The sequence below is a fragment of the Lepus europaeus genome, chromosome 21, assembly GCF_033115175.1.
Source record: "Lepus europaeus isolate LE1 chromosome 21, mLepTim1.pri, whole genome shotgun sequence".
NCBI classification, from domain to species: Eukaryota; Metazoa; Chordata; class Mammalia; order Lagomorpha; family Leporidae; genus Lepus; species Lepus europaeus.
This window is the reverse complement of record NC_084847.1, coordinates 53,903,530-54,026,482: the sequence shown is the minus strand read 5'-3', so window position 1 is coordinate 54,026,482 and position 122,953 is coordinate 53,903,530. Positions and strand designations below refer to the sequence as shown.

Here is a 122,953-nt window from a genome sequence, read left to right as displayed (position 1 = left end):
TTTAATGTGCTGTACACTGTTATTTAATGCTATAACTAGTACTCCAACAGTATTTTTCACTTTGTGTTGCTATGTGGGGGCAAACTGTTGAAATCTTTACTTAATATATACTAAACTGATCTTCTGTATATAAAGAGAATTGAAAATGAATCTTGATGTGAATGGAAGGGGAGAGGGAGCGGGAAAGGGAGGGTTGCGGGTGGGAGGGAAGTTATGGGGGGGAGCCATTGTAGTCCATAAGCTGTACTTTGGAAATTTATATTCATTAAATAAAAGTTAAAAAAAAAAAAGAGGGAACTGGATCAGAAGTGGAGCAGCCAGTACTTGAACTGGTGCCCATATGGGACGTGCTGCACGCAGTGGCTTTACCTACTCTGCCACAAAGCTAGCCCCAGGAAAAAAAAAACAGCATTTTGATAAGAGCTAAGGTGACCATCAAATAATCTGTTTAGATCTGTGATAACATAATAAATGCAGATTGTGAAGTCAGGGGAAGTGGGAAATAAGTTGAGAGTCAATACCTATGAGATTAAGGATCTGGTCAAATTAAAACCACTCTCAGGGGCCAGCATCATGGCACAGTGGGTTAAGTAGCTGACTGCAGTGCCAGCAACCCACATGAGCACCATTTTGAGTTCCATTTTGCTCCATTTCCAATCCAGCTCCCTGATAATGTGCCTGGGAAAGCAGCAAAAAATGGCTCAAGTGGTTGGGTACCTGCCACCTACATGGGAGACCCAGATGGAGTTCCAAGCTCCTGGCTGTGGCCTGGCCCAGCCATTGTGGCTATTTGGGGAGGAAATTAGCAGATGGAAGGTAATCTTGCTCACTCACGCTCTCAACCAGCTGATAGAAGATCGATCTCTCTCCTAGGTCTCCCTGTAACTCTTTCAAATATATATTAGAGAATTTAATTACATTTTGAGAACATCATGCTATGATTCACTGACATTAAATAAATAACTTTGAAACCCTGAGTTCCTGTCCCTTGCCCACCACAGCTAGGTAACAGCCCACCCTCAAGGGTCTATCAACCACACTCCTCATCCAGTTTTTCTTTTCTATTCTCCAACATGACTTCTTGGTGCCAGAGTTAGCCCTTGTCCATGAAAGAACATATCTGAGGCTGGCATTGTGGTACAGCAGGTTAAGCTGCTGCTTGCAATGCTGGCATCCCACATAGGGCCAGTTCCAGTCCTGGCTGCTCCACTTCATATCCAGCTCTCTGCTTATTTGCCTGGGAAAAGCTGTAGAAAATGGCCCAAGTATATGAGCTCCTGCTACCCATGTGGGAGATGGTGTTCCAGGTTCCTGATTTTGGCCTGGCCCACCCCTGGATGTTGTGGCCATTTGGGGAGTGATCTAGTGGATGGAAGATCTCTCTCTCTCTCTCTCTGACTCTCCCTCTTTTTTTTTTTTTTTTTTAAGATCCATCCACTGGCTCACTCCCCAATTGGCCGCAACAGTCGGAGCTACGCCAATCTGAAGCCAGGAGCCTGGTCTCCCATGCAGGTGCAGGGGCCCAAGCACTTGGGCCATCCTCCACTGCTTTCCCAGGCCATAGCAGAGAGCTGGATTGGAAGTGGAGCAGCTGGGTCTTGAACTGGCACCCATATGGGATTCCAGTGCTTTAGGTCAGGGCATTAACCTGCTGAGCCACAGCCCCAGCCCCGAACTCTCCCTCTTTCTTTGTAACTTTGCCTTTCAAATAAATAAATCTTGGAAGGAAGAAAAAGGAAGTCACATGGTCATTCTGCTCAAGAGAATGTATCAGACTTGACAATGAATGCCTTCCACGACATCCTGTGCATCAGTCAGGGAAACAGAATGAAGAGGAAATTTAGATGAAGAGACTTACTGGAAGTGATTTGGTCTATGGTGGAGGCTGCTGGGAAAGTCCAGGACGGGTAGGCTGGAACTGTCCAGCTCAAGCTAAAGCTGTTGCTTCTAGGCACGGCTTCTGGAGAACCTCATTTCTACTGCTTGAATCAATCCCACCTGATTATTGAGAACCATGTCGCTGATTTGAAGTCCATTGATCATGAACTTCAATCACATTACCAGAATACACATCATGGCAACACCTAGAACAAATCTGTTTTTGTTTTGTTTTTGACGGGCAGAGTTAGACAGTGAAAGAGAGAGAGAGAGAGAAAGGTCTTCCTTCCGCTGGTTCACCCCCCAAATGGCCACTATGGCCGGCGTGCTGTGCTGATCCGAAGCCAGGAGCCAGGCGCCTCCCCCTGGTCTCCCATGCGGGGGTGCAGGGCCCAAGGACCTGGGCCATCCTCCTCTGCACTCCCAGGCCACAGCAGAGAGCTGGACTGGAAGAGGGGCAACCAGGACAGAATCTGGCGCCCTGACCAGGACTAGAACCCGGTGTGCCGGAGCCACAGGTGGAGGATTAGCCTAGTGAGCCGCGGCGCCGGGCCCCTAGAACAAATCTGAATGAATGAATGAATGAATGAGGACTTCAGCCCACCCAAGTTGACACATGAATCATTATGTCCCCTTAGCTCTTTAGCCGTGTTTCCTACTGCTTTACCCTCTGCAGTCTGCTTCTCCATTATTTCTGTTCCTGCTTGAACAGAGGCTTCAGGGACTTTGTTCCCTGCTGCACCCATAGCCTAGAACAATGTTTGGGAAGCTCCTCGTAAACGGTAACTGACAGACGAATGTGCAACTTTCCACGTGGTGCCTGAGCCTCTGTTGGCACGCTCGGTCTCTTTAACTTTCCCAGACCCCATGAACCCGACAGCCCGGTAACTGGGACCTCTCTCCTCGGAGACCATCCATTTATCTCCAGACACAAACTCTCAGTGCAAGTTTCCTCTCCCCGGCCCCTGACCCTGTCCATCCAGTCCTTATCACCTTTCCCATGTTGTCACACTTCCCAGTTTTCACAAGCGCTCTCATGCTCTGCTGACCCCCAGCCCTGACCCTGCCTATGTGTAGTGGTCAGACCACCTCCCATGCAGTTTTCCTACTGTGGAAGGGGGCTCTGACCTCCCTCATTGTCTTCCCATGGCCTCAGCTCCCGATGGCTTTGTTTTCACGTACGTTGTATCTTGGAATTCAACTAAAATTAGGTCTTTTTTTGTGGGTTTTTGTTTAATGAACTTTCTTGTCCATAAACTTCCTTTGACTTCCTGCTATCAAAAGGCTAGAGAGCAGGTCTGCGGCTTGCCTTGTGTCACCCTTCATGACGTGACCTTAACTGAGGACTCCGACCTCAATTTTCTGTGGGAACTCTCCCCTCCCCCAACATGCCCTCCCTGAGCGCCCCCCCACACACACACACCCCTGCCCCAGCCAAATGTGACCAGGAGCTTCTTACCAGTCTCCCACATGGGTGCAGAGGCCATCTGCTGCTGCTTTCCCAGGTGCATTAGCAGGGAGCTGGATTGGAAGTGGAGCAGCCGGGACTCGAACTAGCACCCATATGGGGTGTCAGCATTGCAAGCAGCAGGCATAACCCGCTATGCCACAATGCCGGCCCCTATCTGTAATTTTTTACTTTTCTCAAAATCTTCAGTTCTTTGTTACTATTTAAAGTAATGCATCCAGCAATGACTTGGAACAGCCCTTGTCCCAACTGTTGAGGACAAGTTTTTTCTTTTTTTTTTTTTTTCATACAATTTGTGAAACTATTTATTTACTTAGTACAGAGTTAATTGTATGTGTATAAAGTTACCTGAAAATAGATCTTAGTAAAAAGAAGAATGGGAATAGGAGAGGGGGGAAGAAAAGGAGTGGGAGTGTGGGTAGGAGGGCGGGTACAGTGGGAAGAATGACTATATTCCTAAAGTTGTATTTATGAAAAAAAATAAATTGTTAAACATTCAAAGACAATAACACATTTAACTGGGCTTCCTTGGTTTTGAAGTTGAAAAAATTCAAACACCATAAACAACTTATGAAGAAAATAAATCATCTTTGGGGAGCTTTTAAAAAAGTCTCTGCTGGGGCAAGCTTGTGGCCTAGCAGTGATGGTACTAACTGGGCTGTCCATGTCCCACATCGTAGGACCTGGCTCCAGCTCCCGACTGCCACTTCCCAGTAATGCGGAGGCTGGGAGGCAGCAGCGAAGGCTCAAGTTGAGTTCCTGTCCCACGTGGGAGATGTGACTGGATTCCCAGCTCCTGATTCTGGCCCCAGCCAGAGCCCACATTTGAGTGAACCAGAGAATAGTAACTCACTCTCCTCTTCCCCACCCCCCAAATTATAAAATAACAACAAATATCTTCACTAAGTGGAAACAATTAAGATGTTCATCTATACTACTCCATGTTTCATACATTCGTTACCTGAAATGTCCAGATAGAAATGGCTTTTCCCTTAGAAACATCACATATTCTTTCTCAGAATTATTTGATTGTCAAAGAACAGGCTCAGGGCTGGCGCTGTGGTACAGTGAATGAAGCCACTGCCTGCAGTGCCGGCATCCCATAAGGGCGCTGGTTCATGTCCTGGCTGTTCCACTTCTGATTTAGCTCTCTGCTATGGCCTAGGAGAGCAGTAAATGACGGCTCAAGTGCTTGGCCCCTGCACAGACATGGGAGACCTGGAAGAAGCTCCTGGCTCCTGGCTTTGGATTGGCCCAGCTTCGGTTGTTGCAGCCATTTGGGGAGTGAACCAGCAAATGGAAGACCTCTCTGTAACTCTGCCTTTCAAGAAAATAAATTTTTTAAAACATTTTTTAAAAGATTCATTTATTTGAAATAATTACACAGAGAGAGAAGGAAAAGGTAGAGAGAGAGAGAGAGAGAGAGAGAGAGAGAGAGAGAGATGGGTCTTCCATCCGCTGGTTCACTCCCCAACTGGCTGCAATGGCCACAGCTGTGCTGATTCAAAGCCAGGAGCCAGGAGCTTCTTCTGGGTCTCCCACATGGGTGCAGGGGCCCAAGGACTTGGGCCATCTTCTACTGCTTTCCCAGGCCACAGCAGAGAGCTGGATTGGAAGTGGAGCAGCCAGGACACTAACCGGCGCCCAAATGGGATGCTGGCACTGCAAGTGCCGGCCCCAATAAATCTTCTAAAAAAAGAACAGGCATGATTTGGGATGGGAGGAGACATTAAGAATGAAATTCCTTTATTATACCTGAAAATGTCCTTGGAAATCTTGTCCATTCCTTAGTGTACAGGTAACTACACTGTGTGGCTTGAACAGGCAAGAACAGAAGCTAACCATGGAATTTACAAGGAGACAGAATTCAGCTCAAGGTAGTCTCCAGCGATTAGGATGTTCAGCAGTGGAACTGTCTGCCTCTGCCCTTGTGCAACTGTACTATGCCATCCGTGAAGACATAACAGACCAGGCAGCAGTCTGGCAGGGGTATTGTCAAGTTTCTACACTGAGCAGGAGGTTAAACCAGAGTTTCTAAGGACTACTTTGACTCTGATTTTTATTGATTGGATGTGGAGAGATGGACAGAATACTATGAGAATAAACTCATGGCCGTGAACGATGGGGCTGTCTGGAAGCCCCATTTTTGTTATTTGATGTGTGAAGAGAAGCAGTAAGAGACACGGCTCCGGCTGGCGCTGTGACATAGCAGGTTAAAGCCCCGGCCTGCAGCACCAGCATCCCATATGGGTGCCAGTTCATCCCGGCTGCTCCATTTCCCATCCAGCTCCCTGCTAATGTGCCTGGGAAAGCTGCCTAGGACGGCCCAAGTCCTTGGGCCCCTGCACCCACCTGGGAGACTTGGAGGAAGCCTGGCTTCAGATCAGCCCAGCTCCAGCAGTTGTGGCCATTTGGGGAGTAAACCAGGGATGAAAGACCTCTCTGTCTCTACTTCTCTCCTGTAACTCTATCTTTCAAATAAATAAAATAAAATAAATTTTTTTAAAAAGAAGTTGCTCATTTAAAAAAAAAAAAAAGAGAGACATAGCTTTACAGATATGTAGAGAGCAGCTCAGAGAGCCTAGACAGTGATTGAGCCAGAATTTTATTCTGTTAAGGGAGACACTACTGAAACTATTCAGAGTGATTGGCATGGTGGTTTGGGGAGATTAACTCACATGAAAATAGGTATTAACTCATTAGAAAAAATCTAAGGGAGAAATAATGATGATCTATCTCCAAGGTTAGCAATGAAAATGAAAAGAACTAGGAGAGGGATTGTAGAATCCTAATAAGACAATTGCCTGGACAAGGCTTACTCTACACGTTCCTGGACCTCACATCCAAGCCATCTAGGTCAGGTGGCCCAGACCTCCAAGTGCAGCAACCCAGAGGAGGTCTTTTTATTTCACTGTCACAAGTTCAACTGAGCAAGTCCAATTCTGTTTCATCTGGAAGGCGGGGATAAAACACATGCCTGCCTCATAGGTGGTTGTGAGGACTACATGATTTCATACAAACAAGACACTTGGAAAAGGCAGGCAAGACTGGCCCACAGTAGGCCACGTGTCAGCCACTATCATCAACACTTGGAACTCTCACCTCCTCCATGACCTCAACTCCAAAACCTTCCTGAACACAGTGTTTCCACTTGCCCACAACTTGATGTTGGTTAGATCTAAAAGGTTGAGAATCACAAGCAAAGTTCACAGGTTTTGGACACTGAGAGGTTCACAGAAATTTGGAGAGGGAGGTAATGGGAAAGATGCATCTGGCTTAAAATGCATCATTTGAAAACATAAAAAGCTCAGATGTAAATGCACTGCAATCTGTTGGAGACCCAAGATTTAAGGCTTATTTGCATAGAAGTGATAGGCGAACTCTTGGGAGTAAATGGATTCTAAATGTAATGGCATAGAAAGAGAGACAGACTGATACCATGAGTGAATACTGAGTGACCACTAATGGATCAAGACGAATCATGAGAAATGGAAATATCAGTAGGGGAACTGCGTAAAATGTTTAGATGTATTTTCAAAGTCATTAAAAATTTTTTTTTCACATAATGGCCCTGATCAGTCTTAGGCTCCACTGAGAACCTCTGAAGGAATACGGGATGGGATCCTTTGGGGGTGTGTTCATTCTGCCCGAGTGCTCCCCGCACTTAAGTAGAACAGAAGCCAGTGCATCCTACATAGTGGCCAGTCATCACGGAGCAGTCCTATTCATTTAGCCTTTTTCCAGATTCCACATGAACTCCACATAAGTGGCCACACTCAGGCTTATCCCAAACCTCCTGTCATTGCAGTCCTCTGGGAGGTGAGCCAGTAGATGGAAGATCTCGAACTCTGCCCTTCAAATTAATGTCTTTTTAAAATATATATATATAGATCAAGTGTATCTCCTATAGATCTTCTCGCACTATCCCATTACTATTTCTTCCTTCTCAGTATGACTTTTTCTCAATCCTCAGCAAGTGTTACATATTTGGGGTCAGAAACCTGCATTCCTAACAAGCAGCAGTCCACTCGTTGGGAAACAAAGCCCGTCTGCATGTGACGGTGTTAAAAGAGCTAAAATGCTCAGAAATTAAAAACATGTTAGATGGCCAACCACATGTGATCCAAAGTTTTGCACAAAGGATAGGGTTTCAGGCATTTCTCAACTTCCCATTAAATCTTCAACCTCACCTTCTTCATGGCTGTAACACCCTCCTACAAATAGCCAAATCAAGAATCTCAATTTGCCTACTGCTATCCAACAACCAAGCACTGTCTTACCAGGGACTGTATACCCAGCAACACTTCTAGTTGAGCTGTTCACCAGAAGTACTGTACCATACAGAATGATCGGCAGCTTGTATGATCCTAAATATGCATGTGAAGGTAGGAGTAATTGTTTGAGGTTTTGAGAGTCGGTATTATTATCTCAAGGAGTATGATGATGGAGCCTAAAGGGAAAAGGGAAACCTGTTTTGTGGCTCATAAAAAAGCGGTTGTCTACAAAGAAAATTTAATAATTAATTTCCAGATTCCATTTATAATCACTGTGTCCTGTTTTAACTGATTCAGTGCCTGCAAAAAAACACACTCAAGCTCTTCTGAAAAACTACTCTGTTTAATAGTGCACTTCATTTATGCTACAGGATGAGCAGGGTTGGGAAAACACAAAGGAGGATCATCCCTTGGCTGGGGACTCAGGGAGTCCCACCTTCACCCAGCAAGGAGCCTGCTGCCAGGCGCAGGCCACAGCCTTCCTCCTCTGGGCTTTGCTCTGTTTGCATCCATCCTCAGCTGCTGAAGTCAGAGGTGGTGGAGTCAAAAGCCCTGGGCTGCTGGGGCAGGAGATGCCAGAGGTGGCAGAGGGCAGGGCAAGCTGGCTGAGCGAGTTTCCTGAAAGCATCCTTAGTAACTAAGGGTTGGGATTAAATCACTTTTCTTCACAGGAGCAGGAAGAGGGAGAGAGGAGGACAGAAATCAGAGGCCAACATAAACGCTTCTGACCCTCTCAGGTTTCTCAATGATCACATCAATCCCTGGTCAGTTCCATCAAACAGGAAGGATGATGGATCTACATTCAACATCGCCAGGTTGCTCTTCAAAACACGGTCTTGCTGCTCCAAGAGCTTTACCAGTTACAGATATAAAAAATCCTTAATAAAATAGCCAATCCCTCGGCCCTAGACCTCCATACTTAACTAAACCAAACAGCACATTTCTATAAAGCTGGTTTAGGAACAGAAACAGCAGTTTCGACACACTGCCTGCATCTCCCCTTCCCAGGGAACAGCGGGACCCAGAGCACCGTGTCCACTGCCCTCTGTGCTTTGACTCCACCTGGTGGAATCCTTGGAGTTTTGCTCCCATTGTGCTTCCAACCCCACCTTGGAAAGAAAGGCTCCTTGGTGTGACAAAACCGTTTAGTGCAAACTCCCTTACCGTGGGGTTACTGGCCCCAGAGCCTCCTCCTGTTCCCAGCACCTAATCTGCTGCTTGCCTCCTAAGTTTTCAAGGCTGCTATCATCCCTGGGGGAACAGGCCAGGTCGCTGATCACCGCTCCAGGATGATTTCCCAGTCTGCCCCATTCTCAAGTGAAAGGCTGGAGCTGGAAGGGGCGCATCCTAAGTTGCTGACACTCACATAGTAAGGCAAGGGCTCCTGGGACTCAGAGGAAGAGGAAAACAGGTGTGTGGTTCATTCACGTGGACTCCCGGATGTTTAGTTCAGCAGGAACTCTGAGAGAACTCTTGCTCATGCCCACTACATTCAAAGGCTTCTCTCCAGTGTGAATTCTCTGATGGCGAACAAGAGCTGAGCTATACCTGAAGGCTTTCCCACACTCACTACATTCATAGGGATTCTCCCCAGTGTGGATCCGCTGATGCTGAATAAGGCCTGAACTGTAAGTAAACTTCCCTCCACATTCCATACATTCGTAGGGCTTCTCCCCCGTGTGGATTCTCTGGTGCTGATAGAGGTGGGAGCTCTGGCTGAAGGCCTTCCCGCACTCGCTGCATTCGTAGGGCTTCTCCCCCGTGTGGATTCGCTGGTGATGAATGAGGGTGGAGCTCCGACTGAAAGCCTTGCCGCATTCATTGCAAGCATAGGGCTTCTCGCCAGTGTGGATTCGCTGGTGGTGAGTGAGGGTGGAGCTCCAGCTGAAGGTCTTCCCACACTCGTTGCATTCGTAAGGCTTCTCCCCAGTGTGGATTCGCCGATGCAGGATGAGGGCGGAGCTACAACTGAAGGTCTTCCCACAGTCGCTGCATTCGTAGGGCTTCTCCCCAGTGTGGATCCGCTGATGCTGAATAAGATGGGAGCTCTGGCTGAAGGCCTTCCCGCACTCACTACATTCATAGGGCTTCTCCCCAGTGTGGATCCGCTGGTGCTGAATAAGGTCTGAAGTTCGATTAAAGCTCTTGCTACATTCATCACACTTATGAGGTCTGTCTCCCACAGGAAGTCTCTGATGTGAAACAAGGTTGGAACTCACAGTGAAGCTGTTGCCAAACTGGTTACACTTCTCAGTTCTCGCTTCCATGGGGGTGAACTTTTCCTCAACTGTCACTTGACCAAAATCTTGCATTTTTCTACTCAGTCTTTCACCAGAGGAGTGCCCGAGCTGCTTCTTTAGACTGACTTCTTGCTCATAGGCTTCTTCAAACTTAAGACCCTGAGAAACGTCCTTTTGGAATCTTCCCAATAGCACCCCATGGGATCCTCTATCTTGAGAAATGTCTTGATCATCCTCAGTTCTCGTCTCACCATCTGGCACAATAAGAAAGGCAAACGTCACTTATTCCTTGTGAGAGGAAGACAAAAATAAGAGTGCAGAATAATCACACGGCATATTTACAGTGCTAAAAGCACATGCTTCTACACAGCGGCAAAGGGGCCTAGCCATATGTGTGGAACTGAGGCAAAATAAGGTAACTGGACACAGGTAGGGAGCAGGGAAGACAGCAATGGCATGGAGAACAGAGCTGGAAGTGCACAGGAAGCCAAGGACTTCGAGAGGAGGACGGATCAGGCAGCAGGCAGCAAGGACACCAAGATCGGAGGCGGAAGGACATCAGCGTAATGGAGTAGCAAAGTCTTCCAAGAGGCCAGAAGCTGTGGCTCCAACTGGGAGATGTGTACAGGAACAGTCAGGAGCGACAGGGCAAACTGGACTCACATGGCTGAAGACAGAGATGAGGCAGGCTGAGGAGAAACAGCTGCAGAGCACAAAGGAGCAGAGGGAAGGGACCCCCACGGAACCAGGCGAACAGAACAGTGCTGTCTGCAGTCACCCTGCCGCACGCCACACCTCTGCCAACAGGCCAGACGGTTACTACCGCGGGCCCTAAGCCTGGAAGGCGACACTCCTACAGGAGGCTGAGTTGACGATTTCAGTGTCTGACTCCTCTATTTGCACTACTCTGGTGTTTGTAAAGGGAACTTCAGGCAAAGAGAGTAAGCGTAAAGGGCCCAGATGCCATTTTTAGTTTTTTTGCTGTTTTTACAAAGACGGGCAATGAGTGTTGGGAACACACACAGCTGTATTCCTCTCACCTGAGCAGGTACCTCTCAGAACCTGTCTGTTCTTAGCTCCCCCAAACTCAGGACCCCTGGCAGTTCTTCTCCCTCCAACCAAGGGACTGTGTCAGGATTCACGGGGATGGACATGGGACAAGGCTGACCCTGCCCACACTGAGCAGTCCCAGAACTCAATCCCAGACCCAGATCTGGGAGGCCGAGATGGGAAGGGTGTGCAGACAAGGCTCAAATGGGGAGTCAGGCAGACTCCCTGCTCAGAACCTTCTCCCTAGAAGTGAGGTGAGAGACAAGGAGCTAAAAGTCCTGGTTAAAAACTTCATTTCTCAGGGCTGACTCTGTGGTGCAGTGAGTTAAAGCCCTGGTCTGCAGTGCCAGCATCCCATATGGATGCCAGTTTGAGTACCGGCTGCTCTACTTCCAATCCAGCTCTCTACTGTGGCCTGGGAAAGCAGTAGAAGATGGCCCAAGTCCATGGGCCCCTGAACCTGCATGGGAGACCCGGAAGAAGCTCCTGGCTCCTGGCTTCAGATCAGTGCAGCTCCAGCCGTTGCGGCCAATTGGGGAGTGAACCAGCTGATGGAAGACCTCTCTCTCTCTCCCTCTCCCTCTCTCTTTTTTCTCTCTCCTTCTCTCTGTGTAACTATGACTTACAAACAAAATAAATAAATCTTTAAAAAAAAAAAGCTCATTTCTCCTCAAAACTGGTATACATTTCTGCAAGACAGGTGCACAAGGTTCTGAACAATACAACAGGTCCCTAAAGGAAACCTGGGGCCGGCGCTGTGGCACAGTGGGTTAACATCCTGGCCTGAAGTGCCGGCATCCCATATGGGCACCGGTTTGAAACCTGGCTGCTGCACTTCCGATCCAGCTCTCTGCTATGGCCTGGGAAAGCAGTGGAGGATGGCCCAAGTCCTTGGGCCCCTGCACCCGCGTGGGAGACCTGGAAGAAGCTCCTGGCTTCTGGCTTCAGATCGGCACAGCTCCGGCTGTTACAGTCAATTGGGGAGTGAACCAGCGGATGGAAGACCCCCTCCCCCCCCCCCGCCGCCTCTCCTCTCTCTGTATAACTCTGACTTTCAAATAAATAAATAAAACAAAACAAAAAACAATTTAAGTCCTAGAGGAAACCCAACAGAGAGGGGCAGGAGACAGAGTCCCAGAATGTTCACTCGGGCACAGAGCAGCACTGCACATGTTCAGGGATCCAAATACACTAATCCTCTGGGAAAACCTCTGGGTTCTACACCGCGTTCTGAAGAGGACATGGAACACTACTAGATCTGCCACCTACCAGCTCTGTGACCATGCACAAGGCCTTTGAGCCCTCTGACCTCACTTTCCTCACTTATAAAATGAAAGTAATATGAAGTACTTCAAAAGTTTATGAAAAATGCATGTTATGAAAAAACTGCATATGGATCTCAAAAAGCATTTTACACTAAAACTCTGAATTCCACTTTTTCACAAACTTTCTGAAGCACCGGCATACTAACTACCTCGATTACTATGTTACTTTGAGAAGTAAATGAGAAAACACACACGACAACTCCATAAACTGCAGATCACTGCATACATATAAGATTATTGCCATTAGAATTTTCCAAGACTAAATCAGTCCCTAACTAACTGTTAGCCAACTAACACCAGGAGTTCTGCTGGAAGTGCAGGCCCTCACCCAGTGAGAACACGTTCCCATAGTTCTCCAGCATCACATCCCTGTAGAGGTTCCTCTGCGCAGGTTCCAAACGCTTCCACTCCTTCCTGATGAAGTACACAGCCACATCCTCAAACGTCACCAACTCCTGAAATGACACGGTCAGCATGCAATTCCAGGATGACAGATGGCACTGTTGGCACCCAAAAACCCTCCGGATGCGGCTGAATATGACCTCTTTGGGTAGGGGAAAAGAGGTCAGAACACAGGAAGACAGAGGCAGAGTCCAGACCAGGAGCAGATGTTTGGTGCAGCAGCTGAGACGTCATTGAAAATGCCCACATCCCATCCTGGAGTGCCTGGGTTCAAGTCCCGCCTCTGCTTCTGATCTAGCATCCTGCTAATGCACACTCTGAGAGGCAGCAAGTGACGGCTCAAGCACTCAGGTCCCTTCCACCCAGGTTAGAGATGTGCTCCACCCAGCTTAGAGATCTGTTCCACCCAGGTTAGAGATCTGCTCCATCCAGGTTAGGGATCTGTTCCATCCAGGTTAGAGATCTGGGCCGAGTTCTGAGCTCCTGGTTTTGGCCCAGTCCAGTCCCAGCAGCTGTGAGAATCTGACGAGTGAACCAGAAGACAAAAGTTCTCTCTGGGTCTCTCTGCCTTTCAAATAAAATGAATTTTTTCCCTAAATTAAAGGCAGAGGTAAAGGCCCATTATTCAGCAGGAAAGGAGCAGTCTTGGTGGCCAGAATCCAGGTCTAGGGCACCAGATGGGATGTTGTTGTTGCACAAAAGTGGTTTACAAGACAGAAAATTCAAAGGAGAGGCGCACAGCTCACCTGGGACTTGGCCTTTAGGAGGGCAGCTGCCAGCATCTCGTCCCCAAGGCTGTCCTTGTCGGAAAACGCAGGAACTGGTGAAGAAGGAAGCGCTGACAGGCGATAAAAGGGCCCCAGAGTGAGTCTCTCTCTGGCCTCTCACCCTGCTGACTGCCCACGCCCCAGGAAACTCACAGGGTCCTGAGAGACCCTTCACTTCTCTGCAGCCGCTCACAACAGAGGAGCATTCAGCAGGGAAGGGGTTGGCCAAAGCCCTGTTAATTCTTGGTTTCCTATCTGCCCCAGGCCCCACCTTTCTCTACAGTCATTCTTGTCCCAGTGAAACTGCCCAGCATCCCTATAGTGATGACTGCATTCTTGTCCGTCCTCGGGAGCTCGGCCAGGCTCTCCTGCTCACGTCCCTTCCATCGCCCTTCTCACACGCTTACGTGAGGTTCTCAGGCTGTGTACTTGATCAAGCTGACTTTTTCTGTAATTCCTGGGTTTACACATTTGGCTTTCAGAGACCCTAAACCCTTAGACATACTAGACTTGTTTCAATCACCCAGACAAAAAGTCCTTAAATGATAAGCATGAAAACAATACCCACTGAAACTGAAACTAGTCCCACAGTCGGTGGCACAGTCTATAAAAACAAAATATATTTTTACTGGCCTCTGATCCACTTATCTTTTTGGCCACGACCTACAAAATGATTCCTAAGACCTCCCCCAAGTGCGTGCTCCTGAAGAGCATAAACCAAGACCATGATGTTGGCTACTTCAGAGCATGGGAGGAATGGAATTCAGGGATTGTAGGTTTTCTTAATCCTGCAAGAGGTACCCACAACCCTTCAAAATGTCTCAGTAATGAAACCTATCCAGCAGCTTCCGACAGCCTCCTCCCACGAGTGGCAAGGAGTATGTGTGTCTCCATGTGGATTCTAGCAGCTGGCCTTGCACCTGCTGGGCAGGAGGTTTCAGTACGGGACTGCGGAATGACGGGGTAAAACCTCACCACTGTCAAGCAGGGCCTGCGGTTCCTGAGATACTCGATCAGCCTGAGTTTCCATGGGTCGGGCTGGGCGCTCGTCTTGGGCCTCCTCTCTTCGGACTCAGCAGGAAGCAGGTTTTGAATGAGAATGAGGAAGCACTGCAGAAGCAAAAGTTCAAAGTTCAAAGAACATTTCAAACACCCCCTGAGCAAAAAGAGGGGAGCTGGCATTTCAGTTAGCACCAGTAACAGGGAAAAGGAACACAGCAACCAACGTTAATCTTTCAGATATGGGCAACTGTGCACACCCACCCCCATAACCAAGCTACCGTGAGAACCACAGAAAGGGACCAAGTTTCTCCTCCACATCCCACCCTCGGCTCCTCCCACACACTCTGAGTGGTATTTACAACAAAAAGTGCGTGCATCCGTCCACCACAGTAAAATAAAACGCTCCCAGTTGCTGTGTTTCCTCCCACTGGGAAGGCCTGTCCTTTCACCTGTCCTTTATCTCCCTTTTCTGGACATTTCCATCAGAATAGAAGCTCCTGAGGCAGGGGCTGATTTAAAAACAAAAACAAAAGATTCTTCCTTCCTCTGCTTTTGTCCCTACTGACATCTCCACTGCACAGTTGCTAGCACAACCAAGAGGTCTGTTCTCCACGGCTCTGGTGGGTAAAATGTCATGTCTACCCTTTCACTAAAGTCTGCATTGCCAGAAACTTCCAACCTGATTCCAGGGGCAACATCAATACATCGAGAACAGGTGTGGCAGCCACCAGTGTCCTTACACATTTACTCAAGAGCACAGGAAAAAGCCACTCTGGATTTCAGCTGACTGCCTCTATCTACTCATTTGCTCAGAAAACAAACATTGGCTGAGTGCCAACTAAATAGCAAAGCACTACTGCAGTGAGTAAAAAAAAAAATCAGGAATGCAAAGAAGTGTTTGCTTCATGCCTACAGACTGTTACTCAGAAGGGGGAGAGACCGCCTGAGGGTCCCTGAGAGTCCTAAGAAGCCGAGCTTTGGGGTGGGCGGGGGCTGTGAGATGCTGTTACACAGTGGGAGGCACCGCATCAGGGCAGAGCCAGGCCCACAGGCAATGGAGGTGGCACACTCTTGCACCCACGCCCCTCCAGCTCTGTGTGGGAGCCAGCTACCTCTTCTACAAACCACCTTTACAGATTCCAGGACTCAGGGCAGACACCCTCACTGGTCGCTCTCGGTAGAAACTCTCCTGAGAAAGGCAAGGCCAAGGCTCCGACTCGAGAGAAAAAGGCAACATTCCCTCCTCATAGCTGTGTTAAGCAGAGAGCTGGAACTCAAAGGCACACTGTTGAGAACAAACCGCCAGTGTCTGCAGCGGTAAACAATGCTACCCACGGGAAGAAAACTCCATTGTGCTCCCACAGCTGAGTCCAGCCAGGGCCCTTCCTCTGCCGGCTGCAGGCTGCCAACCCCACGCCCCGGAGCCCTTCCTGGGCACCCAGAAAGACGACCTTGCAGCGAAAAAGAGCCACGCACGGCCTTACCTGCTGGGTTCTTTCCTTCCTTCTTTGGAGTTGGTCCCCAGAGGCCAAAATGACCAGTCACTGGGAATGCGGCAGCCGCTTGTTCAAGTTCCTGGGAATTCGGACTTTAGTTGATGTCAGTGCTGTGTGGCTAAGAAACAAAAGGAATTTAAAATATTCACGTGAACCTCATGTGTAATTTAGATACGTAGAGATAAGGAAAGGGAGAGGACACAGGTTACCGGACACTGATGGGGGTCACCACAACTGGCATTTGGGCTGCACCCCTGGAGAGCCACAAGGGCGCTGAAGATTCAAATTCAAATGCAAATTCTCCACCTGGGGGTGGGGGGGAGCCACGCCTGCTCAAGTTCCCAACGTGGCCAGCTCCATCCCAGCCCCGCTCAGCTCTGTCCCCTCGCCCACCTAGCGCCCTGTGCAGCCTCAACGACAGAATCGTCTCCCACAAGACCGGCCATCCAACACCGGGACTCAAATGATGCCCATTCCCTCCAGGGACGTCTGAGAGCCTGAACACGAGTGTGGCGTTCACTCCCACTTCGAAAGCGCATCAAACTCGGGACCAATACAATTGAAAACGGGAGCCCCAGGCAGAAGTATCACTCCCCGCCTCAAATAAATAAATAAATAAATAAATAAAGACGATGTACTGGGCTCCACTGGGGTCATCCCCGGAATCCGGGTTTGCACCCGCTCCCAGCCCTGGCTCCAACTGCAAACGGTCCGATCCTTGGGCTCCAGTGCAAAAGTCAACTTCCCTACTCCCGCGGGCGCCATTGAATAAATGCGTTAACAGCAAATAAAAGCCACCCCCCCCCCAAGGGAAGGGCCCGGCTGGAGTCGCTGTCACCAACTGTTTCCGCCTCCACGACTCCACCGCCACTTTTAAATGCTCCAGCTGGGCGCTGGGTCGCAAAACCAGAACCAGGGCCCCACTCCGCCCCTCCCGCGGGGTCCCGCTCAGGCGGGAGGGGCGGGGGTGTCCCCGGGGGTGCGGCGTCTCCCCGCACCCAGCCCCGCACGGGCCTGGGGACCCCGCGGGCCGCAGCGGCGCGGACACCACCCCCGCAGCCGCCGCCTCACCGCGAGCCCCGGGACGCCCGCACTCACCCTGGGGGCAGGGACGGGAGATTTGGGGGGCCGGACACAGGCCAGGCCCCGCTGGACCCTGTCTCGGACCCACACACCGGGGACAGAACAAAGAACGGAAGTTACCCCAGTTTCGTTTCCGGGTCGGCCCTTTTCCCCAACCACCTCGGTGCCCCCCAACGCCCACTTGTTCCCTCTAGGAAAATGGGAGGCCTTCGTTTCTCGTTGGTTTGTTGACTCAGCGCCTCTGCGAGCGCTCCAGGGCCAGAGGTGCGGACGCGGCGCTCGGGGCCCTGTCGCTCCCGCCCGCTCGGCTGCGCCCCCTGCTGGCCAGAGCGGGGCGGGCCGCGGCGCAGGTGCGGCAGGGGCCGGCGCGGCGCTCGGGCGCAGTGCGCATGCTCGGGCGCCCGCCGACGCCGGTTTCTCGGCCGGGTCCGCATTTGTCCGACGGTGTGGCCGGTATAAAACATGTACCCTGACTGGACATTTGCTTCGAAGCTTCGACATTATTGGGTGTCTCTTTAAGTTACTAGGTTTCCGAAAAAAGTACTGCAGTCCGTCAGAGAGCTCTGGCGAGGGTGGAACGTGGGCCTCGCTCTGCCCGGGAGGCCCAGGCCATGTCGGGGGTGTGTGCAGTGCGGGAGGGGTCGGGTCTACCTAGTGTTAGAATCATTGCCAAAGGGCCCGGTGCTGTGGCGCAGATGGTAGAACCGCTGCCTGCAGTGCCCGCCTCCCATAAGGGCGCCAGTTCAAGTCCCGGCTGCTCCACTTCTGAACCTGCTACGGCCTGGGAGAGCAGTAGAAGATGGCCCAAGCCCTTGGGCCCCTGCACCCAACTAAGTGTCAAAGTCCCTCCCTTTTAAGATTTATTTATTTTTTTTATTTGAAAGAGTTACTGAGAGGAGGAGAGAGAGAGAGAATCTAGGACCGGGCCAGGCAGAAGCCAGGAGCTTCATTGGGGTCTCCCACGTGGGCCCAGGGGCCCAAGCACTTGGACCATCTGCTGCAGCTTTCCCAGGGTCGTTATTAGAGGTTCTGGATCAAAAGTGGAGCAGCTGGGTCTCGAACTGGCACCCATATGGGATGCCGGCATTGCAGGCAGAGGCTTAACCTGCTATGCCACAAAGCCAGCCAGCCACCAAATAAAGTCTCATGAACAGGGAAGACATTCCGGCCAGCGCCCCGACTCACTAGGCTAATCCTCCGCCTTGCGGCGCCGGCACACAGGGTTCTAGTCCCGGTCAGGGTACCGATCCTGTCCCGGTTGCCCCTCTTCCAGGCCAGCTCTCTGCTGTGGCCCGGGAGTGCAGTGGAAGATGGCCCAAGTGCTTGGGCCCTGCACCCCATGGGAGACCAGGAGAAGCACCTGGCTCCTGGATCAGCGCCGTGCGGCGGCCGCAGCGCACCAGCCGCAGCGGCCATTGGAGAGTGAACCAAAGGTAAAGGAAGACCTTTCTCCCAGTCTCTTTCTCTCTCACTGTCCACTCTGCCTGTCAAAAACAAAACAAACAAACAAAAAAACACACAGGGGAGACATTCCATCCTCAGAAACCATAAATAAGGACATAGATGTATACGGAGTCGACTCTCTGTGTCTGTGGGGCTCTGGTTCCAGGACTTCTATAGATACCAACATCCTCAGACATATTTGCATAGATCCTACACACATCCTCCCGTATATTTAAAATCATCTCTAGATAAAATTTTATTTATTTGAAAGAGTTACAGAAGAGGTAGAGTGTGGGGGTTTCCGTCCATTGATTCACTCCCCAAATGGCCACAACGGCCGGAGCTCTCCGAAGCCAGGAGCAGGAGCTTCTTCGCCTTTCCCATGTGGCTGTAGGGGCCCAAGGACTTGGGCCATCTTCCACTGCTTTCCCAGGTACATTAGCAGAGAGCTGGATCAGAAGTGGAGCAGCCGGGACTCGAACTGGTGTCCATACAGGATGCTGGCACTGCAGGCCAGGACTTTAGCCTGCTGTGCCACAGTGCCAGCCCCATTTCTAGATAACTCATACCTAGCACAATGTAAATTCTATGTAAATGGTTATACTGTACTGTTTAGGGGATAATAACAAGGAAAAAGGGTCTGTATATGTTCAATACAAATGCTTTTTTTTGTAGGTTTTTTACTTTTTGCTTAGTTTCCATCCTCAGCTGGTTGAATCCATGAATGCAGAACCTGTAGATACAGACAGGCAACTATGCCTCTGGGTTTAAGAGCAACAAGCTGAGGTAAGTCATACCAGAGAGCCTCGATTTCCTGTTAAGCAGGATGAATGTGGAGGGTATAGGGGCAGGCAAAACAGAGCTGCCCCCAGGTACCCCAGCCCAAGGTGTCTTAGCCAAGTTATAGGTAAGCAGAGAGGACCACAGCCCTGAACATGGCCCCACAAGCCCATGGTGGTTTTAGAGGGATGTTTTCAGCAGCAGGGAAGGGGAGATTGGCATGGGAGGTTTCAAAGATGTGCCAGGGCACAACAGGTTCATGAAGGGGCTGTGCCTTGTTGAAATGCTGGCAAACCATGTGGAGCGCCAGCTTGAGTTCCTGCTGCTCCACTTCTAATTCAGCCCCCTGCTAATGCACCTGGGAAGGCAGTGGAAGATGGCCCAAGTCCTTGGGCCCCTACAGCCACATGGGAGACCTGGATGCAGCTCCAGGCTCCTAGCTTCAGCCTGGTGCAGTCCTGGCTATTGCAGGCATTTGAAGTGTGGGGAAATTAGTGACATGAGGTAATTCCAAGATGGCGCCCAAACGAAGTAAGGTGGGCAGAATCCAAAGTTGTTTACCACTAAAACTAATTGGCTACGCAACATCAGGGGATGTAACAAAACTAGTAACAAGTGTATAGACATATGGTTGGTCCTATAAGAAATCGCCCCGTAAAATGACCATTTAAGAGATTGGTTGGTCCTTAGCCCTGCCCCAATGACTCTGCAGTTTTGTGCTATAAAAGGCTCTGTTATGCACGAAATAAACGAATTCTTGCTAGACTTGGCTCCCCGCTGCGTCTGATTGTTTCCTGGATAGGGAGGCTGGGGAACGGGCGAGAGGCGCACTTACCTTTCCTCGGACCCAGTCCATCCTGTATGGGTGGACTAAGACCTCTCTCTGCCTTTCAAATAAAAATCACAATGAAGGGGCCAGCGCTGTGGCATAGCAGGTTAAAGCCCTGGCCTGAAGCACCGGCAATCCATATGGGCGCCGGTTCTAGTCCCGGCTGCTCCACTTCCGATCCAGCTCTCTGCTATGGCCTGGGAAAGCTCTCTGCTATGGCCCCTGCACCCATGTGGGAGACCTGGAAGAAGCTCCTGGCTCCTGACTTTGGATCAGCTCAGCTCCGGCCGTTGGGGCTATCTGGGGAATGAACCAGTGGATGGAAGACCTCTACCTCTCTCTATAACTCTTTCAAATAAATAAAATAATTCTTTTTTAAAAAAAATCACAATGAGGTATCACTTCATTCCAGCTAGAATAATTGTCATCCAAAAATAAAAAAAATAACAAATGCTTGTGAGGATATGGAGAGAAAGGTACACTAATAGACTGTTGATGGGAATGTAAACTGGTACAACCATTGTAGAAGACAGTATGAACATTCCCCAGAAAACTAAAAATAGGATCTGGCATGGTGGTGTAGCAGGTAAAGCCACCACCTGCAATGCTGGCATCTGTATGGGCACTGGTTCAAGTCCCAGCTGCTCTACTTCCAATCCAGCTCCCTGCTAATGTGCTTGGGAAAGCAGTAGAAGATAGCCCAAGTACTTTGGTCCCTGCACCCATGTGGGAATCCCAGATGAAGCACCTGGCTCATGGCTTTAGACTGGCCCAGCCCTAACTGTTGTGGCCATTTGGGGTGTGAACCAGCTGATAGATGTCTCTCTCTCTGCCTCAACCCCCCCATAACTCTACTTTTCAAATGAATAAAATCTTTTTTTTAAAAAAAGCACCTAATAAGTTTGCTTCTGAAGTATGCATAATCAACTAATCAACTGATCAATTTCAAGGTCATCCTTTAATTTCATAATAATTATCATTTTATGAGTTGTACATTTGCTACAATAAAAAAGCAAAGAAGTTCTTCAATGTAAGATAGCAACACTCACTACCAACTTTAGTAACACTAGAATGCTTTTTTTTTTTTTTTTAGATTTATTTATTTGAGAGGCAGAGTTATAGACAGAGAGGTGCCCATATGGGATGCCGGTGCTGCAGGCAGAGGCTTAACCTACTATGTCACAGTGCCAGCCCTTAAAATAATGCCTATCAGCCGGCGCCGTAGCTCACTTGGCTAATCCTCCACCTGTGGCGCTGGCACCCCGGGTTCTAGTCCCAGTTGCTCCTCTTCCAGTCCAGCTCTCTGCTGTGACCTGGGAAGGCAGTGGAGGATGGCCCAAGAGCTTGGGTCCCTGCACCCACATGGGAGACCAGGAGAAGCACCTGGCTCCTGGCTTCGGATTGGCGCAGCACACCGGCTGTAGCGGCCATTTTGGGGGGTGAACCAACGGAAGGAAGACCTTTCTCTCTCTCTATCTCTCTCTCTCACTGTCTAACTCTGCTTGTCAAAAAAAAAAAATGCCTATCTTGTTTTTCTTATCTTGTTTTTAATTCACCCTTCAGTCTAGCTGAGACACACTATTCTCCTTAGAAGCTGCCTATCATTACTAAAAGAATTACTTTTTTTAAAAGATTTATTTTTTTATTTGACAGAACAACAGAGAGAGAGAGAGCAAGAGAAAGCGAGAGAGAATCTTCCATCTGTTGGTTCACTCTCCAAATGACCGCAACAGTCAGGGCTGGACCAGGCTGAAGCCAGGAGCCAGGAACGCCATTTGGATCTCATGCATGGGTGGCAGGGACCCACACACTGGGCCATCCTCCATTGCCTTCCCAGGTGCATCAGCTGGGAGCTGGATTAGAAGCAGCGCAGCTGGGCCTTGAACCAGATTCTGATATGAGATGCCAGTGTCAGACGCAGCTTAACTCTGCACCACGATACCAGCCCCTGACCTGGGAAGTTCTCTATTGAGGACTGGAAAGAGATAAATTACTTTTCAAAGTTACATATTTCTTTCCATTTTATTTAAAAGGCAGGGAGACAGAATGCCCATCAGCCCGGAGCCTCAATCTCCCCACAGATGCTCTCAACAGCCAGGAGTGGGCCAAGCTGAAGCCAGGAGCCCAGAACCTTGGCACCACCCAAGTACTCTTTTTTAAAAGACTTACTTATTTATTTCAAAGTCAAAGTTACGCAGAGAGAAAAAGAGAGGCAGAGACAGAGAGAGGTCTTACATCTGCTGATTCACTCCCCAGTTGGTTGCAATGGCCGGAGCTGCGCCGATCCAAAGCCAGGAGCCAGGAGCTTCTTCTAGGTCTCCCATGCAGGGGTGCAGGGGCCCAAGGACTTGGGCCATCTTCTACTGCTTTCCCAGGCCATAGCAGAGAGCTGGATGGGAAGTGGAGCAGCCGGGACTTGAACTGGTGCCTGTATGGCATGCCGGCCACTGCTGGCAGGTGGGGGCTTCACCCTCTAGGCCACAGCGCCGGCCCCCCAAGTACTCTTGAACCATCACCTGCTGCCTCCCAGAGAGTGTACTCTAGGAAGCTGGATCAGAGGCAGAGCTGGGACTGCACAAGCCTTTTCTGATGATGCAAGTGACACAACTGTTGAGCCAAACACTCGCCCCGTGCAATGAGGTAAACGGTTAACTTCCGTAGGCCAGAAGACCCCTTACACCGCAGGGTGTCTCAAGTCCATTCCTCTGAGAACAGTGGAACTCTGTTCAGGCTCCTAAGTGGGGTGACCGTTGGATTTTCCTGTGAGCCACCACTCTCACCGGAACACCTGGGACCAGCTCTCACTTGGGGCGGCGATGCAGTCACCGAAATGGCCAGCCGGACCCAAACTGTAGCGGCAGCAGGAGGGGCAGTTGGTGACCGCAACTGGCTGGGGCTTGGGAGAGCAGGGAGAGCTGGGGTGGGCTGGGGCCGGCAAGGTGGGGAGGGGAGGGGAGTGTTCCCAGCACTGCACCTAATACCATACCAGTATTTGGAAGGAGGAAAGATAGGATATGCAGACGGAGCCGCCCAAATCCCGCTCCACCCCAAAATTCTGCATCCATTCACTCAAAAAAAAAAAAAAAAAAAAAAAAATTTAGGCCCCCAGTGGCGGGCAGTCAGTGAGTATGTACGGAAAACAGACACGAGGTCCTGGCCGAACCCAGGGACCCAAGGCTGGAAAGGTGGAAGCCGGGGCCAGGCGGCCTGAGCACTCGGCCTCTCGGCTGGCGGTCAGCAGTCTGGATCGCATTGTGAAAGTTGCCTTCGCATTCATTCTGCAACCCCCTTAAGCGCTAGGCATTCTCAACCCAGCTTTACTGTCGGGAGCGGTGCAGGCGGGGCGTGCGGAGTGCATTGATCTGTTCCAGGTCGCCCGCAGGCGAGACGCGGGGGTCTCGCTCCACCGAGACCGCGCCAAACTCGGGGAACTGACCGCTCGCCCCGGGGGCACCGCGCATGCGCCGCTCGCCGTACGGAAGCCGGGAGGGCAGGGGGCGGGGCCGAGGCTGGCGGGCGCGGGGAAAATGGCGGCTGCGGCTGCGGCGGCTGCGGCGGCGGCGGCGAACGGGACCGGAGGGAGCAGCGGGATGGAGGTGGATGGAGCAGGTAACGGGCTGCGCGGGGGCGACTTCTGGAGACAGCGCTCAGGGGTGCGTGAAGGCCTTCCTGGACTCCCGGGGGACGTGAGGAGGGCGGTGGGATAACTTGTGGGAGCGATGTATGGCCCCGGCTCTGCCGTCCGCCGACTCCCATCTCCAGGGAAGAGCGTGGGGGTCCGGAGACTCTCACCCTCTCTCCGTCCCCTGCACCCTCAGTAGTCCCCAGCGTGATGGCCTCCGGAGTGACCGGCAGCGTCTCCGTCGCCCTGCATCCCCTCGTCATCCTGAACATCTCAGACCACTGGATCCGCATGCGCTCCCAGGAGGGGCGGCCTATGCAGGGTGAGTGCTGGGCGTCCCCCTCGGCCACCTCCCCCAGGCCCCGTCTGCCGGAGCCAGTCCCCCTCCCCCATCTCTGTCCCTGCAGCAGTCGGCCCACACGTGCCCTCAGACCCCCAGGTGGAGATCAAGTTTTGGGATTCCTTATCGTCACCTCTCACGTCGGTTCTCTCCCCGCAGTGATCGGGGCTCTGATCGGGAAGCAGGAAGGCCGGAATATTGAGGTGATGAACTCCTTTGAGCTGCTGTCCCACACCGTGGAAGAGAAGATTATCATCGACAAGGAGTATTATTACACCAAGGAGGAGCAGTGTGAGAGGGGAAACCAGTCTGGGAGAGGTGTGGGGGTCAAAGAAAGAAAAGGATCGGGGAGATAACCAGGAGAGGAAGCCGAGAATGGATTAGTTCACCTTTAGAGCTCTCAAGACGGTATTCCCTAAAACAGTGTACAGGGTGGGCGTTCAGAACAGCAGGGGCAGTGTGGACGGAGCCGCGGTGAGGAGCGAGGGGGAGCTTGCAGGAAGGGAGGGTGGTCTAAAGAAACGCGATTGCTCTCCAGTTAAACAGGTGTTCAAGGAGCTGGAGTTTCTGGGCTGGTACACCACAGGGGGGCCGCCTGACCCCTCCGACATCCACGTCCACAAGCAGGTACACATGGTCACACCTGCGACTGGAGGGTGGGGTTGGGGGGTGGGGAGAAGAGGGTGGGACGTCCACCTGCACGGCCGCCCTCTCCTCCAGGTGTGTGAGATCATCGAGAGCCCCCTGTTTCTGAAGTTGAACCCTATGACCAAGCACACAGACGTGAGTAGTCCTGACCTGGTGCTGTGCTTGTGGGTACGCTGTCACCACACAGCTTCTTAGCAACTGGGGAGTGCTGGGGTTGAATCTCCGCTCTGCCCCTCACATGTAAAATGGGGATACTCCCTATCAGATGCCCACGTTTAGCACCTAGTAGAGATTCAAGTGCATTTGCTGTTCTCTGTTCTTCACAGCTTCCTGTCAGCGTTTTTGAGTCTGTCATTGATATAATCAACGGAGAGGTAACGCCTGACCCCTCACCCCCAGAGCCTGCTCGACGCATTTCCGGTTTTGATTCTCACTGTGTGTGGGATGCTCTGCTCCACAGGCCACGATGCTGTTTGCCGAGCTGACCTACACTCTGGCCACAGAGGAAGCTGAACGCATTGGTGTTGACCATGTGGCCCGAATGACAGCCACAGGCAGTGGAGAGAACTCCACTGGTAATGGAGGGGATTCCTTGGAAGCGAGGGTGGGAGGTCTGGCTAGTGCCTTCTCACTCTCTGCCCGTGCCTGTCCCCTGCAGTGGCTGAACACCTGATAGCACAGCACAGCGCCATCAAGATGCTGCACAGCCGCGTCAAGCTCATCTTGGAGTACGTCAAGGCCTCTGAAGCAGGTAGGACAGGCCTCTGGTGTCCACCTCCTCCCCAGCCAAGTGACAGCATCCATGTTAATGCAGTCTCTTCCTGTCTGTAGGCGAGGTCCCCTTTAACCATGAGATCCTGCGGGAGGCCTATGCTCTGTGTCACTGCCTCCCGGTGCTCAGCACAGACAAGTTCAAGACAGACTTTTACGATGTGAGTATGAAACCTGGCTGGGGAGATTTTGCTTACAGGATGGGACTGCAAAGAGGGATACCCTGGAGAACTGGTTCTTTCTGTTCCCTGGCAGCAATGCAATGACGTGGGGCTCATGGCCTACCTCGGCACCATCACCAAAACCTGCAACACCATGAACCAGTTTGTGAACAAGTTCAACGTCCTCTATGATCGACAAGGCATCGGCAGGCGAATGCGGGGCCTCTTCTTCTGAGGGTACTTGAAGGGATGATGCACTGGGGTCAGCCGCCTGTCCCAAAGGGGAGGGGCGCTCCACTCCCTTTAGAGAAACCGCTGTGGTCAATAAAAGGGGAACAGCCCCTCAGCACCCCTTCCAGTGGCTCTGTCCTCTCTGTCGGGCACCACATTTCCCAGCTGGGACCTTAAGCGAGGCCCCTTGTGCCAGCCTTGCTCAGAGGCAGAATCTTTATCAGCACTTGGCAGTCCACTGCCACCTGAAGTGACCCCATAGCCAGTTGGGGCGAGGACTCTTGAGCATCAGCGATCTTTGCTCTGCGCTTTCACATTACCCTGTGGGGTCAACTTGAGCTCAGTACAACTACTTTCCCCATTTAAATTAACTTCATTAAAGTTTTTCTCACACACAAAAAAGGGAGTGCAATATTAAGCTCATTTTTATTAGGGACATTTCAAAAGCCTGGATCCTATGGGTACTGAGAATTAGAGGGAGTGGTTTCCCCTGGGTTACTGCACTGACCCAGTGCCTTACCCCTGTTGACAGTGGTGCTATTGGCACTCACTTGGGAAAGGCCAGAAAGTGGTCTGACGATCCGGATGCTGCACGTGATGTACCTGTGCCTAGTAACACCACTGCATGCCACTCCTGGTCTTGATGGGGCTTTACAGAAGCTGAGGATCGAGCTATCTGAGCTGTTCTGGTGGATACACCTCAAGAAATAGGAAAGGGAACCGCTGTCTTGTCCTGTGGTTCTCACTGGTGCTGACTAGGCTCAGTGGGTGCCAGAGGTTAAATAGCAACTTACTCCTCACTGCCTCCCCAGCATCTCTTGGTGCCTGGTGGGTAGTGAAGGTACTTTCTCAGTAAGCTCAGAGATGGAGTAGGGCCGGCATAAAGAGGACTCTAAACCCCACAACACCTGTTTTAACAGAAACCAGGACCAAGGTACAAGGCAGCCATCTACACACTTTATTACATTAACAAAAGTAGCAAAACAAAGATAACAAAAGCAGCAAAACAAACAAGTGCAGCACCGGAAGAGGGGCTCCTCCCACCCCTCCAGAGCCAGCTTACACCTGCAAAGGCGGCAGGTGAGCAGCGAACACAGTGGGCCCCCAAGGTCTCAAGCAGGTTGGAATCAGACAAAAGTGATCCGTGTCCGGGAAGCATTGACCTGCCAGACGTTCAGCTCCTCATACTCGTCCAGAGCTGCTTGGAACTGCGCAGGTGTGAAGCCACGGGATATGCAGCGCTGCTCTGCCTCGGAAAACCGGACGCTTCGGGCCCCTGAGACCAACTCGCGGACAGTGGCAAATATCACATCTGCTGGCCTCTGCGTCCTGAGGGAAACATGAGGGTATGGAATCAGGGCGCAGCGGAGAGTGGTCAGCTCATGCATCTGGATGCTGAAGCCTGCACCGGTCAAGGTGACCCAATCTCATCATTAAACCACTCACCTGGCTGTCTGCCCCTTGTCGCCCAGGAGTGAGTCCTTGGACATCTCCATCAGCCTTATGGCTTCATTCACGTCTTCCTTTTCCACTGTGTCCACCATTCTCAGACGTGCCTAAGGGGAAAGTGGGGGAGAGGGGCGGACAGGAGGAGAATGGAATAAAGTCAGAGAAACCCCCTTGGTTCCAGCTTTAAGGCTGGACAACCCATGTGCCATCTGCTCGCAAAAGGAGCAGGGACCCCTCCCCTGCTCCCCCACATCCGCAGTGTAGGGCCGGCACTGTCAGACCGAGACAAGTGCAATGCCCAGGGCAGCGTCCAGCAATTGCCCAAGTCTCCGCCTCTCAACACTGGCCAGTCCCGGTGTTCAGCTGTCCTGTGAGGGAGACCAGACCCTTCTGAACTCCAGTGGGCTCCCCACCACGACAGATGGAGCCTGGGGAGCTCAGCCTAGCAGGCGGTTGGCAGAGAGGCTGTGTCCCAGGGGCTCGGGAAGTGCTAGCTCAGCAGTAGGTCAGGTAATCACACTACCTGCACGAACAGCACTTTGGAGCCCCCAGGACTAAGGTCTGAGACGTGAGGTATAGCACAGGATCAAGGAGGTGGGGAGAGGGACCCTCCCCCCCTTCAGTGAGGCTGCAGAAGTGGGGAGAGAAGGCCTCTCCTTCCGTGGACGTGGTGCGTGCCCTGCTGGAGCAGCAAGTACCCACAGTGCGGTAGCACGGACAGGACCACTATCTGCACTGTCAGCACTTTAGCCCCAGCAGGGCGGGTGTGGGAGGAGGCGGCAGCGAGAGGACCAAGTGAGGGTTCATTGCCAGTAAGGATCGAAACAGACACCCTCTAGCAGTATGGGGAACCAGGCACTCACCAGAGCAGTGGAAAGTCGGAGAATGGCCAGCAGTGTCCGGGCGGAAGTGTATGTGGCATCCTTACTGGCCCAGGCCTCTCGCCTCATCTCCACGTATGCTGCTGTGATGTAGTCTGCCAGGGACTCCGGCACTGTGGGCTGCTTCTCGCGGCACATGGCTATGTAGCGTCTGTGGGAGAAAAGGTTCATGGGAAAGCAGAACGCGAAGAGGGGGAATGAGATGCACACATGGGCATGGTGTTTTCTGCCTAACGGTTTCTCCATTTAATGAGAAAACTCTCGGAAGTAAGGACTTTAAGTAGAAAAACTAGTGAGTGACTCTGTGACTCCAGTATCACTGAGGGATTTCCACAAATGTATGGCCCACAGCATGTTTCAGATGATTTTCAACTTTTCAGGAAAGTGACCTCTGTAAAATTAAGACAAATACAACTGTCACAAAAGAGCATCCACCCTCCTGTGAACATGACGTGGCTAAAGGGACTGGAACCATGCTGTTTCAGTAGACAGCGCAGCAAGACCCTGAGCAAACACCGGGAGCACTGGGGCCATGGTGAAGAGCTGGAGGGCGATCCAGCGCGGTCTGAACACTGTGCCCACCCCTGCAGGCAGGACCATGGTGGGGGTGGTGAGAAAGGCAGATTCTAAAGACACGCGGTCCTCAGCTAGCCAGGTTCGGGGAACCCACATGGCAGAAGCGGGTAGCAGGGAGAGGGTGGGCAGAGTATTAAAAAGCCAACCCACCCGCTCCGTGAAAGCCCTTCAGGAGCCACACAGCCACGACGCTGTCACAGGCTGCACACTTGCCTGAAGTACACTTGTCCTCACCCAGCAGCCTCTTACCTCATAAGCTTCATGTCCAAAGGTTCGAACTGGGCGGGGGGCTGCCGGCTGTGCTGGTGCACGTAGGTGATGTGCTGGGCCAACCTGGGAAGAGTTGAGAAGGCAGGCTCTTTAGAACGCCACACCCCACATCCTGCTTTAAATATTCCTCTTGGCTCTGTCGCTGCCTCACAGATGGAAGAACAAACTCTCCAGGAAGCCCTCAGCAGCACTTGGCAGGGACCCTCTGAGAACTGCCTGTCAACCCCTGCTGTTCCGAGCCATTTTCTGGGGTTCCCACCCTCCCTCCAGGACTCCACTCCCTGGCTACGCAGCTCCACTGACCGTAGGTCGTTGTCTCGGTCGGGCCGGTCCTGGATCAGCCAGAGAAGATCGAATCGGGACAGCAGCGCAGCGGGAAGCTGGATGTTCTGCTCCAGACTGCGGCGGGGGTTGTAGCGCCCGTAGGCAGGGTTGGCAGCAGCCAGGATGGAGCAGCGGGCATTGAGTGTGGTGAGGATGCCCGCCTTGGCGATGGAGATGGTCTGCTGCTCCATGACCTCGTGGATGGCCGTGCGGTCGGCCTCCGCCATCTTGTCGAACTCATCGATGCAGCACACGCCCTGGTCAGCCAGCACGAGGGCCCCGCCCTCTAGGGTCAGTTCCCCGCTCACAGAGTCTCGCAGCACGGCTGCCGTGAGCCCCACTCCTGAAGAGCCGCGGCCTGTTGTGTACTGGCCTGGACAAAGAGAAGCAAGCGTGCACGTGAGAACAAGCAGGGAGCAAGAGAAAAGGCCAAGCACCCAAGAAACAGGGCAGTGAGACGAGGCCTGCACTGGATCCCTCTACTCACACCAACCCTTCCCAAGACGGCTGCAGGTGGATATGGGGCTGCTAATGCCTCCCTGGTCTTGCCACCAACCTTTCCCAGACCCGCTCCTCCACCTCCTCCTGCCTCTAGAGCACTGTGGTCCTATCTGCCTCCCCAGGGCTGGATACTCACTGCGGGGGGCCAGGCGGTCGATGTAAGACAGGAGCTGTGACTTGGCCACGCCGGGGTCCCCCATCAGGCAGATGTTGATGTTGCCTGGAAGGGAAGGCAGCCCAAGTGACTTCTCCCACTGCAGGTGGTCCAGAGACACCCTTGAGGTCCAGCCCCCACGACTCCCTCCACCCTGCCCGCCCTCCCTTCCTCACCCCTGATCTTCATTCCTCGAGGAGACTGGTCCACTCCTCCCACCAGCAGAAGCAACAGTGCCTTCTTGACGTCTTCGTGCCCATAAATCTCCGGGGCGATAGACGCTGCCAGCTTTTCATAGAAATCCTCCTCTGAGGAAGAGAAGGTTGGGCTGTTTTGTCGGGGAGAGGGGGCGGGGGCCGGGACCAAGCAAGCGCCCATCCTCTCCCGGCCCCTCACCTGCAATCTGCCTCAGCTCCTCCCTGCTCAGCTCTCCAGCCCCAGACTCGTCATCCTCACTCTTGTTCATCTTCACGATTCGATGGGCCTCTAGGTACGTCTCTGAGAGTAAACCCTTGGGCAGGGAAATGCGGGAATGAAACCCCTCTAACTTGGCCATAATCAGTCCCCTAATGACTGCTTCACAGAACCCTTTGGTCTATTTGTCTGCTTGTTTGCTTTCCTGGTGTTCCCTCTGAGGTCCAGTCAGGGGAAGGGGGGCTATTTCCCCCTCATTCCCAACTCGTTCTTACCTGGACCACCTGATGGAACCCAGTGCGCAGGAGTGGCAAGAAGATGCCAGTGACACTGACGTGGTCTCCAGGCTGGGCAATCCTTGTGTTCTCCCCTTCCACCAGCACCGTGATGCTCCGCGGGATATTTCCCACAGGCACTTGGTCGCTCTGAAGAAGAGAGGGTCTGTAAGCCAGCAGAAAGGGACCCAAGCCCACAAGGACCTAACCTTCCCCCCGGGGCATCCCGCTCTTCAGAATCCCACTCAACCCCCCCACCATGTGACCCCGTTCCAGCTCCTCCCTCTCCTGGGCTTTCTGCTACTGCAGGAACGACTGCAGGACCCGAGTGGACTCCCCGCTCCACCTGCCTGGGCCACGTACCCCAAACTCACATGTTCCTGCATTTTCATCTCCTGGAACTTGATGAACTTGGAGCCGCGCGTCTGCAGATACAGCCGCCCGCCTGAGCGGTTGGTCTGGCATTCCTGGCTCGGGCACATGATCAGAGGCATGAAAGTGGGAGACTGGATCTAGAATGTGATAAGGGAGGCACCAAAAGAAATCAGAAGAAAAAGGATCCTTATGAGCTTCAGTTACTTGAGTCACATTTTCTCTTCACGGCAGACAGACAAGTATCAAGAATGCCTTGAGCTAATCTGGGCTGTTAATGATAAACGCCAAGAAGACAAAATATTTTTTTTCCCCATATACAGCTATCTGTGGCGGTAAAGCACAGAATGACAGATACACATCCGCAGAAAACAACAGTAAGCGCTGCCCTGTACGTACTGGCTGGTAGGTCTCTGCCCCACACTGGTCACAGGTGTAAGTGGCCACCACCATCCTGGGCTTGACTTCAGAGACACGAGTGACGATTCCGCGCACGGTCACCAGTTTACCCACAGAGTCGGCCCGTACTTCCCGGATCACACGAGGCTTGTTGCTGCTCGGGCCTTGAAAATACAACTCACTAAGGGGGGAAGACGGTCATCAGCAAGGTCCAGGAGGACAAACGCCTACCGCCCTCTCGCAGCGACCACTCACAATCTGCGCATGAGCTCAGGAGGGTACTGGTTCTGGGGGCTTCGGGCAGCTCCAGGGTCCCGGCTCCGCTGCTCCATCATCAGCCGGTGCTCGATATAAACATCCAAGACATCTTTATTTACTACCTAAAGCAAAAAAAAAAGAAAAAAAATGAGCAACAGGACAGGGAAAGGTACATAGAACGCAGATATAAAAGCCAACGCCCCCTCTCCCTTTCCGCCAGCTCAGAAACCAGCAGGGCCTGAGAAGCGTCCAACACAAGCTCCAGCCACCCACCTCCCGATCCTTGTACTGAGGCAGCAGCTCCTGCACGGCGTCAGCAAAGAGCCGCGCGTAGCGCTTGGCGTTCTCGCAAATGGAGTCCACCAGCTCAGGGTCGTCCTCGGCGACGTCATCCAGGTCCACGTACATTGCCACTTGTTCCCGATGAGCCAGGCGAACCTGGGGAAGGGAGGAGAGAGCAACACCTCAAAGGCAAATTCACCATGGTCACTTGTAAGGGCCCAGTGCCATGAGCTCAGAGCCCAGGTTCTGGGCACCCACAGGAGAGTACGACAGAGAACTACTCCAGCTTCCAAGCCAACTCCTAAAAACGCCCTGGTTACTCGAGTACAGAATCGTGACAATTGAGCAGGTATCAGAGTCTCCCTTGAACGTGTCAGAATGCACTGACTGAACTGAGCCAGGGCGCCTGCTGCAGCCTCTCGAGCGACCACCCCACCCCTTACGTTCTTCAGCCCCTCTCAGACTTACCAACTGGTCCCCATACTTGAACTTCTTCTTCCCCAACTCTTCATCCTGGTAAAACTCCTGCAGAAACTTCTTAACCTTCTCTGCAACGGAAACGAGAAACCCTAAGTAAGGGCCAACCCTGCAAATCCGGACGGCAACCCCCAGGGAGTCACGGTCACTTAAAAACAAGGACTAAACACTAGCCAGTGCCACGAGCCTCGGGACGGACCTACCCGGGTGGACACAACTCCCTTCGCAAGCCTGCCCCCGGGGCAGCTGAGAACTTATTACCCAACGCTCTCCCCCAGGGGACTCCCCGTCTCCGCCGCGCCCCAACCGCCTCCCTCACCCCGCAGCACCCTCGGCTCCCGGCTCCGCTCCGCGTCGGCCGACCCCGCTCTCCCCGCGGGCCCCCGGACCTGCGTCCCCGCGGGGCTCCCCGCCACTGCTTCCGCTCTTAGTAAACAAAGAAGCACATGGGCCCCGATTCCAGCCGCCTCACCGCTCCGGAGATTCCTCCGCCCGCGGCGGGAGCCCGTCCGGCGACCGGCCAGCACCCCGGGGGCCGCTCGGCCTCGCCCGACGGCCGCCTCTCCCCGCCTCGCGCCGGCCGCTCGGGGTCCGGCCGCGCCCCCCCGCCCCCCGCCCCGGCCGCGCTCGCCGAGGCCACCGCGCGGAAGGACACTGTTTACACACGACACTCCCTCCGCCCGCGGGCCGCCACTTCCGCCGCCTCCACTTCCGCCGGGAGGGCGGCCCGAAACAGCCAATCGCAGCGCGCAGCGGCCCCGGCCGGCCCGCCCCCCTCCCCGGACTTCGGCGCCAGGGCTCCCGAGGGCGCGGGAAACCAGGGGGTGCCCCCGGGCCAGTCGCCATCGCGCAGGCCAAAACCCCTAGGCAGGGTCCCCCAAGACCCGGGTCTCTCGCGGACGCGGCCCACCCCTCTGGGAGGCGCCACCTCAGTTACTCCCCCTCCCACGAACCCCAATACCCTAGTCGGGCAGTGGCCAGCTTTTCTCCAACCCCGATGCTCCCGTGCGCCTCCCAGGCACCGTCCGCCTCAGCCTGGCCGCGGCCCTCGCGGATCGCCCCCGACCCGGCTCCCGAGACCACCACCCCCGTCCCCCCGGCTCCCCCCAGCAGGTGTTCGCCGGAAGGCATCCTCCTCCCACACGCGCAGGCCCTTGCCTTTCTCGAGCGCGTAGTCCTTAAGCGCCATCGCTGCCGAGGGCCAGGCGGCAGCAGTTGGCGGGCTCCACAGTCTCGCTCACGGGAAGCACAGAACGTCCGCGCGGCGGGCTGTGGCGGACCAACCGAAATTGGCGCGAAACGTCGCCCCCCACGTGACCCGCGCCGCGGCGTGCGGGCCAATCGGAGAGGCCGGCTCTCCGCCCCTCCCTCTCATTGGGAGGGGCCATCTTTGGCCAATGATAGGGCGACCTTGGGTTGAGCGACGGGCAGGCGGTGGAGGGGCCGGGAGGGAACCGCCTGCCGAGGAGGGGCGGACGCCGGGTTTCCCGCGGTCCCGGCTCCGCCTAAGCGGCGGGGAAGCGCTCTTAAAGGGCCAGTCCTCGCGCGTCCTTTTGTTCCGGGACCACAGGGCGGGGCAGACCCAGCTTTCGCCGAGTTCTGGTCTGCTCTCCCGAACGGCCATGATTTCCCAGTTCTTCATTCTGTCCTCCAAGGGGGACCCGCTCATCTACAAGGACTGTATCCTTGATCACCCGCGGGCGGGGTGGGGTGGGAGTCGTGCCCAGGGTCAGCCTGTGCCGCTGGCTCCTTAGCTGTCCTCTCCCACCGGCCAGTCCGTGGAGACAGTGGCGGCCGGGATGTGGCCGAGCTCTTCTACCGGAAGCTGACGGGCTTGCCGGGAGACGAGTCCCCGGTTGTCATGGTAACCGCTCGCGGCGGGCGGGGGGCTGGGAGCCGGCGGACCCGGCGGGTGCCCCGGCTTGGGGGCGCGGGGAGGGTCCCCAGGGGTCCCCTGGGGTGGGCCTCGGGAGCCCTCGGCCACCACAGCCCAGCGCCTCTCGCCCGCCTCTGCCTCAGCACCACGAAGGCCGGCATTTCATCCACATCAGACACAGCGGCCTCTACCTGGTGGCCACGACTTGGGCAAACGTTTCTCCCTTCAGCCTGCTGGAGCTGCTGTCCCGGTGAGGAGGGTCTGGCCGGGCTGGGCAGGGCTGGGCAGGGCAGGACTGAGCCGGGCAGGGCTGGGCCGGGCTGGACCGGGCAGGGCAGGGCTGGGCCGGGCTGGACCGGGCAGGGCAGGGCTGAGCCGGGCAGGGCAGGGCAGGGCTGGGCCGGGCTGAGCAGGGCAGGGCTGGGCCGGGCTGGGCCGGGCTGGACCGGGCAGGGCTGGGCTGGCAGGGCTGGGCAGGGCAGGGGCTGAGCTGGGCAGGGACGGGACGGGCAGGGCAGGGCAGAGCAGGGCAGGGGCTGAGCAGGGCAGGGCAGGGCAGGGGCTGAGCAGGGCAGAGGCAGGGCAGGGCTGGGCAGGGCAGGGCAGGGCAGGGCAGGGCTGAGCTGGGCTGGACCGGGCAGGGCTGGGCAGGGCAGGGCTGGGCCGGGCAGGGCTGGGCAGGGCAGGGGCTGGACTGGGCTGGGCAGGGCAGGGCAGAGCAGGGCTGGGCAGGGCAGGGCTGAGCAGGGCAGGGCTGGGCAGGGCTGGGCATGCACTTGCCTGCCTCCCTCCTCAGGGTAGCCACTCTCCTGGGCGACTACTGCGGCTCCCTCGGCGAAGCGACCATCTCCCGTAACGTGGCCCTGGTCTACGAGCTCCTGGATGAGGTGCTGGTAAGACCCAGGGACTTCCAAAACTTTGAACAAATGGCATTAAAGGATGCGTGCAGTGCCAAGCAAAGGTTGTGAAACCCATGCATCGTCCGTCCCCCCCCCCCCCCCATATTGATTTCCTATGAATCTGAAGACTCCCCATACATCCAGTCTTCTACCACGGGTCGCCGTGGTCAGGAGGCCTCCTCTTCCACCCCTCTCCCGGCTCCGCGGGCAGCCCAAACACCCTCCTTCCTTCTCCACCGCTAGGACTATGGCTATGTTCAGACCACGTCCACAGAGATGCTGAGGAACTTCATCCAGACAGAAGCTGTGGTCAGCAAGCCCTTCAGCCTCTTCGACCTCAGCAGCGTTGGCTTGGTAGGTCAGGGAAGACAAGGACCGAGGGTAGGTGGAGGACCGGCCGGGAGTGTCCAGTGTTCCCTGGGCTGATTGCTCTGGGTGCTTCACAGTTTGGCGCAGAGACCCAACAGAGCAAAGTGGCTCCCAGCAGTGCCGCCAGCCGCCCTGTCCTGTCCAGCCGCTCCGACCAGGTGAAGCAATGATCCATGGGGTCAAACCGATTGTCTCCCAGGACCCAGAGCCCCAGAATCCAGTCCCAGAGACCCAAAGCCCCAGTGTGGCTTTCCATCCCTGACCCTGTGTCCCCACCTTTGACTGCCCTGGCCTTCTGCCCAAGCGTTCCAGAGCATAGGCTGGTCAGCCACCAGCCTCCCAAATTCTCTCCCTCAGAGCCAAAAGAATGAAGTTTTCCTGGACGTGGTTGAGAGATTATCTGTACTGATAGCATCTAATGTGAGTCTGGGTGCTCAAGCCTAGAGCCGCGGACAGATGGCGCCCAGGAAATGGGCTGGGGGCATCGGGACTCGGCAGTAACCTCCCTGCCACTCTCAGGGCTCCCTGTTGAAGGTGGATGTGCAGGGAGAGGTCCGGCTCAAGAGCTTTCTGCCCAGTGGCTCTGGTGAGAACCCGGGTTGGGGTGGGGACAGGCTCCTTGGCGCCTGTGGTGAGGCCTGCTGACCTCTCCTGCATTCCTCCCTCGGACAGAGATACGCATCGGCTTGACCGAGGAGTTCTGTGTGGGGAAGTCAGAATTGAGAGGTGAGGAGAGCGAGGGTCTTCGTCTCCCAAGGGCAGGTTCCAGCCGGATTTCCTAGACGGAGCCTTCCCTCTCCCAAAACGTGGGTCAGGAGAGGCCACTTTCCACCTTTCCAGGTTACGGGCCAGGAATTCGCGTGGATGAAGTCTCATTTCACAGCTCGGTACAGCTGGACGAGTTTGAATCTCATCGGATCCTCCGCCTGCAGCCTCCTCAGGGCGAGGTCAGGATTGGGGGGACGGGGGCTCCCCTGGGGGAGAAGGAGGAACCTGACCTCCTCCCTCTCTGACCTCAGCTGACGGTGATGCGGTACCAACTCTCCGATGACCTCCCCTCCCCACTTCCCTTCCGGCTCTTTCCCTCTGTGCAGTGGGACCGAGGCTCAGGCCGGTGAGACCATTTCCTGTGTTCTAACTACTCTGGGACCTGAGCCCAGACTCAGCTTACCACAGAAGGGAGGTGGAGGTCGTACTAGAGGGTGCAGATTGGGAAAAAGCTTGCCTAGTGGAGTTGGGCTTTGGCCCTTCCCCTTGTGTGTGGAGGCCCTGGGTGGGCACTGGTGAGATACTGGTAGGATGCGGCCTAACAAGTGGTGTTTCACCCTCTCATCCAGGCTCCAGGTTTACCTGAAGTTGCGATGTGACCTGCCCCCAAAGAGGTAAGGGAGGGTGCTGGCCTCCCCGGTCCAGCCAGCTAGGACAGGATACAGGGCCAAGGTCGAGAACACGATGCTGCTTCCTCACGTGCAGCCACCAGCCTCAGAATCGTTCCGCTGGCGGCATTAGTATTTGGGAAGGAGGTGGAGGTGGCACCTGTGCTGATCTCCCAGGACCAGGACCAGGGCCGACTCTGTTCCTTCCTTGTTTGCAGCCAAGCTCTCAACGTCAGGCTGCACCTCCCCCTGCCGCGAGGTGTGGTCAGGTGAGTGTGAGCTCCCTGGGGAACAGCAAGGCCCAGGGCCGGAGTGCAGCTGGGCCCAGCACTGTCCCTTTCCCCACTCCAGCCTGTCTCAGGAGCTGAGCAGCCCAGAACAGAAGGCAGAGCTGGGGGAGGGAGCCCTTCACTGGGACCTGCCTCGAGTGCAAGGAGGCTCTCAACTGTCCGGCCTCTTCCAGGTACCCACGGCTGCTCCTAGCGCCCTCCCCACTGCCCTTCATCCACAGCCCCTGCTCAGCCCTCCCAAAGCAGCTGCGGCCTTGTCTGGCCTGACAGCCTCCCTGCTCTCTCCCCTCACAGATGGATGTCCCCGGCCTCCCGGGGCCTCCGGGCCACGGGACTCCCACTTCGGCTTCTCCCCTGGGGCTGGGCCCTGCGAGCCTCTCCTTCGAACTGCCCCGGCACACGTGCTCTGGCCTCCAGGTCCGCTTCCTCAGACTGTCCTGCAGGCCGTGTGGCAACACCAACCCCCACAAGTGGGTGCGACACCTGAGCCACAGCAGCGCCTACGTCATTCGGATCTGAGGCTGGGTCTCGAAACGAGGACAGAGGCAGCAGGCACCTAAATGGGAAGAGGACAATTTCTTCTTTTCTGGCCTCCTGGTCTGGGGCTCTGGATGTGAGCAGGAAGTCTTGAGAAACCAGGAGGGCTTGAGAGACCGGGCCCTTCCGTGGGAGCCGATGCAGGGAGAACTTGGGGAAATCAGTGCTTACAAATCAAACTTTTATTCTGGGAAACGGCTGTACAATCTCTAAAAAGAAAGTCACGTTGGGGAAGCAGCCTGCGCCATCCTTCCACTCGGCACACGTGCAGGTCAGCAGGTGGGGGCATCGTCATGGAGCAGGCTGAGGGGAGCCTGAGCCGGAAGGCTGGGAGCCATTAGCCTTTGGAGTTCCTGGGGCTGGAGGGGGGCTGTCCCCCGCTTCCTGTTTCCCCCCACAGAGGGCACTGCCCCCGAGGGGGGACGGGGAAGATGATGGGGGAGGAACCGGAGAAGGGTGGGAGGCAGGGCCCCCCTTGCCCTCCCCTGTGGGGGGAAGTGAGACCACAATGTACTTCTGGACACTGCCCGGACCAGAGGGGGCAGTGCTGGGGGGCGCGGTGGTGGCGGTGGAGACCAGCTTGACAATGGGCTGCACGCTGGGGACCGTGGTGGTGACAGGAGAGGTAGTGGTGGAGCCTGAGCCGGGGGCTGAGGTGCTGAGGGACAGGACCTGGGGAGACAGGGAGGCAGTGTCCACCGACTGCCCCGTGCTCTCGGCTCTCCTGAGGGGCCTGCAGGTGCTCCCCCAGGCACGCTTCATGTCTCCAGACCCCCACCAGGCGGGGGGGAACAACCAGCCCATGGGGCGGATAAAGCCTGTGAGATCCACAGGCAGGACTTGAAACCCAATAAATCTATACCAGGGGAATTGTAAGTGGATGAATTGTGTATGGATGTTTTTTTATAAATACCCAAATGGCCCTTCCCCAACCCTACCCGAGACCACAGGCAGCGGGAGGCCTTGCTCTGGCCCAGACCCTGGCAGTGACCCTTCCATCTCCTGACCTTGGGCCTGGAATGGACTGGGCTCTGCTCTGGGACCTCCCCAGGTGCTCTCAGGTGACATGGCCCTTGGAGAGTCCCTCAGCATACCTGCTGGGTGGAGGAGGCGCTGGAGGACGAGGACATTACAATAAACTTGGTTGGAGGAGGGGAAGGCTGGGGTGGGGCGGCAGCTCGTGCAGACACCAATGTCTGGACGGGCAGTGTGATGGAGCCCGGCACCTTCAGCAAGCCAGGGGTCCGGGGGCCAGGCTGAGGGGCCTGTGAGAGGGTCAGTGTGGGCCGGGGCTGCAGGAAGAACAGACCAGAAGAAAATGTCAACATCTAAGAAAAAGGAGGTGCTGAAGGAAGAGACTCGGACTCCTCTTGCTCCTCACAAGAAATGGGGTCTCACATCATTCACTGACTCAGGGCCTGCAGGTGAGGGCCCAGGTCCCACCCATGGGTGGCTGACCTGTGTGATGGTCAGCGTAGTCCTGTTGACCTGCTGAGCCTGCAGAGCAGCCTGGGCCCGGGCCTTGACCACGTGGGAGCAGAGGAGGGGCCCGAGGGACCCAAATTCTGCCCGATAGGCATCCTGATTGTCAGGCGGTGGGCGCAGCTTTGCCAGAACAGGGGCACAGTGTTTCTGCAGAGAGAAGGCTGGCACTCTTAGAAAGGGTGAACGTGGGACTCGGCCAAGCTGCTGTTAAGAATGCTGTGGGCTTTCCTCATAAGGAAATACAGGCACCAGCTGGTGGGAATGAAGTAGCTTGCTAAGTAACATCTGAGAGGCACCTGATCCAGGGGGTGTACACCTGCCCCGCACGGCAGGGGGCCCTGGTGATGGAGCACATGGGGGCGGGGGGGCTGGGCGAGTTTGCAGGCTGAGTGGATGCCCCAATTTCCTTCATGACCCTTGTGGGTTTTAGTCTGTCTGCCCGCAGAACAGTAGCTCAGATAAATGTGGCCAAGCTCAGCACTGTGTGAGGGCGGGAAACAGGGGTGTTAGTGGCAAGTGGTGGGCAGGCAGGGGCTTTGGTCACCAGGAGGAGGCTCTGCACGTGGTCGGCTCCGATGCGGTCGATGTTGCTCAGCACGGGCCCGTCCAGGACGCTGCGGATCCGCTCCCCCTCCTGCTGCAGCCGCGGCAGAATCAGAGTCTTGATCACCTGTTGATAGGCGAGGCCAGGGCCCCGTCACCAGGGGTCTCAGGTCGAGGCTGTTGCCCTCTGTAACCTCGGGACCTCCTCCCTCCCCCACTGCTTCCCCGTGGGGGCCTGACATCGTGTCCCAGCTCCGCCAAGCCTGCGATGGAGCCGTAACGAGTTGTCCACGGAGTCTTCTCGTCCACCCAGCTCTGAGGGGAAGGAAAACAAACCAGATCAACGGTGTCTGAAAAGGACAGCGTTCCGTGCCCCGCTGCTGCTGTGGGCGGAGCTGCCGACAGGCCGGGCAGTGACGGGGAGCAGCCGGCTCACCTTGGTGAAGGTCTTGGTGATCCGGGACTGGATGTTGTTAGTGGTTGTGCTGAAATGCTTGCAGATCTGAGCCACCAGGCGGGCGGCAAAATCCCGGAGCGCCCAGTGATTGTCCACATCGGGTCGCAGGCACAGCTGCCTGCTCACGATGCAGGTCATCACAGCTGGGATCAGCTCGTGTACCTGACGGAGAGGCGTGGCTCAGCTGAGCCCGCCCAGCCAGTGCCGCCTCATGGCCGCTGGAGGCAGGAGGGCAGGCGGGGCACTCACGTATTTTTCTAGATACAGCGTAGGGTTGTCCATCAGTGCCTTTACCATGCGCATCAGGTAGATGAGCAGGGCCAGGTTGTTCTGAACTACGTTCACACGAACCTGTGGGCGGGGAGAGGTGGGGGGCAGTGAGACCCCCTGAGATGAAAGAACTCAGAGCACCCCTTGCTCCTGCTGAACCTCATCCTCACCCCCTCTGAGATGAAGGTGCTGAATCGTGGCAGCATCTGATAGAGCCCCGGGTCCGTAGCAATGCTCTGCAGGGCTTCCTATGGGAGATGGGAAGCGAGTGAGGCGGGGCAGGATGGCGGGGACAACCTGGCGCCCCAAGAGGAGGCGTCCTGGGGTGAGGGCAGGCCGGCGGGGGCGGTGGGGCCTCACCGCTCTCTTGGCCTCGCAGGACCCCACGCAGGCTTCGGTGATCTCCTTGTAGTACAGCTGCTGCTCCACAGACAACTCGTGGATGCTTCGGGGCTTCAGGCGCAAAGGGGTCCCCTCCAGCAGGGGCGGTGCCTTCTTCTCTTTCCCTGTGGGAGCCCAGGACACAGGTTTGCCAAAGGAAGCTCCAGAAGATGCCACAGTGCCAGACAAACCTCGACTTCCCACATCCCCATCCAGGCGGCCTGGCTTCCTCTCCTAGGGTTCTCGATCCCTTCTGGGCCTCACTGGCCATGACCTCACGCACTTCACAAACGAGCAGTGGGCGTCGGGAGGAGCCTGGCCCAGCAGCACTGACCTTTGCCGTCGGCTGGCGCGGCCCCTTGACCTTTGCTTTTCAGGGGCCCATCTTCCTCCTGGCCCGGCTTTGTGGACTTGAGGGGTTCTGTGGCCTCAGCCTTCTGCTGCTCTTTGGGAGCTGGAGGGAAAGGTGTCCAGGAAGGAGAGGTGACCCGAGGCAGGAGGAGGGGATGGAGGACAGGGCAAGGGTGGGCGGTGGGTATGGCGGTTACCTGGGGGTGGGTTCTCTGGTATAGCTGGCTGGCAGCCTTCAATGCTCAGCCAGTGAGCTGCAGGAAAGAGGTGTCGAGTTGTGGGACCCGGACATGAGGCGGCCACGGGAGGCATGTCTGTCCCTGATCCCCTTCTTGCCACTCACCAGAGGCCTGCTTCACTTCTGACTTTCTCACACCCACACGCATCGCTCCTCCTTCCCCTCCTCCCCGCACCCCGCCCGCCCCTCCCCCGACCTTTGAGGCAGACGTCCAGGGGCACCCGGGGCAGCGGGGTGTTGATGATGTCGCTCAGATCAACCTCCTTCTCCTCGTAGAAGTACAGCTCCCGACCCCCGCCAGAGGCGAAACGGAAAGGGATGAACTCCTGAGCGTGGAAGCCATAGAGGGGCTGCAGCAGGAGAGACGCAGACACTGAGAGAGGAGCCCCTGGAGGCCCGGCCGAAGGTCAACGCAGCATCTGGGAGGCTGGCGTCTCTGCACCCTGCCGCCACCCCTCCTAGCTCAGCCCTCCGCCCCGTCACCTCGACGTTCTTCAGCTTCAGGGCGTAGTCAATGTCGCTGGTGGTGAGCTTCTGCCGCTTACCCATGTGCATGAACTTCAAAGCATCCTGGGGAGGAGGGAGAACAGACATCATCAATCCAAGACCCGGAGGGAGAAGAGGGCCCAGGCAACGCCCTGGACGCAGTGCGAGGTGGGCAGGAGGGCCTGGCTACCTGTGCGATCTCCTTGATGCGGTAGCTGACCTCATCGGTCAGCAGCTGGCAGGTCTCCTCCTGAATCTGGGCGATGCCCATGGACTCGGCCACCACCTTCATGGACTCCGAGGGCAGCACGGTGTTGCTAAGCTTCAGCTTCTTCTCCTCAGCCATTCTGGAACTCCGCCTCCCTGAAGGAGGACGCTCCAGGGTAGAGATGGGGATGAGGCAGGCAGAAGAGATAAAGAGGAAAACAACTCAAAATCCCCACCAAAACCGAATTCCCCGTCTCCCTTACCCATCTCCAAGCTCAGCTTTCCATATATCCAGGCACTCTTTATCGCAGCCCTCCCATCAGATCCACCAGGTAATCCAACCTGATTCTTTTACTCAGTTTGGCCCAGGTCACCACCATCCATCTATTGCCTGGGTAACTCTTTGCTCTCTACACAAATTCCCAACACAGCAGCCAAAGTGACTGTGCCAAAATGTAAACCGGGTTGTCATTTCTCCACTGAAAACCTCGTGCATCAGCCAGCTCTTTGTTACTATAACGAAGTCCCTGAGGCATGCTACTCTACAAAGAGGTTCACGGCTCACCGGCCGGCAAGTCCCCTGCCCCCACGCTGCCTCACGTCATGGTGGGAATGTATGTGTGTATCTCTGTTCTTATAAACCCACCAGGATTCAATTATAAGGGCTTCACCCTAATGACCTTATCTAAACCTTAACACGTTCCAAAGGCTGTGCCTCTAAACGCCAAAGTCAGACTTAAGTTCCCACCCCCTTAACACCATTAGCGTGACTCTGGGGATTGGAGCTGGTGGGAGAGTCGTATTCAAACCACAGTTCCCTGTAATGGCTCCTTGTCTACTGACCCTTCAAGGTCTTCCCTCTCCCATTCCACTTCTGGCCTTTCTTCCTTCTTCCACCTTGCCACAACCACATCCATCTGCTGCTCTTTCAACCTGCGAGGCGTGCTCTTGCTCTATGGCCTCGGCTCTCTCCCTCTGTCTAGGAGTCTCTCTCTCCTAATAAAGTCCATGTACAGCTTCACGTTCAGGAGTCCACTCCGTCCCATTTCTCCTCTGGTGGGGGCCAGCTTTATTGCTACCAGTCCGTTTGGCTACCTATGCTGACCACCCTATTCGTCTGCCCTCATTCTATTGCATTTTGCTCTGTCCCAGAGCATTTCATTAACACGCCGCACCACTTCTTATTTTTGGCATTCTTATTATCAGTGCCCGAACCGCCCACCATGGAGACAGGGATCTCTGTTTTGCTCACTGATGTATTCCTGAAACCCAGGCTGGTGCCCGTGACACCGGAAGTAATAAATAGTTGTTGAATAAATGAATGGACTGTCCGGCTGAGAGGTGTCGATGCCCAGTAAGTTTTCAATATCAACAGTGCCGAGAGGAATAAGCCACAGGCTCCGAAGGAGAGCGGCACGCGTGGAGCTTGGCGTTAGGAAAATGAACGTCAGGAGTGTTCAGGACTCGGTGGAGACACGCCGGGGGGTGGGGGAGTGGAGGCAGGAGGACCTGGTTCTTCTGAAACCGTCCGAGGTCTCCACCCCCGCTTTCCCATCTAAAGGGAACACAATTATTCAACACCTACTCCGTGCCTGGCGCCGGGCGAACTCCGACTGATTCTCCAGGACCCTGCAGTGCCCTCTGCCAGTAAAGGCTCATAAGACACGCTACAGCCGCAGGAGCTCCTCGGGGCGGCGGCCGCGGCAGGAAGGCTTCTCGGAGGAGGGTCAACTCGAGCTGGAGCTGGGAAGTCGTCTTCCCCAGCACAGAAGCGGAGATCCTCAGGCAACACGAAAAGGCGGCTCAGAGAGCCCAGCCCATCTCCCCCAGGATCCGTCCCGCGAACACCGACACACAGCCCAAAGTCCAGTCCCCACAGGGGGCCTTCAGAGGACCTCCTTCCGGGTACCAGTCATACCCACCCCGGCCACGGAAGCGCCCGGGGCAGAAAAAGCCTCTCACCGCAGCCCCAGCGCCGCTCACCCGGCGCTCGGCGCCATCTTGGCCCCGCCCCCTCCCCTGAGCGGGTCCTGGCAGAGAAGACGAGCGAGTCACTGCCCCTTTGCCGAGACAGAATGAGTCCTGTAGGATGGCAGCCTGAAACTATATTTTAAAAGCTTCTTTATACATTTACGTTTCAGAACAACGCCCTCCTGTTCGCATTACTTCAATTTATTCTTTCACTACCCGGCTGACAGGACCTTCAGGAGGCGCCACAAAACTCGGCGGGGAAGCCCAGAGCAACGAGGCTCCGCCCCCTTATGGGCGGATCTTGCGCACGCGCCGACAGTGCCAGGCTGGATTTTTTTTTTTTTTTTTAAGGGTGCCGCCTACCGCCTCCGAATTTAAAGGGCCCGCCGCCGCCTCTCCGAAGTTGGTTTGGAAGCAAGTGGTGGTTGTTTGTGGACGGCGCGTTGTCATGGGACCTGTGCGGTTGGGAATGTTGCTTTTCACTGTGGTCGTGTGCGGGGTTTGGGCTGGGACGCCGAAGGAGGAGGACGAGGACACAGAACGCTTGCCCAGCAAATGCGAAGGTATCTAGAGGGAGTGGACCTCGCCCGCCTCCCCTTCGTGTCGGCCACACCACACGTCCTGTGACGGGTGGGGCCGCTCGACCCCCTCGAAGGCCTGGGAGAGATTCTGATGGAGCGTGGATGGGGTCAAGGGGGGAACGCACAGTGCCGGCTCAGAGCTGTGGCACTACAATTCCCAGGAGGCGTCCGGAGCAAACCCGCTTTTTTCTTACCGGCGGGGGCCCCAGGGGATTGTGGGAATTGTAGTTCAGATACTGTCCGCCCTGGGCCTCCGCCTCTACCGTAGAGCATCTTCAGTGTGTTTCCTCCGTGTCACCCACCAGACTTAAATCTGGAGAGCCTGCAGGGGCCGGGTGCCAGGCTCCTCCTTGGTACGCATCCTCTGCCCCACCCTGGCGGGGACGCGCCCAAATTATAGGCCCAGTGAGGGTGTTGGAGGGTGAGCAACGCAGCTGCTGATGCCCATAAACAGAGGCGGCGGCCACGTAAGTAGGAGAGGCTGTCCATCAGTGAGGGTGTGCCCTGCGTGGGTTTCACAGCAAGCAGCGTCTTCCGTGGCTGCATGCGTGTGGGGCCCTGGTGCGAGGGGGCATTTTGGAGCCAGGTGCTGGAGTGTCATGATTTCGTAGCTTGCCGCCTCTCCTGACTTCAATGTCTTCCCGGGACTTTTTTTCCTCTATGCCTCACCCCCACCGCGTTTCAGTATTCCTCATGACTGGGTGCTGATCTCTTGGCACCTTTCACACTGTGTCCCCAGCTTTCTCCCCACACCTGTCAATCTTTCTAACACAGACCTAACTGGGTCAGTTCTTATTTAGCATCCCTGCAGGCCTGCTACTATGATCAGAATACAGCCCACGTGTTTTTTTGTTTTGTTTTTTAAGATTTATTTATTTATTTGAAAGAATTACAGAGACGGAGAGACAGAGATCTTCCACCCACCGACTCACTCCCCAGATGGCCGCAACGACTGGAACTGGGCTAGGCCGAAGGCAGGAGCCAGGAGCTTCTTCCAGGTCTCCCACATGGCTGTAGGGGCCCAGGGACTTGGTCCATCTTCTGCTGCTCTCCCAGGCCATAAACAAGGAGCTGGCTGGGCACCCACCACCTGGGATTATGGTGTTGCAGGTTGCACCACCAAGCCGGCTCCCACAGCCAACATTTTATGGCAAAGCATATAAATCTCTCTGTTGCATGGTCCCAAACTTTCATTTTCATGCCCCAGTCCCATCCCCCAAGTGCCCCTGTTTGTCACACGGAACCACTCACTGGTCACTGAGAGTGCCTTGCCCTCTCATAGCTGTGTCTTTAGTGCTTTTCCCTTTGTCTGAAATGACCATCTCCTTCTATATTCTAATTTTTTAGAAAAGACTTATTTATATGAAAAAGTTACAGAGAGAGAGAGAGAGAGAGAGAGAAGAGATCTTCCATCCTCTGGTTTACCCCCTAGATGGCCACAACCACTGGAGCTGGGCCAGGCTGAAGGCAGGAGCCAGGAGCTTCTTCCAGGTCTTCCACATGGGTTGCAGGAGCCCAAGCACCTTGGCCATTTTCTGTTGCTTTTCCCAGGCCAGTATCAGGGAGCTGGAGCAGCCAGGATTTGAACCGGTGCCCATATGGGATACTGGCATTGCAGGCAGGGGGGTTTTACCTGCTGTGCCACAGCACTGGCCTTCCTTCCTTTTTTCTTTTTTCTTTCTTTCTTTCTTTTTCTTTTTTTAAAGATTTATGTATTTATTTGAAAAGCAGAGTGATTGGGGAAGGGGAAGGAGAGAGGTATCTTCCATTTGATGGTTCCCTCCCCAAATGCCAGGGCTGTACCAGACTGAAGCCAGGAGCCAGAAACCCCATCCTGATCTCTCATGTGGCGGCAGGGACCCCTTCTGCTCCCTTCCCATTAGCAAGAAGCTGGGTCCAAAGGGGAGCAGCCAGAACTCCACTCCGATGTCACATGGGAGCCCTGCAAGCAGCAGCTGTGCCCACGCAGCACCAGAATCTCCCTTCCTCCCTTCTGGGTTGAGAAGCTCCCTTATCTGTCACCTCTGTCAGGTTCTTAGCCCCTGCAGGACACGGGAGTCCCTGTGTAGCTCAGGTCCTAGCACAGTGCCCGGCACTTCTGTTACTTGTGCCTCTGTTTAATTTGCTTGTCATTTCAGCAAGTCGCATGCCAGGTGCTGGAAGGACAGCAGGGAAACAGATGTGATGTTCACCCTTAGGGAAACTGAAGGCTAGTAGGAAGTGAGTGACCACTGAACGGGGTTTGCGTTTGATCAGGCTGAGTTTCTTGGTCTTGTCCCTAGTGTGGGGTCCATTACATCATATTGTCATCATCTGTTTCTGTGTCCCCAACCACACTGGCCGTGTCCCATAGATAGATTATGGGTTCTCTGTATTGTTAGTGTACATACAGTAGGAGCTCAATAAATAACTGCTGAACAACAGCAAACAATCCAGTGCTTGCTGTGTGCCTGGCATTATTCTAGACTTTCCATGTTAAATCGTTTAATCCTCTTCCCACTCCTGTGAAAGATATACTGTTACCTCCATATTAGAGGTGGAGAAACTATGGCACGGGAAGAGTGGCGCATGGCCAACTCAGGCTGACCCGAGAGTCCACACTTGCACGTCCTGCAATGAACCGTGATGCGTTTGTCTTTGACATCCACTTAGGCCTCTCTCTTCCTCCCCAGTGTGTAAGCTGCTGAGCATGGAGTTACAGGAGGAGCTGAGTCGTACTGGCCGATCTCGAGAGGTGCTGGAGCTGGGGCAGGTGCTAGACACAGGCAAGAGGAAGAGACACGTGCCTTACAGCGTTTCGTGAGTCCTGCCTGGTGCTCCTCCACCTGCCAATCCCCAAAGGAGCCCCAGGAATTCCTACAGCACCCAGGGAGTCTTTGTTTCCCCTTTCCCCACAGAGAGACGAGGCTGGAAGAGGCTTTGGAGAATTTATGTGAGCGGATCCTGGATTACAGTGTTCATGCTGAGCGCAAGGGCTCGCTGAGATATGCCAAGGTCAGACCCTTCCCCAGGGCAAGGCCCTGCTTCTCCAGAGCACAGACCTATATCCCCTGAAGTCCTCAAGAGATACCTGCCCAATCTCTCACCTCTGGGGTGCCCCGTCCTGATCAGGCTCCCTCATCTCACCCTCGCTGAACTCATCTGATTCTCTGGGAGTTGACAAAGCTGATAGAGTGGAAAGGGGGAAGGAATCTGTGGGCTAGGCTAATCCCAATCTCTCCATCTCTCAGGGTCAGAGTCAGACCATGGCAACACTGAAAGGCCTAGTGCAGAAAGGGGTGAAGGTGGATCTGGGGATCCCTTTGGAGCTGTGGGATGAGCCCAGCGTGGAGGTCACATTCCTCAAGAAGCAGGTAGGCTAAGGTACCACCTCAACATCCAGGCTGGCGAGAAGGGAGCCTGGGAGGGGAGCTAGGTCCTCAGGTTTCCCTGCAGGGGGTGGCCGCTGATGAGCATGGAGAAGGGGGCACAGTGAGGGCTGTGCTGTGGATGAGAGTGGGTCCAGCAGCATGTCGAGAAGTAATGACAGACAATAATAATACACACCACCACTGACCGGGCACCTACTATGACCCAGATTTTGGACTACAGATTTTCCAAGTGCTGCCTTAGTTTCACTCCTCCAACAGCCTGCTGTGATGTTTGTTACCGTTTTCCATTTGCAAGGCAAGGAGCTGAGATTCAGAGCTTACTAACTCACCTGGCAGAGCAGGTGCCAGTACCTGTTTGTTGCATGAGTGAGAATCACGCATGTAGTAAGCCAAGCTTAACCTCCTGGCCACCTGCTCTCCAAGGTCAGTCAGGTGGAGCAGGGGAGACAGGGATTGGAGCGTGGAGAGGTAGGCTTCCAAAGCCCAGCAGAACAGATAGGCTTCTGGCCTTTCCATCTGACCAGTGCGAGACGATGCTGGAGGAGTTTGAAGACGTCGTGGGAGACTGGTACTTCCACCACCAGGACCAGCCCCTGCAGCGTTTCCTTTGCGAAGGTCATGTGCTCCCAGCTGCCGAAACTGGTCAGTTCTGGGGTTGGGCTCCTCCCCTGCCTGGCCACAGCTTCCCCTGTCCCCAGGGCCAGCGTCTAAGCCGTTCTCTCTCACCCACTCTAGCATGTCTACAGGAAACCTGGACTGGAAAGGAGATCACAGACGAGCAGAAGGCGGAAGGGGAGGAGGAGGCCGAGGCCGAGGCCGAGATGACCAAGGCAGCAGTCAACCCCACGCATGACCCGGAGGATCTCTGATGCTTCGGAGCTGCCAGGAGGGATGACGGAGCCTGACCCCTGAAGTCTGAGCTCTCCCTAGCCCAGCTTTAAGGGGGGTGTGTTTGACCGCACCCCAAAGCTTGTAGCAGTTCTCTCCCATCCAATCTCAGGGTGATCCGACAGGGTGCGAGGAGAAGGTGGGAGCAACGGGTGGAAGCCCTGTCCCCGTAGATGAGCCCTCTGCCTGCCATCCAGCCCCTTAATTGGCAGGTGCACGGCGATGCTATTGACGGCTCCCCGCCGTCACCCAGGGGTCAGCAGTGGCACTGGAGCTGTGGGCCTTGGGAAAGTCTCTTTGTCGTTGGGGAGCGGGGGGCGTCGATTTTTCACTTTTTAGAGGGAGAGGCCAGAACACTAATTCTCAACGGCCCACATACACTGCCTGCACACGAACAGGACAATGGCGGGGTTGGGGGGTGAGGCGGTGCTGATAAGTTAAAGGGGACACATACTCGATCTTTGTATTACATTCGCTGAGGGCCCACCTCAGAATTTCACAGGTGCCAAATTTTATATACCGCTATTAAAGTTTTTTTTTTTTTTAATATCAACTGGGCCCACAGTTTCAACCAATGGCGGTGCACACAGCGCCTCTTCGGTCCTTAGTCTTGAACTGATGTTGCTTTGCACCTTGTGGCCTCAGGGGGGCGCTCCAGGGTCGGGGAATGAGAGTGCGTCCGTCGGCACACGGTGCGGAACGCGCCGGAAGTTACGTACGTGGCGCCTCTTCGGCCGCCATACTTGGGCTTACGGGAGCTCACAGAGGACAAACATCCTACCCGCGTTTCCGATTTCTGCTTTGTTCGAGTGAGGCAACGCCCAAGAGAGGTGATACAACTATGTCCAAGGTAGAGAGCCGTCAGGGTTAGACTGAGGGAAAGGAAAAGGGACGTCCTTCGGAGGGTGAAGGGTGAGGAGACGAGGGGGACGGGCCCGAAGACGCCAAGGGAAGGGCAAGTCCACGTGGAAAGGCCGGACCGTACCGTCTTCGGCTGAGGAGGAGGGGGGTGAGGGAGATACCACTTTGAGAGTGAGAGGGGTGGCCAAGGACTGAGAGGGAAGGGGCCGCTTCGGTCGTGGCGGGCCTGTGTGTGAGGAAACTCCCAAGGGCTGGGCAGCGTCGCACGGCCCCACCTCCGTTCTCCTCAGCCCGCCCTCCGGTGCTATGAGCACTCTAGTGCGGACCGAGCCGCTGAGCGGGGCGCCCCCGCTGCGGATGCCCGGCGACCCCTACTCCGTGGTGGTGCTGCTGCAGGGCTACGCGGAGCCCGGAGCGGTCGACGCCGCCGTGCGGGCGGACGGCTCTGTGACCCTTATTCTGCCCCAGGCCTGGGGTCCGTCCCTGAGCCGCCGGGAGCCGCTGCCCGAGCGCGGAGGCGCCAACACCGCCCTGGAGGAGGCGGCTCGCGGCCCCATCCTCGTGGACACCGGGGGTCCCTGGACTCGAGAGGCGCTGCTGGGGGCCCTGGCCGGGCAGGGCGTGGCCCCGGGAGATGTGACCCTGGTGGTGGGGACCCACGGGCACTCGGATCATATCGGGAACCTGGGGCTGTTCCCGGGGGCGGCTCTGCTGGTGTCGCACGACTTCTGCCTCCCCGGGGGCCTCTACCTTCCCCACGGGCTGGGTGAGGGGCGGCCCCTGCAGCTGGGGCCCGGGCTCGAGGTGTGGGCCACGCCGGGCCACGGGGGACAGCGGGACGTGAGCGTAGTGGTGGCCGGCACAGCCCTGGGCACCGTGGTGGTGGCGGGCGATGTGTTTGAGCGCAGTGGGGACGAGGGCTCGTGGCAGGCGCTGAGCGAAGATCCGGTGGCCCAGGAGCGGAGCCGAAGGAGGGTGCTAGGCACAGCCGACGTGGTCGTGCCTGGTCACGGAGCCCCCTTCCGCGTGGTCAGGGAAACTTCGCCCACGAAGGGGGAGGGGGAGCAGCCAGCAGGAGCCGGTGGTCGCTGCTGATGAGCCCCAGGAGGGACTGGACTCATCAAGGAATCCCCTCCAGGGAGGAATGGTGCCCAGGACACACAGGAGAGCCGGCCAGCCAGAGTCGGAGCAAAGAGGCTGGACAGGCCCCAGGAGGGACTGGACTCATCAAGGAATCCCCTCCAGGGCGCATTGGTGCCCAGGACACACAGGAGAGCCGGCCAGCCAGAGTCGGGGCAAAGAGGCTGGACAAGCCCCAGGAGGGACTGGACTCATCAAGGAATCCCCTCCAGGGCGCATTGGTGCCCAGGACACACAGGAGAGCCGGCCAGCCAGAGTCGGAGCAAAGGGGCTGGACAGGCCCCAGGAGGGACTGGACTCATCAAGGAATCCCCTCCAGGGAGGAATGGTGCCCAGGACGCACAGGAGAGCCGGCCAGGGCTCCCAGGGAGACAGATGCTCCCGTCAGACCTGCTGTGTCTGCAGCCAGACTAAGACCAAAGACTGGCTCCGCTCCGAGTGCCTCAGTGCCGGGGGTTCTTTCGAGGGTCCTCCAAAATAAAAGTGTAAACTGCTTTGGAAATCCTATTGCCCTTATGTAAATGTGAAGCCTTAATAGCCATCTTCGGCAGCTGCAGCTGGGGGCCACGTTGGCCAATTGTGTGTTTCTCAGTGGTTGGCAGGGCTCAGAGGTGAACCCCCCCCCCCCCCGCCCCGACTCTCTTGACTGTAATTCTTTCGCTTGTTTGTGGGAGTTTAACACCTGCAGTACCTCAGGTGCTGTCCTAGATCATGGCCTAAAACAGTGAGCAGGCTCGTCACAGACAAGTACATGATAACAATAATTGCAAACCAACTATCAGGTAGGGGTGAGGAAGGGAGAGCAGATGGAGCGGGAGGTGGTCAGAAAAAGCTTATCTGAAGAGGTGAAATTCGGTCAGAGAACTGAATGGGAAGCCAGCCAGCCTTTCGAGGATCTGGGAGAAGGGATTCTAGGCACAGGAATAGCAGGAGTAAGGCCCTGAGACATCTTGAGTGTTGAGGAATCCCGTAGGGTTGGTCTGCAAAGGTCCCAGGAAGCATGGAGGTAAACAGGCCACAGAATTAGACAGTGCTGCGTGCAGGGCCCGGTTGACGTAAGAGACTTGGACTTAACACTAAATACCATGGAAGCCGTTGGCTTGTGAGCAAGCTGTGATGGCACTGTTTCGTTTGTTTTAAAATAAGCACTTTAGGGGCCGGCACCGTGGTTCACTTGGTTAATCCTCCACCTGCAGTGCCCGCATCCCATACAGGCGCCAGGTTCTAGTTCTGGTTGCTCCTCTTCTAGTCCAGCTCTCTGCTGTGGCCTGGAATGGCAGTGGAGGATGGCCCAAGTGCTTGGGCCCTGCACTTTTTTGCATGGGAGGCCAGGAGGAGGCACCTGGCTCCTGGCTTCAGATCAGTGTAGCTCCGGCTGTTGCAGCCTTTTGGGAGGTGAACCAACGGAAGGAAGACCTTTCTCTCTGTCTCTGTCTCTCTCTCACTGTCTAACTCTGTCACACACACACAAAAAAAAGCACTTTGGTTTTGCATGGAGGAGGAGGGGTAGGATTAGGAAGGAGACTGTACTGTGGCTCCTGTCCTTTTCTCATGTCCTGTTAGGGCTGTGAGTCTCTTCACAGTTGTGTCCTAGGCCTTGGGCTCTTGGTCAGCACAGCAGCGGAACCCTCAGAAGCGCTCAGCTGGGGCAGATGAAGGAGAGGAGCAAGTCCACCTCATTGCGCACAATGAGTTTCCCTGGGTGGATGCTGTCCGGCAGGGCCAGGCTGGAGGTCATTTCCCAGGCGTCCACAAAGGCTACCCGGAGGCCAGCAAAGGCAGCTCGGAGCAGCCGGTTCACCTGCAGGGTGAACCAGTCGCTGCCATACACAGACTTGTAGCCGGTGTTGGCCAGTTTGATGACCACAAGCGTGCGGGGCTCCCGGGCCAGCAGGGCTGTCACAGCTGCTCGGATGCCTGCCAGTCGTCGCATGAAGATGGTTGGAGGGAAGGTGGTGAAGTGAGCTCCCAGACCCAGCACCACCACGGTGTGGGGACCCCCTGCCAGGCCCCCCAGCTCGCGGGCCACAGAGTGCAGGGAGGCCACTGGTGTGCGGAGGGAGCGCAGGGGCCAGCTGTGGGCCCGCCAGTGCAGCACGATGCCCCTGGTGGTGTCCACGGCCATAAGGGGGCCCACCTGATAGGTGACGTGCAGGTCCACGGGCTTGAGGGCTGTCGGGAGGATGAGAGAGAGGGATTAGGGGTTAATAAAGGGCTGTACTTTGCTCATTTGAAAATAGAAAGGATCTGGGGGCCTGCGCTGTCACTGTGGAATAGTGGGTAAAGCTGCCACTGGTGGTGCCAGCATCCCATATGGGTGCTGGTTCAAGACCCGGCTGCTCCACTTCCAATACAGCTCTCTGCTATGGCCTGGGGAAGCAGAAGATGGCCCAAGTCCTTGGGGCCCTGCTCCCACGTGGGAGACCTGTAAGAAGCTCCTGGCTCCTGGCTTTGGATTGGCGCAGCTCCAGCTGTTGCAGCAATCTGGGGAGTGAACCAGGGGATGGAAGACCTCTCTCTCTCTCTCTCTCTCTCTCTCTCTCTCTGTCTCTCTCTCCCTCTCCTCTGTAACTGTGACTTTCAAGTAAAATAAATAAATATTTTTTAAAAATCTCTTATAAAAAAATACAAAGGATCTAGCATCCTTTTCCCCTTACCACACAAGTATCCTATACACTCCCGATTTTGCTCTCTCTAATCTATGATATTGCCAGTGACCTAAAAAAAAAAAAAATTTGTTTATTTGAGAGAGTTACAGAGAGAGAGATGGGTGGGGGGGAAGGTTTTCCATCCTCTTGTTTACTCCCTGAATGGCTGCAATGGCTGGAACTGAGGCGATCCGAAGCCAGGATCCAGGAGTTTCTTCTGGGTCTCCTGTTGTGGAATGAGAAGGCCATGCCAAGATGGCCACTGGCAAGGGAGCGTTAGTTACTCAGGAATGGCTTTGAAACCCACCTGGCAACGGAGCCTGCCTGGCAACAGGCTGTGATTGGTTGGGGCATAGACCGCCCCTTGACCGGATTGGCTGGTCTTGGCTATATAAGCTGTTGTACTAACTGAAATAAACGAGTCTTCAGGCTGCTTGCCTCAAGCCTGCTTTCACCAGACTCCCGGGGTCTGTGTGGTGACTCCGTGCCCCCACCAGGCTCCTCCTCTCAGAAACGAATCCACTGCAACATTGTTGAGAAAACTGCAACAGTCTCCTATGTGGGTGCAGGGGCCCAAGGACTTGGGCCATCTTCCACTGCATCAGCAGGGAGCTGGATTGGAAGGAGAGCAGCTGGGACTTGAACTGGAGCCCATATGGGATGCTGGCACTGTAAGTCAGGGCGTTAACCCACTGCACCACAGCACTGGCCCTGCGGTGACCTCTTAGTTGCCAAATCCGAATGTGTGGTCTCAGTTCTCACCCTCCCTGGACCCTGGAGCAGGCTGTCAGTGCTTTCCCTTAAACCCTCTCCCCTATGGAGTCGTCTCCCTCTACAGCCTCCTCACTGAGATCACCAATGTGGATTCAGCCATTACTTCCTTCAGCTACCCTGGATGAAGGCTTACCCCAACCTGGAGACTCGGGGTTGTCCAATTTATGTCCTTGTGCCATGGTTGCCAGTCTAGGAGGCCACTGTCACCTGAGATCCCGTCTATTTTCTCAGTTACGTGCCCTGACATAAGCTTGGTTCACCTGCATGAAACGACTCAGGAACGTCCAGCCCTTGGGCCACATAGGACCTGCAAAATCACTGTGGCCCAATCAAGGCAACTTCTGCAGGACTAGAAATTCAATAAGCTGCAGCAGGCCGATTTTTAAGTGGATAATTTTGTATGGCCTGTGAATGGTGTTATAAATACCCAATGGCCCTTGGCAGAAAAAAAGCTTCCCCACCCCTGTCCTGGAGGGAGAGCTGCACCCAGGCTAATCGTGGGAGGCAGGAGGCTTCCATCCTTCAAGCAGGGGGGTAGACAACCCCACAGGTGCCAGGTTTCCAGCTGGGGCAGCTGGTGTTTTCAGACAACTTCTGTAAACAAGCAGCAGGCCACCTCCAGCCTGTTTTGTGCCAAAAACCCCAAGGAGGCTATTTCAGCTTGTGGGTAAGAAGGGAGACTAGTGGTGTGGGTGGGGGGTTTCCCCTCCATGAGAACTGAAACCCTCTCTCACAGGCTCCATACACCTCTCTTGGGGGTGATGGGAGGACCAGCAGACGAAGGGGTTGGGCGCTTGTGCTCTTTTATGTCCATCCTTGGCTCTCATGGTACCCCCTTCCCTAATAAACCGCACTCCTAAAGGCATGCTTTGTTATATTGTGGAATTTATTTCAAATCCTGATGCACAAAAGGTAAAGACACAGATGGGAGTCAGATTGCGTGACACTCTGACCCGTTTTAACTTTCATGCCAAGGAAATCAATACCAAAACTCTGTCTGAAGCTCTCACATCTCATTTCATCCCCAGTTCCAGCTCCTCAGTTGCCTCATCCACACATTTCCCTTTTAACACAGTATGAAGGGCCGTGCTAGAATTCATGTGGAAACACAAGAGACCTCGAATAGCTAAAACAATCTTGTACAACAAAAACAAAGCCAGAGGCATCACAATACCAGATTTCAGGACATAGTATACAGGGAAGTTATAATCAAAACAGCCTGGTGCTGGCACAAAAATAGACATATAGACCAGCGGAACAGAATAACCCCAGAAACCAATCCACACATCTACAACCAACTAATCTTTGACAGAGGAGCTAAAATCAATCCCTGGAGAAAAGGACAGTCTCTTCAACAAATGGTGCTGGGACAATTGGATCGCCACATACAAAAGTATGAAACATGACCTCTACCTTGTACCAGAACCACACACGGGCTTGCTCAATGGGCACTGTGCAGCATCCAGGCTGGGCAAAAGACTAAAGAAGGGTTCCTGACAGTCAAGCTGGTTCCTTTGAGGGGAGCCCTCCCCACCTGCCCTGCCTTGCCTGGGAGGTCCTCAGAATTGGGTGAAGATTGATGTAAAGAAAACAGCTGACCTTGAGACTGCAAACTCTTGTCCACTGCACATTGGCCACACATGCGACATGTTCAGTGTCAGCTAAAGGGTTAGGTCCATGCATGGGGTCACTTCTGCCCTTCCTTTCTTAGCCGCTGGACCTCCATCCAGCACCTTGGACAGCACCAGCATAGGGCGGGAGCTCGACAGCAGCAGAGCCCGCTCTCTGCTGTCCTCATCTTGAGCATTTCACATGCTATGTGTTACTCCTTACTCCAACTCTATGGCGTAGATACTCTGTTATTCACATTTAAAAAGAAGGTTAAGTAATTTAGCTTTAGAGATCAGAAATGACATAAGCTAACTGGTAGAGCAGGGATTCCAGTCCAAAATAAAAATGGATCAAGGGTATAAATCTATGGCCTGATACCATCAAATTATTAGAGGAGAACATTTGGGAAAGCGTACAAGACATTGGCATAGGCAAAGACTTCTTGGAATAGTCCCCAGAAGCATAGGCGATCAAAGCCAAAACAGACTAATAGAATTACATCAAGTTGAGAAGCTCTGCACTGCAAGAGAAACATTCAGCAAAGTGAAGAGGCAACTGATAGAATGGGAGAAAATATTTGCAAACCATGAAACTGATAAAGGATTATTACCCAGAATCTATAAAGAGCTCAAGAAACTCAACAACAACAAAATGGACAATCCAGTTAAGAAATGGGCATAGGACTAGAACAGGCATTTTTCAAAAGATGATATTCAGATGGCCAACAGACACATGAAAAAATGCTCAGGATCACTAGCTATCAGGGAAATGCAAATCAAAACCACAAGGTTTCACCTTACCCAGTTGGAATGGCTGTCATAAAGAAAGTAACAAACAATAAATACTGACAAGGATATTGGGGGAAAGGTACCCTTAACCACTGTTGATGGGAATATAAACTAGTACAGCCATTGTGGAAGACAGTATGGAGATACCTCAGAAAGCTGAAAATAGATACACAATATGACCCAGCCATCCTACTCCTGGGGGTTCACCCAAGGGAAAGGAAATCAGCATATGAAAGTTACCTGTACCCCCAACTCAATTCACAGTAGCTAAGATATGGAATCAACCCAGATGTTCATCAACTGATGACTGGATAAAGAAATTATGGTATATGTGATGGAATACTACTCAGCTTTAAAAAAAGAATGAAAAGCCTGTCTTTTGCAACAAAATGGATTTTCTCTATTGTCAAGGAAGAGTGTTTTTTCTATTTGTTTACTCCTTACTTAATGTAGGGTTAATATAGTATAAAGTAAACTGAAAGTAGAGCATTGTAAAAATTAAGAGAGATAATAGGACAGGAAGGAGGAGGAAGGGTAGGAGCAAGGGTGGGAAGGAGGGTAGAGTGGGAAGTATCACTATGTTCCTAAATCTGTATATAGGAAATTCATGAAATTTGTATACCTTAAGAAAATTTTAGAAAAAGGGCTGTGAAACGAATGCACCATCTCCTTTATTCTGCACCCCAGCCCCTAGTACAGGCACCCAAGGGACCTCCATCTGGAGTTCATCCTGTGGATAGTGGTGTCATCTGGTCATCTCCATTGCTTCTAGAACAAGCCAGCGAGTATTGTCAGTTCCTCCAGTATGCCTGTGTTCTTACACTGCTGACACCCCATGTTACTAACTTAGCCTCTCCACCTCATAGGTTCAGTCTTCCATTGATCTTTGTTCTTTTTACAATCCAGTCTTCCTGACGAACTGAGAACTCTGCTTAAAAACATTCATTCTGTGGCAGGTGTATGTTTCTGCAGTTAAGTCGCCACTTGGGATGCCCACATATCACATATGTGATATCACATATCCATATCACAATGCCTGATTAGAGGCTCAGCTCCTCTGCTTCTGATCCAGCTTCCCGCTAATTCACACCATAGGGGGCAAAAAGTGATGATGGCTCAAGTACTTGGGTCCCTGCCACCCACGTGGCAAACCCAGATGGAGTGCCTGGTTCCTGACTTCAAATGTTGTAGGGGATGTTCCTGACTTTAAATGTTTGGGGGAAATGAACCAGTGGCTGGAAGTCATATCTTTTCTTTTAAGTAAAATAAAATAGACTTTAAAAACTTCTAAAAAACAAAGGATAACAACAACAAAATTCAGGTCTCCCTTTTGTCACAAGAGAAACCTAAGCCTGGTGTCTACAGTTTTTTTAAAAATATATATTTGAAAGGCAGAGTTAGAGAGAGAGAGACAAACAGAGAGAGAAAAGGATCTTTCATCCACTGATTAACTCCCCAAATGGCTGCAATGGCCAGGGCTGGGTTAGACTGAACCCCAAAGCCTGGAGTCTGGAACTCCATCTGGGTCTTCCACGTGGGTGGCAGGGGCCCAAGTTCTTGGGCAATCTGTTGCTTTCCCAAGTGCATTAGCAGGGACCTGGATAGAAAGTGGAGCAGCTGTCTGGAGTCTTCCAGCCAGTGCCCATATGGGATACCAGCATTGAAGGTGGCAGCTTAACCTCCTGTGCTGCAATGCCGGCCCCTCTCTACAGTTTTTATTTTTCCTACAGTTTTCAAATTCTGATTCTGTTCCCCCAGCTAATCCTCAGTTACAATCATGGTTATTCACACACCTGCTCTCCTGTAAGAGTTCCTCAATGCTTCACCCAGGCACCTCTTTCCCAGCCGTTCCCCAACCCAGGTGTGGTGTCCTCCCACCTCCTTCTGCAGTCCGGTCATTCTGCACCATGGATGTGACTGTCTGCCTCCTCATGGCCCTGGCTCTCCTTGTGTTCTCTTAGGTGTCCTACTCCTTCCGTTACGGCTACTCACAGGACACAGCGCCACACAGATACTCCCACCACTGCCGAAGCGTGGAGTCTCCCATCATGTGGATGATGCGGCCGGCCAGGCAGCCCAGGATGCTGTCTTCAGTGGGGAAGGAGCGGCCCGAGCAGGCCAGTGAGTGCCATATGTTTTGGTGATAGAAGCCAGAGGGCTTTGGGACCGGGATCCCAGGGTGGCAGGGTTGCTGAGGGGATGAAGCTGTAAAAAAACCAAAAAACAAAACCAACCAATGAGTGCAGAAGAGGTTCGAGCCAGTACAGGGGCTGTGTGCTGCCGTTCCTGCAAGTCCTGCGCCACTTACCCAGACTCTTGTCGCCCTCCTGGTCCACCCAGATTGCAGGAATGCCCCGAGGAAGGGCCTTGTCCGTCACATTCCTGGGGAGAGACCAGTGGGTGATAGGGCAGCCCTTAATGGCAGTGCATGAAGGAAAAGAATCCTGGGCTCAGGAAAAATGGGGGTTCGTGGAGGAGGGAGAGAAAGGTGTCAAAGTCCAGGATGCTGTTGCAGCCTCAGGCTCCTGGGAGATGACATGGGAGCAGCCAGGGGCTGGAAGCTAGAGTTCAGAGATCTGGGTTCCTTGTGCTATGGACTGAGTGTCCCCTCCAAAACTCATGTTGAAAGTTTTAATGTTTATTCATTTTTATTTATTTGAAAGGCAGAGCGACAGAAAGAGAAATGGAGATGCCCACTCTTTCCCATATGTCTCCTTCTAACATCCTGTATAATTTAACTATAGTTCTGTGCATTGTTGACTGTTCCTTCCTTTGGGGTTTTTACGTGCTTGTTCACTCACTGCTCTCTTCCCAGCGCCAGAGCACAGAAGTGCTCAGTGTGCATCTGCCCAACGAAAGGACCGACTGATTACAAAGGTAGTGTCCTAGATGAATGAGGGATTTGCTTTTAAGGGGGAGGTTGCAAGAGAATATTGCTGCAAACTGCAAAGATGCCCAAACATGGCCTGCCCCAAGAGTGTCAGAACCCTGGCGCCCACAGAAGTGGCGGGGAGCAGATACAGAATGACCCCCAGCGACTCTGAGTCCAGGTGGAGATGTCCACTCAGTGGGGCCCAGAACCACACACGGGCTTGCTCAATGGGCACTGTGCAGTGTCCAGGCTGGGCAAAAGACTAAAGAAGGGTTCCTGACATCCAGCTGGTTCCTTTGAGGGGAGCCCTCCCCACCTGCCCTGCCTTGCCTGGGAGGTCCTCAGAGTTGGATGAAGGTTGATGTAAAGAAAACAGCTGACCTTGACACTGCAAACTCTTGTCCACTGCACATGGGCCACACATGCGACTGATTATCTGTTCAATGTCTGCTGTCAGCTAAAGGGTTAGGTCCATGCATGGGGCACTTCTGCCCTTCCTCTCCTAGCCACTGGACCTCCATCCAGCACCTTGGGTAGCACCAGCATAGGGCGGGAGCTCAACAGCAGCAGATGGAAGTAAGAGCAAAAAAGCCAGCAGAGCCCGCTCTGTGCTGTCCTCGTTCTAAGCACTGTGCATGCATTAACCTATATGTTACTTCTCACTCCAACTCTATGACATAGATACTATCACATTAAAAAGAAGGTTGGGCCAGCGCCATGGCTCACTTGGTTAATCCTCTGCCTGCGGCGCCGGCATCCCATATGGGCGCCTGGTTCTAGTCCCGGTTGCTCCTCTTCCAGTCTAGCTCTCTGCTGTGGCCCGGGAAGGCAGTGGAGGATGGCCCAAGTGTTTGGGCCCCTGCACCTGCATGGGAGACCAGGAGGAAGCACCTGGCTCCTGGCTTCAGATTGGCGCAGCGCCAGCCTTTGTGGCCATTTGGAGGGTGAACCAACTGAAGGAAGACCTTTCTCTCTGTCTATAACTCTACCTGTCAAATAAATAAATAAGAAGGTTAAGTAACTTAGCCTTAGAGATCCAAATGATATAAACTAACTGAGGGAGCGGGGATTCCAGTCCTGGCAGCCTTGCTCCAGAAATGCTGGGCTTTCCCTCCACTGCACATCCCGAAGCAGCTCCCAGCTGACTGAAAAATTTACTTCCTTGCTGACCAATGCAAAAAGTATTGGTTTTCCTCCCTTTGCCCTGTAAATGTTCATGTGCTCTCTCACCTGAGCATACTGCCTCTCCAAAGAAGGTCCCCCTCTACCTTTCTCTGCCCCTCACCCATACACCTGCTGAGGACCGATTTTTGCTCCCTCCTCTTTGCCTTCAGTAGCCCTCCTCCCTGGACACCAGCTGCCCTGCTCTCCCATCTTTAAAAACAAACAAACAAAGAAAGAAACTGCCTCGCTCATCCCTGGGCTCTCTTCTGGCCTCTGCCCTGCCTCGGCCCTCAGTGACATCAGGGCTCAATGGAGCCACTCTGTGTCCACACCTTTACTGCCTTCTCTGTCCACCTGGGAGGCTGGCTTCCCTGAGACTGTGGATGCCTCCTGGTGTTCATTTCCCAGCTCCCACACTGCTGTGTCTGTCCCTTCTCACTTACCTGGGTCACCCTCACCCTCCCTATTCCCTGTCCACTGTGTACTGTTGATTTGTGAACTCTCCTTGTGCAGGCCCTCAGATGGCTGGATAGGACTGGGACTCTTCCTACAAGTCCTTGGTTCTCCTTGGAGCCTCAGCTAGATTGTCCCCTGTCCTGCCCATTCCAGGCCAGACGGGACACCCTTCTCTGTGCTACAGTACAGTGCTCGTCACTGCATGTTTAAAAAGCCATGAGCCTCGTCACTGAAAACCTACCCAGGGCAGGGGTGCAATGCTCTTGTCTATAAGACTCAGCTGTTAGTGTGAGACCAGGCAGAGATTAAGTGCTCAGCAAACATGTGTCCCACAGGAGTGGGTAGACGACTGATACGGGCAGGAGTTCCAGCAGAATAATCATAGAAATCAGGATTCAGGCCCCCCAGATGACACTGGGCTCCTTACCCCGCCATCAGAGCATCTTCGTGCAGTGTGGTCACATTCCAGTAATGGCCAGCTGAATGTCCTACCAGTGAGTTGCAGGGTAGGGTACGGGGCTGAGCACAGAACCAGAGCTCACCCGAATCTTCATCTTTGTAGCGACAGGTAGATCCTTCCCCCCCAATCAACAGGGGGTTCACGTTGCAAGTTACAGTTTCTTCGTAGCCTGTGGGTCCCCGGAAATAGCCTGTGAAGTCAACCGTGGCCCAGTGGTCTCTCCATATTCTCCGCAGGACCCCAACTGCCTCGCTGGAGTGGATCAGCCGCACCTGCACCCACGCCCTTCCAGCCCAGAGCAGGGGGAAGGACAGCAGGTACGTGCCGTTCTCTAGATCCTGCACAGCCCCAGGGACTCCTGTGTTTAAGGTGGGACCCAGCAGCTGTGCCCGGAACAGGTCCCCACCGTAGGTCTTGGGCCTGCCCCTGTGGTCTCTAGCCACAAGGATGGCCTTCAGGTAGGTTCCCAGGGCATATCTGGCCTGGACTGGACCCTGGAGGTAGTAGGTGGAGGTCTTGGGGCTGGTGGAGGCCAAAAGGTTCCCCCCATCTCCTGGGGTCGCAGGCCAGTACAGGAGATGGGTCAGATTGGCCAGCCCCTGGGACAGGGGTTTTTTGGACTTGTTCGCTGGCTGGGGCGCTGGGGGCCGAGGGATGCTTCTCTCAGGCCAGGAAACCCTGAAGTACAAGATCTGTGAGTAGAGAAAGAGGAACCAGTCAGTGGGCTGCGTGTCCCTTCATTTTCCTGCCTTCAATTCTTGAAACCTGGTCCTGCTCCACCTAAGTGGGTATCCGACAAGAGTCCCACCTTTCTCACGCTGCGTCTGACCCAAAGTCCGGCCTCTGAGCCGCCACCACACTCATCTTCACTACCATCTCAGGTCTGCGGGTTTGCTAAGCGTGAATAACACCTCTGTCTGCCTGGTTTGGCTTTGGCCCCACCACCTGCACACACTCCTGCTGCCACCAGAGGGCGATCTAGGCATGCCAACCCTCAGACTCCAGCTCTCCCCATCTCTTCCAGATCCTTCTCTGCCTGAACCTCCAATTCCAGAGTAAATCCCTCCTCCCCTTCCTAATTCTGCATTACCCAACCTTGCCTCCACCGTTTCCATCCTAGACTCAGAACAAAGAATTTGCTCACACCCAGAGAAAGGAGCCAAAGCCTTCCATCAGGAATGGCCCACAGAATTGGAGACGCAGGGATCCTAGGAATTCCCTGTAAAAGGAGGGAGACTGGAGGGATGGGAAACCCCAGGAGGAGAAGCTAGGGAAGGGGTGGGGCTGTGGCTCCAGGTTTCTGTAGCTCCCAACAAAAATCCAAGTCTCAGGAAAGCACAAGTTGGCCTTGCCTCACGTGAAACATCCACAGGTGCCCAGCCCTTCCTCCCAGGGACAGACTTGAACCCAGCTGGATGGCCTGGCAGTTTCTCGCATGATCTCCCCTGTGTCTTTCTCTGACTGCACCCTTTCCTCCCTTTAGCACAGACATCAAGTAATGCATGCACACTCCTGGCTCTGACCGGGGCCTAAGGCATGCACACTCCTGGCTCTGACGGGGCCTACGCACAGGGGCTACTCAGCTGTCTCTCCTGCATAATTCCCAAGACAAAGACAACATATGCCATATGCAGGAAGAAAGAGCTGGTACAGATAGAAGAGGCAGAAGGAGCTTTTCCCGTCGCCCTGGTCATTGAGATCTGTCCCAGGGGCACTTAATTCAGTCCTTGGAAGTTGGGCTTATGCTTGGATGAGCTGTTAGCATAGTTTGTGACCAAGATACTTTTTATTTAAAAAGATTTATTTATTTCAAAGGTAAAGTTGTAGAGAGAGAGGGACACACACACACACACATGTAAAAGAGAGAGAGATTTTCTACCCACTGAATTACTCCTCAAATGGCTAAAATGGCTGGGGCCTGGCCAGGCCAAAGCCAGGATGCTAGACCTCCATCTAAGTCTGCCTCGTGGGTGGCAGGCACCTACACACTTGGGCCATCTTCCACTGCTTTCCCAGGCACATTACCAGGGGGCTGGATCAGAGGTAGGAACAGCCGTTACTTCAAATAGCACTCATAAGGAATGTCAGTGTCGCCGGCAGTGGCTTAACCTGTTGCACCACAACACCAAGATATTTTAACCACCCTGTGACCAAGCTATTTTAATGGCGTAGATTTCTCTGTTTCTTGACATTGACATAAGTAAGAAATGCACTCATTTGATCTCTGTCTCAATAAAAAGTGAGTACTTTGTTGTATACGCTGGTGTTTAAAGGGAAAAAGGACACCCCTTGGCCCTTAGTTAGTCGAAGGCCTGGGAAGTGTAATGAGTAGTAGGATAGGTAAGGAGCCCCTGCCCAGGTTGGGGGTGGAGGGAAGATGATGTGAGATGCCCGAGGTGAGTCATGAAGGAAAGTACAAATAAGACAGGCGGAGAAATGACAGAGATTAGAACGTGCAGAGAGAGAAAAAGTTGAGTTAGTACAAAATACTTCCCTATAAAATTCTTAGAGCAAAAGCCTCACGTTATAGGATTAGCCAGTGACCTCCTGGATGTCACATCAAGAGCACAGGAAACAAAAGAAAGAAATAGACAAAGCAGACTCCATGAGAATTAAGAAATTTGGGGTGGGCAGTTGGTGCAACAGTGAGGTCCCTGCTTCAGATGTCCACATCCCACATCCGAGTGCTGGGTCCAGTTTGGCCTCCTCCACTTTTTTTTTTTTTTTTGACAGGCAGAGTGGACAGAGAGAGAGAGAGAGAGAGAGAGAGACAGAGAGAAAGGTCTTCCTTTTTGCCATTGGTTCACCCTCCAATGGCCGCTGCGGCTGGCGTGCTGCTGCCGGCGCACCGCGCTGATCCGAAGCCAGGAGCCAGGTGCTTCTCCTGGTCTCCCATGGGGTGCAGGGCCCAAGCACTTGGGCCATCCTCCACTACACTCCCTGGCCATAGCAGAGAGCTGGCCTGGAAGAGGGGCAACCGGGACAGAATCCAGCGCCCCGACCGGGACTAGAACCCGGTGTGCTGGCGCTGCAAGGCGGAGGATTAGCCTGTTGAGCTGCGGTGCTGGCCCTCCTCCACTTCTGATCCAGCTTTTTGCTCATGCAGATCCTGGGAGGCAGCATGTGATGCTCAATTGATTGGGTTCCTGCCTCTCATGTGGGAGATCTGAATTTTATTCCCGGCTTGGGATCTCCATCTACCTGCCTATCTACCTCTCTGTGCATCTCAAATAAACAAGAAATAAGACAGTAGGGCTGGCGTTTTGGTGCAGCAAGTTAATCTGCCATGTATGATGCCAGCATCCCATATGAACACTGTTTTGAGTCCTAGCTGCTCTGCTTCCCATCCGGCTCCCTGCTAGTGCACCTGGGAAGGCAGCAGAAGACGGCCCAAGTGCTTGGGCTCCTGCCTCCCACATGGGCAACCTAGATGGAGTTCCACTGGGCTCCTGCCTCCCACGTGGGTGACCTAGATGGAGTTCCAGGCTCCTGGTTTGCCCCTGGCCCAGTGATGGTCATTCCAGCCATTTGGAGAGTGAACTAGTGGATGGAAAAATCTCTGTCTTTCCCTCTCTCTCTATAACTCTGACTTTCAAATAAACAAATAAATCTTAAAAAATAAATAAATAAGAAAGCAACTTGTTTGAGCTCTGTGGGTGGCTGGGGGTAAGTTGAAGGAGGAATACTCACCAAAATTGCAATGACTGACCCCACAACCACAATCTTGTGCCCCTTGAAGTGTCTGACAAGTAGGTCTTTGGATGCCTGAACTCGTTTGTTAGACATCTGGCATGTGATCAGACCCTAGGTAGAGAATTTTTAAGGAAATTATCAACATGAGAATTGTATATCAATAATGGAAGTTTGTAACATTTCCAGTTGTGTGATTGAAATATTTAAATCTGTGCTCAGCAATGTGACCCGTGCTTTGATTGGCCAAAGAATGCTTACCTCCTACCTGTGCTCCTTAGAGACCACGATCACATCCAGCAGATTTCTGAGCCCGTAAGGGTTCCTCTGTCTTGAGCTCTGGCTTTTGTTACCAGAGGAGTAGATTTTCTTTGCAACAAGACTTGGCACTTGGCCAAGACTGTAGCCCTAGAGCACTTGTATTCTTCCACTCTACTCTAAGCAGCCAGGGCTTGAATCAGTAGAGGAGGTGGGGAAGAAGCAGAGCCACTGAATCTGCCAAGACACCATGGCCTCCTAGTCTGTCCCCAGGACTGGAGGCTCAGGAAGGCTCCTGAAACTCTCTCTACCTCAGCAGCCCTTCGACAGCTGGTGTCAGCATTTACCGTTGGTGCCTCTTCCAGGCTCTCTTCTTCCTTCCCCTCTAGGCCCTCTTCTGAGCCATCAAATCATTTTTCCTATGACACTGCCTAAGGTTTTGCTCCTTTGTGAGTTAATAATACTGAGTGCATCTTGTTCTTATAATGTGAGTATGTAAAAGGGAGTGTTATTAAGATAACATCTCTGTAGAGTACAGGTAAGCTACTCACTCACCTGTGGATGCCAGCACAGAACACCCCACAAGTGCATAAAAACCTAGCCCTGGGAGGACCATGGAGGTCTCTGGGAGTCAGGAGTGTGTCAGCTGCCATGTTTGAAAATCAGTCACGAAGGCGGTATTGTCTCACATCTGAAACTAAAAATTAATGCAAGAAAAAGGAAGGGCTGGACTAGAGAAACACGTTTGTACAAGGAGAGGACAGAGCAGCACAGAGGTGTCCAATCAATAAGATCCAACCCCCTGTGGCTGCAGGAAGCAGAACGTGTCCATAGCTGACTTGGATGGTGGATCTGTGTTCCAAAGGGCCCTCCTTCATGGCTGCATCAGTCTGTTGTTCATGACTATAATAAACGGTAAAGAAAGGAGATGTATCCAGCTTACAGTTCTGCAGGTTCATGGGCATGGCACCCCCATCATCTCAGCTCTGTGAAGGCCTCACGGCAGGTGACATCACAGTGGCAGGAGTGCGTGTGAGAATGAGACGTCATGTCACAAACAAGGAGCCAAGGAAAGCAGTGCAGGAGCCAGGCCCCCTCTCGACACAGGGAATTATCCTGTTACCAGGAGAACTACCTTAATTCCTTCCAGGGCCACTCCGCAGTGACCTGAAGCCCTCCCACCGAGTGCCACCTCTTAACATCTCCACACTGGGGGTCACGTCTGCAACACACACAGCTTGAGGGGAACCAGCCACTCGTAAACCACAGCAGCTGCCTTTACCAGGGTTTTGTTTCCAGGCAGTTGTGTGTTTTCCCTCGTTCTTTGATCTGCTTATTTTTCCCCAACAGTAAACAGCCACCAACACTGGGATCAGAACTATTGGAATCAAACTACAGTTAGGAAAACAAAATAAATGCAAAGAAAGTAGAGTGAATGAAATCATGTAGATAAGAGAAAATAAAATGAAATAGAAAACAAATATGTAGGGGCCAGTGTTGTGGTGTTGTGGGTAAAGAAAGAGCAGAAATAAACTCACATAGAGATCTTAGATAGGAATGCCAAGAATATACAATGAGAAAGGATTGTCTCTTCAACAAATTGAATTAGTGAAACTGGATAAACACATACGAAAGTATAAAAACGAATTCTTATAAACAAGAAATAACTCAAAATGGATCAAAGACTTGAACATAAGACTTAAAACTGTAAAATTCCTGGATTAAAGGAAAAATTTTATAACATTGGTTATAGCAACGATTTTTGTATATGAAATTAAAACACAATCAACAAAAGCTAAAATTTACAAGAGGGGCTACAACAAACTTTGAGGCTTTTGCATTCCAAAGCAAACTGTCAAGAATGAAAGACGAGGCTGGTGCTGTGGCACAGAGGTTAAAACCCCAGCCTGCAGTGCCAGCGTCCCATATGGGCACTAGTTCCAGTCCCAGATGCATTTCTGATCCAACTCCCTGCTAGTGTACTTGGGAAAGCAGCGGAGGAGGACCCAAGTTCTTGGGCCCCTGCACCCACATGGAGACCCGGAAGAAGCTCCTGGCTCCTATGTTCAGATTGGCTCAGTTCAGCTCAGGCCATTTGAGGGAGTGAATTAGCAGATGAAAGACCTCTCTCTTCTCTACCTCTCTCTATAACTCTTTCAAATAAATTTTAAAAATAAATAAATCTTCAAAAATATATATTTTTTAAAAAGTGAAAGGCAACCAACAGAATGGGAGAAAGTATTTGCAAGTCACATATCTGTCAGAAGTGAGTAGTCAAAAGACAAATGGAGGGGCTGGCGCTGTGGCACAGTGGGTTAATGCCCTGGCCTGAAGCACCGGCATCCCATATGGGCACCGGTTCGAGATCCAGCTGCTCCACTTCTGATCCAGCTCTCTATGGGCTGGGCAAGCAGTAGAGGATGGCCAAGTCCTTGAGCCCCTGCACCCACCATGTGGGAGACCCGGAAGAAGCTCCTGGCTCCTGGCTTCGGATCTGTGCAGCTCCAGCCATTGCAGCCAATTGGGGGAGTGAACTAGCGGATGGAAGATCTCTCTCTCTCTCTCTCTGCCTCTCCTCTCTTCTGTGTAACTCTGACTTTCAAATAAATAAATAAATAAATAAATAAATAAATCTTTTTAAAAAAACGGGCTTCAAAAGTTTGTGGAAATGGATTAAAAGATAAGTTTATTTTGGTGCAAAATTTTAAAAAACATCTATGCGTAAAAGGGCTCTTCAAAAAGTTCATGCAGAATGCATATTATAGAAGAATTGCACATGGAATTTGAAAATGTTTTGCACCAAAGTAAACATCTTTTGATTCCTTTTTTTCACAAACATTTTGAAGTAAGTACTCTTGTAAACAAAGAACTACAATTTAGTATAAAAATCCAATTAAAAATGGGCAAAGAGACATTTTTCTAAAGAAGATATACAAATGGCCCACTGGTATATGAAAAGATGCTCAACATTACTAATTGTAAGGGGAATACAAAAAAAAAAACCCACAATGAACTATAATCTCACACCTGAGATGGCAATTATTTTTTAAAACAGACAAGAAGTGCTGGCAAGGATGTAGAGAAATCAAATTCCTTGTACACTGTTGGCAGGAATGTAAAATAATACAACCACTGTGAAACACAGTGTGGAGCATCCTCAAAAACTTAAAAAATATGGGGTAGGCATTGTGGCACATCAGGTTAAGCGGCCACCTGCGACACTGGTATCCCATATGAGTGTCCACTCAAGTCCCAGCTGCTGCTCATTTTCTCCTCCTCCTCCATCTTCTTTAGAGAGAGAGAGAGAGAGAGAGAGAGAGAGAAAATCTTCCATCTGCTGGTTCACTCCCCAAATGGCCACAACAGCTAGGGCTCGGTCAGGCCGGAGCCAGGAGATTCTTCCAGGTCTCCCACATGGGTGCAGGGGCCCAAGTACTTGGGCCATCCTCTGCTGCTTTCCTAGGTGCATTAACAGGGAGCTGGATTGGAAGTGGAGCAGGGGCTGGAGTTGTAGCTCAGTGGGTTAAAACTATGGCCTGCAGCATTGGCATCCCACATGGGCACTGTTTTGAGTCCCCATTTGGGGAGCCAATGGAAGATCTTTCTCTGCATGTCTGCCTCTCTGTAACTCTGCCTTTCAAATAAATAAATTTTTTTTTTTGACAGGCAGAGTTAGACAGTGAGAGAGAGAGAGAGAGAAAGGTCTTCCTTCTGTTGGTTCACCCCTCCAAATGGCTGCCACGGCCAGCACGCCGCGCCGATCTGAAGCCAGGAGCCAGGTACTTCCTCCTGGTCTCCCATGTGGGTGCAGGGCCCAAGCACTTGGGCCATCCTCCGCTGCACTCCCGGGCCAGAGCAGAGAGCTGGACTGGAAGAGGAGCAACCAGGACAGAATCTGGAGCCCCAACTGGGTCTAGAACTCGGGGTGCCGGTGCTGCAGGCGGAGGATTAGCCTAGTGAGCCACGGCGCCGGCCTAATAAATCTTTTTTTTTTTTTTAAGAGGGTACTCTCAAGGTGGGTGTTCTCATTCAGGGAGTTAAGATGCCACATGGAACTCCTGCATCCCATTTCAAAGTGCCAGTTTGAGTCTCTCCCAGCTCCTCTGCTTCCAATGCTAGCTTCCTGCTAATGAGACAGCAAATGATGGCTCAAGTGCTTGGGCCCTCATCACCCATGTGGAAGACCTAAATAGAATTCCTAGTTCCTAGTTCTGCTGGTTCACTCCTCAAATGCCCAAAACAGGTGGGGCTAGGCCAGGCCAAAGTCAAGAGCCCAGAATTCCACCTGGGTCTCCCATGTGAGTGGTAGGGTGTGCATTAGCAGGAAGCTGGAGTGAAAGCAGAGGTGGGACTTGAACCCAGGTATCAGCTACAGGATGTGGCATCCCAGGTGGCAGCTTGACCCACAGCACCAGAATGCCTACCTCTCATTCTCTTTTCTTGAAACACAAGGATCAGCTCACCTACTCCCCTCCCTTTCCTCCATCAAAACCTGTAAATTCAACCTCTGCTGTGTACTTATGTATAATGTTGGACAGACTTTCCTCAAGTTGGAAGGCTCCCAGTACTGCTCTAGTAAATCATCATCGTATGCTATTAGCCATCTGCCCCCAGCATTGTTACCACATTATGTTTATTCAACATCTTACCAAGCCCGAGGCAAATAACCTTAAACTGGACAGAGCCAGAGAGGGGACAGAACAATTTCTTCTCTGGCTTCATGAAACAGCTCTACCTACTCCCTCAATTCTTCCCCTCAAGCCCTTCTCTCAGAACTTACTCCTTGGGGCTGCTGGAAGACCCAGAAATCCAGAACATCACCCCTTAGAAATTCCAGACGCCCTACCACTGAGATGTTCCATTCTGCTGCTGTACTATATTATAGGCTCCATATTCTTCCCAACACAGCCCTAGCACCAGGGCAGATCTGGTCAGCCAGAGCACACCTGGAAGAGTCAGTCTGCCTAAATGAAGCTCAAATGACATTGTAACTCAGCCCCCAAAAGAATGACAGCCAAGCCACCTCAGAGAAGCTCGTTCAGCTCGTGGATGAGCAAGTCGTGATGGTACCAACTTCCTGTTGGTCTGTGGGTGGTAATCAGTGTGCAGGGTTCCCCAGCCAGCTCTGTATTCAAGATCACCCAAATGATGTCATGCATCAGGCTGTGATCAATGGAGGCAAAGAGCGAGATGAGAATCACAGTGCCTGGGTCCATGGCTACCTCCAAATGCCACTGCCCTCTGCCTTCTGGCCCAGTTCATGAGCCACAGAATTCAGGGAAGCCATGGTGGCTAGAGAGCCATAGAGCCATTGATAGGCTTCTTGGTGTAGCACTGACTCTAGGATTCCCTCGTCACCATCCCTTGCTATTGGCTTCTGGTGGTGGCCACCCAGTGTCCTAGCCTAGGAGTATTCTGCATCCTATTAAAAAAAAAAAAACCCAAAACTTTGTTTTTGTATCCATCCCCTTCCTCCTAACAGTTGATTTACTCCCATTTCTCATCAAGGTTGCCAGTCCCCAAGCCGTTTTCTCAATTAGCCTTCTCAAGTTCTCAGCAGCGTTTTAAACTGTTGACTGCTTTCTCCTCCTTGAATCCTGGTCTTCACAAGCACTTGAGTCTCCTGTCTCCCTGACCACTCAGACTGTACCCTCTACCACTCGCCACCCCGATCTGTTGGCCCTTATCCAATGTCCTACTTGATAAGCCCTGTACGTTATGCCTTTCTCAAAAGCAAGCTCTTTATTTCATGCCTGTTTCTATATTCCACACAGCCTCAAGAATAGTAATTTAGCCACATCACAATTTTAACCCATTCTGGTTTGCTTAATCGATAGACTAAATATCCTGTTCCCTAAACCTGTATCCACTTCCCCTGCTCATTTTTACAGTCTGAAGCCTCAGCCCACTTACCCCACCACACGACACTGCTCACTCTGTTTTTTTTCTCTCCGTAAAGTCTCTAAAGTCTTGCTTGGGCTCTGCATAGCAACTCACAGGGGAATGTTGTGCAGAGGCTTTAACCACTGCCAGAGCACAGAATCTCCAAACACGTGGCTGCTGTGGCCAGTCCGGCACTCGGCAAGAAGTTAAATGTGGAAGAGGTGCCGCTGCAAAAGGGAAGAGAAACCACCCTTCTTAGTGGAATACATTTAGAGGCCGAGAATACCACAGCCAAGAAGGAACAAGGCTGCAGGCAAGAGTTCAGTCACGGCAGGATGCTACAGTACAAACCCCCAGCTGCTTCCTCCCACTCACCAGAAAGCCTTTTCTACCAGAAGTCTGCAGAACAAAGCAATGCCTTTGGGGAAAGGGTCAAGTGAGTCTCCTCTCTAGAAAAAGAAACTGGACTTCAGCATATGAGGGGAACGGGCAGGGATGGCAGACTGAGCTCTTGCCTATAGAGACCGCATGCTTTTTCTCTGAGTTCCCATTGTCTTCTATGGAGCAGTCAGCACTAACAGGGGAAGACAGGCTCAAGCTGGGGCGGGAGCAGGATTCCAAACACCATAGCTCTAGGAAACAAACAAGAGGTTGAGGGGAAAAGGAGTTTACTTAGGGGCCAGCTTTGTGGCACAGCAGGTTAAGCCAGCATCCCAAAGCAGAGAGCCAGTTAGAGTCCTGGCTGTTCCTCTTCTGATCCAGCTCCCTGCTAATGCACCTGGAAAGGCAGCACAAGACGACCCACGTGCTTGGGCCCCTGCCACCTACATAGGAGACCTGGATGGAGTTCCTGACTCCTGGCCCAGCCCTGGCTTTTGTGGCCGTTTGGGGAGTGAACTAGCGGATAGAAGATCTCTCTCTCTCATTCTCTCCTTGTTGCTCTACCTTTCAAGTAAAAAGAGTTTACTTAGGGAAACATTACTTCTATTCTGTTTTCAAAGTACATTAGACAAATTATTAGATTAGAGAAGAAAGATCAATTTGTTACCGGCAAAGCTGGAACAGCAGTCAGTTCTTGTATTCCTGACGCAAAGAATTCAGATGAGAGATAGAGATTGACGGTAAGCAAGTTAGGTTTAATGAAGGATAATACCTGAAGACCAGACGGGCAGCTTGGCGGAGGGTTTTAATGGGTACGGGATGGCTTTCTTCGCGCCAATTTTTTTTATCTTCTCCCTTCTCTGATAAGTTACTGGGCAAGAAGTTTTGCAGGCGCGAGGAAGTTCCTAGGGCAGGGCTTTGTAGTTGCTTCGTCACAAACATTTTCAAGGTAACCCTGGGTCCCTCCCCTGATTTGACCACAAGAACATCCTGTTTTTTTCTTGCTTACATTCAAGGGCTGGTGTCTACCTTCCTGCCTCTCCGAACAGCTCTCTGTGAAGAGAAGGAGCTCACAACCAGAGAGGCAGCATGGGTGGAGGTGTGTATCCCGTAGCTTTTCCCTACTGGCATTGGAGCATAGAGCAGGCACGGGTCTTCTTCTCTTGCTGTCTGTCCTGTGGTAATTGAAGACGTCCCAAGAAAAGATTGTCCCACAGGGTCTGGAGGGCTGTCTGTGCTAATCTACTGAGATGACCATCTGGGGCTGGATGGCTTGCACTCTGTTAGAGACTAAATGGATGAGGGCATTGAGGACACATGGTCCAAAATCAGGTAGAAAGAGTATGGAAGCCACAGGGCCACAGGAGTGTAGCAACCAGGATCTCTGTGACCAAATGTTGGACCAAGAATTCCAGCCCTGTTCAGTCTGGACCTGGAGTTGGCTGGCCTTGTCCAAGAGATGTTGAGTAGGGTGTTGTACCTGCCCAGTCTGATTTACCCCAAAACAGCATTTTTCTTGTGCATGAAGCAGAGGCCCCCTTGGGCAGTGATTAGCATGCTTAGGCCCACTTGTTTTCTTTTTTAAATTTATTTATTTTGACAGATAGGGTTAGACAGTGAGAGAAACAGAGAGAAAGGTCTTCCGTCCGTTGGTTTACCCCCCAAATGGCTGCTATGGTCGGAGTTACGCTGATCCGAAGCTGGGAGCCAGGTGCTTCCTCCTGGTCTCCCACAGGGGCCCAAGCACTTGAACTATCCTCTACTGCCTTCCTGGGCCACAGCAGAGAGCTGGACTGGAAGAGGACCAACTGGGATTAGAACTGATGCCCATAAGGGATGCTGGTGCTGCAGGTGGAAGATTAATGGAGTGAGCCGTGGCATTGGCACCTGCCCACTTGTTTTCTTTTCTTTCTTTCTTTTCTTTTTTTTTTTTTTTGACAAGCAGAGTGGACAGTGAGAGAGAGAGAGAGACAGAAAGAAAGGTCTTCCTTTTACCATTGGTTCACCCTCCAATGGCCACTGCGGCCAGCGCACTGTGGCCGGTGCACCGCGCTGATCCGAAGCCAGGAGCCAAGAGCTTCTCCTGGTCTCCCATGCGGGTACAGGACCCAAGGACTTGGGCCATCCTCCACTGCACTCCCGGGCCATAGCAGAGAGCTGACCTGGAAGAGGGGCAACCGGGACAGAATCCAGTGCTCCAACTGGGACTAGAACCCAGTGTGCCAGCGCCGCAAGCGGAGGATTAGCCTATTGAGCCCCGGTGCCGGCCTGCCCATTTGTTTTCAAGGGCAACTGCAGCCAAAGAGTTCCTCTAAGTTTGGAGGGTGGAGAAGGAGGCTGTGATCTGGGTGTTACATCCAGCTAATTTGGAGGCTAGGTTATCAGAGATTGTGTTTGCTAGAATCATCCCAGTTATTCCTGTGGTGGTCCCTGCTACTCCAGCCAGGATGCTGATTCCCATCACCATGGGGGGCTGTGGGGTGACTCTTTCGGAGACCCCAGAAGTGATGTGTAAGGAAAAAGGTTTGGGGGCTGAGGCACTGGCAGTGGATATAGTAGATAAGACATAGGCCAGGGGCCGGCCTTATGGCCCAGTGGGTTAAGCTGACACCTACAACGCCAGCATCCCATATCTGCAAGCTGATTTGAGTCCGGACTGCTCCAGTTCTGATCCAGCTCTCCGCTAAAGTGCTTGTGAAAGCAGAGGATGATGGCCCAAGTTCTTGAGGCCCTGCTACCCCTGTGGGAGACTCAGATGGAATTCTGGGCTCCTGGCTTCAGCCTGGCCCAGCCCCAGCCATTGTAGCCATTTGGGGAGTGAACCAGTGAATGGAAGATCACTCCCTCTCTCCCCTGTGTCACTCTATCAAATAAATGAAAAATAAATTCAGTTCTAAAAAATGAAAATAAAAAAATAAACAAATCCAGCAAGAACAGCTGGAGAAGTATTGGCTACAAATGAAGTGCAGCCTGAAGTGGCCTGACAAGGGAAGAGATGTTAGTCAGGAGTACAGGTTGGAAGCAGAGGGGAGAGAAGACTGTGGACGGCATGTTTTACTTATCTGAGCTCCTTTGAAAGTTTAGGCGCAAGTCCTCCAGGGGTTCTGTTGACTGAGTACCTCTTGGTTCTGTGTCTTCTCGATCTTCAGAGCAGTGTAGCTTAACTCGGATGGTGCATCCAGCTGGGAATGCCAGGTGCCTATTTTACTGTAGGTGTGGAAAGTAAGACAAAAGGGAAGGAAAGGGGAGGGGAGGGCATCAAGCAGCGTCCAATAAGGAGACAGAAATGACATCTGATCTTAACAGTGAGCATTTTTAAAAGAGATTTATTTATTTATTTGAAAGGCAGAGTTACAGAGATAGAGGGAGAGACAGGAAGAGGGGGAGAACTTTCATCCTTTGGTTCACTCCCCAAATGACCACCACAGCTAGGCTGGCAGGGCCAAAGCCAGGAGCCTGGAACTCCATCTGAGTCTCCCATGTGGGTGGCAGGGGACCAGGCACTTGGACCATCTTTAGCTTCTTCCCCAGGTACATCAGCAGGGAGCTAGATTGGAAAAGGAGCAGCCAGATCCCAAACAAGTGTCGGTTTGGGATGCCAGTGTCACAAGCTGTGGATTAACCCACTACATCACAATGCCAGTCCCACAATGATCATTTAATATAAAGAACTATTAACTGGGTATAAAGAGTTGTTCATAGATAACTGAAAAAGTGAAAGAGAGCATTAAGTCTGCAGGAAGTAGCTACCAGCCCTGGAGAGAGGGGGCAAAATGAAGACACTGGAATGATTTAAACTCAGAAATTGAGAAACTTAGGAGTCTTGTGGCGATCAAATGCAGACGTCTGGGAAGGAGCACTGCTCAGAGTGCCCTGTAAGTGCAGGAGAAAACCACGGTCTGGATTCAGCGTCTGCTCCTGGAAGGAACAGATGCTGCCAGTGTGGAGAAGGTTTCCGATGCTCAGAGGCACAGACACATCATGGGACCCAGACAGGAAAGAACAAGTCCTTTCTATTTGCTCAAGCCCTAAAGCCTCCCTCTAGCACCCTCTACTAGAAAATTCTAATGTGAAACCAACAAGTGAACAGAAATCTCACTTGTAGAACCTAGACCCAAGACTCACAAAGCAGAGAATAGAAAGATAGGTTTGGAGCTGAGATAATAATTATCAGCAGAGGTAAATATATCATAGATTAAACTAATAATTTAAAAGTTATTCCATGTGGGGCAAGCGGTGTGTTACAATGGATTAAGCTGCCACTTGGGATGCCCGCATCCCATTTTGGAGCATGAGTTCTAGTTCCAACTCCTCTTCTGATCCAGTTCCCTGCCAATTCACCTGAGAGGTGGCAGATAATGGCCCAAATATTTGGGCCCCTGCCACCCATGTGGAAGATTCAGATGAAGATCCTGGGTCCTGATTGGAAGGTGTCTAGCATGTAACAAACCTTCCCAGGCAGATGAATCAATTAATCAACAAGCTTTTATTGGGATTCCGCTCCCGGGCGAGGTTCCCCGGTCCCAACAGAGCGGGGGCCAGGGAAGTCGTGCGTCAGAGGTTGGGAGGGCTCCTTTTATAGATACAGGGCGTGGGGGCTAAAGGTTGAGGCAGGTCTGATTCTCATTGGTTGATCTTTAGGTGCCTGAAGAGGCACAGACCAACACCGCAGCTGCCCTCGATAGCAAAATGGACGTTTGTCAGAGTTACCATCCAAGAGGCTCTTAGTTACCTTGCCGAGAACAGTATTGATTGGTTGAAAGGGGAGTGGATTGAGAAATCCAAGACATGAAATAAAGTTGAGATGATTCTTTCAACAATCTCAGGTTGAAAGGTTTCTTGCTGGCCACATCTATAGAGTCTAGAGAGTCAAAATGAATGATAACAATTAATTGGACCATTGAGTCATGAGTCTATATTGATATAAATAAATAAATGGGGGAAGCTCTTCCAGAAGGGTACCAACTGATGAGTGCACGAAGAAGAAATAATGGGTTAAGAAGAATCACCATTTTCAACTAGCAAAGTAGTCATGGCATCAGGAAAGAAACACTGTGCATGAGAAAGCTGATAGATAAAAGCTCGATAAGGAACATGATGTTGACGTACTTTCAAATATCTTCCCATAAATTATTAACCAATTTCAGTGGGAAAATCGTCACTATATAAAGGAAAAGCCTAGTGGACACCACTTAACTGATTGATCAAAGCAAGTACACAGCATCAAGTGCCTCTGGTGTAATGAACTGAGAACACCACCACGTCACTTCCACAATGTTCCAACCACAAGTGCATAACCTGAAATGAATTCTAAGAGACATGGGGAAAACCCAAATCAGAGACTTTTTTTTTTATGAAAAGAAAATGACCTATATGCTTCAAAAGATCCATAGTCACAAAAGACAAGGAAAGACTGAGAAACAGATTAAAGAAGAGTAAAGCAGAGTTATGACTTTTTTTTTTTATTTGAAAGGCAGAATAGAGTTTGGCACTGTGGCGCACAAGGTTAAGCCACTGCCTGCAGTGCCAGCATCTCATATGGGTACTGGTTCAATCCTGGCTGCTCTACTTTCAACCCAGCTCCCTGCTAATGGTCTGAGAAAGCAGCAGAAGATGACCCAAATATTTGGGCCCCTGCATGCACATGGGAAGCCTGGAAGAAGCTCCTGCCTCCTGGCTTTGGCCTGGCTCAACCCTGGCCATTGAGGCAATTTAGGGAGTGAACCAGCAGATGGAAGATCTCTCTCTCTCTCTCTCACAAATTTGTCTTTGAAGATCTTGTCCTTCTTTTTTTTTTTTTTTAAGATTTGTTTATTTGTTTGAAAGAGTTGCAGAGAGAGAGAGAGAGAGAGAGAGAGAGAGAGAGAGAGAGAGATCTTCCATGTGCTGATTCACTCCCCAGATGGCTGCAATGGCCAGAAATGTGCCGATCCAAAGCCAGGAGCCAAGAGCTTCTTCTGGGTCTCCCATGTAGGTGCAGGGGTCTGAGAACATGGACCATCTTCAACTGCTTTCCCAGGCCAAAGCAGAGAGCTGGATTGGAAGTGGAGCAGTCAGGACTCGAATCGGTGCCCATATGGGATACTGGCACTGGCACTGCAGGCCACGGCTTTACCTGCTAGGCCACAGCGCCAGTCCTGGAAGATCTCTCTTTCTCTCTCCTCTCTATCTCTGCCTTTCAAATAAACAAATCTTAGGAAAAAAAAAATTAAAAGAAAAAAAAAAAGGAATGCCAGAGTGCTGTCTAGACAGAGAACCCAAAGCCTGTGGGATTGGCAGGTGTGTGAGTTGGGGGGGAGGGGGCTACCCTAATTAGTGAGCACAGCTGGGTGGCTGAAAACAGTGATTCATTCTGTCACAGTTCTGGAGCCAGACATGTAAAACTGAGGTGTAGACAGTGCCGCCTTCCCCAGGAGCATCTCTTCTACACCTCTTTCAGCTGCTGTGGCTAAAAAAGAAATAAATAAAAAGGAATGACAGAGAAAGAAATTTTCCATCCACGGGTTCACTCCCCAAATGGCTGCAATAGCCAGGGCAGAGTAGGCAACTCAAAAACACATGACATTACAGAAACAGCGGATTAGTTATAGACCCCAGACAGAAAAGAGAAGAGCACCTCTTCCAGGGCCACCATGACACCAGTCGTCAGGCAGGCTCAACCAGTGGCTGGAGCGTAAGAAAGGGGGAGGGTGGCACCTGGGGACTGAAGGTTTTATTGGGGCTGCAGGGTGAGACCTGGGTGGGTTTGCCCTGGGAAGTTCTAACTGTGTTTGAAGCAAGTGGGAACAGGGTCTGTGAGTGGCACTGTGAGGAGAGGTAGTCATGCGTGCCCACGTGGGCAGTCAACGAGAGGCCTGGGCTGAGTCAGCCGGATCGTGACTGCAGTTCCCAGAGAGAGGCGGTCACCCAGAGAGAGGCGGTCACCTGGAAGTGGTTCTCTAAGGTACATTTCTGGACCAAGCACACTGAGGAACTTGGAGGCAATAAAGAACTGAAAACTGTCAGAGCAGGCTGGGGCCTGCTACTGGTATGAGAAAGTTCAAAAGGGTACCAAGCAAAATAAAATTAGAGGAATTTGCCACGTAAGGTCATACGCCTGGGGCCTTAATCCAGTAGGTCTGATGCTGGTTTTATTTTTTTTTAGAGATTTATTTATTTATTTGAAAGTCAGAGTTACACAGAGAGAGATCTTCCATCTGCTGGTTTACGCCCCATTTGGCCACAAACTCCGGAGCTGTGCCGATCCGAAGCCAGAGCCAGGAGCCTCCCCTGGGTATCCCACGTGGGCACAGGGGCCCAAAGAGTAGGGCCATCTGCCACTGGTTTCCCAGGCCACAGCAGAGAGCTGGATAGGAAGTGGAGCAGCCGGGTCTCGAACCAGTGCCCATATGGGATGCAGGCGCCCCAGGCCAGGGCATCAACCCACTGTGCCACAGCGCTGGCCCCCTGATGCTGGTTTTTAAAATTTTATTGATTTTATTTATTTGAGATACAGAGAGACACACAGAGATAAAGCAAGCCAGCTCTCATCCACTGCCCACTCTCCAAATGCTCACCAGGGCTGGGACCAGGCCAGGCCAAAACTGGGAGCTGGGAACTCAGTCCAGGTCTTTTACCTGGGTGGCAGGGACCCAACTACTTGAACCATCTCACCTATTCCATCCTAGGGCAGGCATTGGCAGGAAGCTGGATCAGGAGTGGGGCTGGGACTTGAACCAGCTGGGACTCTGATATGGAATACAGGCATCCCCACTGGCATCTTAACTGCTGCACCAAATATCCACCCTAGGTCTGGTGTTCTTATAAGAAGACAAAACGGCATTAGATCTCTCTCTCTCTCTCTCTCTCCTGCCACCCAGTCTGTAGTACTTTGTTATGGAAACCCAAGCAGACGAATTCACCTCTGTTCAATTAAAGATTTTGCTGGTTATAGATTTAACTTTGGAGATATCGCTCCATTGTCTTCTATTTTTTTTAAAGATTTATTTTATTTATTTGAAAGAGTTACAGAGAGAGGTGGAAACAGAGAGAGAGAGGTCTTCCATCCACTGGTTCACTCCCCAGATGGCCGCAATGGCCGGAGCTGTGCTGATCCGAAGCCAGGAGCCTCCTCCGGGTCTCCCATGCGGGTACAGGGCCCAAGGACTTGGGCCATCTTCTACTGCTTTCCCAGGCCACAGCAGAGAGCTGGATCAGAAGAGGAGCAGCCGGGACTAGAACCGGCACCCATATGGGATGCTGGCACTTCAGGCCAGGGCGTTAACCCACTGTGCCACATTGCCGGCCCCAGCTTCTGACTAATTTTGCTGTTTGAGATGTCAACCATCAGTCTGACATCTAGGGCAGAGTTTGACTTTTTTCTTTACCTGTTTTTAAGGATCTTTTCTTAATGAGACGTTTAGTTGACAATTTATTTTTATAAATGTTCTTGGTATTTGCTCATTCATTCATTTTTTTTAAACATAAGAATCTTTGTCTTTCATCAGTTCTGGAGTGTTCTCACATTATTTCTTTAATATGCAACTTTTGCCTTGTTCATTTTCTTTCTCCCTCTTTTTCCTTCTTGTAGTCCACTCATATCTAACTTCTATTTCACATTTTCCATCATTTTTTCTGTCTGAAACTTTCTTTCAATTCATTATTTCTTTCTTCAGCTATGTCCACTCTATTTAAATGTTTACATAGCTTACAATCATTATATTTTTCACTTTAGGAGTTATCATTAAAAATGCTTTCTCATTTTTCATATTTAAAAACCACTGTTTTTTATTAAGTAAACATACTTCATATTTTTTCTAGTTGTCCCCATATCTCACATTTTTGTAGTTTTGATTTTGCTGATTTTCTGTATTGCATCTAAGTCTTGTTGTCTTGCTTCTGGTGTGTTTCACAATTTTTGAATGCAAGCAGTTTTTTTTCTTTCTTTTTTAAGATTTATGTATGTGTGGATGTATTTATTCATTTGAAAGACAGACAGAGAGAGATTATCTTCCATCTGCTGGTTCACTCTCCAAATGGCTACAACAGCTGGGCTGGTCCAGTCAGAAGCCAGGAGCCCAGGACTCCATCTGGGTGTCCCAGGTGGGTAGCACGGGCTTAACTACTCAGACCATCCTCTGCTGCTTTCCCAGGTGCATTAGCAGGAAACTGGATCAGAAGCAGAGCAGCTGGGACTCAAACTGGTGCTGGGAAATGGGATGCTGGCGACTCAAGCAGCAACTTAATCCCTGCTGCTCTTTTTCCTTCTGATCTGTAGAAAAATTCTTAGAGATTTGAGGGAATGCTATGTTTCCCCAGAAAGCACATAGGTTTGGTTCTGCCAGGTGCCTGGGGGTAACATGAATCTAGGACCCCTTACTTTTACTTTAAATGAAAGACTTTCTGAGACATCCAAGTGGTATCCATCGATGGTGAAAGCCGGATATGGCTGTGAAGATTTGGGACACTGTCTTCTTCAACAGTCTTCTCAGTGCTCCCCTGGGTCAGGGAGGAGATTCCTAATCACCCTGGACACGCAGACTATGCAGTCCTCGGTGACGCCAGCTTGCTCAGGGCTCTCCTATTAGACTTACCACCCTGGGTAAACCTCCGGGTTCTGTTTTCCTTCATCTGCTATAAAACAGATGTTAAAGAATGAAACACAAACCAACCCATGTAATAAAGTTGCAAAAAACTAAATACATACACAATTGAGCACAGTGAAACTGGGGAAAGAGGAGTATTGTGGATCGTGCCAATGTAAATATCCTAGTTGTGGCGTAGCGGGTATAGCTGCCGCCTGTGACGCCGGCACCCCATGAGGCACCAGTTCGTGTCCCAGCTGCTCCACTTCCAATCCTGCTCCCTGCTGGTGGCCCGAGAAGGATGGCAGAGGATGGCCCAGGTGCTTGGGTCCCTGTCACTGACATGGGAAACTCAGATGAAACTCTTGGCTCCTGGCTTCAGCTTTGTTCAGCCCTGGCCATTGCAGCCACTTGGGGAGTGAATCAGCAGAGGGAAGATTTCTGTCTCTCTCTCCCCATCTTTTTCTGTAACTGTGACTTTCAAATACATACATGAATCTTTTTTTTTTTTTTTTAATCCCAGTTGTGATGTTTTCTATAGGTCTGTGAGGTTTTCACAGTAAACAATAGCAGGGCTCTCTGGATATTATTCCTTACGTCTGCCTAATCTACAACTCAACCAATAAAAATTCCCCTCCCAAACCCACAGTTTATGTGGGTCATATCTGACCAAAATGTTAACAAGTAATTTCCTTCCTCTGAATCACAAAGTTCAAGGTCTCAGCATTGCTGTGGTCCTCGCCGCAGTTCCCCCCAGGCCCTCGGTCAGCACAGCAGTGGAACCCTCAGAAGCACTCAGCTGGGGCAGATGAAGGAGAGGAGCAAGTCCACCTCATTGCGCACAATGAGTCTCCCTGGGTGGATGCTGTCTGGCAGGGCCAGGCTGGAGGTCATTTCCCAGGCGTCCACAAAGGCCACCTGGAGGCCAGCAAAGGCAGCTCGGAGCAGCCGGTTCACCTGCAGGGTGAGCCAGTCGCTGCCATACACAGACTTGTAGCCGGTGTTGGCCAGTTTGATGACCACAAGCGTGCGGGGCTCCCGGGCCAGCAGGGCTGTCACAGCTGCTCGGATGCCTGCCAGTCGTCGCATGAAGATGATCGGAGGGAAGGTGGTGAAGTGAGCTCCCAGACCCAGCACCACCACGGTGTGGGGACCCCCTGCCAGGCCCCCCAGCTCGCGGGCCACAGAGTGCAGGGAGGCTACTGGTGTGCGGAGGGAGCGCAGGGGCCATCTGTGGGCCTGCCACTGCAGCACGATGCCCCGGGTGGTGTCCACAGCCATAAGGGGGCCCACCTGATAGGTGACGTGCAGGTCCACGGGCTTGAGGGCTGTCGGGAGGATGAGAGAGAGGGATTAGGGGTTAATAAAGGGCTGTGTGCTATTCTCTTGTATGAGTAAAATTCCAGGGCGTTGCTGAGGCGTAGCGGGTAAAGCCGCCACCTGCAGTGCTGGCATTCCATATGGGCACTTGTTCAGGTCCTGGCTGCCCATTTCTGTCCAGCTCCCTGATAATGGCCTGGGTAGGCATGCAAAATGGCCCCAAAGGCTTGCACAGCTGCAGCTGCATAGGAGACCTGGAAGAAGCTCCTGGCTTCAGTCTGGCCTAGCCCTGGCCATTGCAACCATTTGGGGAGTTAACCAGCAGATGGAAGACCTCTCTCTCTCTCTCTCTCTCTATCTATCTCTATCTCTCCCTCTCCCTCCCTCTCTCTCTCTCTCTCTCTAACTCTGCCTTTCAAATAAATAATCTTTTTTTTTTAAAGGAAAATTCCAGTCCCCGCTTGCTTCCAGGATACAAGCATTGTGCCAGTAACTCTAATGCTTCTCTCCTCAGTGTTCAAAGTTGCCAAAGATCTCACTGTTATCTACCCAGGCTCCTTTAGACTTAGCCTTAGCTCTGTAGCGCTGATGTCCCTCTGCTGGTCGATCACTCCCCCAAACCACTGTCTTGTCTTCTCTCTGTAACCTTACATTATCCCACTGTTTTCCTACTGTTCTAGTCATTCTTTGCTTAGTCGTTTGCTTCATATTTCCCTCGCACTTTGCAGGTGAAGGCATTCACTACATTTCTGTCGCTGGCGCCCACTTTTCTCCACCAACTGCCTTGTGGGAAAATTCACTCACTTCCAGCTTTTCAGAGGTTTCCTAAGAGCTGTGGCTTCCTGGCCTTTGACTGCACGCTCCACAAGCCCAGTTGCTTTTTCTCTCTAATGTTTCTCCACTGCCTTAAACGTGATATGTGGGAAGTGAATCTACAGTCTCTGCACAAATCTTGCTCACTACTTCCCGAATCTCCTCCATCACCCAGACCAGTCAGCTCCACCTTGAATGGTTTTTGGTGTTTTCTCCTTTTTTCTCAGTTCTCCGAGGCATATCTGGTGCTGCTCTGTGTCTGAGTCTAAATTCAGATCACTCAACAAGTCCTATTCCTTCTTCATTTTTAAGATTTTTTACTTCCAACTCTTGCATTCAACTTTTTAAAAAATGTTTATTTATTTATTTGATAAGCAGAGAGAGAGAGAGAGAATGAGAATCTTGCATCTGCTGGTTTACTCTCCAGTGGACATAACAGCTGGGTCTACGCTATTGCTTTGAACTCCATCCAGGTCTCCTGTGTGGGTACAGGAGCCTAAGCACTTGGGCCATCTCCTGTTGCTTTCCCAGGTGGATTATCAGGCAGATGGATTGGAAATGCAGCAGCCAGAACTTGAACTGGCACTCGTATGGGATGCCAGCATCACAGGTGGTGGCCCAACCCTCTATGCTACTATGTGAACCCCTTGCATCCAACTTTTAATTTAGGCTTGTGACACTATTGGCTGCATTCATCTAGCAGTATTCCACAAGTACAGATTGAGGCATCGGCTATCTCACAGGCACTGTTCTGTTCTGGGTACTTTTATATAAAGTGGCTAAAAAGAGACATAAATCCTTCTGCTTATGTAACTAACACACACACACACACACAAAGGAGAGGGGAGGCATTTCCTAATGTAAAAGGAATATTGGGAATTTTGAGGCTCTGAAAGGTTTGTGTTCTTGAAGCACAAGGGATGATATGAGATGAAGTTAGAGACAGAGTCAGACCATGCAGTTAATGATTTTGATTTTGGGGTTCACTGAACGAATTATATGATTCTATTTTCACTTTAATTTTATTTATTTATTTGGAAGGCAGAGTGACAGAGGTGGGGGGGGGAGAGAGAGAGAGAGAGAGAGAGAGAGATTTTCCATCTGCTGGTTCAGTACACAAATGCTTACAATAGCCAAGTTAAAGCCAGGAGCCCAGAACTCCATTCAGGTCTCCCACATGGGTGGCAAGGACTCCAGTACTTGAGCTATCACTTGCTGCCTCCCAGGGTGTGCATGAGTAGGAAGCTGAATTAGAAGTGGAACCAGGACTCAAACCCGGGCACTCCTATATAGGATGTGGGCGCTCCAAGCAGCAGTAGCTTAACTGTTGAGCTGCAACACCTGCTTGCTCCTTTGCAAAAAAAAAAAAAAAAAAAAAAAAAAAACGGATAGAAGCAGAGACACCAAGAAGTGAAAAGGGGAGCCCAGTTTGAAGGACTTTGCTGTAGGCTTAGCAATGGTCAAGAATGGAAAGAAGTAGAGATAGAGGGAGAGGGGTAGGTTCCAGATGTTTCCGATATAGAGTAGATAGTATTAGATAATTAATTGAATGCTGGTATCAGAGACCAGGAGCTGTGCCTGATTTCTAGATTTCTGGTTTAAGAAGTAATGAAATAATGGCACTTACTGTGTTTCAGGAAATATGGATTATATTTTAGTTATGAGGGAGGGGTAGGGTGATCCAGAGGTTAGTACTATGTTAAATGTTTTAAAAGATTTATTTAAAATGCAGAGTGACAGAGAGAGGGGGAGACAGAAAGAGAGATCTCCTATCTGCTGGTTCACTTCCCAAACGGCTGCCTCAATGGCTGGGGCTGGGCCAGGTTGAAGCCAGAAGCCCAGAACTCCACCTTGGTCTTCCACATGTGTGGAAAGGGCTCAAGTACCTGGGACATCTTCTGTCGCCTTTCCAGATGCATTATCAGGGAGCTGGATTGGAAACAGAGCAGCTGAAACTTGAACTAGCACTCTTATATGGGATGCTGGTGTTGCAGGCAGCAGCTTAACCAGCTGTGCCACAACACTGCCCAGTACTAACTTTTAAAATAGTTGAGAGACATCTACATGGAGACATCAAGGTTGCAGCTGGAGTTCATAAAAGGGGTCTGGGCCAGAAAGATAAATTTGGGATTTATTATAATTATGGATGTTGCCATAGCCATAGGAATGGGCAAGATCACAACAAGGGGTAATAGAGCTCCAAGTAGAACTGCAAAGATCTTCATTATTGAGAAGCTAGGTACAAGAGGAGGAGACTGAGAAAATAAAAACCGGAAACATAAGAGAAAAACAGGTAGAAATGATGACGTGGAGATCAATAGACTTAAGATGTACTAGAATCAGTTTAATGTCTCACCTATTCAACTGAGATAAAAGTCCAAACAATAGTCCTTTGAGGAGAGAAGGAAACAGACCCTCTCATGCACTGTTGTTGAATGTGTAAAAAGGGGAATCGCGCAATGTTAAACAAATTTATATGTGCATTTACAATCTGACACATTCAACTCCTGGAAGTTTGTCTCCCCAACACCTGGATAAATATCACATATCTGGACAAACTAATTCACAGTGGCATTGCTTGTACAGAAAAGATCTGAATAGGACCAAGTATCCTGTGATAAGACACATTTTTGCAATGAACATTGGACAGCAAATTTAAAAAGCTGTACTAAGACTCAACAGTATTCTGCCTACAATTAAGCCTTCGGCACACACACAGACTGAAAGTTAAGGGGTGGAAATCGATATACCATGGAAACGATAGCCAAAAGAGAGCATGAGTGGCTATACTTCTAACAGACAAAAGAGACTTTCAGTCAAAATCTACAACAGATGACAAAAGAGGTCATTATAGATGATAAAGGAGTCAATTCATCAAGAGAATATAACAGGTCGGCGCCACAGCTCAATAGGCTAATCCTCCGCCTGCGGCGCTGGCACCCCGGGTTCTAGTCCCGGTTGGGGCGCCGGATTCTATCCCGGTTGCCCCTCTTCCAGTCCAGTTCTCTGCTGTGGCCCAGGAGTGCAGTGGAGGATGGCCCAGGTCCTTGGGCCCTGCACCCGCATGGGAGACCAGGAGGAAGCACCTGGCTCCTGGCTTCGGATTGGCGCAGCGCACCGGCCACAGTGGCCATTGCGGGGTGAACCAACAGAAAAGGAAGACCTTTCTCTTTCTCTCTCTCTCTCTTTCTCACTGTCCACTCTGCCAATTATAAATATAAATGTGCCTAATACTGGGGCACCTGAATATATAAAGCAAATTAACAAAACTGAAAGAAGAGATGGCAGTATAGTGATAGTTGAGGACTTCAATATCCCAGTTTCAACAATGGATAAGTCATCCAGACAAATTCAATAAGGACAGTGGATTTGAATAATACGCTATACCAAATGTCCTAACAGACATATCCAGAATATCCAACCCAACTGAAGAAAAATACACATTTGTTTTTCTCTACCACACAAGAACATTCTTCAAGACAAATCATAAATTGGCTCACAAAACAAGTCTAGACAAAGTTAAAGAGACTACAATCAGCTCAAGTATCTTTTCTGAATATAGTGGTATGAAACTAGAAATCGACAATGGAAGGAATTTGGGCAAATTCATAAGTATGTGGAAATTGGGGCTGGCATTGTGGTACAGTGGATTGGGCTGCCACCAGCAACCTCAGCAACCCATATTGGAGCACCTATTGAAGTCCTGGCTGCCCCGCTTCTCATCCAGCTTCATACTGGTCTGCCTGGGAGGGCAGGAGAGGATGACCCAAGGACTTGGGCCCCTGCCAACCATGTGGGAGACCTGGATGGATTTACAGGCTCCTTGCTTAGACCTAGCCCAGCCCTGGCCATTGTGGCCATTTGGGGTGTGAACCAGCAGAGGGAAGACGTCTCTCTCTCTCTCTCTCTCTCTCTCTGGTGTGAACCAGCAGAGGGAAGACATCTCTCTCTCTGTGTGTGTGTGTGTGTGTGTGATGTGTGTGTCCCTCTCTCTCTAACTCTGCTTTTCAAATAAATAAAAATAAATCTTTAAAAAAATGATACCACAGAAATACAAAGGATCGTAAGAGACTACAATGAACAATTATATACCAACAACTGGGTAACCTAAAAGAAATGGATAAATTCCTAGAAACATACAACCTATCAAGATTGGATCATGAGGCTGGCACAGTGGCTTAACAGGCTAATCCTCCACCTTGCAGCGCCGGCACACCGGGTTCTAGTCCCGGTCGGGGCACCGGAATCTATCCCGGTTGCCCCTCTTCCAGGCCAGCCTTCTGCTATGGCCCGGGAAGGCAGTGGAGGATGGCCCAAGTGCTTGGGCCCTGCACCCGCATGGGAGACCAGGAGAAGCACCTGGCTCCTTGCTTTGGATCAGCGAGATGCGCCGGCTGCAGCGTCCATTGGAGGGTGAACCAATGGCAAAAAGGAAGACCTTCCTCTCTGTCTCTCTCTCTCACTATCCACTCTGCCTGTCAAAAAAAAAAAAAAAAGATTGGATCATGAGCAAATAGAAAATATGAACAGATTGGGGCAGGCACTGTGGCACAGCAGGTTAACGCCCTGGCCTGAAGCGCCAGCATCCCATATGGGCACTGGTTCTAGTCTAGGCGCCAGTTCAAGTCCCGGCTGCTCCACTTCCAATCCAGCTCTCTGCTATGGCCTAGGAAAGCAGTAGAAGATGGCCCAAGTCCTTGGGCCCCTGCACCCACTTGGGAAACTCAGAAGAAGCTCCTGGCTCCTGGCTTCGAATCGGCGCAGCTCCGGCTGTTGCAGCCATCCGGGGAGAGAACCAGTGGATGGAAGACCTCTCTCTGTGTCTCTACCTCTCTCTGTAACTCTGTCTTTCAAATAAATAAAATAAATCTAAAAAAATATGAACAGATCAATAATGAGTTAGGAGAGCAAATCAGTAATACAAAACCTTCCAACAAAGGAAAATCCAGGACCAAATGACTTTTTTTAAAAAAAAGATTTATTCGCCCTGACCGCCTCTCTCCACGGTCCCAGCCTCGGGGAGCGCGCGCGGGCACTGCAGCGGCGGCGGCAGCGGCAGCGACGGCGGCGCCCTGACCGCCTCTCTCCACGGTCCCAGCCCCGGGGAACGCGCGCGGGCACTGCAGCGGCGGCGGCGGAGGAGGCGGCGGCGGCGGCGCCCTGACCGCCTCTCTCCACGGTCCCAGCCTCGGGGAGTGCGCGCGGGCACTGCAGCGGCGGCAGCGGCAGCGGCGGCGGCGCCCTGACCGCCTCTCTCCACGGTCACAGCCCCGGGGAGCGTGCGCGGGCACTGCGGCGGCGGCGGCGGCGGGGGCCTCCCGAGCGCCTCCCTCCACCGCCCCAGTCCCGGGGAGCGCGCGCAGGTACTACAGCGGCGGTGGTGACAGCGGTGGCCGCAGCGATCCTGTGGCCCGGCTGGCCCTAGGCGACAGCGCCTAAAGAGGAAGATCACGGGAGAAGCCCCAGGTGGTGTCTTGGATCACCAGCTGAGACAAGGCTTCAGGAAAAGATTCAAGGAAAAACTGCAGAAGAAACGCTTCCAGATAACCAACTGCGGGAGACGACCCGCAAAATCTACCCAGCGCGCTTTTACACAGCCTTAAACCTCAAGAAACAAGCATAGCTCTCTGGCCACACCCATCACAGCCCCGAAGGCTCCAACAAAGCAGACAGCTCACTTAGAGGCATAGTATAACGAGAGAAAAAAAAAAAAAACAAAAACAAAAACACCACAAATTATCTCTAACATGCCAAGCAAGAAACATAGAAGCGGAGGTACCAAGAACAAGGAAGGCACTATGACGCCCCCAAGTGAACAGGACACACCAATGCAAGATTATGAAGATGAAGACATAGAGGAACTGCAAGAAGCAGATTTCAAAAAATTGATAAGAACATTAAGAAGTTCTCAAAAACAAATTCTTGAACTACAGAAATCCTTAATGGACAAGATAGAAAATCTCTCCCGTGAAAATGAAATATTAAGGAGGAATCAAAATGAAATGAAAAAACTAATGGAACAGGAATTCTCGATAGTGACAAAAAACCACAATGAAATGAAGAACACAATGGATCAAATGGCAAACACATTAGAGAGCCTTAAAAACAGAATGGGTGAAGCAGAAGAGAGAATATCGGAATTAGAAGACAGAGAACAGGAAAGGAAACAGTCAAATCAAAGAAAAGAAGAAGAAATTAGAAATCTAAAAAACACTGTCAGGAATCTACAGGATACTATTAAAAAAACCAACATTCGGGTTCTAGGAGTTCCTGAAGGCATGGAAAGGGAGAAAGGATTAGAAGGCCTTTTTAGTGAGATACTAGCAGAAAATTTCCCAGGTTTGGAGAAGGACAGAGACATCCTAGTACAGGAAGCTCAGAGAACCCCTAATAAACATGATCAAAAGAGATCCTCACCACGACACGTCGTAATCAAACTCACCACAGTGAAACATAAAGAAAAGATCCTAAAATGTGCAAGAGAGAAACGCCAGATTACTCTCAGAGGATCTCCAATTAGACTTACAGCTGATTTCTCATCAGAAACCCTACAAGCCAGGAGAGAATGGCGAGATATAGCCCAGGTACTAAGAGAGAAAAACTGCCAGCCCAGAATATTATATCCTGCAAAGCTCTCATTTGTGAATGAAGGTGAAATTAAGACCTTTCACAGCAAACAGAAATTGAAAGAATTTGTCGCCACTCGTCCAGCCCTGCAAAAGATGCTTAAAGATGTGTTACATACAGAAACACAGAAACACGGTCACCAATATGAAAGAAGGTAAAGGAAGGAAACCTCACAGCAAAAGATCACAGGAATCTCAAACCAGATATCAGAAAATATCTTTGGCAAATGGCAGGGCAAAGTTACTCCTTCTCAATAGTCACACTGAATGTTAATGGCTTGAACTGTCCAGTTAAAAGACACCGATTGGCGGATTGGGTCAAGGAACAAAACCCATCCTTTTGCTGCCTACAAGAAACCCATCTATCCAACAATGATCCATACAAGCTGAGAGTGAAGGGCTGGAAAAAGATATACCATGCCAACAGAAATGAAAAGAGAGCGGGCGTAGCCATCTTAATATCAGACAACATAAACTTTACCACAAAAACTGTTAGGAGAGACAAAGAGGGGCACTATATAATGATTAAGGGATCCATTCAACAGGAAGATATAACGATTATCAATGTATATGCACCTAATTACAGGGCACCAGCTTATTTAAAAGACTTGTTAAGGGACTTAAAGGGAGACTTAGACCCCAATACAATAGTACTGGGGGACTTCAATACTCCACTCTCAGAGATAGACAGATCATCAGGACAGAAGATCAACAAGGAGACAGTAGATTTAAATGACACTATAGCCCAAATGGATCTAACAGATATCTACAGAACATTTCATCCTACATCTAAGGACTTTACATTCTTCTCAGCAGTACATGGAACCCTCTCTAGGATTGACCACATACTAGGCCATAAAGCAAGTCTCAGCAAATTCAAAAAAATTAGAATCGTACCATGCAGCTTCTCAGACCATAAAGGAATGAAATTGGAAATTGGCAACTCAGGAATCCCTAGAGCACGAGCAAACACATGGAGATTGAACAACATGCTCCTGAATGAACAATGGGTCATAGAAGAAATTAAAAGAGAAATCAAAAATTTTCTGGAAATAAATGAGGATAACAGCACAACATACCAAAACCTATGGGATACAACAAAAGCAGTGTTAAGAGGAAAGTTTATATCAATAGGTGCCTACATCAAGAAATTGGAAAGGCACCAAATAGATGAGCTTTCAAGTCACCTCAAGGATCTAGAAAATCTGCAGCAAACCAAACCTAAACCCAGTAGGAGAAGAGAAATAATTAAAATCAGAGAAGAAATCAACAGGATTGAATCCAAAAAAACATTACAAAAAATCAGCCAAACGAGGAGCTGGTTTTTTGAAAAAATAAACAAAATTGACACCCCATTGGCCCAACTAACTAAAAAAAGAAGAGAAAAGACCCAAATCAATAGGATCAGAGATGAAATGGGAAACATAACAACAGATGCCACAGAAATAAAAAGAATCATCAGAAATTACTACAAGGACTTGTATGCCAGCAAACAGGGAAATCTATCAGAAATGGAAAGATTTTTGGACACATATAACCTCCCAAAATTGAGCCAGGAAGACATAGAAAACCTAAACAGACCAATAACTGACACAGAAATTGAAACAGTAATAAAGGCCCTCCCAACAAAGAAAAGCCCAGGACCAGATGGATTCACTGCTGAGTTCTACCAGACATTTAGAGAAGAACTAACTCCAATTCTCCTCAAACTATTTAGAGCAATCGAAAAAGAGGGAATCCTCCCAAATTCTTTCTATGAAGCCACCATCACCTTAATTCCTAAGCCAGAAAGAGACGCAACATTGAAAGAGAATTACAGACCAATATCCCTGATGAACATAGATGCAAAAATCCTCAATAAAATTCTGGCCAATAGAATGCAACAACACATCAGAAAGATCATCCACCCAGACCAAGTGGGATTCATCCCCGGTATGCAGGGATGGTTCAACATTCGCAAAACAATCAACGTAATACACTACATTAACAGACTGCAGAAGAAAAACCATATGATTCTCTCAATAGACGCAGAGAAAGCATTTGATAAAATACAACACCCTTTCATGATGAAAACTCTAAGCAAACTGGGTATGGAAGGAACATTCCTTAATACAATCAAAGCAATATATGAAAAACCCACGGCCAACATCCTATTGAATGGGGAAAAGTTGGAAGCATTTCCACTGAAATCTGGTACCAGACAGGGATGTCCTCTCTCACCACTGCTATTCAATATAGTTCTGGAAGTTTTGGCCAGAGCTATTAGGCAAGAAAAAGAAATTAAAGGGATACAAATCGGGAAGGAAGAACTCAAACTATCCCTCTTTGCAGATGATATGATTCTTTATTTAGGGGACCCAAAGAACTCTACTAAGAGACTGCTGGAACTCATCGAAGAGTTTGGCAAAGTAGCAGGATATAAAATCAATGCACAAAAATCAACAGCCTTTGTATACACAGGCAATGCCACGGCCGAGGAAGAACTTCTAAAATCAATCCCATTCACAATAGCTACAAAAACAATCAAATACCTTGGAATAAACTTAACCAAAGACGTTAAAGATCTCTACGATGAAAACTACAAAACCTTACAGAAAGAAATAGAAGAGGATACCAAAAAATGGAGAAATCTTCCATGCTCATGGATTGGAAGAATCAATATCATCAAAATGTCTATTCTCCCAAAAACAATTTATACATTCAATGCAATACCCATCAAGATCCCAAAGACCTTCTTCTCAGATCTGGAAAAAATGATGCTGAAATTCATATGGAGACACAGAAGACCTCGAATAGCCAAAGCAATCCTGTACAACAAAAACAAAGCCGGAGGCATCACAATACCTGATTTTAGGACATACTACAGGGCAGTTGTTATCAAAACAGCATGGTACTGGTACAGAAACAGATGGATAGACCAATGGAACAGAATAGAAACACCAGAAATCAATCCAAACATCTACAGCCAACTTATATTTGACCAAAGATCCAAATCTAAACCCTGGAATAAGGACAGCCTATTCAATAAATGGTGCTGGGAAAATTGGATTTCCACATGCAGAAGCTTGAAGCAAGACCCATACCTATCACCTTACACAAAAATTCACTCAACATGGATTAAAGACTTAAACCTACGACCCGAAACCATCAAATTATTAGAGAGCATTGGAGAAACCCTGCAAGATATAGGCACAGGCAAAGACTTCCTGGAAAATACTCCAACAGCACAGGCAGTGAAAACCAAAATTAACTTTTGGGATTGCATCAAATTGAGAAGTTTCTGTACTTCAAAAGAAACAGTCAGGAAAGTGAAGAGGCAACCAACAGAATGGGAAAAAATATTTGCAAACTATACTACAGATAAAGGATTGATAACCAGAATCTACAAAGAAATCAAGAAAATCCACAAAAACAGAACAAACAACCCACTTAAGAGATGGGCCAAGGACCTCAATAGACATTTTTCGAAAGAGGAAATCCAAATGGCCAACAGACACATGAAAAAATGTTCAAGATCACTAGCAATCAGAGAAATGCAAATCAAAACCACAATGAGGTTCCATCTCACCCCGGTGAGAATGGCTCACATTCAGAAATCTACCAACAACAGCTGCTGGAGAGGATGTGGGGAAAAAGGAACACTAACCCACTGTTGGTGGGAATGCAAACTGGTTAAGCCACTATGGAAGTCTGTCTGGAGATTCCTCAGAAACCTGAACATAACCCTACCATACAACCCAGCCATCCCACTCCTTGGAATTTACCCAAAGGAAATTAATTTGGCTAATAAAAAAGCCATCTGCACATTAATGTTTATTGCAGCTCAATTCACAATAGCTAAGACCTGGAACCAACCCAAATGCCCATCAACAGTAGATTGGATAAAGAAATTATGGGACATGTACTCCATAGAATACTATGCAGCAGTAAGAAACAACGAAACCCAGTCATTTGCAACAAGATGGAGCAATCTGGAAAACATCATGCTGAGTGAATTAAGCCAGTCCCAAAGAGAAAAATATCATTTGTTTTCCCTGATCGGTGACAACTGAGCGCCAAAGGGGAAACCTATTAAATGAACACTATAAGCAACAATGAACTGATCAGCTCCTGTCCTGACTTTAGATGTACAATGTAATATTTTATCCTTTTTGGTATTTGCTGTTATTGTTGTTGTTCTAGTACTGTTGGTTGAACTCAGTAATTAACACACAATTATTCTTAGGTGTTTAAATTTAACTGAAAAGAGATCCCTGTTAAATCTAAGAGTGGAAAAAGAGAGGGAGGAGAGGAACAATTTGGAACATGCTCAATCGGACTGGCCGCAAATGGTGGAGTTGGAAATGTGCCAGGGGATTCCAACACAATCCCATCAGGATGGCATGTACCAATGCCATCGCACTAGTCCAAGTGATCAATTTCAGCTCACAATTGATAGCTCTGATAGGTCTAAGAGTCAAAGAGATCACACAAACAAGACAAGTATCTGCTAATACTAACTGATAGAATCAAAAAGGGAGAGAAAGATCCAACATGGGAAGTGGGATACACAGCAGACTCATAGGATGGCAGATGTCCTAAACAACACTCTGGCCTCAGAATCAGCCCTCAAGGCATTCAGATCTGGCTGAAGAGCCCATGAGAGTATAGCAGGCATGGAAAGCCAAGATACCATGGAAAAAAAAAAAAAAGACCTAAATGAATGATCTCTGTGAGTGAGATCCCAGTGGAAAGAACGGGGCCATCAAAGAAGGAGGTACCCTTCTCCGAAGGGAGGAGAGAACCTCCACTTTGACTATGACCCTATCGGAATAAGATCAAAGTCAGCGAACTCTAAAGGCTTCCATAGCCCTGGCAACTCATGACTAGAGCCTAGGGAGATTACTGATGCCATGAACAGGAGTGTCAAATTGTTAAGTCAGCAACAGGAGTCACTGTGTACTTACACCCCATGTGGGATCTGTCCCTAATGTGTCGTTTAAAGCCAAGTGATGCTATGACTGGTACTGAAACAGTATTTTTATACTTTGCGTTTCTGTGTGGGCGCAGACTGATGAGGTCTTTGCTAATTATAGACTGAAGTGATCTTCTGTATATAAAGAGAATTGGAAACGAAAAAAAAAAAAAAAAGGAAGGAAAAAAAAAAAAAAAAACAACCTGGTGTTAAAATGGAAATGGCATAGAAAATTAATTAATTTGAAAAAAATTTTTGTAGGATCTCTGTCTTTAATGTGCTGTACATTGCGATTTAATGCTATAATTAGTAATCCAATGGTAGTTTTTTCACTTGATGTTGCTATGTGGGCAAAATGTTGAAATCTTTACCTAATGTATACTAAACTGATCTTCTGTATATAAAGAGAATTGAAAATGAATCCTTACACGAATGGAGGGAGAGGGGGAGCGGGAGGGGGGAGGGTTGCGGGCGGGAGGGAAGTTATGCGAGGGGGGAAGCCATTGTAACCCATAAACTATACTTTGGAAATTTATATTCATTAAATAAAAGTTTAATAAAAAAAAAAAAAAAAGATTTATTTATTTATTTGAAAGTCAGAGTTACACAGAAGAGAGGAGAGGCAGAGAGAGAGAGGTCTTCCAACTGCTGGTTCACTCCCTAGATGACTGCAACAGCTGGAGCTGTGCCAGTCGGAAGCCAGGAGCCAGGAGCTTCTTCCTGGTCTCCCATGTGGGGACAGGGGCTCAAGGACTTGGGCCATCTTCTGCTGCTTTCCCAGGACATAGCAGAGAGCTGGATCTTCCTTGGCAGGAAGAACGAAGCTAGAGGCATCACTTCCTGATGCCAAAATAGCAAGTTATCTGAGAAAGAAATTAAGAAAATGATCTCATTTACAATAATATAAAAAAGAATAAAATTAGGAATAAATTTAACCAAATAAGTGAAAGTCTGTGTACTGAAAATTTGAAACATTGATGAAAGAAAATAGATAAGGCACAAATGAAGAGATAGCCCAAGTCTGTGGCTTGGAAGAATGAATATTGTAAAAATGTCCATACTACTCAAAGAAACCTATAGATTCAATGCAATCGCTATCAAAATTCCAATGACATTTTCACAGAAGTAGGAAAACAATCATAAAATTCATATGGAACCATGAAGAATGAAGCTAGAGGCATCACTTCCTGATGCCAAAATATATTACAAAGATGTAGTAATCCAAACAATATGATATTGGAACAAAAATAGACACATAGACCAAAAATAAAGAGTCTCAAAATAAGCCTAAGCATTTGTGGTCAACTAATTTTTGACAAGAACATTAATTGTACACAATGGGGAAAGGAGTCTCTTCAATAAGTGGTGTTGGGGTGTGGGATGCTGTGGCACAGTAGGTTAAGCTGCCATCTGCAACCCATATGGGCACCTGTTTGAGTCCTGGCTGCTCCATTTTTGATCCAGCTCCCTGCTAACGTGCCTGGGAAAGCAGTGGAATGCTCTGCACCTATGTGAGCAACCCAGAAGAAGCTTCTGTCTCCTGACTTCACCCTGGCCTAGCCCCAGCCATTGTGGCTATTTGAGGAGTGAACCAGCAGATGGAAGATCAATATTTCTCCCTCTCTCTCTCTCTCTCTCTGTCTCTGTCTCTCTGTAAATCTGCCTTTCAAATAAATAAATAAATCTTTTTTTTTTAAAGAAGTATGGCTCATGGTTATTTCTTAGAGTTCACAGAGTGCCACCATGATACACACAGATTACTTTCTGGTACCAAGGGGGAGAATCATAACCGTACCATGTTGGTGGTAGGGACCAGATTGCCATTCCCTGAACCAGTCAGTCTTATCACCACTGATGATAAACAGTCAAATATGATGCGCCTCCCAAATGGGCTGAAAACAGAGTGTACACAAAGGCTGAAGTTGAATATCTCCAAATTCCAGTACAGCAACCACAAGAAATCAAGGACAAACTAAATGTCACCATAATGAAGCAACTGGGCAGCTCCAGAAGGTGGAGCATTGGGCAGAACAGTTGGCTCTGATTCCTCCAAAAACAAGAATCAAGATAAGAAGCACAGGCAGTCAGATCCTGGAATGGGTCATGGCTTTAGCAAACAATTCCAACCTTGGATAGACCCAGAGGAGCTGGAAATTTCTTTCCACACAGAAACCTGCACACAGATGTTTATAGGACCTTTGTTCGTAATTGTCAAAACCTGGGAGCAATGTCCTTCAGTAAGCTAATAGATAAACAGAGCAATGCTTCCAGAGTTTGGATTATTCAAGGCTAAGAAGAATTGAGCCATCAAGTTACAGAGGAAACTTAAGTGTATATTACTGACATAAACCAATGGGAGAAGATGTGTACTGTACAACACCAATTATATGACACTCTGGAAAAGGCAAAAAACCCTGAAGACAATAAGATCTGTGTTTTTCAGGGTTTTGGGTGCTGGAGAGGAAGAGATGAACAGGCAGAGCACAAAAGATGTTTAGGGCAGTGAGAACCCTCTGGATGACGCTGTTCTGGTGGATACTTGTAATTATTCTAAACCCATAGAGTATACAACACCAAAAGCAAACCTTAATGCAGACCATGGACTTTGGGTGATCGTAATGAGCGACAATGATGTGCCAAGGTGGGTTCATCAATGGTAACAAATTGTATCAGTCAGATCTGTGTTGCTTTAAGGAGCCTCTTGTGGGGAGGAAAAGGTTGATTTTGGCTTACAGTTTAAAAGTCCACAGTTCAAGATCAGAAGGGCTCATTAGTCTGGCATCTGGTGGAGGCTGGCAATGGCGGAGCAGGTGCAGAGGAATGATCACCTGGCGATTTGGCAGCAGAGAGAGACACAGGAGGCATGCCTGGCTTGTGTAACCAACCCTTTCATGAGAACTGCCCTCTAAGGACAAGCCCCTGATGACCCCAAATCCTCTCACCAAGCCCCCACCCCCAGATGCCATCATTAGCTCAAGTCTCCACCCTGAATCCATCAACCATGAGCATGAGATGTTGGAGTTTAAATATCTGCATGAGTTTAATTCATAACACAAACGTACCGCTTTGGTGGAGATGTTAAAAATAGAGGGCATCTCTCTCTCTCTCTCTCTCTCTCTCTCTCTCTCTCTCTCTCTCTCTCTGTCTCTCTCCAGTTTAATTCATAACACAAACGTACCGCTCTGGTGGAGATGTTAAAAATAGAGGGCATCTCTCTCTCTCTCTCTCTTTCTCTGTGTGTGTGTGTGTGTGTGTGCGTGACGGGGTAGGTGAAGGATATATGAAAAATCTCTGTATCTTCTTCTCAAATCATGCTGTGAATTTAAAATTGTGATAAAAAAGAAAATTTTAGGTGACCAGCATTGTGATGCAGTGGGTCAAGTCACCAGTTGCAATGCCAGCATCCATATCAGTTTGAGTACTGGCTGCTTTGCTGCTGGTCCAGCTCCCCACTACTGTGCCTGGGAAAGCAGCAGAGGATGGCCCAAGTACTTGGACCCCTGCCACTCATGTGGGAGACCTGGATAGATTTTCTGGCTCCTGGCTTTGGCCTATCCCAGTCCCAGCCATTGCAGTCGTTTTCAGAGTAAACAAGTGGATGGAAGAATTCTCTATCTCTCTCTTTTTGTCTTTCAAATAGGTAAATCTTAAAATGAAGTTTAGAAAACCCAATTTTATGGACTTTTAAGGAATAAGTCAGGAAATTTGACTTAATGGAATAGCAGATTTAAGCAAATGTTCAGGCTGAAAAGGAAGGGCACAAATGCTCTGATCACAGATTGGTGATGGGGAAACAGACACTGCTTGCTCTGATTTGATCAGTGCGCACTGTGTACTCATACCTGTGCTGTGTGCCAAATTGCAACCTGGAGGCACATGCCATTATTGCATAAAATGACATAGATCTCTAAACGTATTTTTCAGTTATTCATTTTGTTAGATGTGGTAATCTTACTTGGGTTATGTATTAAAATATTCTGAGTTTTATACATTGTGTTTCTTGATTCCATTAACTTTTTGAAGGCCCCTGGTAGGTCATAACTTGTCAAATTCTCATTTTAAGCACATAATATTCATTTTAGAAAGAGAGAGAGAGAGAGAGAAAGAAATCTGTCCATTGGTTCACACACACCCCCAACTGCCTGTAACAGCTGGAGCGGGCCGGAACCCAGAACTCAATCTGATCTCCCAGATAAGTAGCAAGGACCCAAGGACTTGAACCATCACCTAATGCCTCCCAGGGGGAATGTTAGCAGGAAGCTGGACTTGCAATGGAGTGGGGACTTGAACTCAGGCACTCTGTTAAGGGATGTGTGCACTCCAAGGAAGGGAACCTTGGATGATACTGACCATGGTGACGATACAGTGAGTTTCCAAGCTTTTTAGGAATCCAAGAAAGTATCTGAGCTTCACATTCAAAATTGGAAATAATAGGTAGCCTTTCCTCCAATAGATGGCAAGCAAATACTACAATTTGCTTCTTGATAATTTTATGACTGAGTTTATAGAGATTATGGTCACTGAACAAGGGCCCAATCTGATGGGCAACCTGGCTGGTATTTCTACTCTACCTTCCTACTCCCCAAACATCTCTGACACTTTTACCATCATCTCTGTACTGACTGTCTGGGACATAATTTTACTTAAAATAACTGCTAAAGCTGCTAAGTGTTTGTTTTGTGGGAAGTTACTTCTAAGTTCCACGATCGTTTTGTTTTCCATTAATCTTGACTATTTAGGAAAATCAGAGATTTGGAATTGGATGGGTCGACTTTTGGAGAAACTAAGGAAAGCACAGAGATCTGGCAGAAATCACTTAGCTTTAGGTGCTAAGGGAACTACCATCGATTTCAAGATACTGGTCAAGCCCAGCAGCGAGTCAAAAAAAAAAAAAAACCAGGAAATTGAGGTGGGCTGGGGTGGAATTTTATGTCCTTTACATTTTAACTTTACTGAAGAGGCTAACTGGAGATTTTATTTAGACACTAAATGGGGAAAGGTTTTGGCACTTACTACATAATTTCTGGTTAACTAAACCAGGAAAGCAGCTCTGTGACGATACTTAACACCCTCCCAGCTCTGAGGCCTTTCTCTTTCGCCCACTGGAAAGCACAGCATCCTGCCCACCTCGCCCCAGCTTTGGAGTTTGGTTCTTCAGAGCCTTCCCCTTCCACTTCTTCCTTCCTGAGTCCACAGGTAGCCTTCCCCTTCCGTCATGGGCACTCACAGGACACGGTGTCACGCAGATACTCCCACCACTGCCGAAGCGTGGAGTCCCCCATCATGTGGACGATGTGGCCTGCCAGGCAGCCCCGGATGCTGTCCTCAGTGGAAAAGGAGCGACCGGAGCAGGCCAGTGAGTGCCACACATCTCGGTAGTAGAAGCCAGAGGGCCTTGGGGCTGGGAGCCCTGGGTGGCATGGGGTCCGCGGGGACAGGGCTACAAGAAGGAGAAATCATAAAGAAAACTGTTAATCTCTCTCTCTCTCTCTTTTTTTTTTTTTTTTTTTTTGACAGGCAGAGTGGATAGTGAGAGACAGAGACAGAGAGAAAGGTCTTCCTTTTTGCCGTTGGTTCACCCTCCAATGGCCGCTGTGGCCAGCGCATCACGCTGATCCAAAGCCAGGGGCCAGGTGCTTCTCCTGGTCTCCCATGGGGTGCAGGGCCCAAGGACTTGGGCTATCCTCCACTGCCTTCCCGGGCCATAGCAGAAAGCTGGCCTGGAAGAGGGGCAACCGGGATAGAGTCCGGCGCCCCAAGCGGGACTAGAACCCGGTGTGCCGGCGCCCGCAAGGCGGAGGATTAGCTTGTTAAGCCATGGTGCCGGCCAAAAAACTGTTAATATCTCACAGTATGTTGAGAATTCCTGCATGTGCTTCACATATGTTACTTCATTTATTCTTTTACAAAACCCATGAAGCACTATTCTTAGCCCCATTTACAGCGGGGGACACTGTAATCAAGAATAGGAACTGGCAGTTCCTAAAAAAAATTGAAAGTAAAGCTACCATATGATCCAGCAATTCCACTTCTGAGTCTGTAAGCCCTAAGGATCAATCAGTCTGTTGAAGGGGTATTTACACTGCCATGTTCATTGTAGCATTATCCACAACAGCTGAGACAAGCAAACAGGTCAACATATTGAGTGTCTGTCAGTGGATGAATGGATAAGGTGAATGTACACATGAGATTATATTCAGTCTTTAAAAAGGAAATCCTGCTGTTTGTGATGACATGAATGAATTTGGAGAGCACTGTACTCAGGGAAGTAAGCCAGATGGAGAAAGACAAATACCGTATGATTTCACTTATTTGTGCAATGTTCAAAAAACATGTTTCTATGTTTCTCATAGAATCAGAAAGTGGAATGGTGGTTGCCAGTGGGTGGAAGCTAGAGGGGAGAGAGAGAAAGAAATCTGTCCATTGGTTCACACACACACCCCCAACTGCCTGTAACAGCTGGAGCTGGGCTGGAACCCAGAATTCAAACTGATCTAGATGTGTGCACTAGAGGGGAGCTAGAGGGGAGTGGGGAGTTGGTTGTCAAAACTTACCAACTTTCAGTTATGAGTAAGTTCTGGGGATCTAAAGTTCAGCAAGATGACTGTGGTTAATGATGCAATATTGTGTACTTGAAATTTGCTAAGATAGTAGATCCTAACTATAGTTAATGATGCTGTATTGTATACTTGAAATTTGCTGAGATCATGGGCCCTAAGTGTTCTTACCATAGGAACACTTACATGCTAATTAACTTGTTTGTGGCAATGGTTTCCCAGTGTGTATGTATCACATTGTGCACTTCATATATATGCACTTATAAGCTATAGCTTGTTATAGCTGGGCAAATAAAAAAATCAAAGATAAAGGAGGATACTCTGCCATTTGTGACAACATAGTGAAGCTGGAGGACATTAGGCCAGGTGCAGAACAATTACTGCATGCTCCCACTTCCTCTGAGGAATATAATAGTCACACAGACATGGCAGAAGGGAGGTTGAGAGGGATTAAGGGGCTGTGGCAACAGGGAGGTATTGGTCAAAGAGTACCAAGTTTGAGAAACACAAGATGAATAAGTCCTCGAGGTCTGTAGTATGGCATAGAGCCTGTAGTTAAGTGTTATATTGTCTGTTTATTTTGCAAAATTTATTTTCATTTTGTTTGAAGGGCTGGTTCACTCCCCAAATGCCCACAACAGCCAGGGATGGGCCAGGCTGAAGCCAGGAGCCTGGAACCCCATCCTGGTCTCTCACATGGATGGCAGGGGCCCAAGTACTTGAGCCACCACCTGCTGCCTGCCAGGAAGTGCGTTAGTAGGAAGCTGGATCAGATGTGGAGGAGCCAGGACTGGAAACAGACACTCTGATATGGTATCGGGCACTAAATGACCACCTTGTCCTGTATATTTAAAAATTCACTAAGAGGATAGACCTTTTGTTAGATATTTTTATTGCATCATCATCATCGTCGTCATAAAGAATATGGGGAGAAACTTGTGGAGGTGATGAACATGTTTATGGCATTAATTGTTTTGATGGTATCAGGAGTGTATACTTACTTCAGACATACCAAGTGTATACTCAAACATTTAATATATATAGCATTTTGTATTATAACAGTCATACCTCCATAAAGTGATAAAAAGAAAAAAGAATGATGACTGACAAGGACAGCATGTGAAACCTGTGAAGCCTCGTAGTTCAGCCCCCACCACTAGCCACTGTACTGTGCTGGCCCGGCAAGGAGAGACAAAACTGCCAGTCCAGGCATAAAAGTCCCACCCCGCTCCCCCAGCCTATCCCAGCCCCACTCACCCAGACTGACATTCCCTGCGGCTGCCACAGTGATCTCAATTGGAGAATTGCCATGCGGGAGCAGCTTGTCAGTCACTTTCCTGAAGAAACAGCGAGAGTCAGCACAGAAGGTTAGTAAAGCCCAGGGAAGCCTGGGTCAAGGTTGCTGGACTTGTGATTTCTACTCTGCCTAATTAAAAAAAAAATTGACATGACTACAGTATAATTAGCAACTCCATAATTTGGGGCAAGGATGATCAGAAAACACAGAAAGAAGAGAAGTCTTATTGGGAGCTTGGGAGAGACTTCCTGCAATGAGTCCGCCCTTGTGTCTCTCAGCTTACTAACAGTTAAGGTCGGAAAAGAACACCTGAGCTGGACCAGGTGATCCTCCTCTGATAGATGGACATGCACAAGCCTTCCAGGAAAGACATTTTCCCACCACACCCTGGAGCAAATCGTTTTCTGTTATATGAAAACTCAGTGGGCGGCCTCACTCCCCGCATTTTAAGTGTGGACTGTGCATACTGACTTCCAAAAATGCTGGAAAGAAGAAGATGGTGTAGGGACACAATTTTACAGCCTAGGAACCTGATGAGCACCTCTTCAGCGAGGTGACAAATCATGCTAATAGCATTGTACCCTTGTGATGGGACTAGAAGTGGTTTTCCTCCCCAAACACTCAGCTCCAACCTAATCATAAGAAAAGTTCCAGTACAGAGGAATCCTACAGTGTAATTGACCGGCACTTCTCAACACTGTCAAGCTCATCGAGGACAAGGCAAGTCTCCCGAAGATCGTTCACAAAGAGGGCCTGAAGAGACGTGACAACTCAGTGTCATGGGCTAACTTGAATGGGATTCTGGAAGAGCAAAAAAACACATTAGGTAGAGGTGGCTGCTCAGCCCAGCCGTTGAAGACCGCCGTTAAGATGCCTACATCCCACAGCAGAGTGCCTGGATTCAGTACTCGGCTCTGCTCCTGACTGCAGCTTCCTGCTAGTGCACACCCCGGGAGGCAGCAGGGGATGGCTCAAGTAACTGGGTTCCTGCCACCCTAATGAGAGACCTGGACTGGAGTTCCCAGCTCCCAGTCCAGCTCCAATCCCAGCCACTGGAAATGGAACCACTGTCTGTCTTTGATTGAGGGGAGCTGGATGAAGGGTTTCCAAGACTCTGTGTACTATTTTTGTAACTTCTTGTGGGTCTATATTTGTTTCATAATAAAACGTTAAGTTTCAAAAAGTAATAAATCATTGCAGGTATCACAGAGGCATTTTTGATACTGCTGCCCTTTCCTATTCTACTCTTCATAAGGATGTAGTCCCTATCATGACTTTGGTGTTTGATCTGTGTCATTTTTTAAATTTTATTTATTTAAAAGGCAGAGTTACAGAGAGGGAGAAGCAGAGGTAGAAAGAGAGAGAGAGAGAGAGAGATCTTCCATCTGGTGGTTCACTCCCCAAGTGGCCACAACAGCCAGGGCTGGGCCAAGCCAAAGCCAGGAGTCAGGAGCTTCTTCCAGGTCTCCCAGGTCGGTGTGAGGGGCCCATGCCCTTGGGCCATCTGCTGCTGCCTTCCCAGGCACATTAGCAGGGAGCCAGATCAGAAGTGGAGCAGCCGGGACTTGAATCAGCACTGCAGGCGATGGATTCACCTGCTATGCCACCGCGCCGGCCCTCAGGATCTGTGCGCTTAAGAGAAGGGACAGAATTGTTCACTGTTCGTATAACAGGGACAGTGTTGTTCACTGTCTCCTCTGCATGTGAGGAAATGAGGGTATGAGCAGACAGCTGTCTGCCAACCAGGAAACAAGCCCCGCCACACACCGCACCTGCCGGCACCTTCACCTCCGACTTAGCCTCCAGAAGTGTGAGAAAGCTTTGTTGTGTAAGCCCCCGAAAGAGTTTTGAGAATATAAAAATTATTAAATTGTGTTGTATTGTAGTTTTAATTCTCTGATTTTTATTTATTTATTTATTTATTTTTTATTTTTGACAGGCAGAGTGGACAGTGAGAGAGAGACAGAGAGAAAGGTCTTCCTTTTGCCGTTGGTTCACCCTCCAATGGCCGCCGCAGTAGCGCGCTGTGGCCGGCGCACCGCGCTGTTCCGAAGCCAGGAGCCAGGTGCTTATCCTGGTCTCCCATGGGGTGCAGAGCCGAAACACTTGGGCCATCCTCCACTGCACTCCCTGGCCACAGCAGAGAGCTGGCCTGGAAGAGGGGCAACCGGGACAGGATCGGTGCCCCGACCGGGACTAGAACCCGGTGTGCCGGCGCCGCAAGGCGGAGGATTAGCCTGTTGAGCCACGGCGCCGGCCTCTCTGATTATTCATGGGTTGAGTTTTCATAGTTTCATTCACTATTCGGATTTTTCCTGTGTGATTTCCTCTTTCTTTTTGCCTATTTTCCTGGTGAGCTATGTGATTATTTTTATTGTTTCATAGGATTTCTTTACTCAGCCTAAATATTAGTCCTGAATTAATTATATGTGTTACAGGTGCAATCTTCCTGTCTATTGCTTGACTTAAGCTATGTTTATGGGACTTTTGGTAATGGAGAAGTTAATAATTTAGATATAGCCTAATTCACCAGTTTTTTAAAAGACTTATTTATTTTATTTGAAATGTAGAGTTAGAGAGAGGCAGAAGCAGAAAGAGAGAGAGAGGTCTTCTATCCTCTGGATCACTCCCCAGATGGCTGTAATGGCTGGTGCTGTGCCAATCTGAAGCCAGGAGCCAGGAGCTTCTTCCAGGTCTCCCACATGGGTGCAGGCGCCCAAGCACTTGGACCATCTTCTACTGCTTTCCCAGGCCATAGCAGAGAGCTGGATGGGAAGTGGAGTAGCTGGGACTTGAACTGGCGCCCACATGGGATGCCAGCACTGCAGACGGCAGGTTTACCCGCTACGCCCCAGCGCTGCCCCCCCCATTATGTTTATATAATATTAGTTATGCTCATGGATCTGGTCTCTTCCAGGATCTATTCACACCTAAGCAAATGCCACAAGATCAGGTCAAGAAACTTGAATAGAACTATTTCACACAGAAAATGTAAAATATAAAGAGAGGGAGAAACGAAGAGGGGGAAGGAAGGAGGGAGAAAGGGAAGTATTATTATATTCTTAGAATTGTACCTAAGAGGAGAGTAGTAAGATGTTGGTATAGCAGCAAGGTGTGCTGAGTTGCACAGAGAGAGATTGATGAATAGAGGGGACAGTCAGGTGACAGAACCACAAAAGGTTGGTGTGGAGTGGCACGGGAGCACACCAGAGAGTGCTGGGGACCACCCCGGGGTAGGTAGAGGTGCCCAGAACTACAGAAAGAGAACGGAACAAAGAACCAGTGGGAGGACGACTACCACCACTGCTGCCGCCTCCAACCCACCCTGGGACGGACAAGTGAGACACAAGCATGGATGAGTGGGGAAGGAAATCAAAGCAAAGTGAATAGTGCTTGCTGCTGTAAGCAGGAAGAAGGCGTGATCCTGGGGGACGAACTGAGAGATTGAACATGCCAGGATTCCTCAGTGTCTCCCCCCCACAACTAGAGCTGCAGCAGGTGGAGAGCAGCCATCTTGTTTGTTTACATTTGGGAGTGAAAAAGGGCGGGCTCTGCTTTTGCCTCCCCAACGCGAACTTCAGTGGCGGGGATCACCCCACCCCGGGGAACAAGGGCCACAGCGGTTTAGAGCGACTCCCCACTCATCACACAGGGGGCACAGTGATGGGGGAGCTGAGCAATGGAGGCCCAGGTGCTCTTGGGCAAACAAAGGAGCTTAGTATCTCAAAGCCCAGGTACCAGCCTACTCAAGTACCCGCCTCCCTCAGTTTCCAGAAAGAAACAAACACTAGAAGGTGGAGCTGCCTGCTTACACTGGCAATCGGCACAGACCCATAGCAGCCCATAGCAGAAGGAAATCGACCTAAAAATTAAACCAAACAGAAATGCTGAAGAACAAAGGAAAAATCATGAATAAGAATGTAGAAAAACCTATGAACTCGCCAATGGAGCCAGCTAAACCGTCCATAATAGAGGCTGAAGAAGAATTTGAAGTCATGCCAGAAAAAGAATTCAGAAAATTAATAATCAGATTACTTAGAAGCAATGAGAAACAGATTCAAGATCTGAATGAAAAGCATGCCCAAGGATTAGAGATCCTAAAGAGAAGCCAGAATGAAATACTGGAAATGAAAAACTCAATTGACCAAATAAAAAATACCTTGGAATCCCTCAGAAATTGAACAGATGAAATAAAAGGACGAATATCAGAACTCGAAGACAAACTTCCAAAAATAATACAGTCAGGTCAAACACAAGAAGAAATTAGAAAATTAAAAAACATGGTTGGATCTTCCTGTATATTGCCTTTTTGCTGGAAAATGTTGTATGTTGAATAAAATTTTCTATAAAAAGTAAAAAAAAAAAAAAAAAAAACCATGGTTGGAGACCTACAAGATTCAATCAAGTGTTGTAATGTCTGGATAATAGGAGTCCCTGAGGGTGTGGAAAGAGAGAACTGATTCATTTTCAATGAAATAATATCAGAAAACTTCCAACATAGGCGGTTTGAAAGAAACAACCAAATTCAACAAATACACAGGAGTCCTAACAAATTGGACAAGAAAAGGAATTCACCACGACATATTGTGGCAACACTCAGTGAAACAAAAAGAACAAATCCTAAAATGTGCCAGAGAGAAAGGACAAATCACATTCAGAGGTAATTCAATCAGACTCACCCCGGATTTCTCATCACAAACGCTACAGGCAAGGAGACAATGGCATGATATATTCCAAGTTTTAAAAGATAAAGGATGCCAGCCTAGAATAATGTACCCTGAAAAGCTGTCATCTATGAATGAAGAGGAAATAAAGATTTTCCACGACAAACAGAAACTGAAAGAATTTGTATCTTTGCATCCAGCCCTACAACACTGGCTCAAGGACATGCTGCACATGGAAATACAAAAACAAGAACTTCACTACAAAAGAAGAATGTAGAAAATGACCCAACTAAACTACAAACAAATCTCAAAATTCATAAACAGCTCTTTTAAGGAAACATGACAGGAAAAAGACAGTATTGAACAATAGTCACACTGAATGTAAATGGTCTCAACTCTACAATCAAGAGACACAGACTAGCTGAATGGATTAAAAAAGAAAATCTGTCTATCTGTTGCCTTCAGGAATCACACCTCACCAGCAAAGATGCACACAGACTGAAAGTGAAAGGATGGAAAAAAATATTCCAAGCTAACAGAAACCAAAAAGAGCTGGTGTTGCCATCCTAACATCAGACAAAATGGACTTTAACACAAAAGAGACAAAGAAGGACATTATATAATGATTAAAGGATCAATCCAACACGAAGACATTACTATTATAAATGTATATGCACCTAATTACAGGGCACCTGGCTACTTGAAAGAACTACTAAAGGATTAAAGGGAGATATAGACTCAAATACAATAGTAACAGGGGACTTCAACATCCCACTTTCACCAATGGACAGATCAACCAGACAGAAAACTAACAAGGAGACAATAGAGCTAATTGATGCTATAGACAAAATAGACCTAGTAGATATCTACAGAGCCTTCCACCCCACAGCCACAGAGTACACATATTTCTCCCTGGTACATGGAACTTACTCTAGGATTGACCATATGCTAGGCCATAAAGGGAGCCTCAGCAAATTCAAAAAAATTGAAACTATACCATGCATCTTCTCAGACCACAATGCAATGAAACTCAAAACCAGCAACTCAAGAATATCTGCATCATAAGCAAACACATGGAGAACGAACAACATGATTCTGAGTGAACAGTGGGCCATAGAAGAAATCAAAAGAGAAATCAAAAAATTTCTAGAAACAAATGAAAATGATAATACAACTTATCAAAACTTGTGGGATACAGCAAAAGCAGTGCTAAGAGGAAAGTTTATAGCAATTGGTGCCTACATCAAGAAACTGGAGGCCGGCGCCGCGGCTCACTAGGCTAATCCTCCGCCTTGCGGCGCTGGCACACCAGGTTCTAGTCCCAGTCGGGGCACCGATCCTGTCCCGGTTGCCCCTCTTCCAGGCCAGCTCTCTGCTGTGGCCAGGGAGTGCAGTGGAGGATGGCCCAAGTGCTTGGGCCCTGCACCCCATGGGAGACCAGGAGAAGCACCTGGCTCCTGCCATTGGATCAGCGCGGTGCGCCGGCTGCAGCACGCTACCGCGGCAGCCATTGGAGGGTGAACCAACGGCAAAAGGAAGACCTTTCTCTCTGTCTCTCTCTCACTGTCCACTCTGCCTGTCAAAAATTAAAAAAAAAAAGAAACTGGAAAGATACCAAACAAATGACCTCTCTATACACCTCAAGGATTTAGAAAAACAGCAGCAAACCAAACCCAAACCCAGCAGAAGAAAAGAAATACTAAAGATTAGATAAGAAATAAACAGAATTAAAACAAAAAAAATACAAAAGATCAGAAAAACCAAGAGCTGGTTCTTTGAAAAAATAAATAAAATAGACACACCATTGGCCCAACTAACCAAAAAAAGGGGAGAGAAGACTCAAATCTGTAAAATTAAAGATGGTAATTGAAACATAACAACAGACACAACAGAAATAAAAAGAATCATCAGAAACCAGTACAAAGAGCTGTATGCCAACAAATTGGGAAACCTGGAAGAAATGGATAGATTCCTGGACACATACAACCTTCCAAAACTGAGCCATGAAGACATAGAGAACCTAAACAGATCCATAACCATGAAAGAAATTGAATCAGTAATAAATGCGCTATTGAAAAAGAAGAGCCCAGGACCCGACGGCTTCACCGCTGAATTCTACCAGACATTTAAAGAACAACTAACCCCAGTTCTTCTCAAATTATTCAAAACAATTGAAAGAGAGAGAATCCTACCAAATTCTTTCTATGAAGGCAATATCACCTTAATTTTTAAGCCCAGAAAGGATGCAACAGAGAAAGAAAACTATAGACCTATTTCCCTGATAAACATAGATGCAAAAATACTCAACAAAATCCTGGCCAACCGAATCCAACTACACATCAGAAAGATCATTCACCTGGACCAAGTGGGATTTATCCCTGGTATGCAGGGATGGTTCAACATTTGAAAATCAATCAATGTGATACATCATTTGAGAAACAAACATCTTATGATTATCTCAATAGATGCAGAGAAAGCACTTGACAAAATACAACATCCTTTCATGATGAAAACTCTAAGCAAATTGGGTTTAGAAGTAACATTCCTCAACACAATTAAGACAATTATGACAAACCCATGGCCAGCATTATATTGAATGGGGAAAAGTTGGAGGCATTTCCATTAAAAACACATCAGACAGGGATGCCCACTCTCACCATTGCTATTCAATATAGTTCTAGAAGTTTTAGCCAGAGCCATCAGGCAAGAAAAAGAAATTAAAGGGATACCAATGGGAAAGGAGGAAGTCAAACTATCCCTATTTTCAGATGGCATGATTCTATATATAGGGGATCCAAAAGATTCTTCTAAGAGAAGAGACTATTGAAACTAATAGAAGAGTTTGGTAAAGTAGGATACAAAGTCAATGCACATAAATCAACAGCCTTTGTTTACACAGACCATGCCATGGCCGAGGAAGAACTTCTAAGATCAGTGCCATTCACAATAGCCACAAAAGCAATCAAGTACCTTGGGATAAATTTAACCAAGGATGTAAAAGAGCTCTATGATGAAAATTACAAAATATTAAAGAAAGAAATAGAAGAAGAAAAAAAATGGAAAAATATGCCATGTTCATGGATTGGAAGAATTAATATAATCAAAACGTCCATTCTTCTGAAAGCAATTTACAGGTTCAATACCATACCAATCAAAATACCAAAGACGTTCTTTACAGACCTAGAAAAAATGACGCTGAAATTCATATGGAGGAACAAGAGACTGCGAATAGCTAAAGCAATCATATACAATAAAACAAAGCCAGAGGCATCACAATTCCAGACTTCAATACATACTACAGGGTAGTTATAATCAAAACAGCCTGGTACTGGTACAAAAACAGATGTTTAGACCAATGGAACAGAATAGAAACACCGGGAATCAATCCAAACATCTATAAACAACTCATATTCGACAAAGGAGCTAAAACCAACCCCTGGAACAGGGACAGCCTCTTCAACATATGGTGCTGAGAAAACTGGATGTCCACATGTCGAAGAATGAAACAAGACCCCTATCTTACACTGTATACAAAAAAACCCTCAACATGGATTAAATATCTAAATCTATACCACGACACCATCAAATTAATCAAGAGCATAGGGGAAACCCTTCAAGACATTGGAACAGGCAAAGAATTCCTGGAGAAGACCCCAGAGGCATAGGTAGTCAAAGCCAAAATGAACAATTGGGATTTCCTCAAATTCAGAAGTTTCTTTACAGCAAAAGAAACAGTCAGGAAAGTGAAGAGGCAAACGACAGAATGGGAGAAATTATTTGCAAACTACACAACTGATAAAGGATTAACAACTAGAATCTATAAAATGATGAAGAAACTCAACAGCAACAAAACAAACAACTCAATAAAAAGATGAGCCAAGGACTTTAACAGACATTTGTCAAAAGAGGAAATCCAAATGGCTAACAGGCACATGAAAAAGTGCTCAGGATCACTAGCCATCAGGGAAATGCAAATCAAAACCACAACGAGGTTTCACCTCACCCCAGTTAGAGTGGCCCTCATACAGAAATCAACAAACAACAAATTTTGGAGAGGATGTGGGGAAAAGGGCAGCCTAACCCACTGTTGTTGGGAAAATAAACTGGTAAAGCCACTGTGGAAAACAGTACGGAGACACCTCAAAAAACCTGAATATAGACCTACCATATGACCCAGCCATTTCACTATGGGAGTTTACCCAAGGGAAATGAAATCAGTAAACAAAAGAACTATCTGTACCTCCATGTTTATCACAGCTCAATTCCCAATAGCTAAGACATGGAAGCAACCTAAATGTCCATCAACCAAAGAATGGATAAAGAAATTGTGGGATATATACACTATGGAATACTACACAGTAGTGTAAAAGGAAGAAATCTGGTCCTTTGCAACAAAATGGAGCAAGCTGGAAAACCTCATACTTAGTGAAATAACCCAGTCCCAAAGAGACAAACACCATATGTTCTCCCTGACTCAGGAGAATTAACAGCGCAGCTAAAATGAAAGCTATAGAAGCGAAATAGTCACCTTCAGAACTAATGTCCTCAAGAACTCTTGACCTGATTGTTGAGACAGTTAACTATTGTTACTTTTTACTGTGTATATCCTTTTGGTTTTGTTTTGTCTTTTTTTTTCTTTTTCCTCTGTTTTCTTTCTCTCTCATCTCTACCTCACACTATAGGCTGAACTCTCTATGTAACACAGAGTTAATTACATGTATTTTAAAGCAATTGGAAAAAGATACCAGTTAAAAACAAGGGGGGGAATAAGAGATGGAGGAGGTAGTCTAAGACTGTAAAACAGTGTAGTTCTGCATACAGGCATATAGACTCACCTCTAAGGGTACAGCCTAAGAACTCATCATGGGGCTCCAAACCCATAAGAATCAGTGGTATAAACACCATCTTCACTGTTACAAGGATCAACTTAAATGTTAAAGGCAACAGATAGACCGGTTTAAATTTAAAAGAGATGACATAAATAACATCAAATACCCGGCAAAAATAATAGAAATAAAAAAAGGAAGGGAGGGCCAACAGGGGAAGCAGTCCACACAGCAGACTCCTAGAATGACTTTCGCAGTAAACAACACTCTGACCTCAGAATCAACCCATAAGGCTTCCCAGTCGGGCTGAAAGGCCTGTAAGAGCATCTCAGGCATGGAAAGACAAGACTCTGTGGGGAAAAAAAAGACCTACACGGTGGATCTCTGCGAGACCTCAGAGAAAAGGAAGGGTCATCAAAGGAGACACTCTTCTCTGAAGGGAGAGGAGAACATCCTCTTTACTTATGGCCGTGTCCAAATAACGACGGAGTCTATGGTCACAAAAGGCCTCCATAGCCCTGGCAGCCCACGACGAGAGCCTGGATGATCACTGATGTCATAAAAAAAAAGAGTGTTAATTGTTGAAGGAACAACAGTAGTCACTGTGCACTTGCTCCCCAGGTAGGACCTCTGTCCCTATTGTATTGCAATATGAGAATTGACCAAATTCTCTCCCCAAACTGTACTCTATAAGTTGTGTGTGGGCATGGGGGCAAGTTGTTGAAATCTATGATTAGCATAGAGGTGGTCCTCTATATATAAAGTCATACTAAAAATGATCCATAATGAAGAAGGAGATGGGAGAGGGAATGGGAGGTGGGAAGGGAGCCGGGTGGGAGACATGGGGGAAAGAACCACTGTATTCCTAAAGTTGTATCTATGTAAAAATGCATTCATTAAATAAATAAAAAAAAGAATTGTACCTAGGAACTACATTGAATCTGCTCTCTTTGTAGTAATATGAAATTAACATGAAAATTGATAAGAAATATATTGCTGTAATTATTATGCTTTTGCTGTGATCCTGAGAATCTAATATATTAATAAGTTCCTGGGGCTGGCGCTGTGGCTCAGCAGATTAATGCCCTGGCCTGAAGTGCCAGCATCCCACATGGGTGCCAGTTCGAGTCCCAGCTGCTCCTATTCCGATCCAGCTCTCTGCTATGACCTGGGAAAGCAGTAGAAGATGGCCCAAGTGCTTGGGCCCCTGCATCCGCATGGAAGACCCGGAAGCTCCTGGGTCCTGGCTTCGTATTGGCCAGGCTCCAGCCATTGTGGCTGTCTGGAGAGTGAACCATTGGATGGAAGACTTCTCTCTCTCTCGCTCTGCCTCTCCTCTCTCTGAGTAACTCTTTCAAATAAATAAATAAATCTTTTTAAAAAAATAAGTTCCTTTAATAAAAAAGGTTTGGGGCTGGTGCTATGACATAGTAGGCTAAGTCTCCACCTGCAGCGCCAGTTTGAGTCCTGCTGCTCTTCTGATCCAGCTCTCTGCTATGGCCTGGGAAAGCAGTAGAAGATGGTCCAAGTGCTTGGGCCCCTGCACCCATGTGGGAGACCCAGATTAAGCTCCTGGATCCTGGCTTCTGGCTTGACTCTAACCGTTGCAGCCATTTGGGGAGTGAACCAGTGGATGGAAGATCTTTCTCTCTGTCCCTCTCTCTCTGTAACTCTACCTCTCAAGTAAATAAATACATCTTTTTTAAAAAAAAAAGTTTAAAAATAATCATTATAAAATAAAAATAGTGATTTATTTATTTGCTTTTTTTTTTTTTTAATTTGACAGGTAGAGTTACAGACAGTGAGAGAGAGACAGAGAGAAAGGTCTTCCTTCCATTGATTCACCCCCCAAATGGCCACCCGGCTGGTGCTGCGCTGATCCGAAGCCAGGAGCCAGGTGCTTCCTCCTGGTCTCCCATGCGGTTGCAGGACCCAAGCACTTGGGCTATCCTCCACTGCCCTCCCAGGCCACAGCAGAGAGCTGGACTGGAAGAAGAGCAACCGGGACTAGAACCCGGGGTGCTGGTGCCACAGGTGGAGGATTAGCCAAGTGAGCCACAGCACTGGCCTAAAAATAGTGATTTTTTTTTTTTTGGACAGGCAGAGTGGTTAGTGAGAGACAGAGAGACAGAGAGAAAGGTCTTTCTTTTTGCCGTTGGTTCACCCTCCAATGGCCGCTGCGGCCGGCGCACTGCAGCGCACTGATCCAAAGGCAGGAGCCAGGTGCTTCTCCTGGTCTCCCATGCGGGTGCAGGGCCCAAGCACCTGGGCCATCCTCCACTGCCCTCCCAGGCCACAGCAGAGAGCTGGACTGGAAAAAGAGCAACCGGGACTAGAACCTGGGGTGCTGGTGCCACAGGTGGAAGATTAGCCAATGAGCCACAGCGCCGGCCTAAAAATAGTGATCTTTAAATTTATACCATGAAAATATTAAGCAAATGAAAGTGGTTATAGCAACATTCATATGTAAAAATTAGAAATTAAAGCAAAAAGGAAGAAAATACAATGAATTTATTTATCACATAAAACAAACATAAAGTTGAAGATATTTAACAATATAAACTTGAAATATGTGAAGTGAAACCTGGGTCAGGCATCTGGCCCAGGGGTTAAGACATCAGTCGGGATGCCTGCATCCTGTGTTGGAGTGCCTGGGTTCAAGTCCCAGCTCTGCTCCTGGTTCCCGCTTTCTGCTGCTGCACACTGTGGGAGGCGGCAAGTGATGGCTCAGGTAGTTGAGTCCCTGTCACCCAAGGGGGAGACCCTAATTGAGTTCTCAGTTCTTGAGCATTTGGGGAGTAAACCAGCAGCTGAGAGCATATTCTGTCTCATTCTCTCTCTCTCTCTCTCTCTCTCTCTCTCTCTCTCTCTCTCAGATAAATAAAATAAATTGCAAAGAGAAATTGTCAAGTTTATAAATCCATAAGCACAGTGTGAACAGTATAATACATTTGTGTCCAAAATGAATAGATTCAACATAGAATATTAGTAAAGAGACAGATATTTGGAATAAAAAATTAACACAAGCTAAATTAAATAGGTTCAGAATTCCACTATGAAGAAACAGAATGCAAATTATTTTCAAGAAAATGTGGGGGGCCGGCTCTGTGGAGCGCGGGTTAAAGCCCTGGCCTGAAGCACCAGCATCCCTTATGGGCGTTGGTTCAAGTCCTGGCTGCTCCAATTCTGATCCAGCTCTCTGCTAATGCACCTAGGAAAGCAGTGAAGATGGCCCAAGTCCTTGGGTCCCAGCAGCCACATGGGAGACCCCAAAGAAGCTCCTGGCTCTTGACTTCAGATCAGTTCAGCTCTGGCAGTTTCAGCCATTTGGGGAGTGAACCTGTGGATGCAAGACCTCTCTTTCTCTACCTATTTCAGTAACTCTTTCAAATAAATAAAATAAATCTTTTAAAAAATGTGAACCACTAACAAAAATTAGTCATTTGTTGGTCACAAATGAATTCTAAATAAATTCTGAAGAATCAGTATCATAAAGATCTTAGTTTAATCATAATTTACGATAAAACTAGGAAAAATAAAAGGTAGCAACTTTTAAAGTTTAAAAACTTTTAAAATAACTTTTTAAAAACTATTTACTCAGTTACACAGAGAGGAGAGGCAGAGAAAGAGAGGTTTTCCATCTGATGGTTCATTCCCCAATTGGCCAACGAAGCCAGGGGCCAGGAGTTTCTTACAGGCCTCCCATGTGGGTGCAGGGGCCCAAGCACCTGGACCATCTTCTACTGCTTTCCCAGGCCATAGCAGAGAGCTGGATCAAGCAGCCGGGACTCAAACTGGCACCCATATGGGATGCCGGCACTGCAGGCGGCAGCTTTACCCGCTATGCCACAGCACTAGCCCCAAAATAACTTTTAAATAACAGATGAGTTAAAATGGAAATCACTGTAGAAAATATAAAACAGATAAACCAAAATAAAAGTGAATCTCCTGTATTTAAAAATTTTGAGAATACAGCAAAAGCTGTACTCAGAGGAAAATTTATAGCCTTAATTGTTTTTACTCCACAACAAGGAAGACCGAAACAGATGGGTTAAGTATTCTGAACCATTAAATTAGAAAAAGGTAAGAAGTTCTATGGAATTGAAGGAGCAAATGTTAAAGATACGAGCAGAAATGATTGAATTAGAGTGCTGGCATCCTGGTGCAGTGGTTAGACTGCCACTTCTGACACCTACATCCCACACTGGAGTGCTGGTTCAAGTCCAGGCTGCTCTGCTAGAGCGTGTGGCACAGCAGCAGAAGATGGCACAAGTGCTTTGGTACCTACCACCCATGTGGGAGACCGCAGTGGGCTCCTTAGCTCCTGGCTTTGGTCTGGCCCAGCCCCAGCCATTGCAGTCATTTGGAGATGAATGAGCAGATGGAAGATCTCCCTCTCCCTCTGAGTCTCCCTCTCCCTTTGTCTGTAACTCTGCCTTTCAAATAAATAAAATTTTTTTTTAAAAAAGAATGAATGGAGATTCCTTTCCTTGCACTGTGTGAGACCTAAGTATTTACAACACCTTCTCTGGAAATTCTAGACAAAATATTTGTATTTATTTTTATCTTTTATTTTTTTAAAGATTTATTTATTTATTTGAAAGTCAGTTACACATACACACACACACACAGAAAGAGAGAGAGAGAGAGAGAGAGAGAGGTCTTCCATCTGCTGGTTCACTCCCCAGTTGGCCTCAAAGACTGAAGCTGCACCAATCTGAAGCCAGGAGCCAGGAGCTTCTTCTGTGTCTCCCACACGGGTGCAGGGGCCCAAGGACTTTGGCCATCTTCTATGCTTTCCCAGGCCATAGCAGAGAGCTGGATCAGAAGTGGAGCAGTCGGGACTCGAACCAGCACCCATATGGGATGCTGGTGCTGCAGGCGGTGGCTTTGTCCACTACACCACAGCGCCAGCCCCTTATTTTTATTTTTTTTAAGATTTATTTATTTATTTGAAAGAGTTATGCAGAGAGAGAAAGAGAGGCAGAGAGAGAGAGAGAGAGAGAGAGAGAGAGAGAGAGAGAGGTCTTCCATCTGCTGGTTCACTCCCCAGATATCCACAATGGCTGGAGCTGCACCGATCTGAAGCCAGGAGCCAGGAGCTTCCTCTGGGTCTCCACATGGGTGCAGGGGCCAGGGACATGGGCCATCTTCTACTGCCTTCCCAGGCCATAGCAGAGAGCTGGATCAGAAGTGGAGCAGCTGGGATTCGAACCAGCATCCATATGGGATGCCGGCACTGCAGGTGGCCCCGACAAAATATTTTAAAATCTACTTAAATAATCTGTTCCAGACAACAACCTAAGTGAAGACAGAAATCCAGGTAAATAAATGAAGCACTCGAGTCACTTTTGTCCTGAGATCAGCTGCTCTGTCTTTGAATACTTTGCCTCTTTTCTTCCCTGGAGAATCCCCCTTTTTGTTTAATCCCAATGTCAATCGTATTCTTTCCCAGATATCTAGCGTGGCAATTTCACCATATTATGTGTATTTGTTTGGCAATGCCTATCCTAAAGTAGGCACTCAACCCTCATGTATTGAATGAGAAAACAAACACACAAATGGTATCAGCGGTGCAGGATTTAGAAGGAAGCATATGACTCGGGGTTGGAGAACACATCTCAGATTCTTACCCTGCCAATAGGGTCTCATCCTGTGGTGTGGTCACTTTCAGCATACTCCCACTCGAGTGGCCGACTAAAGAGTTGCAGGGCAGGGTAGGGGGTTGAGCACAGAACCAGAGCTCACCAGAAATCACATCTCTGTACTGGCAGGTAGCCCCTTTTGCTCCAGTCGACTGGGGGTCAACATTGCAAACAACAGTCTCTTCCACCCCTGTTGGTCCCCGGAAATACCCTCTGAAATTGACTGTGGCCCCTTTCTCTCTCCAGATTCTCCGCAGGACTCCGACTGCCTCACTGGAGTGGATCAGCCACACTTTGACCTGGGCCCTCCCAGCCCAGAGCAGAGGGAAAGACAGCAGGTAGGTGCCGTTCTCCAGATCCTGCACCTCCCCCGGGACTCCCGCATTTAAGTCTGGACCCAGCAGCTTTGCCCGAAACAGATCCCCACCGTGGGTCTTGGGCCTGCCCCGGTGGTCCCTGGCCACAAGGACAGCCTCTAGGGAGCTTCCCAGGTCGTAAGTGACTTGCACAGGGCCCCTCAGGTGGTAGGTGGAGGTCTGGGGACTGGTAGAGGCCAAGAAGTTTCCCTGATCTCCTGGGGTTGGAGGCCAGTACAGAAGGTGGGTCAAGTTGGTGAACTCCTCGGGCAGAGAGTCCAAGAGGGAGGGTGATTCTGTGGACTTGGAGGCAAACTTAGTGACAGGACGGGGTGCTGGGGGCTGATTGATGGTGCTGTCAGTCCAGAACATCTTGAAAAATAACACCTGTGGGTAGAGAAAGAGGAAGTCGTCAGTGGTTTGTGCTTTCCCCATTTTCTCTAGGAAAAGCTTTCCACTCATCATAGCTTGTCCCTCCTGCCAAGCGGGAGGACCCAGCAGTCCTGCCTGCCTGCTTCGTGCTGTGTGTCACTCATAAGCCTGGCCTCTGAGTCACCCCCTTTATTTGAAAGGAGCATTTCCTGTTGTAAAGGCGAACTTGTCCCTCTGGTTTAGCTCAACTGTCTCAAGTTTCTTATTCCCTCCACTACCCTCCCCACCACACGGGCACACAACATTCACATACAGTGTTACAAGTAGGCTTGGATTCAACCCTCACATCTCTAAATTTCCTCACTCCTCCCAAAACCTGCTTCCCCACCCAGAGCCTCATATATTTTTTTTTAAGATTTATTAATTTATTTGAAAGAGTTACAGAGAGAGGGCGAGACAGAGAGAGAGGTCTTCCATCCACTGGTTCACTCCCCAGATGGCCACAACAGCAGGAGCTGCGCCGATCCAAAGCCAGGAGCCAGGAGCTTCTTCTGGGTCTCCCATGTGGGTGCAAGGGCCCAAGGATTTGGGCCATCTTCTACTGCTTTCTCAGGCTGTAGCAGAGAGCTGGATCGGAAGAGGAGCAGCTGGGACCAGAACTGATGCCCATATGGGATGCTGGCGCTTCAGGCCAGGGCTTTAACCTTACACTGTGCCACAACGCCAGCCTCGAGTCTCACATTTTTAAAAAAATTATTTTAGGGGCCAGTGCCATGGCATAGCAGGTAAAGCTGCTGCCTGAAGCACTGGCATCCCATACAGGTGCTGGTTCTAGTCCTGGCTGCTCCACTTCCAATCCAGCTCCCTGCTGATGCTCCTGGAAAAGCAGAAAAGATGGCCCAAGTGCTTGGGCTCCTGCCACCCACCCTGGAGACACTGATGGAATTCCTGGCTTCTGGCTTCAGCCTGGCCCAGACTGAGCCATTGCGGCCATTTGGGGAGTAAGCCAGCAGATGGAAGATCTCTTTCTTTGTCTGTCTCTCCATCTCTATAACTTTGCCTTTCAAATTAAAAATAAATATTTTTAAAAATGAAAATGTAATTAGAAGACAGAAATTCAGAGAGAGAGAGAGAGACAGAGATCTTCCATCCACTGGCTTACTTCCCAAATGCTCACAACAGCCAGGGCTGAGCCAGGCCAAAGCCAAGAGCCTGAAATTCCATCTGGGTCTCCCACGGGGGTGGCAGTAACCCAAGCACTTGAACCCTCACCCGCTGCCTCCCAGGGTGTGCATTAGCAAAAAAGTGGAATTTGAAATGGAGTTGGGACTTGAACCAGGCACTCTGATACTCGGTGCAGGCATCTGGCACAGCATCTTCTCCACTTATCTAAAAGCCCCCCCCCCCCGAGCCCAGATTCTAAGTGTTCCCTTTTCTCCCCCTGTTTCTCCAACAGCGCCACCCCCACCTTCCACGTTCCAGGTTTCTGATTGACAGTCATGTGGGCAAGCCCTTTGTTCAGTGCTCTTGCGTGCTATGGAGGAACACGGGGAGCCCCCCCTTAGGGAGTGTCCTCTCCAACAGGGCTCAGCTGGAAGGAAGAGATTCAACAGCCAGCAGGCGTGGGGAACTGTTTTTTCTGCCAAGGGCCATTTGGGTGTTTACAACATCATTTGCAGGCCATACAACATTATCCACTGCTGTAGATTTATTGGATTTCGAGTCCCATCTGCAGTTGCCTTGGCAGGTCCAGACCAAGTGACCTTGCAGGCCTTCTATAGCCTGTGGGCTGGACATTTCCCACCCCTGATACAGAAACCTAAAAAAGCTAGAAAAAAAAAAGCAAGAAACTGTATAGAAAGATACAGAACAGGTGTGGGCTGGCTAAAGGAGCAAGAAGTGGCAGATTCTTTTCTTTTTTTTTTTTTAAAGATTTATTTATTTATTTGAAAGAGTTACACAGAGAGGGAAAGAGAGTGAAACCATCCCCTGGTTCACTCCCAAATTGGCTGCAACAGCTGGAGCTGCGCCGATCTGAAGCCAGGAACCAGGAGCTTCTTCCGAGTTTCCTACATGGGTACAGGGACCCAAGACTTGGGCCGTCTTCTACTGCTTTCCCAGGCCATAGCAGAGAGCTGGATTGGAAGAGGAGCAGCCAGGACTTGAACTGGTGCCCATGTGGGATGCCGGCACTGCAGGCGGTGGCTTTACCCGCTGCGCCACAGCGCCGGCCCCATGGCAGATTATTTTCTAGGAAGACTTGCTGTTTTCCGCAGCAGAATCCCCTCCAAGGGCCCAGATCTCTCTGGTCTCATACTAAGGAACACAAATCACAAATATAGACTGAAGAAATGCAAAGATGCAAACGGGAAGAGAGAGGCCATGTTTTGTGTGATGAGGGTGGGAATCGAGGCACCTGCATATCAGATACTCACCTACACCCAGCAACAGTGCCTTCTGTTCAGGCAAGTATGATTCAGAAGAGAAAAGCAACCCACTGACATATCTCAGATGCCAACGCGTGGGAAGAACACCAACATCTACTACTGCAATTAGAAGGACGAGCTTGAGTGTCATGATCTCCTGTTTAGACGGCGGTTAGTGCAACAGAGCCCAGTCTTAGGAGGCGTGGGGGTAACAAACCTGCTGTCTGTCTCCCACTGTCTGCTGAACTGGCAGTCTCTTTACACATCTGGCTCCTTTGTTAAATCGTGCTCAGAGTGCTGCTTGTTCTCAAGATCCAGCGGAGTAGGCTGCAGGCAAGCCTCAGTGGCTGAATTAGGGATAAGAAGTGTGGCCTCTGGTCAAAAGCCAAGACAGAAGCCTTTAGTGTGAGGGTGAGGTGCACAGAGAGAGAGAACTTTGGGTTTTATGCTCTCCTGTGCTCTTTGGAGGCAGAAATAATGAGAGAGGAGTCCGAATTCACAGGTCATGAGCTGACAGGGATTCTGGATTTTTGAAAGATTTATTTATTTGGAAGGCAGAGTTACAGAGAGAAGAAGATACACACCTACACACACACATACACGTACACACATACAGAATCTTCCATCCGCTGATTCACTCCCCAAATAGCTGTAATGGCCAGGGCTGGGCCAGGTTGAAGCCAGGAGCTTCTTCCAGGTCTTGCATGTGGGTCCAAGCACTTGGGCCATCTTCCACTATTTCCCAGGCACATTAGCAGGGAGCTGGATTGGAAGTCGAGCAGGCAGAACTCAGCACCCGTATCGGATGCAGGACTGGCCCAGGTTGAAGCCAGGAGCTGGCTGGTGACAGGAAGGCAGGAAGCTTCAGCGCTGGTGACAGGATTCTGGCTTTGACGATTATGGCAAGTCCACCAAGAGCTCCATGTCCTGATCTCTGGACCCTGTGAATTTGCCACCTTTTATAGTAAAAGGGGCTTCGCACATGGAATCTCACCTTACAATTGGTGAGGTTATCTAGCTTTGATTATAATCATAGATCTTTTTATAAGAGGAAGGAGATTCATTACGGAAGACAGAGGTGGTTTAAACATGGAAGCAAAGGGACAGAAACGCTGGAAAACACTACACTGCACCCCGGCTCTGGAGACAGTGGAAGGGCCCTGGGCCAAAGGCTGCAGACAGGCCCAAGAGACGGGAAAGGGTTAGGGTTAAGGAACACCACCCAGGAGTCCCATTTTCACGACTTCTGACCTTCAGAACTGTTAAGAGAAGAAATATGTGTTTAAGCCATGGCATCTGTGAAACTTTGCCATAGCAGCCATAAGGAAACTAGCACATACTAGCTAAACTTATAAAGTTCAGGAGAATTGACTGGATTGGCAACCTACAGAACTTGAAAGATGGCAATTGGGGACTGATCACAATAGACTGAGGCCATTTCGGATGCTGGTAACTGCACCAGCAGGTGCTAAAATGCATTCCTAGAAGGAGAACCACCCCAAAGTCATTCTTCAGGCTTGGCTCCGGATA

General features: G+C 50.0%; 9 protein-coding genes across 14 annotated transcripts; 4 read left to right on the top strand and 5 right to left on the bottom strand.

The window, feature by feature from the left end:
• Positions 1 to 4,923: 4,923 nt before the first annotated feature.
• On the bottom strand, positions 4,924 to 17,102 carry ZNF3 (zinc finger protein 3). 2 transcript variants are annotated; one of them, XM_062180834.1, is made up of 6 exons: positions 17,001 to 17,102; positions 15,891 to 16,020; positions 14,380 to 14,514; positions 13,384 to 13,475; positions 12,564 to 12,690; positions 4,924 to 10,114 (listed from the first exon to the last, which is right to left on the bottom strand). In XM_062180834.1, exons 3-6 carry the CDS (start codon positions 14,432 to 14,434, stop codon positions 9,045 to 9,047), a joined length of 1,344 nt encoding a protein of 447 aa, XP_062036818.1. In that variant the 5' UTR covers positions 14,435 to 14,514; positions 15,891 to 16,020; positions 17,001 to 17,102; the 3' UTR covers positions 4,924 to 9,044. The 2 variants fall into 2 exon arrangements, with proteins under 2 accessions (XP_062036818.1, XP_062036819.1); XM_062180835.1 differs by having other exon boundaries at positions 13,384 to 13,457.
• Positions 17,103 to 19,723: 2,621 nt separating this feature from the next.
• On the top strand, positions 19,724 to 25,933 carry COPS6 (COP9 signalosome subunit 6). The gene is made up of 11 exons (XM_062180126.1): positions 19,724 to 19,739; positions 23,353 to 23,646; positions 23,856 to 23,981; positions 24,159 to 24,290; positions 24,538 to 24,626; positions 24,720 to 24,782; positions 24,974 to 25,021; positions 25,108 to 25,222; positions 25,306 to 25,398; positions 25,479 to 25,579; positions 25,674 to 25,933. The coding sequence occupies exons 1-11, from the start codon at positions 19,724 to 19,726 to the stop codon at positions 25,812 to 25,814; spliced, it is 1,218 nt and encodes a 405-aa protein (XP_062036110.1). The 3' UTR covers positions 25,815 to 25,933.
• An 812-nt stretch (positions 25,934 to 26,745) lies between these two features.
• Positions 26,746 to 33,745, bottom strand: MCM7 (minichromosome maintenance complex component 7). The gene is made up of 15 exons (XM_062179818.1): positions 33,601 to 33,745; positions 32,434 to 32,513; positions 31,957 to 32,121; positions 31,681 to 31,805; positions 31,426 to 31,606; positions 31,029 to 31,166; positions 30,655 to 30,804; positions 30,362 to 30,476; positions 30,142 to 30,273; positions 29,948 to 30,031; positions 29,290 to 29,683; positions 28,966 to 29,049; positions 28,123 to 28,291; positions 27,257 to 27,366; positions 26,746 to 27,139 (listed from the first exon to the last, which is right to left on the bottom strand). Exons 1-15 carry the CDS (start codon positions 33,629 to 33,631, stop codon positions 26,938 to 26,940), a joined length of 2,160 nt encoding a protein of 719 aa, XP_062035802.1. The 5' UTR covers positions 33,632 to 33,745; the 3' UTR covers positions 26,746 to 26,937.
• Positions 33,746 to 33,911: 166 nt separating this feature from the next.
• AP4M1 (adaptor related protein complex 4 subunit mu 1) lies at positions 33,912 to 37,964 on the top strand. Of its 2 annotated transcripts, none has more exons than XM_062180684.1 (15): positions 33,912 to 34,120; positions 34,211 to 34,306; positions 34,462 to 34,568; positions 35,115 to 35,211; positions 35,461 to 35,571; positions 35,664 to 35,744; positions 35,944 to 36,006; positions 36,106 to 36,172; positions 36,259 to 36,312; positions 36,427 to 36,533; positions 36,606 to 36,700; positions 36,924 to 36,968; positions 37,181 to 37,231; positions 37,314 to 37,425; positions 37,547 to 37,964. In XM_062180684.1, exons 2-15 carry the CDS (start codon positions 34,304 to 34,306, stop codon positions 37,769 to 37,771), a joined length of 1,218 nt encoding a protein of 405 aa, XP_062036668.1. In that variant the 5' UTR covers positions 33,912 to 34,120; positions 34,211 to 34,303; the 3' UTR covers positions 37,772 to 37,964. The 2 variants fall into 2 exon arrangements, with proteins under 2 accessions (XP_062036668.1, XP_062036667.1); XM_062180683.1 differs by having other exon boundaries at positions 33,912 to 34,122; positions 34,218 to 34,306.
• TAF6 (TATA-box binding protein associated factor 6) lies at positions 37,939 to 44,119 on the bottom strand. 2 transcript variants are annotated; one of them, XM_062180682.1, is made up of 15 exons: positions 43,793 to 44,119; positions 42,191 to 42,376; positions 41,998 to 42,084; positions 41,711 to 41,864; positions 41,474 to 41,530; positions 41,260 to 41,379; positions 40,905 to 41,050; positions 40,715 to 40,792; positions 40,524 to 40,625; positions 40,254 to 40,436; positions 40,058 to 40,132; positions 39,819 to 39,944; positions 39,248 to 39,421; positions 38,884 to 39,081; positions 37,939 to 38,461 (listed from the first exon to the last, which is right to left on the bottom strand). In XM_062180682.1, exons 2-15 carry the CDS (start codon positions 42,344 to 42,346, stop codon positions 38,081 to 38,083), a joined length of 2,037 nt encoding a protein of 678 aa, XP_062036666.1. In that variant the 5' UTR covers positions 42,347 to 42,376; positions 43,793 to 44,119; the 3' UTR covers positions 37,939 to 38,080. The 2 variants fall into 2 exon arrangements, with proteins under 2 accessions (XP_062036666.1, XP_062036665.1); XM_062180681.1 differs by having other exon boundaries at positions 42,191 to 42,363; positions 43,793 to 43,875.
• A 397-nt stretch (positions 44,120 to 44,516) lies between these two features.
• On the top strand, positions 44,517 to 49,572 carry CNPY4 (canopy FGF signaling regulator 4). 3 transcript variants are annotated; one of them, XM_062180688.1, is made up of 6 exons: positions 44,517 to 44,741; positions 47,432 to 47,558; positions 47,657 to 47,753; positions 47,990 to 48,112; positions 48,655 to 48,772; positions 48,866 to 49,571. In XM_062180688.1, the coding sequence occupies exons 1-6, from the start codon at positions 44,627 to 44,629 to the stop codon at positions 48,997 to 48,999; spliced, it is 714 nt and encodes a 237-aa protein (XP_062036672.1). In that variant the 5' UTR covers positions 44,517 to 44,626; the 3' UTR covers positions 49,000 to 49,571. The 3 variants fall into 3 exon arrangements, with proteins under 3 accessions (XP_062036672.1, XP_062036670.1, XP_062036671.1); XM_062180686.1 differs by having other exon boundaries at positions 44,536 to 44,741; positions 48,877 to 49,571; XM_062180687.1 differs by lacking the exon at positions 44,517 to 44,741 and adding an exon at positions 45,038 to 45,226 and having other exon boundaries at positions 48,866 to 49,572.
• A 61-nt stretch (positions 49,573 to 49,633) lies between these two features.
• MBLAC1 (metallo-beta-lactamase domain containing 1) lies at positions 49,634 to 51,521 on the top strand. Its single transcript, XM_062180685.1, is given in 2 exon segments — positions 49,634 to 50,931; positions 50,933 to 51,521. Coding segments are annotated over 2 exon segments (1,314 nt in total). The 5' UTR covers positions 49,634 to 50,185; the 3' UTR covers positions 51,501 to 51,521.
• Positions 51,522 to 52,600: 1,079 nt separating this feature from the next.
• Positions 52,601 to 70,956, bottom strand: LOC133750553 (NXPE family member 3-like). Its single transcript, XM_062180125.1, has 5 exons — positions 70,882 to 70,956; positions 61,760 to 62,484; positions 59,149 to 59,222; positions 58,833 to 59,045; positions 52,601 to 53,191 (listed from the first exon to the last, which is right to left on the bottom strand). The coding sequence occupies exons 1-5, from the start codon at positions 70,954 to 70,956 to the stop codon at positions 52,659 to 52,661; spliced, it is 1,620 nt and encodes a 539-aa protein (XP_062036109.1). The 3' UTR covers positions 52,601 to 52,658.
• Positions 70,957 to 82,362: 11,406 nt separating this feature from the next.
• Positions 82,363 to 119,060, bottom strand: LOC133750552 (NXPE family member 3-like). The gene is made up of 4 exons (XM_062180123.1): positions 118,258 to 119,060; positions 103,095 to 103,174; positions 100,508 to 100,720; positions 82,363 to 82,895 (listed from the first exon to the last, which is right to left on the bottom strand). The coding sequence occupies exons 1-4, from the start codon at positions 119,058 to 119,060 to the stop codon at positions 82,363 to 82,365; spliced, it is 1,629 nt and encodes a 542-aa protein (XP_062036107.1).
• Between the last annotated feature and the right edge of the window lie 3,893 nt (positions 119,061 to 122,953).

Excerpts from the sequence above, each read along its gene's own strand:
- ZNF3 (XM_062180834.1), bottom strand. The coding sequence starts at position 14,434 with ATGGAAACTCAGGCTGATCGAGTATCTCAGGAACCGCAGGCCCTGCTT. Across the intron at positions 13,476-14,379 it reads GCAGGCCCTGCTTGACAGTG|CGCTTCCTTCTTCACCAGTT; the intron begins GTGAGGTTTTAC and ends ATCGCCTGTCAG. Across the intron at positions 10,115-12,563 it reads TGGGAACGTGTTCTCACTGG|ATGGTGAGACGAGAACTGAG; the intron begins GTGAGGGCCTGC and ends TTATTGTGCCAG.
- COPS6 (XM_062180126.1), top strand. Across the intron at positions 24,291-24,537 it reads TTACACCAAGGAGGAGCAGT|TTAAACAGGTGTTCAAGGAG; the intron begins GTGAGAGGGGAA and ends ATTGCTCTCCAG. Across the intron at positions 25,022-25,107 it reads TTGATATAATCAACGGAGAG|GCCACGATGCTGTTTGCCGA; the intron begins GTAACGCCTGAC and ends TCTGCTCCACAG.
- MCM7 (XM_062179818.1), bottom strand. The coding sequence starts at position 33,631 with ATGGCGCTTAAGGACTACGCGCTCGAGAAAG. Across the intron at positions 31,806-31,956 it reads CTCAGTACAAGGATCGGGAG|GTAGTAAATAAAGATGTCTT; the intron begins GTGGGTGGCTGG and ends TTTTTGCTTTAG. Across the intron at positions 30,477-30,654 it reads GGTTCCATCAGGTGGTCCAG|GGTTTACTCTCAGAGACGTA; the intron begins GTAAGAACGAGT and ends TCCCTGCCCAAG.
- AP4M1 (XM_062180683.1), top strand. The coding sequence starts at position 34,065 with ATGATTTCCCAGTTCTTCATTCTGTCCTCCAAGGGGGACCCGCTCATC. Across the intron at positions 36,173-36,258 it reads CTTTCTGCCCAGTGGCTCTG|AGATACGCATCGGCTTGACC; the intron begins GTGAGAACCCGG and ends TCCCTCGGACAG. Across the intron at positions 36,969-37,180 it reads TGTGACCTGCCCCCAAAGAG|CCAAGCTCTCAACGTCAGGC; the intron begins GTAAGGGAGGGT and ends CCTTGTTTGCAG.
- TAF6 (XM_062180682.1), bottom strand. The coding sequence starts at position 42,346 with ATGGCTGAGGAGAAGAAGCTGAAGCTTAGCAACACCGTGCTGCCCTCG. Across the intron at positions 41,865-41,997 it reads TGAAGCTGAAGAACGTCGAG|CCCCTCTATGGCTTCCACGC; the intron begins GTGACGGGGCGG and ends CTCCTGCTGCAG. Across the intron at positions 38,462-38,883 it reads GCGCCTCCTCCACCCAGCAG|GTCCTGTCCCTCAGCACCTC; the intron begins GTATGCTGAGGG and ends CTGTCTCCCCAG.
- CNPY4 (XM_062180688.1), top strand. The coding sequence starts at position 44,627 with ATGGGACCTGTGCGGTTGGGAATGTTGCTTTTCACTGTGGTCGTGTGC. Across the intron at positions 44,742-47,431 it reads CTTGCCCAGCAAATGCGAAG|TGTGTAAGCTGCTGAGCATG; the intron begins GTATCTAGAGGG and ends CTTCCTCCCCAG. Across the intron at positions 48,113-48,654 it reads TCACATTCCTCAAGAAGCAG|TGCGAGACGATGCTGGAGGA; the intron begins GTAGGCTAAGGT and ends CCATCTGACCAG.
- LOC133750553 (XM_062180125.1), bottom strand. The coding sequence starts at position 70,956 with ATGGACCCAGGCACTGTGATTCTCATCTCGCTCTTTGCCTCCATTGAT. Across the intron at positions 59,046-59,148 it reads GGAGGGCGACAAGAGTCTGG|CTTCATCCCCTCAGCAACCC; the intron begins GTAAGTGGCGCA and ends GTTTTTTTACAG. Across the intron at positions 53,192-58,832 it reads TCTGTGTGGCGCTGTGTCCT|CCCTCAAGCCCGTGGACCTG; the intron begins GTGAGTAGCCGT and ends TCCTCCCGACAG.
- LOC133750552 (XM_062180123.1), bottom strand. The coding sequence starts at position 119,060 with ATGGGGAAAGCACAAACCACTGACGACTTCCTCTTTCTCTACCCACAG. Across the intron at positions 100,721-103,094 it reads CGCAGGGAATGTCAGTCTGG|CCCTGTCCCCGCGGACCCCA; the intron begins GTGAGTGGGGCT and ends TCCTTCTTGTAG. Across the intron at positions 82,896-100,507 it reads TCTGCGTGACACCGTGTCCT|CCCTCAAGCCCGTGGACCTG; the intron begins GTGAGTGCCCAT and ends TCCTCCCGACAG.